The 144179-nt window shown below is 33.6% G+C and overlaps 4 protein-coding genes across 10 annotated transcripts; 2 read left to right on the top strand and 2 right to left on the bottom strand.

The window, feature by feature from the left end:
- The first annotated feature begins 30418 nt into the window (after window positions 1–30418).
- LOC132699891 (adenosine 5'-monophosphoramidase HINT1-like) lies at window positions 30419–30840 on the top strand. Its single transcript, XM_060666860.1, has 2 exons — window positions 30419–30529; window positions 30580–30840. Exons 1-2 carry the CDS (start codon window positions 30419–30421, stop codon window positions 30838–30840), a joined length of 372 nt encoding a protein of 123 aa, XP_060522843.1.
- A 249-nt stretch (window positions 30841–31089) lies between these two features.
- Window positions 31090–31681, bottom strand: LOC132699562 (deoxyuridine 5'-triphosphate nucleotidohydrolase-like). Its single transcript, XM_060666355.1, has 3 exons — window positions 31435–31681; window positions 31233–31378; window positions 31090–31179 (listed from the first exon to the last, which is right to left on the bottom strand). The coding sequence occupies exons 1-3, from the start codon at window positions 31679–31681 to the stop codon at window positions 31090–31092; spliced, it is 483 nt and encodes a 160-aa protein (XP_060522338.1).
- Window positions 31682–34522: 2841 nt separating this feature from the next.
- On the bottom strand, window positions 34523–36277 carry LOC132699561 (uncharacterized). Its single transcript, XM_060666354.1, has 2 exons — window positions 36030–36277; window positions 34523–35966 (listed from the first exon to the last, which is right to left on the bottom strand). Exons 1-2 carry the CDS (start codon window positions 36275–36277, stop codon window positions 34523–34525), a joined length of 1692 nt encoding a protein of 563 aa, XP_060522337.1.
- Window positions 36278–45307: 9030 nt separating this feature from the next.
- Window positions 45308–128932, top strand: LOC132699502 (venom serine protease 34-like). Of its 7 annotated transcripts, XM_060666253.1 has the most exons (7): window positions 45308–45466; window positions 45527–45781; window positions 46224–46538; window positions 48398–48681; window positions 120710–120948; window positions 121131–121254; window positions 128876–128932. In XM_060666253.1, exons 4-7 carry the CDS (start codon window positions 48666–48668, stop codon window positions 128896–128898), a joined length of 402 nt encoding a protein of 133 aa, XP_060522236.1. In that variant the 5' UTR covers window positions 45308–45466; window positions 45527–45781; window positions 46224–46538; window positions 48398–48665; the 3' UTR covers window positions 128899–128932. The 7 variants fall into 7 exon arrangements, 5 of the variants coding, with proteins under 5 accessions (XP_060522236.1, XP_060522235.1, XP_060522238.1 ...); XM_060666252.1 differs by lacking the exon at window positions 46224–46538; XM_060666255.1 differs by lacking the exons at window positions 45308–45466; window positions 45527–45781; window positions 46224–46538 and adding an exon at window positions 47210–47254.
- Window positions 128933–144179: the final 15247 nt, after the last annotated feature.

Below are 144179 nucleotides of genomic sequence, written 5' to 3'. Positions count from 1 at the left end.
ATTATTTGTTGTTCAATTTATTATATTAATCAAACAAGTAACAAATAATTTTTTTTTTGTTTTGTGCCTCTAGTGATAATTTGATATTGTTATTTATTATAATGATAATTTTATAATAGAAAGTACAAGTTTGATTGATTGATTTGCTAAATTAGGAAATAATTAAACCGCTGATAATGACTGAAATGACGAATGATAATAGAAAAGTTGGCCACTTTGTGTAATGAAATAATAGTTTTGTATAAAAACGTAATTAAAGCAATTTTTTTTTTTTTTTGGTTAAATGATAAATAATTTTTTTTTAGGGAATTTATTTGTTATGGTATTGTTTTAATTCTTTTGAAAATTTAATCATAGCGATTTAGTTAAGGCAATTTTTAATTACAAAAATTTAGAATTTAATTGATGGAATAAATTTATCAATTAACGTATCATCAATTAGGCATTCCAACGACCTATCAAATAAAGAAAGTAAATAAAATTTGTTTATAGTTGTGTAAAAAAGCAAAACTGTTCTTTTATCAAATGATCTTATTTTCTGTTTGTTGAATGTATTTAAATGATTTATAAACTATAAAAGCTTATTAATTTTTGATTTTTGGTTGGTAGATAGTGTGTAAAAGCATTGGTTTTTATTAGTGTAGAATTTTATATTATTTTTAACAACTTACAAAACCCTCTTTGTCACGCAGCTCGTTGAGGCCACTTTTCACTTTGTTGTTGAGAAGTCCACTTCATTTATTACAAAAGAGTGTTTTTTTCCCCTTTCTCCATGTTTGTGATATTTTTGGTGTGTCACATGTTTATTAGACAATTACCAAATAGTTGTCTTTGTTGTGAATGCCATTTTTGTTGGGTAGCAAATTGTTTTTATTATAGACAACATTTTAAAGTTGGATGCAGTTATTGTGCCAGATCATTAGGCATACCAGTTATGATTTTAATTGTCAAAAGCCTTCTCTATCGCTGAAATTTCTGTCCTGCTAACAGAAAAATGTATTTTGGAATTTGAATTAATTCAGAATATGATTTTCCTACATACAACTCAATAATAATAAGTAAAATAAATAACATCAAATAACTTATAATATTCATGTTGATGAGTGGTGAAACTCCATTAATTGAGAAGTCTAAACTATCCATGTTTAAAGCAAATGGATGTAAACCATCTACTAATTGTAGTTTCATCCGACATCTAAAAAAAAATATCATATGTTAAAAAAAAATTATTTGTCAATTCATTTATATTACCAATCTTAAGATTTTCTTCTAATAATTTCTTATTATATTCTATCTGATCTGTTACAATTGCTTGTCCTAGACGACCACATTTGATTAGGTTGGTTTGGATTGTCTAATAGTTCATTTGTTATGTTGATGATGTCAGAAATTCTTTAGGATGCATTTGATCAAATTAAAATATTGTAACATATTGTGGATTAAATAAAAAGAAAATAATATACTTATAATTGATTTCCTCAGTAATATCATTAATAATACATTAAAATATTATTTTTAACCTTTCCGTATACTGATTTAGATGCTCGAGTTCTTCTAATAGTTTATTTCTTAGTTTTACTATCCTTGTTTAATACGTCCCGTCATGTCTACTAGCTTCGAAGATTTTTTTGCCTCGGTTGTACCACACTGAACTTCGACCTTCTGGGAATGTTTCTTATGGACCATATTTCTTCATTTTGGAAATGACTATTATATTGTCTTATGCTGGAAATTATTATATTACTAGTCATTGCAATTCTAGCGGTATTAAGTTTGAGTATTACCTGGTTATATTAGCCTAACACTGAATTTTGTATCTCGAAGCGACATTAAGCAATTTGCCCTTGGAGATATTTCACAATTTTTAGGTCAGAATGTTCTTCGTCGGTTTAGCAGTTATTGTGCTTGTGATATTTATTATTCTTCGGTAATATTTTGTACATTATCTTGTTTATATACATATTTTGGAGTAAAATTGTTGCATTCTTGGTTTTGACTTTGTTTACGGCAATTATACGTCAAGTTTACAAGTGTCATGGGATTCGTTACTGGCGCAGTTCCAGGCTGTGGAATATTCTTTAAAGTTTGTAGTGGAGGATAATAATTTGTTGCTAAAATTAATTCTTCTTCAGTTTTTGGATAATTTACCTCAATAGTCAATGGTCTTTATTTCCTGTTAAGTGTAACGCTTTGCTCCACATTCTTGATTATTGAAATTGACTGCGCCCGGATACATTGATTTGCCGGTTGTTCGCCATTATGCCTTGAGTTTACTACCACCTGTGATCGTGAATGCGATGGAGTGGGATGTTCAATGGGACGACTGTATGAGTGTCGGATAAGAATATTTTAATCATCTGTGTTCGTGGTGGTGGATTCTGCATGTGAAAAAAATTTATTTTGACAAAAGATTTTTAGTTTCCGTACCGTTTGAATTGGTTGTGCGGTATAATTCAATTTTTCGGTGTTATTTTAGTGATTTTTATATACGCCAAAGATTGATCGAATAGACTTTTATAACGATATCTTGCTTGTATCTTTGAATGTTTTTGGATTTATTTTCATGCCGGTTGTCTACATAACTTTCAGGGTTGAATACATATCATGCATCCATATGAGATTCTTATTTTTGCTTTGCTGTCATTATGCATATTTGTTAATGCATTTGCACGTAAACTTCGATTAACACTTACAGAGGTTTTTCTCCTTTTTTCCACCAGTCAATCAATCACTGCTGTGCTATTGGATACAGGCAGATGCTTAATTCACAAGCCTCAAGTTATAACAACTTTTTTTATGTGGCTGATATTTAACATATTTTAAAATTAGCACATTTTATAGTTGCTATATAAATTCCTTTCCATTTGTTATTGGTGTCTGCATATAAATAGGAAATTCTGAAAAATTATAATTATAAAATTTGATTGTTATCTTTATCATTAAATTGTATTATTATACGTTACCATTTAATTGTATATACATTAAGCATTAGAGAACGCCTCACTTTGTACTGGCAACTTGACAATATTTCTTCTATAATTATTCTAGGTGTATGGTACATTAGTAAAGAGATATAGTACATAATTATTACATAATTGAAAAAAATTGAAAATGTATGAAATTAATACATTAAAAGCATTCTCCAAATTTTATGTTTTGAAATATTAAATTCGATATTTGAATTAAGTTAAAAAAGAAGTAATTTTTTTTAAGTAGAACCACTAAGAGGCATATGGTTTCTACTAGTGCTCATAAGCAATAGCTAAAAATAATTATTTTTTAAAATTTCATTTTTTTTAGCTTTGAAATATCTTTTATTTATGATTTCATTATTTACATTTTATAAACTAATAATTCAATAACGTCAGTAATTTTCTAAATTTATTTAATATTGGTATTAAATATCTACATTCATCATTTTTATATCAATTTAATCACTAGATTAGACAAATGATAAATTGAACATAATTTTTTTTACTTAATGACGTTAAATGTTTTCAAAAATTATTGCACGTCATATTTTAGCTATTGTTTTGGAGCAACTAGCGGTGACGCTGCCTAATGCTTCGATTAAATCGAGAGCATAATTTATTTTCCAGACTCCTCCACCCCTACATCTGGACCGGTCCTCCCATGGCAATCGGGAATATTGTATGATAGTTGTCATAATTCTTATATAATTAATAATAATGATCAATAAACAAGTACTTCAAAATGTAATGAAATGTACGATTTAAAGTAAATATCATAACAACTATATATTCCCGGGCCACCTGAAGCAAAACCCGTTAGCATATAATGTTGACTTTATTACATCAAATTGATATATAAAAAAATCATGAAAAAAATTGATAAGATTTATTTTTTGTTAAAAATTAAAGTCGCTTATATATGTGACAACGGTGTACTCCCCGCCCACTAGTAGTGACTCTGGATATGGGCATATGCGTTTTAACAAGGTAAAACACTGTTTTGCTTGAATTTGTGCCCTTTGGTGAAAATCTATTGTATTTAGTTCACCATATAAAGTAAAATTTATTATAGTAGATGTAAGTATATATCTACGTATTATTTATATCATAGAAATAACATTTTCTATATTTATAGAATATTTTAATAGGTATATGTTATTTTGCTATCAATATTGATTGCAAATAGTTGAAAATTTTACCTATTATATAAACTGTACTTAAATACGTTTGTAAACATTATTAAAATTAGTTATGGCTTTTATGCAATTAAATCAAGTATTTAAATAAATTTATGCATTTTTGCAAATTCCAATTAATATAAAATCCGGAAATTTGTTTTTTCAGATGATTTTTCATCGCTGCAGTATAACCATTTGTTATTTAACTGCCTCGTAATAGCAATGCATAAACTGAGATTATATTCTCATTGTTCAACTTCAGTTAATTTAAAGTTTGGTTTGAATATAACTTTGTAAATAATTACTATATTTAATGCCGGATTTGATGTTATCGAAACATTTGGAATTTGATTTGTTTCAAGTTGCTAAAATATAATAATTGTAAAATATATAAAAATTTAATATTTTGCAACATAATTATCAATGAGCATTCTAAAGTGGTGTTTATTAAACCAAGTTTAAGTTGCTTGGCAATTTGTTTAAACATTATGCACATATAAAAATAATGCACATTTAATTAAATTTCGCAAGATTTTTATTGCGAAAACTTTTGTTAAATTGAGACAATTTATGAAATTGTCATTTACTTACAATAACTTGAAAATTTGTTATTTTACAAGAATTGAACATTTTTGAAAATGTTTAAATAGTAAACGGTAGCAATAATATACCGTCGAAGAAATATATAAAGATGAAATTTGTCAACCCTAATCTAATATAATGTGTCATATAATACAAATTTTAATGTATTTTTTCCAATATTAAAATATACACATCTTTAAGGGTGTTGTCGAAATGTGCTTGCTCAGCCAAATTTGAATCGTTGCAATATAACCAGTTACCGTTTGGCTGTCTCGTAATGGCAACATAATGGCCAGACGTTATATTTTCTCCGTAATGTAATATTACGGAGGCAACTTTAATTTTTTCAAAGTGATTACCAATTGGTTGCGTTCTTTGAAGCGTTATGATTAAATATTTGTGAACCTCAGTTAATTTGAAGTTAGTCTGTAAGTAATTTCGCGGGCAGTTGGGACATACAATGTCAGAAAATCTTGCTTCACTCATCCTATCAAAATCGATTGATTCGTAGGAACCTTCAGGAAAGTATAAAGTTAAAATTTTATGGTAAGTTGCTTCACCCTGCTCTTCTATTAAACAATTACTACAAAATCTTACATTTGAATGCTGTTGGAAAACGATATAATAAGTAAAGTCAATATCCAGCCAGCTCAAAAGTGCGAGTAAAAACTCATTTGCGTCCTGCTGCTGATTCTGAATAAATAAATTTCCGACCCAGCGACGTAGTTCAACAACATTGTTCATTGTTTTGTTCATAATTTTATAAAGAGATTTATTAATTGCAGTGTCATTTTTTGAAATTGAATTACGAAATTCCTGTAATGCGAGCAAACATTGAACACTGGAATTTGCGTAACATGACACGTGATCACTATTTGTTAATTTAGGATTTACAAAATTGTGTTTCCTTGATTGCGATTCGTCGTTAATTGTAATAACGGATATGTCGCTAGAATCGGACGACATATTTATAAAATTTCTTTCTGGCGAAGACGGACTAATCTGCTGGTTAGTGTCAAGATTATAAATAAAATTATTTTTACCTGAATTGCATACTTGCTCGATACAGGTATGGGGAACATAATCTTTTCGTGTTTGATATCGGTAAAAATGCGTTCCAATATATTTACGGAATCGGAGAGATTAAATTTAGGGGGAATGTATACTGCTAACACATTGACCTCGTCATTAATTTCAAATAATATAGCTTGAAACACAATGGAGTTTATTTCATTTGTATATTCGTTTGTTATTTTAACATTATCCTTTCCAGTCTTTCGGTAGCACAAAATCCCGTAGAGATTTTGTGCTACAAACACCAAACCAAACCAAACCAAACACCAAACACCAAAATGTCGGCGTTTTTGAACACTGGGTTATTTACCGCAATTTTTTTGTTTTTGTTGAAACTTTGGATGTTTTGATAAGCTAACGTAACCTTATCATGATCACCAAAATATTGTTTGGCGTACGTTGTAATTAATGATTTATTCTCTTTTAAATTCCTCAATTCTGTAAACGTTATGTCGGTTGCGAGAAGTTTAGAGGGCGCTTTGAAATCACCAAAAATATACAAACTTGTAACGAAGTCGCCCGACTGCAAGCCACATAAAGCGAGCTCCGGTTCATATTTTTTAGAATATGTACCGCAACATGTTTATAAGTTGCTCCTTGGCTTTTATGAACAGTAATGCCTTCCGCTGGAAGAATGGGGTATTGTGACCTTTCCACATGAATATTACTTCCTTTTTTCACTTTTATCGCTCTAGCAGTCTTAAGAATTGGAGTCCAACTGCTTGGTAACTTTTGAGCTTTAATAACTTTTTCATATTGTTTTCGTACATGTTGGCCGACTTTTGAATCGTAAAATTCCATCCATAACCTAATAGGTGTAGTGGTGTTATCGTAATCAATTTTTCTTAAAATTCCCGTCGCGCCATTAACAATACCGTCTTGAGTATTAATATTCACCGTGATCATATATTTGGCATCGATCTGTAGTGTCAATGTATGTATAAGACCAAAACTTTCGGATTTTTTTAGTCCGAGAGCGTGATTTAGAACATGCACCTTTCACTACATCTTTTGCAATCGATATAGCTCGCTCAGTTGTATAGGTTGCTAGTTTTTTTAAATTGTACGCGTCAACTTCGTCGTTACTTCTAAACAAATGTATTGTCATTTCTGGTAAAGTTTCGTAACCTTTCATTTGTCTGGACTTTATTAATTTAATGTCCTCGTTTGACATATAGCCATTGCGAATGTTTTATCTTCTCTTTGGCGCATAATTTCCGTGAGTTCGAAATATTTAAATTTATCCCATAAATATGTACCACATATTGGGGCAAATATATCGTTTTTAAAATGAGAGAATATCCACTTGTCTCCAACTGGGGGTAATTGTTTTAAATCTCCAAATAGAAGTATCGAGATTCCACCAAATTCAATGTCGCTTTTGAAAACTCGTCCACGATGATCAACTTTAGGTTGATGAGTGTAGTGTGAATACTGTTTAAAGTGTCTGTGTTTAAAGGTATTATGTCAATGACTGACTGATTTACTGGTAAAACAAAGGAAGAGTGTAGTGTCAAACCTCCAATTAAAAACGCGGCTTTGCCAGTCGGTGCAGTAAGTAAAACTTTTATTGTATTTGGATCATTGCCTGGTTGGGAGTTGAAATATCTCAGAAGTGCTTGATGGATGGCTTTTATGAGTGTAGTGTCAAACCTCCAATTAAAAACGCGGCTTTGCCAGTCGGTGCAGTAAGTAAAACTTTTATTGTATTTGGATCATTGCCTGGTTGGGAGTTGAAATATCTCAGAAGTGCTTGATGGATGGCTTTTATGAGACGACTTTTTCCCACACCAGCTCCTCCGCAAACGATATTATACATTTTATTATTATCAATAGTTTCCTTTAAAACATGATTGAGATATTCATATTGCTTCTCATTTAATGTAGCAATTATCTCATTAAACTCGTCTGGAATTTGGTGCGGAGTTGGAAATGTCTGTTCGTCCGTTTTTTCGATGGCTGGATCGTTCATGAATTCAAATGGATCAAAGTTAGGTCTGTCTAAGCCGAAAACCATGTGTTCCGGATCTAAATCTTCTTCCAATGCCGTTGCGATAACGTTATCTAAATATTGATCGGCTTGAATTAGAGCTTCGTCTAAAACGTTGGGATCTAATTTTGTGAATTTTTCAAGATTGTTTCTTATATCTTCATTGTAAGCAACGTAGAGTTGTTTATGATCAACGTTCTCTATTTCAGTTTGCTCGTTGCTCCACGGCACATAAAGCATCAATTGTTCTCTATAGAAATTGATTTCGTCTTGCTGTAGGCCGTACCCGCGCCACATGATAATGTTGGCATGTTTTTTTTTAAACAAAAATCCGCTACCATCCTTTAGCGGTAGTTGGTTAACTTTATTTTTTCGTTCGTCTTTGGAAGCGAAATAATAAAACGCCGCGAACTCGGCTAAGCATAATGTTTCCAACGAATCGGGTCTTTGGACGTAGTGATCGAGCAAGCCGTGTGCAAATATGTCTGTGCTTTCCGGATCCAGCTGTTGTAAAGCTAATTTAGGTCGGAGCATACGTACTCTTTGGTTACTCGGTTTAGTATCAATATATTTTGAATTTGTGCATGTTTCTGATTGATGTAATTTTAATAAGGTGTATGTTGCTTCCTGAGCGGAAATTTCGCTTGCATTAAGGAAAACGTGACCTAGTGCTTTCAATTGCGCTTTTAGATCCAAAGGCGTCTAATATAAACTGTATATCCACATTTGATTTTTGCATGCTTAAAATGTCCTCATTATAGGGGTTTACGAAACAATCTATCAAATTACGTTTTAAAAATATGGTTGTAGTTTTAATATTCTGCCTGATAATGGTTTCGTACTGTTGTTGAGTAAGCGATAATCGATTCAAGTATTCAGAAAAAGATATATCTTCTTTGTGTTCATTTATAAACTTGACGATTTCTTGGTATTTGGTTTTAGCTGATTTTAGTGTATTCGGTTCCGTTTCAACTAATGGTTGTCCATCGGTAAGAACGGAATTTCATATCTACAAAATTTAATTCCTCTAATTTCTTTTTTGCATGATTTTGAGTGATGATGAATTTGATATTTGATTACATCTTGAACACCTGACGCTTTATTTTCCCACAAATTCCGTACAAGCAATAATTGAATTTGGATTCGATTTGTTATATACCGGAGCATCGGTTAACCACAAGAGTCCGTGGACATGTGGACTGCCTCGATGCTGGAATTCTACTCTATAATAATAATGGTCAATGGGATTTTCTTTGAACGGGCCTTCTTCGGATTTCATATAATTTAGTAACAAATGAAAGCGATTGTCGAAATAGCGGGCGCAGGTCACGGGGTCTTCTCTTATCAGGCGTGTTTTTTCTGATATGGGAAGATTTATTGCTTCCGTTTCATTGACATCCTTGCCATCGACCACTTTACATAATATTATAAGCAATTTTGGCCATGCTGTTTCCGCTACGGATATAGTAAAGAACATAGTGGGGACTCCAAATTGCCTTATCTGATTCCCAGTGTGCCGGACTATTGACAATCTTTCTCAAGAATCTAAACCCTAAATCCCTGTTTATAAGTTGATCCAAGCATTCTTGTTGGAGAATTTCTCTTGCTTTGTATTTATTGGGGTTTTTATTAATATTTTGTCCTAAACATATATTAATAGCATCTACTATGTAAATTAATTGCAATTTTTTAGACATATACAATAGCAATATTGTTTTCGCGAATCTTCTGTCATGGAACATAATTTGTAATTTGGCTATGTCTCCATAACTCACTTTTACCGTAAATTCACGTTTGTGACCACCGAATATTGTTGGGAAGGATAGTTCTTCGGCATATTGGTCCAGCATTAAATGAAGTGGTGTTTTGTTTTCGCCGGGCGCAAACGAAATATTGTCAAATCTAGTATTATCCAATAAGGTTTCTTCTCCTCCAGGATTTAAGTTGTCGAACCTATCCCCCCTTTCGAATTCATCGTTCGTTAATTCATCCATAAGATTATTTAACGCGTCTTCGAATTTGTCAGTGAAGTCATAATCTTCAAAAACTTGTTCGGTGGAGACGTTGGAACATGGAATATTATCCTCAATATGAATCCTGTGGATTGAATTGTTAAATTGCTGGTTTGTTGTAATTGAATTTGATGAAGATGTTATGCTCATTATTTCAACTAATTCGGAATTTCCTTGATCAATGGCAATTTGAGATGAGGTGACATCTACTCGATCGTCGTTAGGTTCTTGATTGAGAAGATCTGACTGCCAATTTTCAGAAAATGTAATGCCTTGTTCTTCATATAGTGGTTGATTTATTAAATATTTCAACGCATCCATAACTTTTTTTGGGCGAATTGTTTCGCATAAATAGGCTTTATCGAGACTTATTCTCTTTTTAAGTTTTAATTGAATGGTATGTGTATCGTTTACATTCCTGGGGAGAATTTTTGTAGTAGTGTCCACATTTAGCGGCACGTTTACGACTTGTCCTTTTATACCACATTGCCTATCATAACCCAACTGCTTAATTTGCATGAAGGGTATTCGCGGCGCAACCAATCTTTCTTCTAATACAGTTAAATCTTTTAATACCGGTGGAATATCAAAAATGATTTTGTAATTTTGGGCGCATAGTTTTGGGAGAACCGGTTTTCTTGTTATCGAATAGTAACATGAATTACACATAATGTTTGAATTTGCTTTGTTGAAAATTTTTTTGCAAAGTTCCATTCCATACTTGTTTTCCCAATTTTCACGGTTTATCTTATGACATTGTCGAGGAAACCATAACCGCATGCAGCATGTACATATTTCCGTTGGACCTTCTTTAATTAGTTCTCTAAATTTTTGTTGAGCAGGATTGTGAATATGAAAGATGGGTTGTTGGGATGCTCTTTTATTACGTACTGCAATTCTATTTCTTTCTCTTTCGATATTTCGTAATATCTCATTTTGTCTTTGTTTGGCAACTAAATATTTCTTTTTTTCCCGCTCGGTAGGATCGTTTAGATATTTGGTCCTTTTAGCGATTGTATTTTTTTCTTGTTCGAGATTTTTAAATGTTTCGTTTTGACGTCTTGTAATCACCGCATTTTTTTGTGGTGAAGAATCCTTCTGGTATTTCATTCTTTTTGCGGCTGTGTTTTGTTCTTGTTCGAGACTTCTAAATGAATCGTCTTGCCGTCTCTTTCTTATTGCACTTCTTTGTTTTTCTTTTTGAATAGGATTATTTTGATATGCTGTCCTTTTTGCTATCGTATCCTTTTCTTGTTCAAGGTTTCGATATATTGGATTTTGTCGTTTAGTTTGTACTGTATTTTTATTTTTGTCCGATTCAGAAAAAATTTGGCTTTGTTGCTTTTCTTTAGTACCATTTTTTTTATTTGCTCTGAATATTTAATTTTTGAAGATTTATCATTTTTTTCTTTCCGCAATAATTTTTGTTGTTTTCTTCGTTTTTCAAATGATGCTTTTTTAGTTTTCGGCATTGTTTTCTTTCTTTAAAAAAACAATATATTTCGGGATGTATATAAATATTGTTGAAAAAAATGTTGTGTCCGTATTTAAGTGTTAAATTAAACAAAAATTCTAACTATGGTTCTATATTTTAATAGTTGAAAATCAGTTTTCACAATTTTGTTTGCTCTATTTACATTGTTATAAAATACACTTTTTAAAACTTACTTACATGGCTTAAGTTGTTTTTAAACTTCCGTAAGAATGCGCCAAATATAACGAAGCTTTTGACTGTTGTACTTATTAATCAAAAGTATCGCAAATGTTATTAATTGAGTGAGTAGTTAATTACTTGTTTCAGTGGCTAATATTCTTTTCCATTAAAAAAGTACATAATCTTTATTTTAGTATAGCAATCAAATTTTATTAATTTTATTAATTTTTTATCAATTAAAAAAAGTTAAAGATGAAATTTGTTGATTAATAACGCTAGTACAACAAATTATTCAAGTTTCATTCACACTTAACGATCTTTAAAATTTATACTGAATTGAATTTCAAAATATGCAAATTATGCTTTGGTATTTTAATAATTGTTATCGATTATGTGTGGATATTAATTTAATAAATAATAATGAGGTTAGGTTAATTACAAACCTTACCTTTTGTAGTCAGACTATAAAAAATTCTATAAGGATTTACCAAATGTACGGGAAATTTTGGCTGTAGGTGGCAGCAAAGGATTTTTCAAAATCAATGTATGCCTTTCAATTGTACCTGTTAATCAATATAATAACTATTAGCAGCGGAAAACAGGTTTTGGATAATGATAGATATATAAAGGGTTTGTATTAAAGTTAAGTTTATCTAAATGGATTAGCTGATTCCACACATCAGTACAAATACAATACAAAATACGAATATTTTGAAAATATAGTGAAGGTTCTAGAATCTGCAACTTATAAGAAACCTTTGTATACCTATTTTATACTGAAGTCAAGTTTACCAACATTCCAAAAATAACTCTACATACTATCAATCCGATCAAAGATATTTCACAAATTAGATACAAATTAGTTAATCAGTAATAGACAGACAGCACATAAATGGTAAATATTATGTACAAGAAAAGTGTCTGAAAAAACTGTTGGTTACAATAATAACATGTATATTATTTTTGGAATCCTTCTAAACTGACCTTAAACATGAAAAAATAATATATATAATTTTATTAAAAAAAAAATAGGCATCTTACTCCTAGCTAAAAATTCGATATTATTGTCATCACATTATTTCATTTTTTTTACTTTAATTATCTTACTTCCTATCAATTTAAAACTCTACAGACATTAGTGGCGATGTAATAATTTGGCCGTTTGGTTGTACTATGGTTACCTTTTATAAAAGAACAAATTCATGTAAAGTGGCCGAATGATCCAAATAATTTTGGCCATAAAAGTAAGGAAGAACGAAATATGTTGAATGTTATTTAGTTTTTATTGATTCTGTGGTGGAACATTGCACGCGGCGGTTTAACCTCCGTTCGTTCCCTACAGAATCCTTTGTAATCGTCCAAAAATTTTGAAATCGGTCTCCACTGAGTGGATTTAGTGTTGTCAGTGTTTTGTGAACGTTGTAAAGTGATAATCGTCGCCGATCCCTTCGTTTTTCCCTGTTCACGCCGGTATGGAGGCCGGATGGGCCCGGATGGTCCGCGGCGGAAGCGGGGGGTGTCGGTTTTTTTTGGTATCGGTCAAATTTGATTTTTTTTCTAGTTGAGCAAATATTGGTTATATGTCTTCTTTGTACGTGTTGGTCAATGACCAAAAGCGAAGATCCTCGACGGAAGTCGGCAATGGGCGAATGATCCTAGCAGTCGAGCCCAACATTTTTTGTGAAACGCATACTTGAACTTGAACTTGAATTTAGTTTTTATTAAAAGTTTCAGTAAAACTTAGAAATATCAAATTTATATACAATTGAATAAGCATTATAATATGGTGTTAAAATTGGGAAGTAATACGATCGAATTTTATAAATATCGTTGAAAGTTCGATTAGTTAACCTAAAAGATGAAATTCTACAAATTACAAGACGACTATTGAAGATTTGCAAAAAAGATAAGATAAACTATAAGCTCATATTTAGAAAATGGACAGAGCACTGACACTGTTATAAGAGATTGATGTCTTAGCCTATAGCAAATTAATTGTGACCAATGATAACTTTTGTTTTCTTTGTGTGGAAACGACTAACGCAAATCGAGCAAGGGAAGTTAAAATTTCAAGCACTACCTGGATGTAACAATATTAGCAAATAACCAATTTCTTCAATTACTTTACCAAAAAAGTAAATTTTTTGATAAAAAGTCAAGCTTAACATGAGAGTTAAACAAGAGGGTAAGTCAGCATGGAAATTTATCTTAGCAGTAATTACATTTTTCCAAAATTTGCAGTTATCTTACCATGAGTTATAAATTAGCTAGAGATAAATTGGTTGTTGAAATATTTGACAACAAACTCTTTCAAAGTTTGAATTTGCCACTAGAATCTGAAAGCAAGGATAATGCAAACTAAGCAAGGGAAGTTGAAGATTAAAGTATTGCTTGCGAGTAACAATACTAGCATGTAATCAATTTCGTTATTTACTTTACTAAAAAAAAGTACATTTTGTGGTGGAAAGAGTTAAGCTTAACTTGGAATCTTAACAAGAGGGTAAGTCAGCATAAGAATTTATCGCAGCAATAATATTTTTTCAAAACTTGTAGTTATGACACAGTGAGTTATAAATTAGCTACAGATAAATTGGTTGTCGAAATATGTGAGAACAAACTCTGTCAAAGTTGTGCTAATAGAATCTGAAAGCAAGAATAATGCAAAGAAATCAAAGGAAGTTGACGATTCAAAATTGAAAATTGGGGCATATTTTGTAAACTAGACACCTTTAAAATAGATATCGTCATAATCCTCAGTATGTTGGTAATCATTAAACGAACCAATAAAATATACCCGACATCTAGGGTCCGAGGAACGAATGCAGACTAGGGTCTAGTTAAGAAGGTTAGGTGATGTTTAGAACTTAATAATTTGGTTGTGAAGGAAAAAATATTTCTGCTGACAATAGATGCTGGCCCAGAAAACATTTGATTGTACATCTTTACTTTGTCTTTTGTTATAAATAAAAGGAAAATAGAGTAAGACAGTGTTTGGTTCCGCTTCTTTATTTATTGTTGGATTTAAACTTGTCTCTAAGTAAATAAACAATACAAGACTGTTAATCAGAAAAAGATAAAGGTGGTTGAATATTTAATTTGTTGGCAAGTTTTAAGTAGATTAGCTGACATACTGACAATATCTAAGAATTTTAAACAATAATGTAAGTTTTTTAGATTTTGATTAGTTTGCTAATTGATAGAAAGTAATATATTATCAATAATAAACAATAATCTCGTCTGTGAAGATTGAGATCACAATCCTTCAATGCGATTTACTTTAAAACAGTTTTGCAAAGCCTTTCATAATATTCGTTGATGAATATAAAATGATTTAGGTAACAATTTAATTTGTATTAAAAATTTAATTTGTATTAAAAATGTCCTGTTTCTGCTTATTTCGATTCAATAAATCAATTTTACAATTTATTACACATGCGCAGTGAATTTCAATTTATATTAAATTGAACACTTAATTAATTTTGTCGAATGTACCTCTAAAAATTTCCGTTGAATAATATATAATATATATGGATATGTTTTATATTAATGGGAATTTGGTACTCTTAAACTAATTATGTAATTTTATTTCCATTCGCAAATCTTAAAAACGACAATTGACTCAAGATGGCTTTAGAATGTTCTAGAAATAACATCGATGTGGATATCGTGTTAATAAGTTTACATAATAACGAAAATTATAATTTCCTCAGAAAAAAATATATTGGTAATAACTTACTACAAATGACAAATTCCTTTTTCACACTAAAATCAGTAGATTAAAGAACACGTGAATAGAAATCCACAAAAATATATTAGCAAAAAGTTTCTTGAATGTATCCAAGAAACAATGGCAAATAAAAATTCCCAAGATGCATCACTAATATGTTGAGGATGAGATATGACCATTAACCATAAAATGAAATTATGTTCATAAAACATAAATTAATATGTTTCTTTTTTAATTATGTTTATACCTGTACAATATGAAACTAACGCTGCTGTTAATTTCTTTATGGTATAAGTATCTGATATATTAGAATTTTTGGTTAGAGCAAAAATGAAATTTTATTTTATTTATTATTAAAAGTTATTATGACGTCGGCATTGGCAAAAATTTACTACATTAAATACCTATCATATGTTATATTTTCTTACTCGTCTCTTTAAATATAATTTAGAGATGTGTGCATTTAAAAAATCCTTAAGCCAAGAAATCCATTTAAAATCAAAGCGCTAAAAACTGGCGCCGAAACGAGATTTTTAAAGGTTAAGACCCATTTAACCTCAGTATTCGGTGGTATATGAATACTTCTTAATTAGGAAATTTTCATAAGGTTGCTATAATTCTTCCTTAGTCTGCTAAGTCTGGTTTTTAGATATGGCAAGAAGTACAAGTTCGACAGGAATCTACAAGCGTGTTAAAATAATCCGAAAAGCAAAGGCAAACAAAATTAGTTTACATTTTGTATCAAACCTGTGGAGTACAAATTAGCCGTTGCAGTGTCGCAATTGCCATTTTCTCCTATACATGTGTTAATTAAAAATAAAGCTTTTTTAAAGTTAGAGGTGCAAAAACATCATTATTTGAAGCAAGTGATAGTACCCGAAGGTCATTTGAATGGAGCATAAGTGCAGCAAGTATTGACATAAACTTAAACAACAAACAGAAGTAACAAAATCAAGCACTAAATGTGGCACATTGTGTTGCAGAACAAAATGCAACATTTATGGAACGTTTATAGGAAATGAGTTAACAATATTTGCAAAAACTTTGGTCCAGACTCTTTGTTTTAGCTCACTAATATTATGACAACTTCGTGAGAAAAGAAAATACTTTTTCCCAACCTCTATTTAGAACTCATCAAGTTGAATCCCTCATTGATTATTTGGAAATAGAGACAAAGTAACCGATTAACCCAGTAAAGCAAGCTCTTACATAGTTATAGCACAAAAAATATAATACTTTAAAATTTTAATTTCAATTAAATATTATCGCAGACAAAGATTTTAAGCTGTATGAATAAAAGCACATTTTGTTCAGGCCTTCGAGTGTTTTCTTATCCATGAAACCTACTCGAACTGAAATAATTTAAAATCTAGTATTCAATATATTCTGTAAAATTTTATGCTGTCTCGATCTAAATTTCTCTCCGTTACCAATTTACTCCAAAAGTTGTGAAAATTATTACATACTCTTCCTACACCTAAAGATTTCATAAACTTTTTGTAGCTCACCATTCAGTGTCATATCTCTATATTTTGTCAACCAGTTAAAAAAAAACATCTTAACGAGTATAAGTCATAGCACAAATAAAAGACCCTGGTACCTCCTTATAATTTTGAAACGATTTTGTGTTGTCCCGGACGTACACATCAATGTTGATAATATTCATTTTTATAATAAAATATTATATTTTGTGAAGCAAATAACAATGCGAAAGCCATTCAAGCAAAGGTTAAATAACAACGACATTATTCTGTAATCGAAATTACCCCTCGAACAAAATTTATTGCTTTTAGAACCAAATTATTAGCATCAAAAGGCTAAGTTATTTTCTTTTCCTATGAAATAACGTACTTCTTCTTCTACTGTTTCTATGGGATTATTTCTCGCGAGACAAATTCTAAGAAGGCATTGTTCTTCTCAAATTAGATATAATCAAACATACTTGTTGGGGCCACTCGGCCATAGCCATATGATTGCTGAACCAATCAAAATAAAGCATACAAATAAATACCACAGCCTACTCATGAATTTGAAACATTGTTCCTAAAATATTTACGTTTCTAGTTTTTTAAAATACTTACGTTGCTCCGAGAAAGTAGAAATTTTTAATAAAGATGGAGGTCAATGAAGTCTATCCGCCGATACTATAAAATTCCCCTAGCCCCCTCGCATTTTCAGTTAATATTTTCGATTTCAATCAAAAATTTAGATTTTTAATTTTTTAAAATATTTACGTTTCTGTGAGAAGGTTGAAATTTATATCATGGAGGATGGAGGTCAATGTTGTCTATTCGCAAGTACCACAAAGTCCTCCCACAGCCCCTCCATAATTGGTGAATATTTAATTTTTTAAGATACCTACGGTGCTTGGAAAAAGTTGAAATTTTTACTAAAGTTCGAGGTGAGTGAGATTTATCTGTAGATACCATAAAATTCTCCTCAGTGCCCACAATTTTATTGTACTTAATATTTAATATCAATTTTTTAAAACATCGCGGTCTTCCACAAACAATATAACATATAAATTTTAATTTCTCAAAATTGTAAATACCCGAAAAATAAAACATTTTATCGAAAAAACACTTTTTTTTGCAAATATTTTATCCCCTGGAGGGGCTAAAAAACTTATAATTAAACAACCAACTAATTTTTTTTAATACCTTCCCGACCCCTTATCTTTGTGCCAAATTTCAGTCGGATTGGTTAATGTCGACTTCGATCCAAAATTATCATGATCACTTGGTCGTGATTTTTCCCAAAAATTTAAATTTTTAATTTTTTAAAATACCAACGTTGCCACTAGAAGGTTGAAATTTATACTGGAGATGGAGGTCAATGAGGCCTATCCGCAGATACTATAAAGTCCGCCCCAGCCCCCTCCATTTAATTGTAATTAAGCATTTTTTAAAAATTTGCAGCGTCCCACAAAAACCGTTCCCGACGGCAAACGGTACGACCTGGATTAGAGTTTTTGGTATTGTCGGATGCAGGAAAAACAACAGTATAAGACGCGTAAATTTCAAATTCTCAAAATTACAAATAAACGAGATATTATACTTTCAAAATTAATAATCGATTTTCGGATAAAATTCTGCAATGGGAGGTTTCCGAGGACGAGAAATTTAAATTTGTAATTATTTCTTGAAAATATCGATAACTTATCGACGATTTATGCATTGCATTTGCATTTGCACCCCCTCCATTTAAATACAATTAATTATTTGTTTTAAATTTGCCACCCCATACAAAAACCGATCCCGACGACAAACGGTACAACTTGTGGGAATATTTTTGGTATCCTTTTAGAGAGGAAGGACCAAAGTATTTAACATATAAATCAATAAATAAATAAAAAACGGAAATAAAAAACATTTTATCAAAAAAATCCGTTTTTTTGTTAACATTTTGTCTCCCGGAAGGATTAAGGAACCTATAATTAAACAACTGACTATTTTTTTTGAAAACCTCCCCGACCCCCTATCTTCGTGTGTAATTTCAGCCGGATCGGTTAACATCGACTTCGATCCAAAATTTTCATGTGCTGGTCGTGATTTTTCCCAAAAATTTAGTTTTTTAATTTTTTAAAATACCTACGTTGCTCCGAGAAGGTTGAAATTTTTATGGAACCTGGAGGTCAATGAGGTCTTCCCGCAGATACCATAAAGTCGACCCCAGCCCGGTCTATTTAATTGTAATTAAGCATTTTTTAAAAATTTGCAGCGTCTTACAAAAACCGTTATGGACGGCAAACGGTACAACTTGTGTGAAACTTTTTGGTGTTGTTGGATAGAGAAAGGACGTAGGCATATAACGTATAGATTTCAATTTCTCGCAGTTTAAAGTAACCGAGATATAAATCATAAATTACGAACCATCGATTTTTGAGCTGGTATTTCAGCCCAATATGTGATTTCGAGGTAATGTCCCAAAAGTTTGCAAAATTTTGGCTAAAGGGGTTTCTGAGGATCAGAAATCCGAATCCGAAACAACTTTTTGAAAATGTTGACATTTCATGACGATTTATGATCATATTGTTTAGTTTTTTCCAAATATCTCACGCACCCTGTATAGTAGACGAAAGCTCTAAATCCGAAAATTGTAGCTCTCGATGCAGTTCATAATACGTTTTAAACCAAGTTTTCCTATCTTTTACAGTTTTTCTTTAATAGCTAATATTTTATACACGAAAACGGCAATTTTCACGGTACTCTACATATTTTGCCCATGATCGAGACACCCATTACATAATCGGAAAAATTATGGGCATCCACATTCTGCATCTTCCCGTTCGCGAATTGTTTCGATCCGCGAAACCGTTTTCGAGATATAGTCATTTTTTACTTTTCAAAAAAACGTGGTTTTTGAATTTTTAAAAACACTTCCCAATCACCGATCCCTCTCAGTTTCAATAGGTTCCGTTAGGGGCCCGGTCTCTACCCTCGTGGAAAATTTCAAATCGATAGATTCAAATTTCGGACAGTTATCGTGTTTCATAGCGAAGCCGAAAAATCGAAACAAAAGTGACAAAAAATCGGGGTTGCCGTGGTCGGATCGGGGTCATATTTTGTTTTCAGAATACTGTTTTTTTTAGAATAAAAGGGTCAAAATTTCAGCCCTCTAGCTCAAACGGTTGCCGGGTTATAGCGCTTTTAGCGGATACAGAGAACGGAGAACGGAGAAACAGACAAAAAAAAATTTTTCTTTCTCAACCCTGATTCGATCTGTACCAACGGCGGTCCCCTAGGACCAACCGTTTCCGAGATCTGAAAAAGGTTGACTGGCGCGTATACTTTCGCAAAAAATGAATTTCATTCATTTTGCCAAAGTAACAAGATTGCTTTCGCAATCTCGTCGCTGCGCGAGGCGACTGCTCCGCGCTACGCGCTACGCAGTCAACAAAGCCGCTCCGCGGCTTTGTATTTCGGAGAAGCCGCTTCGCGGCTTCTTGTCTTAGGAGAAGACATGGTTTTTCTGTCGTGCTCCTGCGGACCACTACGGAACTTTCGCAAAATGTAATTTTATTATGTTTGCACCCTGTATAAAGGGTCGTTCATGTCTAGCCGAGTTTAAATATCAGGGCAAACTTCGTTAAATATAAAACTTTTTACGAGTAATTGCGATTTCCATTGATATTATTTCAAACAACCTGCGCTCCCTGATTGATCGATAAATAGAAAAATTGTAGCAAAGATATAAGTCGATGAGGTCTATGCGTAAATACCAGAAAAGTCTCTCCAGAAACCTCCACTTACATATAATTAATTATTTGTTTTAAATTTGCAACCCCATACAAAAACCGTTCCCGACGACAAACGGTATAACTTGTGGGAATCTTTTTGGTATTCTTTTATAGAGGAAGAACCAAAGTATTTAACGTATAAATCTCAAATTCTCAAAATTATAAATAAATAAGATATAAAACATTCAAAATTGATCATTGATTTTTAAGCCGATTTTGCCATGTAAAATGAGATTTTAAGGTTATTTCTCAATCTATATTGATCCGACGAAGTTGAAACGTACGTCTATTCGCACATACTACAATGTCGCCTCCAACCCCTAATTTTCGGTTAATATTTTCAATTTATTACTCTCATATTTATCATGTTTTTCTTCAAAAATTTTAGATTCTTAATTTTTTTAAATATGTACCTTTCTCCGAGAAGATTGAAATTTTTATTGAAGTTGGAGGTCAATGAGGTCTTTTCGCAAATACCATAAAGTCTGCCTCCAGCCCCCCCCCCCTTCCATTAGTTAATATTCTCAATTTATAATTTTCATGGATATCATATTCCTCAAAAATTCCAATTTTCATTTTTTTAAAATACTTAGGTTGATTTGAAAAGATTGAATTTTTTTTTGAAGATGGAGGCTAATGAGGTCTATCCATAGAAATTATAAAGTCCTTCCCAGCTCCCACCATTTGATTATAAAAAATAATTAATACAATCTTTTAAAAAATTGCATTCTCCTACAAAAACCGTTTCCGACAAAAAACTATACCACTTGACTAAGATCTTTTGATACCATTAAATGGAGAAAATACTAAAGTATATAACTTGTAAATTTCAAATTCTTAAAACTATAAATAACGGAAATATAAAATATTTTATTAAAAAAATCCGTTGAAAGGTTGAAGGTTGAAATTTTTGTGGACCCTGGAGGTCAATGAGGTCTTCCCGCAGATACCATAAAGTCAACCCCAGCCCGGTCGACTTAATTGTAATTAAGCATTTTTTAAAAATTTGCAGCATCCCACAAAAACCGTTCCCGACGGCAAACGGTATAACTTGTGTGAAACTTTTTGGTGTTGTTGGATAGAGAAAGGACGTAGGTATGTAACACATAGATTTCAATTTCTCACAGTTTAAAATAACTGAGATATAATACATAAATTACGAACCATCGATTTTTGAGCTGGTATTTCAGCCCAAAATGTGATTTCGAGGTAATGTCCCAAAACCTTGCAAAATTTTGGCTAAAGGGGTTTCTGAGGATCAGAAATCCGAATCGGCAACTACTTTTCAAAAATGTTGACATTTCATGACGATTTATGATTATATTTATTAGGTTTTTCCAAATATCAGTAGATGAATAAAGGGACATCCAGGCCCACATAACCTCACTTTTTGGCTTCCCGCCCACGGGCCACTCGGCCATAGACCTTCTTCTTTCCTCCCATTGGCCACTCACCCATGGGTCACTCGCACATGGGCCATTCGGCCATGGGTCGCTTGGCCATGGGTCTTCTTCTTTTTGTGTTCTGGCCGTTGGTCCATTGGCCGCTCGCCCATAGGTCTCTCGCCCATTGGCCACTCGCTCTAACCTAACCAAACCGTCGTCCGTGGTGCCAACCAAACCGTTGTCAGTGGTGCCAACCGTGGTCCGTGGTGCCAACCAAACCGTTGTCCGTGGTGCGCTCGCCCATGCGCCGTTCGCCCGCGTGCCGTTCGCGGGCCCCGCCCGCGCGGGGGGGCGTAGCCGCCGCTGGTAGAGTCCCCCCCCGCCATCTCGGTGGGGCTGCTGTGAAAACCCGTCCGTCGTTGAACGGTCACTTTAATGCCGAGCTAATTATGTACCGTCGGTTCCGTCCCGTTGCCGCTAGATGTCGCGCGCGCACGCGCTCTCGACATTATTCCTATCAGCGGCTGCGTCACCGCGAGACGCCCCCCGGGCAGGTGACGCTAGGATGGGATGACGCGGTGATTGGGAGTATAGGATCGACGGTAAACAAGTCGAGTGACTTATACATAGTGCCTTAATAATCAGGTACACCCGGTGTGTCCAAGTTTAATTAAAGAAAACTATATATACAATAACAAATATTTATCGAGGAGGGTCTTCTTCTTCTTCTTTTTGCGTCCAGTTAGTCGACCATCCCGGTGTTCCTGTTGATGACGTTCTTGTTCCCGTTCTTTCAAGAAATCTATATAGGAAATACACTCCTCACCGTCTCCCTCTGTCGACCACCCACCCTGCTGTATGCGCCAATATAATGTGTGTGAAAGTTACACACACACATACCAACATTCACATTTCTACTTATTGATACTTATTACTTGATTACTGATATTGCCGCACCGTAGTCTCTTACATGCGGTTGCGAGGCATTGACATTGCTAAATTAATTCCAGATAAGGTGGAATATATTAAAAAATTGTATCTAATAGCACATTCAATCTTTAAACAAATCCCTTTTAGATTGATAAACACTTTTCAAGATAGGCATGGAGTAATAATTTTGTAAATCGGATCGCAGTTAATGGTAGACACGTACACAAGGATATAAGTAAATAGAATTAAAAATGACCTCCAGTGGCGGATTATTTTACCAGTTAGTTTATAAAATTAAAAAGAAAAGCAACACATTAAACATCCTTTTTTGGCAGTATAAAAAATAATAAAAGTAATTCTATTGCAGGTAATAAGCGAACAATATTAAGGGCTTCCGGTCATTTTTATATTAAATATGCTCAAAATATAATGAAAAAATCAAAATATTTCATGCATTTTTTAAATAAAAACTTAACAAGGCTGCCAGACGTGAACTGAGCCCTTAAGCGCACCTCATTCGATTTTTAGAAAAAAAAAAAACGAAATTTCAAAGCAAAACCGATAAAACACATTTATAATCAAGCGGAGACAGTTTCTTCTTCCATAATCGAATAGCAACAGGAATCAGGTTAAAACAAACTATTTATTAACACATTAAACATCCTTTATTAGCAGTGGAAAAATATAATAAAAGTAATTCTATTGCAGGTAATAATCGAACAATATTAAGGGCTTCCGGTCATTTTTATATTAAATATGCCCAAAATATAATGAAAAAATCAAAATATTTCATGCATTTTTTAAATAAAAACTTAACGAGGCTGCCAGACGTGAACTGAGCCTTTAAGCGCACCTCATTCGATTTTTAGGAAAAAAACGAAATTTCAAAGCAAACCGATAAAACACATTTATAAACAAGCGGAGACAGTTTCTTCTTCCATAATCGAATAGTGACCCCACGTTAACGTTTCTACTGACGACTTTGATATGCGACGTTTATCATCGCAAGGACTTAACCCGATCTTCTATTGGGATACTGTGTGCAATTCCAGTTTGCTCGCTCTTATTAAATTCTGCGATATGTTTTTTTCAGCGAAATTTTGCAAACAATCGACGAAATCTTCAAAAGTTATGTTAGTTTTGATGAAGGATATTTTACCTCCTTTGATCCTCTTCGTTACACCGAAGTTTTTAAATTCACGTTCAAATACTTCTCGATCTGTTTCTGCAGCCATCAATTCTTGTTTTGCGGACTCCTCTTCCTCCGGTGTCTTATATAGCTTTGTGGCGTACATTTTAGCTCTAAGTCCGATAAAATGAGACATAATTCGCCCATTATTCTCATCCTTCATCATACCCAGAACCTTTTTATTGACTGTGGGTATACCGTACGGATTATCCTCCGCATAGTCCGATGTATCAAAATACCGGAAACAATCCTCTTTTAAAATCTCGTACGGGTCTATGGATAATATCTCGTATACAAGAGAATCCGTGTCGGTATATAAAACTCGGGAATTGGAAAATCTTTCTTGAATGTAGTTGTAGTGAAAGTCATAAATTGTTGTCTTGGCTATCCCCATAATTGACATCCCAAAGTAGATAGGTTTGTTAAAATATATTTCAGATTTTTTTAATTCAATAAGAACGAGATTTTTACTAATTATAGTTGCACTTTTAAATTCGGGTCGGGCAATCAGACCTTCCGCACCGTAGCGACCTTCCCAGTTTTTCACAAGCTTAACGTTGGAATGGTTCCGTATGTTTTCCATTGTTTTTCCAAACACAGCATTGATCATCAATTTAAACAAGTTCTTTTCAAACTCGTTTTTGGCAGCCTGACGTAGTGCAATATTTAGGTCGATATAGGCTTTTAACCAAGGCGACTGGCTGAACGAGATGGCTCGATTTACCTTTCTTAACTTAACTCCCAGTTGTAGCGCCTGTTTCAGATTACGATAGTGAATGACATACTCCTGCTTGTCGTATAAGGTGGTCAGTAATTTTTGATTTTCGGATCCTGGAAGGCAGCGATGTTCGGGACATGGAGGTAAATCTGCAAATTTGTCGTGCAACTCCTTGGGTATTTCCAAATCGACCTCCAAGATGTAGCCGACGTCCGACTCGTTGGATATATTTAAAATGTCAAGATTTTCGATTTGCTGTTCATCCAACCAATTAAAACCTCCGTACGGTAGGTATTGAGACATTGCCCACCCGTATTGGTTATTGACGTCCGACTGGTTGGATATATTTAAAATGTCAAGATTTTCGATTTGCTGTTCATCCAACCAATTAAAACCTCCGTACGGTAGGTATTGAGACATTGCCCACCCGTATTGGTTATTGACGTCGAAATACATCAAGTATTTATCAACTTTGGAGGGATCGTAGCTGTGCATATATTTGTTGTTGGCTTCCGCGTATCGTTTGGTGCACTGACTAAGGCCTCCTCGCATTCCTTTCTCGATAAACAAAATCATGTCGACGTCGGTGAGTAGATCTAGTTTTTGCTTCAATTTATACAACATGCAGCTCCACGCGTATCCCGGCAGTGGGTACGCATGTGCAGGATCAAGTCCATAGGTATTATGTGATGTTTCTCGAAACCTCTCAAAAAACGTCTGCCAAGAGCAGGATGTCCGTCTTCATATAAAGTTCAGAATAATCCTGCAAATTTCGACATCCAAGCTTCTCCCAGACTTCCTGAGCACGTTTGTAATCTTTTTTGGTCAACGGTTTGTCATCTAATATGTTATAAAATGCCGAAATAGGAGGCAACACAGTTTCTTTCAACGTATTCCATCCATTCATATAATCGTAGGGGAAAACGCCTTTTTGTTTCAATATATTGGCTTGCTCCTCCGACAATTCACTAAATTCGAGCTCCAGTATTGGATATTCCGTTAAATTAGCCGCCAGCTTGTCCAGGCCTCTCGACATAAACCGAAAACTGTCGATGAATCGGAATTTCACCAGGTTGTCATTTAGGTGCCACGTAAAGGAAATATACTTTTCCTTGTTTACAGGTAGCAAGTCGATCGACCCATCACATTTGGCTAGAGCTTCTATTATTATATTTCCGTCATACAACGAAAGATTATGAAATACTACGGGAACGGTGTGGCCACCCCTAAATTGGAGATTACAATTTTCGTGTGCGGGTCCCCTGTATTTCCCAGTCAGGCGACAATGGTCTCGAACTTTTTTGTCGTCTTTTTCAAACGCCTTCTCGCATATGTGGCACAATTTAGACTTGTAAAATTCCATTTTTTGTCCAGCTGTTAGTTCATCCATTGATATATCACACAAGAATACCGTCTCAATGTTCTCAGCTAATTGCTCCATCTCATTGCAGAACCATTCCGCACAATCTATCTCCCGTATACGACCGATAATATGAAAGGGAGTCGTCATATGAACATTTAAAATAATAGCCTAGAGAGTACGGAACATGGCGCTGATACTTCTCGGTGTCGGACGCTGATTTATCACATTCGGGAACCAAAAAACATTCCGTGTCGGCATAAACAATAAAAGGAACCTTCTCTTTGTACTTAAAGTCCTTGAATTGCACAAAATTCTTGCCTTCTTCGGGAACCCTCGGAATTTCCAAATTTTTGTTTCTCTTCTTACAATTATTGGCGTGTTTCTCTAACTTGTCTTCGGAATAAAAATAATGCAGGCAACGCTCACAAAAATATTTTCTACCATTATGTTTCTAAAGTTGATAAAAGGCTGATAAAAGCCGAGACATACTTTTGATCCATACATAATGGTACGTAACGGACGTAAAATCGAAGGGGTCTTTTTCGGTAAAATACTGACTTTGTATCTGTAGTAGGTCAACGTGTTTGACCTTTTTATCTTTGGTCAGATAAGCAGGAACAACTTGAAACCTATTTGATGATTTTTTCAGCTGCCTATAAACATTCACCGAAACATTATTTTGACCTTCGAATCTTGAAATTTGCCGTAATGTCATTGGAAACTGGACACCTTTAAGATTTAAAACAGACTGGAGAGGGGGGTAAGACGAAATCCTTTTAGCGAATTCTGATGGAGCAGGAAACAGAGCAGAAACCACGGCCCAGGCAAAGCACATTTCATCAGAATTTTGCACGTTAATACAAGCGTGTTTTCTTGCTATCCACTCGGGTAACTTCATGTAACTTCCGGCGTGAAGTGGATTAAACTTGTTGATATTGACCATTAAATTTAGGATTTTCTTCAAAGCCCATCCGGAATCTTTTTCTTGGAACTCCTCTAATTGGGTTTTAATTGGCAATACAACATTTCTATCAAACCATCGTTGTAAATTAGTATCTTTATAGATTGCTGCGTTCGAAGTTGTAAAATATTTAATTTCCGTATGGATTTGATCAGCCTTTTGAATTTGAAATTCTCCCCCGAAGACAGCGTTTATCTTAACGGCCTGGTCCGTTTTCAGCAAACAAAGCTCTAATGGCTCCAATAAGCGCTTCGACCACAGACCGCACACGTACTACAACTCTAAAGCTAGAGCACAACTGAAAATCCCAATTTGAGTGTCCTGTAAGGTAAACTTTGGAAGGACGTAGCACTGCACCAATTTATTTTAAAGAATTCGTGTTACTACTCAACAGTTCACAAAAATCTTCTATCAAAGCCCGGACCACACACAATAGTGTGTGGTCCGGTCTGTGGTGGTCCGGTCCGGTGTGTGGTGCAGTGCTACGTCCTTCCAAAGTTTACCTTACAGGACACTCAAATTGGGATTTTCAGTTGTGCTCTAGCTTTAGAGTTGTAGTACGTGTGCGGCACAGTGAAAAAAATGTCTGTGGTCGAAGCGCTTATTGGAGCCATTAGAGCTTTGTTTGCTGAAAACGGACCAGGCCGTTAAGATAAACGCTGTCTTCGGGGGAGAATTTCAAATTCAAAAGGCTGATCAAATCCATACGGAAATTAAATATTTTACAACTTCGAACGCAGCAATCTATAAAGATACTAATTTACAACGATGGTTTGATAGAAATGTTGTATTGCCAATTAAAACCCAATTAGAGGAGTTCCAAGAAAAAGATTCCGGATGGGCTTTGAAGAAAATCCTAAATTTAATGGTCAATATCAACAAGTTTAATCCACTTCACGCCGGAAGTTACATGAAGTTACCCGAGTGGATAGCAAGAAAACACGCTTGTATTAACGTGCAAAATTCTGATGAAATGTGCTTTGCCTGGGCCGTGGTTTCTGCTCTGTTTCCTGCTCCATCAGAATTCGCTAAAAGGATTTCGTCTTACCCCCCTCTCCAGTCTGTTTTAAATCTTAAAGGTGTCCAGTTTCCAATGACATTACGGCAAATTTCAAGATTCGAAGGTCAAAATAATGTTTCGGTGAATGTTTATAGGCAGCTGAAAAAATCATCAAATAGGTTTCAAGTTGTTCCTGCTTATCTGACCAAAGATAAAAAGGTCAAACACGTTGACCTACTACAGATACAAAGTCAGTATTTTACCGAAAAAGACCCCTTCGATTTTACGTCCGTTACGTACCATTATGTATGGATCAAAAGTATGTCTCGGCTTTTATCAGCCTTTTATCAACTTTCGAAACATAATGGTAGAAAATATTTTTGTGAGCGTTGCCTGCATTATTTTTATTCCGAAGACAAGTTAGAGAAACACGCCAATAATTGTAAGAAGAGAAACAAAAATTTGGAAATTCCGAGGGTTCCCGAAGAAGGCAAGAATTTTGTGCAATTCAAGGACTTTAAGTACAAAGAGAAGGTTCCTTTTATTGTTTATGCCGACACGGAATGTTTTTTGGTTCCCGAATGTGATAAATCAGCGTCCGACACCGAGAAGTATCAGCGCCATGTTCCGTACTCTCTAGGCTATTATTTTAAATGTTCATATGACGACTCCCTTTCATATTATCGGTCGTATACGGGAGATAGATTGTGCGGAATGGTTCTGCAATGAGATGGAGCAATTAGCTGAGAACATTGAGACGGTATTCTTGTGTGATATATCAATGGATGAACTAACAGCTGGACAAAAAATGGAATTTTACAAGTCTAAATTGTGCCACATATGCGAGAAGGCGTTTGAAAAAGACGACAAAAAAGTTCGAGACCATTGTCGCCTGACTGGGAAATACAGGGGACCCGCACACGAAAATTGTAATCTCCAATTTAGGGGTGGCCACACCGTTCCCGTAGTATTTCATAATCTTTCGTTGTATGACGGAAATATAATAATAGAAGCTCTAGCCAAATGTGATGGGTTAATACAAGCGTGTTATCTTGCTATCCACTCGGGTAACTTCATGTAATTTCCGGCGTGAAGTGGATTAAACTTGTTGATATTGACCATTAAATTTAGGATTTTCTTCAAAGCCCATCCGGAATCTTTTTCTTGGAACTCCTCTAATTGGGTTTTAATTGGCAATACAACATTTCTATCAAACCATCGTTGTAAATTAGTATCTTTATAGATTGCTGCGTTCGAAGTTGTAAAATATTTAATTTCCGTATGGATTTGATCAGCCTTTTGAATTTGAAATTTTCCCCCGAAGACAGCGTTTATCTTAACGGCCTGGTCCGTTTTCAGCAAACAAAGCTCTAATGGCTCCAATAAGCGCTTCGACCACAGACATTTTTTTCACTGTGCCGCACACGTACTACAACTCTAAAGCTAGAGCACAACTGAAAATCCCAATTTGAGTGTCCTGTAAGGTAAACTTTGGAAGGACGTAGCACTGCACCACACACCGGACCGGACCACCACAGCCCGGACCACACACTATTGTGTGTGGTCCGGGCTTTGATAGAAGATTTTTGTGAACTGTTGAGTAGTAACACGAATTCTTTAAAATAAATTGGTCCAACGATACGTGCATAAAATTTATTTACGTCAAATCGTTTATTTAAAGTATCACAAAATTTAACTTTGGCAAACTAAACAAAAGTAAAAGTTTCGTTGACATTAAACAAACAAATGGTAAATCAATCTTGTTTTTTTTTACATCAGAACCCTTAATACCCAAAATAAGTCAAAACTTAAGATCAAAAGGTCAAATTAAAATTTGTAGAATATAATTGAACCTTCATAATTCCAACAAAATATTGTATTCTAAATTTAGTGACTGGGTCAGAATGGTGATGCTTTATTTAATGTGAAATCGCATATCGGATGATTCTACGCATAGCAAAGTCCTCGATATTTTGAAAATATTTAATATTCTCAGTATTCATACCTGTGGTATTTTTTATTTAATCGTTATGAAAATATGAAACCATAATGAAACTGTAGGTACTTACCACTTGCTATAATAACACCAAGATTTATAGTAGAAAAAACGGAGATTGAAATTACTTGCGACTTGATACACACGTCAAATAACAACGGTGGCAATACGAAGACTTTGATAACGCATCTATGCCTGTCCCTGTCCGCGCTTTTTGCGGCGAAGGCAGGCGACGCGATGATCTCACCCGCCAAGGTTTCGTTTAAACATTTCGTAAAGTGATGATGTCATACAGCCGCTGCCGCACACCGGCGACTCGACCACGCGGCGGACGATGATGTCACCCAGCCGACGAGTTTCAACTCGCAAAAACTCGTCGGCTGGGTGACGCCGCTCCTTTTGCGCCTATGGCCCAGAGGCACATGTGACAAAACGTTAGTTCATAAAGATGTCGGACGAGGTTGCTCTGGCACAAAATGCTCGACCGTGTGAGGGCACAATTTTCGGAAAAATATTGAGAAAAGAAATCCCTTGCAACTTTATATACGAAGACGACCTCGTGGGTATACCCTAAAATGTTCAAACCTCGTCCAACTGACTTGTTTTCAGTATGTGGCTTTCGACGATGTAAATCCTCAACACTATTTGGTTATTCCTCGGAAACCAATACCTCAGTTATCCAAAGCCACCGACGAATACGAACTGCTATTAGGTCATTTGCTAATTGTAGCAAGAAAAATAGCTGCAACGAGGAAGTTGGATCAAGGGTTTCGAATTGTTATTAATGATGGGCCTGTGGGCGCTCAGTCTGTTTATCACGTTCACATACACTTTTTGTTCGGGAGGCAGATGCGTTGGCCTCCGGGTTAATAATTTTGTTGAGCTGTTTTACTCAATAAGTGTGTTATTAAAGTAATTTTTTGCTGCTGTATGTACCTCCTTTACAACTTATATAGCTTAAAGTCTAATTTAAAAAAAAATACTTCGCTATTATTAAATTATATATTTGGTTAAACATAAATTAAATATTTGAACACATAATTAATACTATCAAGTGAAAAACAGTGAAGGAGAATAATAAAATCAAAAACTGTTTTTCTAGTACAAAAACACCCAAATTTAGGAAGCATTTACCAAAAAAAAAAAATCACTATATTTAGTTCCAGTAGATCCAAATCCACCTTCACCTCTGACAGTGTCCCCTAATTCCTAAAATAATGAAAAGCAACTAATGCCAAACTTGGGAAAAATCATTTACTCACCTGTACTTCCTCCAAGTCAGGATAGTAAATTTTTTCGCATATGAGTTGGGCAATTCTATCCCCACTTTTAATATCGAAATCTGAATCGGAGTGGTTAAATAAAACTACCTTTAAAACGCCCCTATAATCCTCATCTACGACGCCGGCTAAAAAATGCTCGTTTTACTCGTCGCGTCTTCAGAAACAAATTCTAAGTATATACCTCCAACGGCAATAAAATTCTTCACAGCTAATCCAGATCTGGGTGCGATTCTTCCATAACAGCCTTCCGGTAATTCGATTTTAAGGCCCGTGTCGACCAGAGCTTTGTCTCGTGCCGGTACCACACAATCCAGAGCACTTTTTAAGTCATATCCTGCCGCCTTTATTGATCCTTTGCTTGGAGGATACGCTTCTGGAATCGCTTTGGTGTATTTGATCACGAGAGACTTATCGTTAGCAGAAGGCATTTCTGTTAACTTTTACAAAATTTATTTAACACCTTCGAAACAACGCGTAAAAATGAGACGTTTCTGACCCAGCTTTTTTTATTGTGGACCAAATGGGTGCCAAATTTACACGAAGGGAGGGGATGGAAAACGCGCCAAACGGACGAAACCGTTACAACGGAATTTCGCATTTTTATATTTCTATTTTACAAAGATTTCTAGATTTTAATTGAAGCAATACTTGATTACATTCTTGATTTTTATTACCCCTCACAGCTATCACGTACCATCAGTACATTAAACTGAAAAAAAAAATTATATTAACACGCCACCGCATCACGAAACTTCAATAGCGGCTCCTTCCAATGCGCACGCTCTTCCGAATCGTTATTGGTCCTTTCAATCTCGTGATAAGGCTGTCCTAGGAATCACGTGACAATATTTCAGAACAAAATAACTACGTCTCGTTGGACAAAAATGGCGATTTCGAATTCCGGCAAAAATTGCATCCATATGCGTGGTGGCAGGCCGATTTGGCCCAGCTCGACCGATATGCGAAACAAAATAAAAACTTTAAATTTATATTGGTTGTTATCGATTGTTTTTTTTTTTCAAAATACGTGTGGTGCGAACCGTTAAAAAGAAAAACGGGTAGTGATGTGACCAAGGCCTTCGCCAAAATTCTAAAAGAGGCACGGGATCGACACCCAAAAAACCTGCAAACGGATCTGGGCAAGGAATTTTATAATGGCAATTTTGAGAAGCTCATGGTCAAGCACGAAATTAATCATTATAGTACGTACAGTAAGAAAAAGGCTGCGATGGTCGAACGGGTAATAAGGAGACTCAAAGAAAAATTGCATTGCGTACCGCTGGACAGACGTGCTGCCCTCTGTCGTTCAACAATACAAGAAACACAGAACGACGGGAATGAAACCTAATGCGGTGAATAAAAGTAACGCCGATTCACTTTTGAAGAGCGCTTTCAGTCACCTGAAAATATTCGGAGCTAGGAAATTGAAAGTGGGTGACGTGGTTAGAATTAGTAAAGCCAAACACGTGTTTAACAAAGGATACACGCCGAATTGGACCACCAAACTATTGTGGTCAAAGTGCAGATCACGAACCCGGTGACGTATCTTCTCGAAGGTATGAACGGTAAACCTATAATGGGAGGATTTTACGAAGAATAATTGCAAAAAACGGCCAATCCTGACGTCTATCTCGTTGAAAAGGTTCTGCGCAGGCGCGATAAACAAGTTTTGGTACGCTGGTTGGGATTGGACAAGTCGCACGATTCGTGGATTGACGACGCGAATGTATTATAAGTCTCAGTGTCGATGTAACAGTCGTGTCGGGCTCGCATCATGGAGCAGCAGCAAATATCGCTCCCCCCCGAAGAGTTGTACGAATTTTTAACGAGCTAGGACATACATTATACGCCGCCGATGCCACCACCACCATCATCACCGCCACCACCACCGTCATCACCGCCGCCGCCGCCGCCACCACCACCACCGGAAGTGCAACAACAACAAGTAAGAAAACCGTCAAAACGGCGTCGTAGTGCGACGACACCCCCAAAGCCTCACAAAAAAAAAGAAAAAGCGAAGAAACGGTTCAGCAGCAGCAGCAGCAGCATACCGGCTCATCCTCCTCCTCCTCCGGTTGGTTCGATACGTTTATCGACGACGAAGAAAGAAGGGTGGTTTTAGAGTCGCAGCTGGTGCGAAACGAGGACCGGATCAAAGAGACTGAAACTAAAATTGCCCTGCTGCAGAGCGAGTTACAAGTGGCGCGGCTTCATTCCGACGAATGCAGAAAAAAACTTAAACATTTTGCAAGTTTAGCGTCCTCTCTGCCCGCATCAATCCCATAGTTTTTTTTTTAATTTTTTAATTTTAAAAATATTATCGATGTTGATGTAAATAAAAAAAATCTTTATTGTTTTTTTTATTTAGACACACATACACTGCTCCAAACAACAACAGCAACTAGAACAAAACCTGTTGAATCGGAAGTGAAAAAAAATACATATACATTTTACATTAGAATAAAAAAAAGACTAACATAAGCCTAATTTTTACAAATATTTTTTATTATTAGGTCGCAATGAATATGTGTGTTTCTATTACTCTTGAGGCATGTTGAGGATTTGTGATGTCATTAATAGTTGAGAGATTATTCAATTCAATTCAATGATGCGTTTCACAGAAAACTGTTGGGCACGACTACCAGGATCATTCGCCCTTTGCCGACTTCCGTCGAGGATTCTCGGATCTTCTCCGGGAAGGAGACAGAATTTTGAAGTTCTAAATGTCGAGGATTTTCGTATCTTCTCTGGTGAAGAAGACTGATTTTTGAAGTTCCAAATGTCGAGGATTGTCAGATCTTCTCCAGCGAAGGAGACTAAACTTTAAAGTTCCAAATGTCGAGGATTTTCGGATCTTCTCCAGCGAAGGAGACTAATCTCAGAAGTTCTAAATGTCTTGAGTTTTCGGATCTTCTCCAGCGAAGGAGTTCTTTTGAAATTCTAACTAATATACATGATGATTAAAACCAACCCATAGACCATGAGCTAGCAAATCCAAAAGCGGTTATAAGCAGATACCACATGCATCAAGGAATCTAACCACAAGTCGTGCAACAAAATCCATACATCCAGGGTGAAAAAGTGCAGAAAAGGCACTAATAGGAGTGGGTAAGCTGGCATCAATGAGGGACTCATACAAAATTTGGGAGTTATTCCGATGCAGAGCACAATCAAACAAAATATGTTCAATATATCCCACCCCTCCACAAGCACACAGGTTAGATATTTTGACGTTTATCTTGTAAAGATGTGCTGGGGAACTACAATGATTACTCTTCATTCTGCACACTGTTGTAATCTCCTTTCTGGAACCATGGAACTGTTGGAGGTGTCTTATAAACTGCACTATAAAGTCTGCCCTTTGAACGGCCCCACTCTCTCCACTTGATGGCCCAGATGTGCCACATCTTTGCTCTAATTATCGGGATAAATTCACTAAAAGGGGGCCTTAAATTCAGCGAGTCTAAAAGTCTAGCTTCTGAGGCTATTCTATCCACCGTTTCATTATGTCTTATCCCCGAATGGCTTGGAATCCAGCATAACGATATTTTCCCCTCAAGTCTGCGCTTCAAAATATCAATCTTTGCTTTAATATCTAGTAGAATGTAGCTGTTGGAAGCTTCAACCGCACTGCATCCGAAGCTCTGCAGGGCACTTTTGGAATCGGAGACAATTACTGCCTGTTTAATATTATAATCTAATATAAGATCTAGGGCGTAACTAATAGCTACCATTTCTGCAGAGCAAATACAAAACGCGCTATTCAACCCATGCCCGACCCTAACATTGAGAGACGGAATAAATACTTCAAAGTCAACTCTATCATCTGGTCCCTTAGAGGCATCGGTAAATATAAATGTCTCTTCCCCGGTCCACATTTTAGAACAAAATTCCCGAAACTCAGTTTCATTTAGACCCACCCCTTTCTCAATTTTGGAATCAACAAAATTAATAGGCGTAAGCTTAGGGGCCAGGTCCTTATTAAAACACGCTAGAACGTCTCCACTATCGATAATATTATGATATGTGGCGGTGTAGTCAAATGCCCCAACTAAGGGTAAATTCGCCTTCCTTCTAAAAAAGTTATGATTTTCTTGATAGGCAATATATAACCGTTGGGTAGCTAAGAAACTAGGATTATTTCTGATTCTAAGGGACTTGACCAAAAACTTAGAAGCCAACATAATCCTCCTCACCTCCAAACTGGTTTCACAAGCCTCTCCCAATAAAATATTAATTGGAGTTGATTTCATCATACCCAATGTCACTCTTAAAGCCTGATATTGAATCCTATCCAGACCAGACAGGGTTTTTTTCCCACAGCACCCCAGTACCATAGAACCATAATCAAGATGGGAACGCACAAAAGCTTTATAAAATATCAGAAGAGTAGACGGATGGGCTCCCCACCATGTCCTGGATAGAAATCTCATAATATTAATTCCACTAGCTGCCTTGTGAATCATTCTGCCAACCTGTGGAACCCACGTAAGCTTAGCATCAAATGTAACTCCCAGGTACCTAATTTCATTTTTCCAGGGAATATTTACACTATTAACTACCAAGTCGGGAAGTCCAACCAAAGCAGATCTAGAGAATAAAATAGCAGACGACTTTTGCGGACTAAGCTGCAAGTTAAACCTATGCATCCAATCAGCCACTGCCACCAAGGCTTTATTCATCAAGCCTATAGCAAAGAGGACATTGACATCGCTACATAGAAGAACAATATCATCCGCATACTGGAAAATAGAAACCCTATGAGGAATTACTAACTTAATTGAATTTACGTATATATTGAATAAAAGAGGCGCTAAGGGAGATCCCTGAGGGACCCCCTTACTGGTTGATCTAGGTCCGACCAAAAGGTGCCCAACAGCATCCTTAACAAATAGGTTCCTGTTGAGGAGAAGTCGATTGATTAACCCTATAGCATCCCTAGGTATACCCTGCTTATCCATCTCTTTTATTAGCATGGGGATGTTAACATTATCATAGGCACCCACAATATCCAATGCAACCATAACAGTAGGAACACTTTTGCTCTGAGCACACAAAATATGACTTGTTATGATGGAAGCATTATCCATAACGGACTTACCGCGCCTAAAGCCGGTTTGAGATTGTGATAACAATCTGTGATGTTCAAGAAACCACTCTACTCGGCACTTTAATATTGACTCCAGCACTTTACCGAATGTAGATGACAAATTAATCGGCCTATAAGAACTAAGAAGATTAGGATCCCTAAACGGCTTTAATATTGGAACAACCAGCTGCGTCTTCCAACTATCAGGTATACAGCACTCATTTCTCAATAATTTGTTGTAAAAATTCACTAAGAACACGGCTCCCTCTATTGGTAGATGCTTTATTAACTCAAAAGAAACTCTATCCAAGCCGGGGCATGTGTTTTTACGACTTCTAACTACAGCGATAAACTCATCAAGAGTAAACAAGGGAGAAACTGCAGTGTTGTTATCCCCCTCTAAACTTGTCTCCTCTACGACAACATCGGCATGACCCACTAAGGAGTCCAACAATTCCGCCGGTACTGAAAAGTTAAGTGGGAGGTGACAATTAGCCCGGTTAATAGCCTTTGAAAATCTTTTCACACATTTCCATACATACCTAGCACTCTTATTGGGAGATAAACTCTGGCAAAATTTTTTAAATCCCGCCCTTTTCTTTTCCCTAAGAAATTTTCTACAGCTGGCCCGAGTTCTTTTTACATTAACATAATTCTCTAGAGTAGGGGAAATTTTATAATTTCTAAAAGCCTCTCTCTTTTTAGCGATCATTAACGAGCACTCGTGATCCCACCAAGGAAGTCCACATTTACGCCCGCTCTTATGAAGGGGTATGGAAGCATCAGCCGCATCCATGACTACCTTGTAGAACTGGTCGTATGACGTAATAAGGGGGTTGCTTAAACCAATACTCATCGATTCAGAGAATTTGTCCCACTCTGCCTTAGAAACATTGTGCTTCAGGAGATACGCTTGAGCAGGATGATGTAAACTGTCCGGTTTACACCAAATATGACACAGTATTGGGAAATGATCGCTAAACCCTCTGTCGAATAACACCCGGAAATCGGCAACATGAGCCAATTCGTGTGAACAAAATACCAAATCGGGGACAGAACGGAAGTCATTCCCTGTAAATCGGGTGGCAGACCCGTCATTAAGAATAAAGAAGTTGTTATCATGTTATCATAGAGCCGTTAGCCAGACCGACATAGCTTTTAATTGTAGAGCCCCACTCTTCATTATGAGAATTTACATCACCAGCAAAAAAAACGGGTTTTGACCTAAGTCTATCAACCAAAGTATCTAAGAACAAACGAGACATAGGAAGGTCAGGAGGATTATACATCTAAACTAGAAAGAGGCTGTCCATCTCCAACACTATAACCTGACATCTATCCGGCCTGGGGATATCTGACACATCTAAAACATTATACCCGATGTTGGAGCGTAAAAAAACAATAATCCCTCCATACCCATCCATACGATCGTCCCTGACAAAGGATAAACCAGACAAGGAAAACTTGATATGTGGGAGTAAAAAAGATTCATTAATCATGACTATATCCGGACCAAAGTCACGAATAAGTCTAATAATACTATCACGATTACTTCTAATACCGCAAGTGTTCCAGTGAATAATTGAGAAATTACTAATTTTAACAGAAAGATTTGACTGTCGATCTGGGAACATTAGTAAATTAAAACCTGCATCCTCCGGGAGGAGGCAGGGAGTCAAAAAGACTCTCAATTTCATGGTAAGCACTTTTACTGGGTATATTGGACAAAACTTTTTTCTTTAAATTTTCAAACCGATACCAAAATTCACCAGAGGAAGAAACCCCTGGAGAAGCAGTGTCCATCTCGGACTCTGACGAGAAGTCATTTAAATATGAGGGAGAAGATTGACTTTTGCCAGTGTGATTCAACTTCTGCCTAGTCAAAGGCGGCACGAGACGGGGGCAACCGTGTTATGAATAGGAGGGAAATTTTCATTAGAGCGATTAAACTCACTTGATTTGGGGCCTCTTGGAAAGAGTTTGGCCGCTTCAAAAAAGGATAGGTTGTACCATGCCATAGCCTCATTGATTTTCTTCTGTCTGTCCATTTCCGGACATGATCTATCAGTGGCCTGATGAGAGCCTTTACAGTGGATGCAAGTTGGCTTTGGAGATATTTCGCAATTACCCAGGCTGCATTTACCTTCATGATTTAAGTGGTCTGTCGGGCATGGTTTCTTCTTATAAAACTGTTCTTTCAGTTCACAATGAAATACTGGATGATCTCCAGCGCAGAAACTACATCTACCCTTGCTTTTGCATTGGTTTTTCCAATGACCAAACCTGCAACAATTCATACATAAGACAACAGGACTAACATATTTTTCGATTGAACACTCATTTTTATAGATACAGATTGATTCTGGAAGAGTTTTACCCTCAAATGTTATTATATAATCATTAGATGGAACTGTCTTGAAACCAAAAGTGCCAGGCAGAACACCTGGGCATTTGACCCTTTTAGTTAGTCTGCGAACATTAACAATCTTAACGCGCTTTAGCGATCTTCCGATGTTAACCTTGGCTTCTGCCTCAGAGTAAAAATCATCCTCATCAATTAAGTCACCAATGTCCCTCACCAACCCTCAGCAAGTGACTAGTCTTTGAGGTATATACTTATTATACCCACCAGCTGTCGAATATGTTTCATTAGATAAAAATTTATTTGCAGACTCAGAGGTGTTAAACTCCAAACCGATTTTATTGGCTCCTTTTCTAGAAATTTTCAATATACCTTGAACTTTCTGCGCTTGAAGTAACTTCCCAAAGTTCATAGGATGAAGAGTCCCCACCTTACTTGTAATCCCCTCCAGAATCACCATAAAAGGTGATTTCATATTTTGTTTTCCGATTTACTGTCCTTCTTATGTTTGCGGAGATTTTGGCAACTTCCCGCAGGATTTCAGCGTCTTGCTCGAACTGATTCTTGATAATCTGGATCTCTGCCGATAACTTTGACAACTCTTCACCTGAGGGCACATCAAAATACTGGAGCCTAGAAATATCTTCAGCAGTTTTTTGGCAATCCGGTGGCAAAATATTACAAATAATTGCGTTCAACGGACGATTTTGAGAATCATTGGATAAACTGTCATTTTTTTGTGCAGCATTAACCGTCGGGGGAACCTCGCCCCCCGAAGAGTCCCCCATGGTTAAGGTTAGAGGGCCAAGAGGAGGAAACTACCAGCCACAGAAACTGATATATAACTGGATGCGTTAAATGGACTCACCAAATAACAGAAAACAATTAAAATTAGGGCCGATGCCTAAAGATTTGCACAACAATACTCAGGTAGTCTTCACTCCTTCGCTGTTGTACCGAAAAAAAAAACTGAGAGATTATTCAATGCATTCTTATAACCTTAGAATACTTTTTTCGGTCAACCAGGTGAAGTGGTGTGCACAATTTTACCTCGGTCCGAGAAAATTTTCATTTTTTTGACGTAATTCTAGTCTTCAACTGAATTTTTCGGTCTGGGTGAGTTTTATATTTAGTCAGCCGTAAATATTTGCTTTGGTTTGGTGTCGCAGTTCGTAATAATTTAGCGCTTTTCATATCATGACATGTGCTTCGGGGAGTAAAGACCCCCCTGATAGAAACGATCGTATCGTAGTTAATAATCCGATAGTGTTAGCAAATGATTTTGATTCCTTTCAAGCTCAACTAAACTTGTCCCAAGCTTCTACTTCTTCTAGCCGTGGTTATTCATCAGCCTTGACGCTTTCGCCTTTAGCTAAGAAAACAGCACATGCTATCGCTCAGCATCAATACTTCTTAGTACCCACTAAGGAGGAAATAGATTTATTGGAGACAGAGTTACAAAAGCTTAAATCTGTCTTCGTGGAAGATCAGGATACCCTAAACGAAATTGCAAGAATTTCAGTCAACATAAGGAGAACACTTAACCGAAAGTATAAGTATGAACTTACAGACCAGGGACCATTTCTTATCATAATGGAGGGAATAACTTCTCAAGTTGGAAACATTCACCCGATGAATATTGGAAAAATTTTGCACAGAGCTGGAGTACAAGGTATAACAAAAATCAATAGAAAAGGGGCTAATAAAATTGGAATTGAATTCAGAACATCAGAGTATGCTAATCAGTTTTTGTCAAATGAAAGTTTCAGTTCTGCTAGAGGCTATAATAGGTACATTCCACAACGTCTTGTCACTTGTAGAGGACTAATCAAGGATGTAGGGGACCAAATTACGGAAGAGGATTTTTACTCAGAAGCGGTAGCTTATACAGGAGAAGGATCCCGGGCCAGGTCGATTAAGATATTAAATGTAAAAAGAGTCTTAAGAAGGAAGAAAATACATGCTATTTCTGGCGAAACAGTAATGAAAACCATCCCCACAAACGATTATATTGTAACATTTGAAGGCAAATCATTACCCGAAACTGTAAATATTTTTAATAGTGAAAGAGAAGTGGAAAAATACGTTAACCCGGTTATAATGTGCGTCAATTGTTGCAGATTTGGACATGTCAAAAATAATTGTAGAGGCAAGCCTCGTTGCGGTTTTTGTACAGAAGATCATCTTATGTTTGTTTGTGAAAAAAGAGAGCAAGCAATGAAAAAAATGAAATGCCCTGCAGATCATCTTAACAATCTGAGTAAAACGTGTAAAATTCCAAATTGTGAAGTAAATCCAAAACCAAGCCGCGTAAATTGCAAGGGACACCACACTGCTACTGACTGGGGATGTCCCGAATACAAACGGCAAAAACAAATTAACGAAACCATGAGCTTCTACAACCTATCTTTTTATGGAGCAGCTAAACTGCATCCACGGCTAATTAATGCAAACCAAGGCTTTACCCGAAAACCAGAAGATTTTCCTAGTTTAAATAATAAAACTCCTCATCCAACAAGTCCTCAGGGCTGTTCCTCATATACATCAGTACTTAAAAGAAAACGGCCTGACACCCAATTTATCAAAGGGTATGATAAAGTAGCCCATGAACTAACTTTGTTACCCTCAAGTGCAAGAAGAAAAGTCTCATCTATACAAGTAGGTGAAAACTCGACATCAGAGTCGGAAATGGAAGTAACTCCTGTAGGAAATAGCTGGGAAGAAGTATGCAACAAGTTTGAAGCTTTCAAAAAAGACGTTATGTCAATAAAGGGTATGGATAAAAATTGTGTCAACAATATCAAACAATATTTTGGTTCATTTGACCTACGGTGGGGGGGCGGCTGCGATGGCAGCGGTTGACCTACAGGGGTTAGAAAAAGAAAAGGTAATCTTATCACTAGTTTTAATCTAACAGTAGTTTTTACGTAACAAAACTAAGTTTAAGTTTTAGTCACAAGCGTTTTATAGTTGAGCTATAATGAATATCGTTCATTGGAACATTTGCGGGGCTGAAAAAAATAAAGATGCTATCATTAGAGTTATAAGGGATTTTAAGCTACAGATCTTATTGCTCAATGAAACCTTGCTCAAACCCAACACTAACTTTAAAATATCAGGGTTCTCTTCTGTAAGAGCTGATAAACCTAATGGTGCAGATGGTATAGCAATTTTCTTGAAAACAAAATAAAATATAATATCATCGACTTAAGTAGAATTAATATACCAGAGAGGTGTAGAGCTTGTCGATTTTTTTATTTGTTGTGTTTACAACCCTCCAGATATTTGTTTGGTCAGAGCAAGCCTCGTTTCAATTTTCGATCTAACCCGCAATAAACCAGTCCTCTTTATGGGAGGCTTTAGTGCCCATAATCCAATATGGGGTTCCCAGGTCAGTTACTCACGGGGAATTAGAAGTGGGAACATTCTTTATGATTTCATTAAGGATCACGATTTGTGGGTACTAAATGATGGATCAGCTACTCGGCTCACACGCCCAGGCGTACACAGCGCTCCAGATATAGCTTTTTGCTCCCAGAGACTGTCTGGACTTACTGACTGCAGGGTTCTCCAGGATAGAGTGAATAGCGATCATTTTCCTATTTTGTGTATCATCGGAAATAACCGTTGCAACTCAGGTTCGACAAGAAACTACACTAGCAAATATAATTTCAACAAGGCAGACTGGGAGAAATTTTCCGATTTAATCTCCACGAAATTTAGAACTTCACCTCCTATAAATTATGAGGATTTTATGAATATAATTTTCCTATCTATTGCAGAATCTGTTCCAATGCATAAACACTCATTAAACTACGGGTTACCTTGGTGGCTTAATGAGTACACCAACGCTATTAAAAGGAAAAGACAAGCATTCAGAGATTATAAAAACAACCCCTCTGAGACCAACTTCCTGGAATCATTAAGAACCCGGGCACAAACAAGACAGCTGCTACGTAAGAAGAAAAAGGAAGGCTTTGTCAACTTTTGTGAGAATCTATCTCCAAATACTAGTGCAAAAGAAGTTTGGAGCAGTATTAGAAGGTTTGCTAAAGGTATCAGGTACCAAAATTATCATTTTCCCTTGAATTTCTCAATCCCACAAGATATGTTTGATCTTTTGACGCAACCTCCCTCTATGTTGCGTAACATCCCCGAATGTCGCTTCTCATCAGAATATACAGAAGACTTCCATAACTCAGAATTTGTCGCGGCTGTTAAAGGTCGGAAGAGCAAGAGTCCCGGTGTGGATAAAGTACCTTTCAGTGTGCTCAGCCATCTCCCTGTTGAAGGAGCAGTCTTTCTTATCAAATTTTTCAACAAAATACTTCGGAGGGAAACCACCATTCCAGAGACGTGGAAAACCCAAATGGTGATCGCAATTCCTAAACCGGGGAGAGACCCCTCAGCGTTATCGTCCTACAGGCCCATCAACCTAGCTTCTTGCATAAGCAAAACTTTTGAAATTATGATCAAAAACCGACTGGAATGGTTCGTAGAGAACCAAGGTTTAATAGACGTTCGCCAAACTGGTTTCAGAAAGGGTAAGGGAACTTTCGACAATCTTGCAGTTATCTCCTCAGAGGTCCTCTGCCGTTTGGCTCGCAATCAACTAGCAGCAATGGTGACTTTGGACATATCCAATGCCTACGATAATATAAATGTTGACTTATTGACCTCGGTGTTGGCCAAAATTGGAATCGCCAGAGATTTGACTTTGCTCATTAAAGATTTTCTCATGAACAGGAAGATACAAGTTAAAGATCCATCTACTAATACATTCGTGTCAGGCAGAACCGCCAGCAAGGGAGTTCCCCAAGGTTCCCCTCTTTCTCCATTACTATTTAATATTTACATCAATTCAATTAAAGAAACAATTCCTGAGAACATAAGACTTTTACAGTTCGCGGACGATACCGCCTTGCTGAGTACTGGGACTGATGCCCAAACAATAGTGAACAATTTGAATAGAACTTTGCAAAATATACATATTTGGTCTTTGAATGTAGGACTTGAGATTAACCCCAATAAATCTGCAGCTATATTTTTTTCCAGGAAGAATTACAAGGTTAATTATCTCCCCAGACTTCACCTCAACACTCGAACCATTGCATGGACAAATTCCATCACATATCTAGGAGTGATTTTTGATCCAAAACTGTCATGAGAGCCACAAATTAGAAATATGATACAGAAAGCTTCAGGTGGGTTGAATATGATGTGATTTATAAGTAGAATCTGGTGGGGGGCACATCCCTCTACCCTTCTAACTTTTTACAAAGCTTATGTTAGACCCCATTTGGATTATGGAGCCTCTTTTTTGGGTGGTAGCTCAAGAAAGTCTATTGCTCAACTTAACAAAATTCAATTTGGGGCATTGGGATATATGAAGTCCACACCTACTAACATACTTCTAGGGGAAGCAAGTGAAATGGATTTAGAACACAGAAGATACATGCTAGCGACTAAATCATTATTGAAAGCTGCCAGTTTAGTGGATAGTGAAACCTTAGCTGCGGTTAGATGGTTATATATCACCTATAATGAAAACTATTACTTTTTTCGCAAAAAGAGTATTCCTGCACTTGTGGATGCTTTTGAAAGAGTTGATTCACTGTTAGATACACTTTACAGGAGCCCAGTTTATCCATGTTTCTCTTGTCCACTGCCGAACCTTTTAAGCTCTGTTCAAATCCTAGACTTAAAACTAAAGAAAGATAATAATAACTCCAAATTATTTGAAATTAAGAAGAGCGAGACTTGGACATTTAATTTTTACAGACGCCTCAAAAGATAGAGAAGGCCGAGTAGGTTTTGGCGTTTACAACTACAATACGAACCTTAAAATGGGACAAGGCCTACCAAGTGAACTATCCATTTGCTCTGCCGAGATTTATGCTATTGGTCAAGCTCTTGATTGGATTGAATTCAAGGACATCAACAAAGCAGTCATCCTTTCAGACTCCAAAAGTGCCCTCGAAGATATCAATAAAACTGGGATGGATGCAAAGTCTAACTACCTAACCTTGCAGGTTAAGAATAATAAAAACGCAAAATAAGGACATCCAATTATGCTGGATACCAAGCCATACCAGTATAAAAGAAAACGATATTGCGGACCAGATCCAGAATTCTTCCCTAAATTAAAGCATAACATCTGGAATGCTTGGAGCGACAGATGGAAACATATAGGATTAGGGAAAGGAGTTAATTTCACCTCACATTATTCTACTCCGCCAACTAAACCCTGGTTTCATAAGCTCGACCTGAATAGAAGAGAAATCACAACTATGTGTAGACTGAGAAGCAACCATTGCTGTTCTCCGGCTCACCTAAATAGAATCAAAGTCAAACTCTCCGGAAACTGTGAATGTGGAGAACTGGGCGATTTAAGTCATGTGCTGTTTGATTGTGCTTTTCATTGGGAAAAATCACAGCAGTTGTATGAGTCACTCATTAGTGCTAATTTTCCTTCGCCTCTGCATATTAATTCCATTTTATTTCACTGCACTCAGTTGGATTTTGCCTGGCCGGATTGCCTTAGCAGCAGTGGCCAAATAAAGCGTAAATAAAAAAAAAACCTTAGAATACATAAAGAATCTATAAGAGATACATCTATGGTAAAACGTCAATTTGCAAACACTAACCATAGAAAATTTTGGAAACGTTAAATTTCAGCAAAGATATCTTCTATTGTATAAAGAATATATCTCGAAGATTGTTTTTTAAATAGAAACTAATATATTCTATAATAAATGAAAGGTATGTAATTTTTAAACTTATTGTTTATATTACTGTTTCTAACCTCTATTTGTTTTTCAGTTATAGAAAGATTCCACAATTTACCCTAAAATGGAATTATATAGAATATGAACAAGATAAATTATAAAGTATATATTGATATTACACAACTTTTAAAAGTTTCATTGTCAAGAATCATTATAATTCGTTTAAAATGATTTTTATCGGATATGGATATTGGTATTGATATTGAAGGGAGGCGCTCGTGGGCGTCCAAGCATTTAGGAAACCAGACCGCTCTAGAGAACGTCCAAAATGCCACCCTTTCTATAGAAGGTTAGCAACTTCTTTAGTCTAGTAATACCATGCGCTGAATCCCGATCGATCAGGGTCGTTCCGAAGACTCCCAATCTTGCTCATGTTAAAGCAAAGCACTCGGTAAGCAGAAAATACGAGGCTTTCTCCCTTTTTATGCAATCGGATATGGGTAAAGATAATTTATAAATTTTGTCGACTGAAAATTACTGTTTCATTGAAAGAATTGTAGTTACTTTTATATTAAGGAAATATCAGGTGAATGATTAAATCATGTTTAAAAATATTTATCATTTTTAGATTGAATTTTTATGTTTAGTAGAGTTTTACAATTTTAAATTTCATTTACTGGAAAATTTCAATTATACATTTTTGCTGATGAAAATATTAATTATTGATTGCCATATTAAGATTATTATTTGACTGAAATTTAATTTACTGTTTCTAACCTCTTTGTTTTCAGTTATAGAAAGATTCCACAATTTACTCTAAAATGGAATTATATAGAATATGAACAAGATAAATTATAAAGTATATATTGATACTACACAACTTTTAAAAGTTTCATTGTCAAGAATCATTATAATTCGTTTAAAATTATTTTTATCGGATATGGATATTGGTATTGATATTGAAGGGGGGCGCGCTCGTGAAAATGTCACCCTTTCTATAGAAGGTTAGCAACTTCTTTAGGCTAGTAATACCATGCACTGAATCCCGATCGATCAGGGTCATTCCGAAGACTCCCAATCTTGCTCATGTTAAAGCAAAGCACTCGGTAAGCAGAAAATACGAGGCTTTCTCCCTTTTTATGCAATCGGATATGAGTAAAGATAATTTATAAAATTATGTCGACTGAAAATTACTGTTTCATTGAAAGAATTATAGTTACTTATATATCAAGGAAATATCAGGTGAATGATTAAATCATGTTTAAAAATATTTATCATTTTTAGATTGAATTTTTATGTTTAGTAGAGTTTTACAATTTTAAATTTCATTTACTGGAAAATTTCGATTATACATTTTTGCTGATGAAAATATTAATTATTGATTGCCATATTAAGATTATTATTTGTCTGAAATTTAATTGTTAGTAATTTATAATAATGAAAGAAAGAAAATTGAACATTGTTTTAATTTATCAATGAATATATAAGGATTACCATTGATTAGTTATTAAAGATACATTTTAAAATGAATTTCATAAAATAATAACTTTGAATATACTTTTGTTTTTCAGGTCTTTTAATTTATTGTTTTTTATTTTCAGTAAATATGAAACTCCAAAATTAATACAAACAAGGAACTATCATCATGAAAAATCGTTACATTTCAACTGAGATGGTTTGAATCAAAGATAAATAAATGTGTCTCATAAGGTTATATTAATTAAAAATTGTTATGTAATGTAATGAAATTTAGTTATTTTTGCTTTAAATCACCATCCAAATTATTAGAAATTATGATAGACCCAACTACAGTCAAATGATGGTAAGAAAACATACATGTCTATAAATTTCAAGATTCTAAAAATATCGTTGATGATCGCATAAAGAACGTATTACTGGAATTTATTTCATAAAGAAACATAAAAGGTATTTAATATAACAATCTTAATTTTTATGTGATAATAATTTCCATAATCCCTAATTTATTATTGTTTTGTCTCCGATGGTTGCAGGATTTAAGAATTTGTGGAAAAATAATTAATGCAATACAAAAACCAGATGTTTTATCATAAAGAATATTTTCATTTTGACTAAAATAGTTTTCATTAAATGTAAATGAAGATACAATATTTTTCTAATATTTGGTCGTATATAATCGTGTAATTTATGAAATTTTTAAAATATTATCGTTGATGACATAAATACACTTTACAGATAACAGGTATTTAATATAGAATCTTTAAATTTTATGTGATTTTATTTCTTATAACCTCTAATTTATTTTTATTTCATTTGTGATGATTATAGAATTTGAGAATTTGCGACAAATAATTGATACAATACATTATTTTATTAAATTGAATACATTATTTGGATAAAGAAATTTTAATTTAACAAGTAAGTCTTTAATATTTATTTTATAAAATATATCAAATTAAAATCAATAATTATTTTACATAGTATCCTATATTTTCAAGCTGAAAAACAAATATATGCAAAGCGTAAATCTACGCCATTTATCAAGCAATTTCGAAATTACAGATTCCTTTTTACTTCTTTAAGAAAATAATGTAAAAGATTACAAATTACTTTCAAATATATTTTCCAATAACAATATCTAAACATCATGATGAAATTAACAAAAATTGTAATGCCTTTGTACATAATTACTTCATTTATCCAATCAACAATAATAATACATAATCTTAATTCTAATATTAATAATGACAATTTTAAATTTATGACGTCATCAACAGTTGTAGGATTATTTGATGCGGTTTTACAATGCCCTTCCGTGTTTCAAACTATGGTAAACGCTAACACAGTTAAACGTAGAAAATGTCAAAATGGGTACATGTCGACGAATTTTTAAATTAAAGGTATTTAATATAACATTTTTAATTTTTATGCCATATTATTTTTCATAACCTCTAATTCATAATCGTTTTGTTTCCTATGGTTACAGGATTCAAAAAATTTGCAGAAAGAGAATTGATACAAGAACTAGATGTTTCACTACCCCCTAAAAAAAAAAGCTGACGTCCCAGGTAACAAATTAGACCATTGAAGGACCGCTTAGAAGAGGGTAGTTTAACAGCAAAAATTATCATCAATGAGTTATCAATAAAACGACTTCTGATAACTTCTAGAGAAATTATCATAAGAAATTTAAATAAAAACCATCATTGCCAATTTGGAAAAAAAATTATCCAAGTAAAATATTATTCGGATAAATGGATATAAACACAGGTAAAGTTTTATCATGTTCAAATTATAAGTCGTAATTGATATTTGGTATAAAATTAACGTTTCATATAATCTTTTAAAATTATTTACACAATTCAAGTTAGTTTTATTGTTTTTGTCAACATTTAAATGAATCATATATATGTGTAAGTATTTCAAATAGACGATTTCCAATTTATTTACTAAAATTGCATGATAAATTTAAAATATTTTATTTACTTTTTTGACGGTAAATTTTTTTCATGTTATAATCCTGCAGATAAAAAACAAACCATCATTAACAATTTCCCTATAAGGAATGCCTTCAATCAGTTATTGAACATGGACCAACTGATAATTTCATATTAGTGTTTTAATGTGTTTCATTTATTTATGTATTTTTTAAATTATTCAAGTTTTTTAAATTTTAATTTCCTAATATTTTTTTTTGAATGTAAAATTTTCCATTTATTTCTCTCAATGAAAATTTAAAAATTATTATATATTTCTAGGTGGACAATAAATCACTACCGACAACTTAGTTATGAAGAATATCATTCATCAATTATGAAAAAAAAAAGGAGACAATTTTATTAAATAAACGATCATTGAAGCTTTGTAAGTATTCGTCGAGTCATCCAAGAAAATACTTCATTTAGACATAAATTTCAATTTAACAAGTAAGTTTTTTATATTCGTTTTATGTAACATAATAAGTTTTTCGAGTTTAACACAAGAAATGTAAAACATAAGTCTACACAATCTGTCAAACAAATTCGGTATTGTTTACAGATTCTTTTTTATTTCTTTTAAGAAAATAAAGTGACGACAAGAAATGAAATAAAAGAAAACTATAAAGAATAAAATATCGTTTATTTAAAAAAAAATAATTCAAGTGAATATCACATGTGATATTAAAAATATTTATTACTACATAAATTACTTCCCTTCCTAAAGTATTATAATTAAGGAAAAAGTAAAAGAAACAATAATAATGCGGATAAGTACAGATTATTTTTAAATATAATTTTTCGATATATTTTTGCATAATGATGTTTAGACATCTTAACGAAATTACCAAAAAACTACAATAATTTTCTAATATTTCATCGCATGTAATTGCCTAATAATATCATACATAATATCACATAATTGCCTAATTCGTGAAATTACCAATATGACATATTTTAATTCTAACGTGAAATTTGTGACGTCATTGACAGTTGCGACGTTATCCAATACGGTTCTGCAGTGCCCATCCGAATTTGAATCTATGGTAGATACAACCACATTCGAACACGAAGAAGAGACGTAGAAGACACCGAGATGATTCTGTGGTGGAGCATTGCACGCGGCGGTTTAACCTCCGTTCGCTCCTTGTTCACTTGACGAAAAGCGAAAATTAAATTTTGAGCGTCCTCAATAGTTCGCGTAAAATTCATTGCGAAAGCCTACCTGTTTCTTGTTGGCCGATGTACCAGGCTACCTGGCCTTGCATTGCTTCCAGTTTTTCTTTTATATCATCACCATTTATAAAACAGGTGAATACGCGTTTTTTGGTTGTCATTTTAGTAGTAATGCCGGGTGTCGTATCTCACAAGATGCACTGTAGGATGGGTACACTTTGGACACACGTCAAGGATTTTTACTATGCTTATCCAATACGGTTGTAGCTTATATTTGTATTTGCGCGCGTAATTACACTTTGAACACACGATTTTTTTGGAGTAGACGAAATAATTTCTCGGCGGTGTGACGTTCATTATTAAACTGAAATGTTATTGTGTGTTCCGGATGTTTTATTAATAGCATTATCAACGGATATTCTTATCTATTTCCTGTCCCCCACGCCTTCGGCACGTACGCCTCCCTGCCGGTGACGTTTGCGTCACTTGGTTGGCACCACTGACAACGGTTTGGTTGGCACCACGGATGACGATTGGCACCACGCACCACGGTTAGGTTGGCACCACGGACCACGGTTTGGTTAGGTTGGCAACGGGACGGAACCGACGGAACATAATTAGCTCGGCATTAAAGTGACCGTTCAACGACGGACGGGTGCAGCCCCCCCGAGATGGCGGGGGGGGGGGTTGCTACGGCCCCCCCCCCCGCGCGGGTGGGGCCACCGAACGGCACCACTGACAACGGTTTGGTTGGCACCACTGACAACGGTTTGGTTGGCACCACGGACAACGGTTTGGTTAGGTTGGAACCACGGACGACTGTTAGGTTAGGGCGAGTGGCCAATGGGCGAGTGACCTTGAACCAATGGGCGAGCGGCCAGAACACAAAAAGAAGACCTATGGGCGAGTAGCCAAAAAGAAGAAGACCCATGGCCGAATGGTCCATAGGCGAGTGGTCAAAAAAGAAGAAGACCCATGGCCGAGTGGCCTGTGGGCGGCGGACCCGTGGCCGGGAAGCCAAAAAGTGAGATTATGTGGGCCTGGATGTCCCTTTATTCATCTACTAATATCTCACGGACCCTGTATAGTAGACGAAAGCTCTAAATCCGAAAATTGTAGCTCTCTATCCAATTCGTAATACGTTTTAAACCAAATCTACCTTTTACAGTTTCTCATTTACAGCTAATATTTTATACACGAAAACGGCAATTTTCACGGTACTTTAAATGTTTTGCCCATAATCGAGACACCCTGTACATAATCGGAAAAATTACGGAAATGGAGATTAAAACCCTGAATTTCCCACGTTCCGTGGTAGATGACGTTTGCACAATGCAGCGCACCGTACGTCGTAATAGTAAGTGACGTCATCGCTTCAATCTTGAGCGAGATTTTCACATGGATTTTTTCAAACATCTCGAGCAGTATGTGTTCTAGATAAAAACCGTAAATACAAAAATTATAGCTCTCGATGCGGCCTATAACACCGTTCAAACCAGTTGGCCATGTTTTTCAAGAATTTTTATTTACGGCTAAGTATGTACTTTGGAAATGGACGGTTTTCAGAGTCTTTAAGATTTTTGCCTATAATGAAAAAGCTATGCATATAATCGAAAAAATGGCTGAAATAAAAGTTATAGTCCCGGATCTTCTGCGTTTTTTGGTTCAAGAATTTTGTCGATCGGGTAAAGCGTTTTCGAGAAATGAATTTTTTTATGCAGCCCAAAATGACGCCAAAAAATTTTTCGAAAATTTTTAAAAAATATTTTACGATGTCCGATTGCGCCTAGCTTCAAGTATTTGGGTGCGGGGGGGGACTTTTACCACCCTGCCAAATTTGAAGTCGATAGCTGCAAATTTGGGGCACCTGTTGCATTTTTCAATAAAACGCGATATATCCCGAACACCCTGTACAATACGCGAAAACCTTAAATACAAGGATTTTAGCCGTCTCTACGGCGTACACTGTCATGTAGAAAAAAAGTCTGACTGAGTAACAGTGTTTAACTTACAGTCAATTATCTTCGCGAGGGTAACTCGAGGATCAGTTTTTTGGAAATACCGGCACACCCTGTATATTTGGGAAAAATTATCAAGAATAAGAATTTATGGGTATCAACATTCTGCATCTTCCCGTTTGCAAATTTTTTCGATCCGCGAGACCGTTTTCGAGATATAGTCATTTTTAATTTTTCAAAAAAAACGTGGTTTTTGAATTTTTAAAAATACTTCCCAATCACCGATCCCTCTCAATTTTAATAGGTTCGGTTAGGGGCTCGGTCTCTACCATCGTGGAAAATTTCAAGTCGATAGATTCAAATTTCGGACAGTTATCGTGTTTCATAGCGAAGCCGAAAAATCGAAACAAAAGTGACAAAAAATCGGGGTTGCCGTGGTTGGATCGGGCTCATATTTCGTTTTCAGAATACTGTTTTTTGAGGATAAAAGGGTCAAAATTTCAGCCCTCTAGCTCAAACGGTTGCCGAGTTATAGCGGTTTTAGCGGATACAGAGAACGGAGAACGGAGAAACAGACAAAAAAAATTATTTTTTTCAACCCTGATTCGATCTGTACCAACGGCGGTCCCCTAGGACCAACCGTTTCCGAGATCTGAAAAAGGTTGACTGGCGCGTATACTTTCGCAAAAAATGAATTTCATTCATTTTGCGAAAGTAACAAGATTGCTTTCGCAATCTCGTCGCTGCGCGAGGCGACTGCTCCGCGCTACGCAGTCAACAAAGCCGCTCCGCGGCTTTGTATTTCACAGAAGCCGCGGCTTCGCGGCTTCTTGTCCTAGGAGAAAGCATTGTTTTTCTGTCGTGCTCCTGCGGACCACTACGGAACTTTCGCAAAATGTAATTTTATTATGTTTGCACCCTGTTCATGTCTAGCTGAGTTCAAATATCATGGCAAACTTCGTTAAATATAAAACTTTTTACGAGTAATTGCGATTTGTTGCACTTCGTTGGATCGAAACGTAGGACACAATATTAAATAATTGCTTTGTTTTCAGCATTCCATAAAACTCATACAAACCACATTCAAAATCCAATTATTACGAAATAATGCTCTGGAGATGGCTTCCTGCTAAAACGAAACGTCGGACGCAATTCTAAATCATTGCATCGTCTTTAGCGCACCTCAAAACCCCCGGAACCACCTTTAAGTGCCAATTATTAAGAATTAGTGCTCTGAGGATGGCTTCCTGCTAAAAGGAAACGTCGGACACAATTTTAAATTATTGCATTGTCTTCAGCGCAACCTCAAAACCCCCGGAATTTTTATTATTGACGATGTTATTCCAACCAAAATCTATAATGAAATGAGCCTCCAACGACATGCATAGACCAATATGATTAAAGCTTAAGAAAATTGCATGTATAACTGCCGAACCAATCAAAATAAAGGATTCAAATAAATCTCCCAGCCTACTACTGAATTAGAAACATTATTCTCAGAATATTTACATTTCTAATTTTTTTTTAATACTTACATTGCTCAGAGAGGGTTGAAATTTTTCTTCAAGATGAAGGTTTATTCGTAAATACTACAAAATCTCCCCCCCCCCATGTCTAATTAATATTTGCGATTTATTGTTTTCATGTTTGTCATAATTTTCCTTAAAAATTTTGATTTTTAATTTTTTAAAACACTTACGTTGCTCCAAGAAGCTTGAAGTTTTTATCGAAGATGGAGGTCACAAACACCATAAAATTCCCTCCAGCCCCCTCCATTTAAATATTATTAATAATTTTTACAAATTTGCAGTTTCACACATAAACCGCTCCCGACGGCAAACGGTATAACTTGTGGGAATCTTTTTGGTATCATTGGATTAAGTAGGGCCAAAGTATTTAACACAAAAATTTTGATTTTTTAAAATTATAATTAAATAAAATATAAAACGTGAAAAAGTGGTCATTGATTTTTAAGCCGATTTTTCCATCTAAAATGAGATTTCAAGGTTATTTCTCAGCTCATATTGATCCGAGAAAGTTAAAATTTTTATGAAAGATACGCATCGATGAGGTCCATCCGCGGATACTATAATGTCGCTCCCCCCTCCCACATTTTTGGTTAATATTTTCAATTTATCATTTTCATATTTATCATGTTTTTCTTCAAAAATTTTAGATTCTTAATTTTTTAAAATATATACCTTTCTCCGAGAAGATTGAAATTTTTATTGAAGTTAGAGGTCAATGAGGTCTATTCGCAAATACCATAAAGTCTGCCTCCAGCCCCCCTATCATTAGTTAATATTCTCAATTTATAATTTTCATGGATATCATGATATTAGTCAAAAATTCCAATTTTCATTTTTTTAAAATACTTAGTTTTCTTTGAAAAGATTGATTTTTTTTTAAGATGGAGGTCAATGAGCTCTATCCATAGAAATTATAAAGTCCTTGCCAGCTCCCACCATTTAATTATAAAAAATAATTAATACAATTAAAAAAAAATGAAGTCTCCTACAAAAACCATTCCCGACAAAAAATTGTACCACCTGACTAAGATCTTTTGGTATCATTAAATGGGGAAAATGCTAAAGTATATAACGTATAAATTTCAAATTCTTAAAACTATAATTAACGGAAATATAAAATATTTTATCAAAAAAAAAACGTTTTTTTGTTAATATTTTGACCCCCCTAAGGCCTAAGGAGCTTATAATTAAACAACTGACTTTTCATTTTAATACCCCCCCGACCCTCTATCTTCGCGCCAAATTTCATCCGTATTGGTTAACATCGACCTCGATCCAAAATTTTCATGTGACTTGGTCGTGATTTTTCCCAAAAATTTAAATTTTTTATTTTTTAAAATACCTACGTTGCCACTAGAAGCTTGAAATTTTTACTGTAGATGGAGGTCAATGAGGCCTATCCGAAGATACTATAAAGTCCCCCCCAGCCCCCACCATTTAATTGTAATTAAGCATTATTTTAAAATTAGCAGCATCCCAGAAAAACTGTTCCCGACGGCAAACGGTACAACTTGTGTGAAACTTTTTGGTGTTGATGGATAGAGGAAGGACGTAGGTATATAACATATAGATTTCAATTTCTCACAGTTTAAACTAACCGAGATATAAATCATAAATTACGAACATCGATTTTTGAGCTGGTATTTCAGCCCAAAATGTGATTTCGAGGTAATGTCCCAAAAGCTTGCAAAATTTTGGCTAAAGGGGTTTCTGAGAATCAGAAATCCGAATCGGCAACTACTTTTTGAAAATGTTGACATTTCATGACGATTTATGATTATATTGATTATGTTTTTCCAAATACCTCGCGCACCCTATATAGTAGACGAAAGCTCTAAATCCGAAAATTGTAGCTCTCGATACAGTTCGTAACACGTTTCAAACCAAATTTTCCTATCTTTTACAGTTTTTCATTTTTAGCTAATATTTTATACACGAAAACGGCAATTTTCACGGTACTTTAGATGTTTTGCCCATAATCGAGACACGCTGTACATATTCAATAGAGCAAATGGTTTTCGAGAAAATAATATTTATCTGAAACAATGCAGCGCACCGTACGTCGTAATAGTAAGTGTCATCGCTTCTATCTTGAGCGAGATTTTCATATGGATTTTTTCAAACATCTCGAGCAGTATGTGTTCTAGATGAAAACCGTAAATACAAAAATTATAGCTCTCGATGCGGCCTATAACACCGTTTAAACCAGTTGGCCATGTTTTTCAAGAATTTTTATTTACGGCTAAGAATGTACTTTGGAAATGGACAGTTTTCAGAGTCTTTAAGATTTTTGCCTATAATGAAAAAGCTATGCATATAATCAAAAAAATGGCTGAAATAAAAGTTATAGTCCCGGATCTTCTGCGTCTTTTGGTTCAAGAATTTTGTCGATCGGGTAAAGCGTTTTCGAGAAATGAATTTTTTTATGCAGCCCAAAATGACGCCAAAAAATTTTTCGAAAATTTTAAAAAAATATTTTACGATGTCCGATTGCGCCTAGCTTCAAGTATTTGGGTGCGGGGGGGACTTTTACCACCCTGCCAAATTTGAAGTCGATAGCTGCAAATTTGGGGCACCTGTTGCATTTTTCAATAAAACGCGATATATCTCGAACACCCTATACAATACGCGAAAACCTTAAATACAAGGATTTTAGCCGTCTCTACGGCCTACACTGTCATGTAGAAAAAAAGTCTGACTGAGTAACAATGTTTAACTTACAGTCAATTATCTTTGCGATGGTAACTCGAGGATCAGTTTTTTGGAAATACCGGCACACCCTGTATATTTGGGAAAAATTATCAAGAATAAGGATTTATGGGTATCCACATTCTGCATCTTCCCGTTTGCGAATTGTTTCGATCCGCGAGACCGTTTTCGAGATATAGTCATTTTTAATTTTTCAAAAAAACGTGGTTTTTGGATTTTTAAAAATACTTCCCAATCACCGATCCCTCTCAATTTCAACAGGTTCCGTTAGGAGCCCGGTCTCTACCCTCGTGGAAAATTTCAAGTCGATAGATTTAAATTTCGGACAGTTATCGTGTTTCATAACGAAGCCGAAAAATCGAAACAAAAGTGACAAAAAATCGGGGTTGCCGTGGTCGGATCGGGCTCATATTTCGTTTTCAGAATACTGTTTTTTCAGGATAAAAGGGTCAAAATTTCAGCCCTCTAGCTCAAACGGTTGCCGAGTTATAGCGGTTTTAGCGGATACAGAGAACGGAGAACGGAGAAACAGACAAAAAAAATTTTTTTTTTTTCAACCCTGATTCGATCTGTACCAACGGCGGTTCCCTAGGACCAACCGTTTCCGAGATCTGAAAAAGGTTGACTTGCGCGTATACTTTCGCAAAAAATGAATTTCATTCATTTTGCGAAAGTAACAAGATTGCTTTCGCAATCTCGTCGCTGCGCGAGGCGACTGCTCCGCACTACGCGCTACGCAGTCCGCGCTCCGCGGCTTTGTTTTTCGGAGAAGCCGCTTCGCGGCTCCTTGTCCTAGGAGAAAGCATTGTTTTTCTGTCGTGCTCCTGCGGACCACTACGGAACTTTCGCAAAATGTAATTTTATTATGTTTGCACCCTGTATAAAGGGTCGTTCATGTCTAGCGGAGTTTAAATATCATGGCAAACCATACCACCATACGGGCGTGGACAGGAAAAAACAGCGGGGCCGACAACGTATAAACACTTTATAACGTTCACTAGACACTTAGAACACTTAATCTATACAATGGAACCAATTTCTAGTATTTTTGGGGAGGATTATAACGGATAAGGTTATACGATGGGGCACAACGGGCCCATCTGGTGGCCTAAGTGCTTGGACGCCAATACCAATACCAATTTAATACTAAGGTTATACGATTAAGGATTAAACCTTACGGTTCCTTTACCAGTCCATATTCGTTTTTTTTTTTTTCATTTTCTTCTTTATAGATAGATTGGAGGTTATGTGAATTATTAGAACTGAAACTTCTGTAAGAGGAATGTGCTGTTGTATTTGTTAAAATCACAGCTATCCTTTAGAAATCTGATACTTAGTAGTCTTTAAGTTACCTTTTAGTTTTCTGTATTGTATTAGGTCAGGTTGAAATTTAAACTTTATTGGCAAGTTGGGTGAAGGTAATTTGAATGTTTTAGAGTCGTTTAATGGAAAAATTTTATATTATTTATATTGTAGAGTCAGTACTTCATTTATGGTACTGTTGGTAATCGTTAAACGAACCAATAAAATATATACTACAACTATGGTCCGAGGAACGAATGTTGACTAGGGTCTAGTTAAAAAGAAGGTTATGTTAGAATAAGAGACGCGTGGTTACTTTGTACTTTTGGTATTCATCTTTTTCATGTTGCGTTTTCTAGTGTCAATATATTGTTGAGTTTCGGACTTGTTTGAATATCCCGAATTGACCATTTCCTACAACAGGTTATGGGCCCAGACATGCTGTGGGTATAAGAATTCGGGAGTCGTGAAAGTTAAAATATACGTTAAAACGTAGTCGAAAGAAAAAGCAATACCAAGTTATTTGGGAAAGGAGTTTGGCATAAAAACGAACGCAACAAATAATAGTTATGGCAGAAGGATTGCAAGTCGTGAAGTTGAATGGAGAAAATTGGATACTTTTGGAAATTTCAAACATTGGTGTGTTTAAAATCCAAGGGACCGTTTGAAGTTGTTAACAAGGCTGCTGTAAAACAGTCTGGCGACGAAACAGATAAGAAAGTTACGGAATGGATTATGAAAGATGCAAAGGCTCAAGAAATAATTGTGTGTAGACTGGAAGAAAAGCCTCTTACTCATGTGGTGGCATGTACTACAGCAGCGGAAATGTGGCAAAAATTGGTGACAATCTATGAAAATAGACCTCAGATAAGTGTAGATTTAATGCAGCAGAAGTTTTTTGGCTTGGAGTATGGCGAAGGTGGCATAGTTGGGTTGATATCGAAAATTGAAGAAATCCAAGGAAATCTGAAACTACAAGGACAAGAAATAAGCGATAGAATGGCAATCACAAAGATACTTATGTCTCTACCTGAAAGTTTAAAGTACTTTTGTTTCAGCGTGAGAATCCATGCCAGAAGACAAACAAACCTTGTTAGAACTGATCTCAAGATTGTTAGTAGAAGAAGAAAAAAACAAAACTAGTAGTTCAGAGACGGCATATAAAAAAGAATTGTCCAGAAAAGACCAAGAAAATATGTCACTGCTGCAGAATAGAGGGACACTTAAAGACTGTTTATTTAACAAAAATAAGAAGAAAAAGGAAGAAGGTGGTAATCCAGAAAGCGATGAAAAAAGTGGAAAAGCAAATGTTACACAAGCGTTAGCAGGAGTATCCTGTTTATCAGCTTTGATTGCAGAATCAAATGGTGGATGTGACTTGTGGCCAGATAGCGGAGCCACTGAACATATGTGTTTTGATAAGGACAATTTTATAGAAATGGGAGAAGACATGTAAAAATTGGGAAAAGTTCTTTGCTGGAAGTACAAGGAATTGGAAAAGTAGAAGTTCAAGCATGGAACCATCATTACTGGATAAAAACGAATTTATATTGATATGCTATGTTATATCAGATAAATTGATAGTTGTACTAACTACTTGTTGATTTCAAAACCTGACAAGATCGATTAAGATAAAAGGCAATGTGTTTCTGATAATGTAATTTTAATTTTAATTAAAAATTTTAAATAATTGTAAGAAAAGTTAATTTTTTTTGGCATTTGCACTATATTTTTAATTTCAGATTTATTGAACTGTTTTTTTTTTACTTTATTTTATTAAGATTATTTCATAGATATAAAATAATTTTCTGAAATGTAATAAATTAATTATTACTTATTTTTTAATTATGCATTAATTTCTAATGATGTAAAAATGTAATATAAATAAAAGAGTCCATGTAATATTTTAACTATTTATTATGTTATTTAATACATTCAACTACAGTTCTTTTAAATAGTAAATTCTTCCCATTCCTCTTCCACCCCTTCCCATTCCTCTTCCACCCCTTCCGGCTCTTCTTCCCCCTCTTGCCCCTCCTCTTCCATTCCGGCCACCACTTCGTTGTCCTCTTTCCCCTCTGTTGTAAAAAATTCCTCCCTCTACTTTTTCGTTTTCTTTTTTTTAATTTTTCAATTTCTGTTTGTTTTTTGATAATTTTCTTTAAATCTTCAATTTTATCTAGACGTTAAATAAAAAACAGTATATATAGTATATAGAATGTCATTATATCTGGACTTATTTCGCATAAAAAATTGTTATCCAGAAGTAGAAAGTTTCTTGCCATATCTCTTATTTATCTCGAAAAGTAATGGGAAGAACTTTATTAGTAGTTATTTAATGTAATTTTTATTGTATATATATTTTAGTAATAATAAACTGTTTTAATTTATGCATTTTTTTTATTTTACTACTAATTAAATCTAAAAAATTAATTATTTGTTTCTTAATTACACTTACCACTCATTTCCCTGTCGTTATTTTTTTCTGCTACATCAATAGGTGGAAGATCTGTAATATTATTTTTATGATTTTTTTATGATTTAGAAATTTTTGAAAAAATATGTGTGTCTATATTAATTGAATTTACATTTAAATGAAAATTTAGAAAAGTGCTATAGTAGGTTATTTAATTTTCAATTAATATGATATTTACTTATTGTTTAATCATTAGGTAATTATTTTTCAATATTTTTTGAATGAATTAAGTTGATGTTTTTTAAAACTATTTTGTTGAATTATTTTTTTGTTGATAAGATATTTTTATTAAAATTGTAATACTTTAGCAAATTTTTTTTTGAGTAATTTATCAAAGTGTTTAAGAAAATTTATAAAAAATGTAAATACGGTATTTTTATAATAAAATAATATATACATACCATTTAAATTATCTTCAATTTGAATGGTCGGGGTTGCCATTGTTTTTGTATTGCGTAAATCTGTAGATAGTGATATTAATATGTTAATATTCAAAATTCTACTGTCTCAATATTTTAATAACAAATTTTATGAATAACATATTACAAAAATTTGTGTATTAGATTTGTTCAGGCAGAATTTATCAATTATTGATTATTAAAAGTAAAAACTAGCTAATATAAAAAACATTTTTAAATACCGAAGTAAATTATGATGGTATAAGTAGTAGTAAATGCTCAATGTTATTAGGTATATTCAATTTCACAAATTTGTAGTAATTTCTAAGGAAATGTTTCATAAACAATTAAAAAATTCTTACCTCTTTGACAAGATTTTTATAAATGTAGACAATTTCGGTTTCGAAGAGTGCTTTGATATCATGACCAACTTTTAGAATTTAAATCAAATAAGCTGCCGCCAGTGAAAGTTTTATTAACCATTTTCTCTTCTCTGTTTAATAAATTTATTCATGGACCATATCCAATTGGGTGGTATTGTTTTAGAAGACATGGCCTTTTAGAAATAAGATTAAGAAGGATTTTATATCAATTTTATTTGTAGCAATTTATTTTGAATTAGATGAGAAAGAAAATGGTTTTGTTTTTGGGGAGGTGCAATAAATTGGAAAACATTAATTTTTTAATGTGTTATTTAAAGTAAATTAAAAAAATTGAAAATAATTTCGAAAAGTTTTATTTCGAATAATTATGAAAAAGACATGTCTAACGTTTGTTATATTTTCAAGTATGTTCAAGTTCAATTATGCGTTTCAAAAAAAAATGTTGGGCTCGACTGCTAGGATCATTCGCCCATTGCCGACTTCCGTCGAGGATCTTCGCTTTTGGTCATGGACCAACACGTACAAAGAAGACATATAACCAATATTTGCTCAACTAGCAAAAAACAATTTTGACCGAAACCAAAAAAACCGACACCCCCACGCTTCCACCGCGGACCATCCGGGCCCATCCGGCCTCCATACCGGCGTGAACGGTTAAAACAACGGGGCCGGCGGAAATTTTACACTTAAAACAAACACCAAACACTGCCGAAACAGAGTCACACAAAGGTTTTTCGAACGAATTCAGCGGATTCTGCTAGGAGCGGACGGAGGTTAGACCGCCGCGTGCAATGCTCCACCACAGAATGTTCAAGTATGTTATTAATAATCTATGAAATTGGACCGATCCGAATTGGAAGAAGAACATTAATTACATCTATGGAACAGTTTTCTGTGAAACGCATCATTGAATTGAATTTTACATCTATGGATTGACAATTTAGGTTGAAGGTTATATGAATCATGTTCGTATTCTTTTGCGTTTTATTTTAAAAGCTTTTAACTGAAACTTCTGGAATTGGAATGTGCTGTTATATTTGTTAAAATCACAGCTAAACTTTAGAAATCGGATAATGAGTAGCCTTTAAGTTACCGTTTAGTTTTCAGTATTGTATTGGCTCAGGGACTTTGGTGGAATTTAAACTTTATTGGCAAGTTGGGCGAAGGTAATTTGCATGTTTTAGTTTCGTTTTATGGAAAAATTTTACAATATTTATATTTTAGAGTCAGTACTTAATTTATAGTACATTCGTCCCTTTTAAGTATAAATTGTGTTTAGCTCTTTGGTAAGATAGTGTTGTAATGGCATTTGTTGTGTGTTAATTTCTTTTTGTTTTTATTTTATTATTTAGGTTATAGTAATATCACTTGTGGAGCTCGTTTGTTGTTAGACTTCGCTTTTCTAACAATTCTTTCGAAAAATTTTATGTGGAAGGCGAGGATAAAAAAAAAGATAAATGTAATGGAAATTCGCGATATCAGGATCAGGCTATTTAGTTTAAGGGATTTGAATGTGATAGGGAAGGTTCATTAGCGAATATTTAATTTGATTTTTTTTTTTGGTGCACGTAAATTAGTAGAAATTCATTGTTGTTAATGTTTCTTTATTTATTATATTCTTTTTGTTGGGGCTCAAATTCAATTTATTGTATGAGATTAGTGGACAATTATATTGCTTGTTGCTTTCAAAACAATACAAGATCAATTAAGATAAAAGCCAATGTCTTGTTATTTAATAAAATAACTTGTTTATTATGAAGATTGTGAATTAATAAAAATTTATTGGTAAATTTGTTTGAAGTGTTTCTGATAATGTACCGTTAATTTTAATTAAAAGTTGTAAAGTATTATTAAAATAAGTCAATTGTTTTTGGTATTTGGAATATCTTTTTAATTTCCGTTTTATTAAATTGCTTGTTTGTTACTTTATTAGTTTGTTAAAATTATTTCATAGATATGAAATAATTTTCTGGAAAGGAATGAATTAGTTTTTTACTTCTACTTAATTTTAGTTGCTATTATGGATATAATTTTAATTTTTATTCTAGCTTCTATGTACACTTATGTACTATTGGTTTAATATGCAATGTTGCAGTGTCAAAAATAACAAGAGTATCATCCCTATCAAAAAATTCGACTATGAGGGCAAATACGTATCACATTCGCTACGAAAGATGGTATACAAACAAAAACGATCTTAAGCGGCAGCCGCAACCGCAAATCTTTTTTTACCTGACCGTTTTTGCAAATTTGACCCTTTCTCTCTGCTTCGCTGGCAGCCGTGATGTCCACGACAGGGCTTCATTATTTTACTAATTAAAAATAAACGATCCATCCGATTATAGTTTTTGAAAAAGTAGCTGATTCGTTGATCTTCAATGCATATGATTTATAAAAAGCATTTTTTTGATAAACCAAATAGTTTTCAATTTACAGCGAGGTAAACGATAACATAAAAATGAGTTTTCAGAACAAGCGTGTATTCGTTAAAGATACAAAAGCATTATGCGGTGTGTTTTTAAAATGAAAAAAAAAAAAAGATTTCTAATAAAAATATTGAAAAGCGGTTTTGTCAGTTTAATGGCTGTATGTTGTAGATAACAACAACATAATATTTTTTTGTCATTTTTATTATAAAATTCACTCCCACCACCCCCTGCACCATACGATTTTTGTACGACCAGTTGGTTTTGTATTCTTAGGGACAGTGTAAAATTGCTACACATTTATGTTTGTAAAATAGGAAAATAATCACTCAGACCAGCCTGTAGAACTCCAGAGTTTTTGATTAAAGTTACATCAAAAACACAAATGTAATCGAGCCATTTTAATGAAGTTTTTGTAGTTCTTGTAATTTTTGTAAGGTATTTAATAATATACAGAGGGTTCAAATGAATTTTTTAGGGGTGGAACTATTATCAAATAATTTTTTAAAAATGTATCTGGATTGTTAGGCCTTTAAAATTTCTTAAACAGCAAATACCCCTTAGCCTATGAATTCATTATAAGAGGCAAAAATATATATAAAAACAATTTCAGTTTGAAATGTTTGTTTGCGTTTTGTTTACGTTGACGCAATCAAATGAATATTAATATTTTTGATCGCATTATTTAAAAGGAAGTTTGAATTAAGATTCTAAAATTTGTAAAATTTTTATCTTGACATCAATTTATAGAAGTTTATGCCTCTTTCAAAAAAAAAGTAATTTTTTTAAGATTAACTTTTTATTTCTACATACTTTCAGGTGTTATTATAGATATAATTTTAGTTTTTATTCTAGCTTCTATGTACACTTATGTATTATTAGTTTAATATGAAGTGTTGCCAATAAAATATAATACAAATAATTACTAATGTCAAATATAATAAAACGGCACCATTCCTATGTAACAAGTAATTAATCAAAAAATTCAACTATGAGAGAAATACGTGTATCATATTCCCTACGAAAGACAAAAACAAAACAAAAACGATCCTAAGCGCCCGCCGGAACCGCTAAGTCGTTTATTGTCTGACCGTTGCTTTTTGTAATCCTTGTAATTTATTTCCGTTTTAATATTTTGGCAAATCTTCGTCATTGCAGACGAAGCAAAGGATAAATAGTTGGACGTTTCCGTCTTAGTGTGATGCACTACTGCTTCAATAACTTGCTCCTTAGAAAACCGTTTCAAAAAATTCCTATGTTCTTCTAGGTATAAATTTCTTCTTGGAGAATTCACTAATTCAATCAACAAACTTGCCTTTAACTGTTTTAAACAAAAATCCCAATGTGCAATTTGCACATTCAATTAATTTTTGTTTGCATATTTGTTTTGACGTTACGAGCTTTCCGCCTTATTGACAAGTTACACATAATTGGAAGTTAAAAACTTTTCCTTTAGTGTTAGCAGCTTTTTTCGTTAAAGGCTTTAATTTCATTGTAGAATCAAGTTCGCAATTAGAACTTGTACTGATTTTAATATCCATTTGGATGAAAATTATAACTAATGCGTTATTATTTATCATTCTCACACAAAAATAAATATATTTTAGTCATATTATAAACTATTTCACTCCCTCAAAGAAAACTATTTTGACACTTAAAACTCAGACATAAAAAATAAATAAAATCATCCGCGCTGCGAAAGCGGGTGTACAAGCGCATTTCGGAACCGCAAAGTCGTTTATTGCCTGACCGTCCTCGTAAATCTGACCCTTCCTCACTGCTTCGCTGGCGGCCGTGATATTCACGACATGGTTTCACATTTTGCTAATGAAAAAAAAACTGTCCATCAGATTGGGGTTTTCAAAAAAATAACGGATTCGTTGACCTTCAATGCATATCTATTAGAGGAAACACTTTTTTGATAAGCCAAATAGTTTTCAAGTTACAGCGAGGTAAACGATAACATAAAAATGAGATTTCAGAGCAAGCTTTTATTCAGTAGAGACTCCCATATAAAAGCATTATGCGGTGTATTTAAAATGAAAAAATTAAGTATTTCTAATAAAAATATTGAAAAGCGGTTTTGTCAATTTAAGAGCAGTATGGTGTATACAACAAAATAATAATAATTTCTTGACAATTTTTAGAAAATTCACCCCCACCACCCCCTGCACCGCACGATTTTTATACGACCAATTGATGATGCATTCTTAGTGTACCAGAAAAGATAAAAAGTGATTATTACGTTTTAGCAAGAAAGTGCAAACGAAAATCCAGTTTAATAGAATTTTGCGAACTTATTAAATCTACTAAGGAAAAAGGCATTTCTACTACTACAAAAATATAAACGAAGTCGGGACATTTTTACATCTTGACTTTTCACAACCCAACTTGCATGTCAAGGGTTCCATTCTTGAGAAACATTTAATTGTTAAATCCGCAAGGCGACATCTTCACTACCGAGATATAGAGCGTTTTTAAATTTTCGGCCCTTTAGAAAATTGCCCATAACATTTTTATTTATGAAAATTTTGGATCCAGATAAAAACATTATTATGGCATTTTAAGGCAAATGCACTAGCGTACTCAGATTTTTTTTACAGTTCTTCGTTTTCTCATTAATGAATTCAACTTCCTTATTTTATATGGCAATCATAGTCCTGAAATATAGGGCATTCTTTTTATGTATTAGTGTATTGTGTCGCTGTCAGTTAAGGGCATAAATTTTATGCTTTATTGAATTTTGTATCACATAATTTTAATGGAGAAACTGAACGCAGAGGCAGTGAATGAACTTTATTTCGATAAATATCCGGGACAGCAACAACTAGACAAGGAGGCAACGCAAAATCAAAGCGACTTAAATGAGGAAGAGAAAATCCGGAAATTGAATATGATTGCACAAGTTGCAAAATCCAAGCATTAATTCTTGAAAAGAGTATTAAATGTTTGGATAGTGTTGGATTGGAAGTAGTGGATAGTGGTGTGTGATGCTAACTCCTCTAGTTTTTTTATGGGGGATATTTACAGATCTTATATTAAAGAATTTTCTAAACCAAATCACAATTAGAGGAAGTCGCTCGCGAAGCGTTTACTCCCATCAATCTTATAGAGTTAGTGAATAGTTGCCATTCAGTAAGAAAACTGACGTTCGGTGTATAAGAAGTATTCAGGATATTTTGTATTAAAATACTTATTGCTTTCTGTTTATTAAAATAACTATAATTTATGAATAATAAATAAACTTCCAATAAAAGTATTAAATGGTTCTTAGTTTTCGTGTTTTTCACTTAAATTATTTTAAATTGTCCTTATCTTATCTTTATGTTAAGTTCCAGAGTTTGTTAAGTAAAGTAAACAAACCAGACTCTTTTAAAAAACTCCACTAAACATTTTGCCCACTCTGTCGAAAATCCTGAAAAAATTCATAAAGCAACAAATTCAGTCACATGTAAGAAAAAATTCTTGTGAGCTTTCAGTCGTCCTGACAAGTAAAATGCTGTGACGCAGTGTTTAAATCAAACTAACCTTTACAGAGCTCAGCAATTGCAGAACTATTGCCTAAAACTAAGATAAGGTATCCCAACATCTTACACGATATTTATAGTCTGCGACCTTATTTTTCATAATTATAAAAAACCATATTCCAAAGTATTTGCAGCAAAGACTGCATTTTAGCATACGTCAAACCGTCGTTTTCGGGCTATAGTATAACACTATTTTGAACTATTCAAAAATAGTTCATAAATTTCCGGCTAAAATACTACAATAAAAAAATGAATTTATTTTAAAAAAAATTATTTAATTAAAAAAAAAAGACCAGTAATATATTTAAACTCTAGTATAGATTAATAACTGAAAATGAACCAATACACATAAACAATGTCTGAAAATAACCTTTATCAGCATTTACCTATTTAATTGATCTCGCGAAATCTACGGTATTTCAGGCTTCTTACTTTTTATTTTATGTTTTCCTTTTAATTCATTTATTTTATTGAAGTTAATGTGCCTAAGCAGCTTTTGTGTCTAAATAAACTTGTCAAGGCGAACAAGCGGAAGAAAATTTTTCAAAATTATGTGTGTTTATTTTCTATAATAAAAGTCCTTTATTATTATTAAAGACAGAAAAATAATTAAACTGCCAATATTCAAATTCATATCTTCATCATATCTTTTTAAACATTTTCTTGTTTTTATCCAAAACCAGAGAAGGCATTAATTTAGTACTCCATTCATTTTTAAGGGAAGTCACAAAATTTCGTTCGTTACCCGCAAATACGCCGCAAATACGGTCGAAATTAATCCTTTTCAGTATATTGTGCGCCTAAAATAACGGCCTTTAACTACGCAAAAAATGCTACGTTGCCATATTACTACCTCGTAGGAAGCCATAAAGTACTAGAACTAAACATACTGTGAAGTCCTAACGTATGGTTTACCGCGGAGATTCAAAGGTAAGTCAATACATGCGACAGACATACCAAGATTACATTGCGAATTGCGATGCGAGCGCCAACGATCTACGCCTGAACTAAAATTGATAATGTACGGATAAATGGTCGACCTTGGGACTTCATTAGAAAATTTTGCAGGAACGTTGCTAAGGCCCTCAAGATCATACTAGCAAAGTTTTACATAGGAAACGTTGTGACTTCCGAAATCGGAAGTCACCACGTTGTAGATGAAGTCACATCGTTAATTGAGTATGTATTTTGGAAGTTGTAGAGTACGTTTCTCAATATATATATATATATATATATATATATATATATATATATATATATATATATATATATATATATATATATGTTTAAAAAATTCGACGAATGCAAAGAGCTGGGCGTCGCGACGCGTCGAAAAATTATTCGATTGCAGAGACTTTGGAAATACGCGCATACAAAAGTACATATTATTTAAAAACTTTTTTGTTATTTACTCAAATTTGTTTACTTTACCCGTTTCTAAGTTATACCGATTTAAAGTAAACATTTCTTGATTAATAAAAAATGTGATTAACGCTTACTTTTACAAGTATGCCATGAATGTTGGTTACTATGGCAACCATTGTTATCGCAGTTGTTTTAAGTACAATTACAAACGTAAGTTGTTATTGCTGTATCAAAAAATTGTCACAGGAAATATCCAAATTTGTTCGGTTTAAAAAAAACTAAGAATTATTATGTGAAAATGGTGCAATTTAGCAATGAGGAAAAAGTAGACATGTTACTGGTGTTTGAAGAATGCAGATGCAATTGTAGAGAAGCAAAAAGAGTTTACGCACGGCGTTATCTGCATAGAAGAGTCCCCGATGCAAAAACCTTTTCAAGTCTATGTAAAAACTTAAGAGAATATGGCAGCTTCATAAAACCTAAAAGACATAGGAACAGGACGGCTACAAATGATGAAAATACTGCTGCTGTAATTCAGCAGGTTGATAATAACCCCAAGATATCCCTATCAGAGATAAAAGAAAATACCGGTGTTACCATAAGTTCTTCGTGGAGAATTCTACATAGAAACTCTTTTCACCCGTACAAAAGTAAACTAGTTCATAGACTAGAACCAGGCGATTATGCTAGAAGAATGTGTTTCTTAGCGATATTGTCCGATTTGTATAGCCAAGATGCAAATTTTCTCTCGAAAATTTTATGGAGCGACGAAAGTCGATTTCAAAATAATGGAATCGTTAATAGACACAACTGTCGTTTTTGGTCCGAAAACCATCCTCCTTGGATTACAGAAAGAGGTAACCAACGAATTTTTAGTATCAATGTTTGGTGTGGCATATTAAATGGATTCCTTATTGGACATTACTTTTACGAAGGAACTTTAAATGCAGATCGCTATTTAAGATTTCTTCAAACTACACTTCAGGAACTATTAGAAGAAGTGCCTCTTGACACTAGAATGAATATGTGGCTACAGCAGGATGGAGCGCCTGCACATAATGCCCAAATAGTAACGAGGTATTTGAACCGAGAATATCCCAATAGATGGTTTGGTACTAATGGACCGGTAAGGTGGCCGGCGAGGTCCCCGGACATTACACCACCAGATTATTTTCTTTGGGGCTACCTAAAAAACCTATCGAAGATATGGCTGATCTCATTAACAAAATTAGTGCAGCGTGTGCCGCTATCACAAGGACTCTCCTACAAGTGACCCAAGCTCATCTGTTAAGAGTTTTTAATAGTTGTGTTCGAGCAGATAGACATAATTTTGAACAAAATTTTTGAAATGTCTTATTATGTAGTTAATTACAATAATAATTTTGGTTATTAACTTGTAGGTATTTTACTGTTTTTTCATTTATCATGTTATCAGAACTAAATCGATAAAAAATAATAAATAAAATCATACTAAAATAGTTGAAATCTATTGTTTGTAATTGCACTTAAAACAACTGCGATAACAATGGTTGCCATAGTAACTAACATTCATGGCATACTTGTAAAAATAAGCGTTAATCATATTTTTTATTAATCAAGAAATGTTTACTTTAAATCGGTATAACTTAGAAACGGGTAAAGTAAATAAGTTGATAATAATAAGTAGATAACAAAAAAGTTTTTAAATAATATGTACTTTTGTATGCGCGTATTTCCAAAGTCTCTGCAATCGAATAATTTTTCGACGCGTCGCGACGCCCAGCTCTTTGCAGGCGTCGAATTTTTTAAACTTTAGAAAATATCTACTTGACCCCACACTTTGACTACTTTTTACATAAATTAAATATTTCTTTTCGTTTTGGAGTTGTTGGCGTGCGGAGTTTTAAGTGAAAAACCCTGTATATATATATATATATATATATATATATATATATATATATATATATATATATATATATATATATATATATATATATATATATATATATATATATATATATATATATATATATATAATCACTCTCTCGGAGTGAATTTTGTAGGATTTTTTATACAAAATATAGTTAACCCAATGCTTTATTTTGTATTTTTTTATTTAAATGGGGCTTTAAGATGCCGTCCAATAGTTCGAATTTTACCTATGGAACTGTACAGACAAAAATTAAAATAGATAAATTAAAATCAGTGGGAAATGATTTTCTCAAAAATGCAACCCCACCCCAGGAACGCCTAAATTCCTTGTTATTTTGCTAGAGTCCAATACCTCTGATTTTATTCAAAAACAATTACCGATTCTAACGGTGTTTGCTTGTGATATGGTAGAAAACGTTCCGCTCCCGCAGTAATTATGTGCATTTCGAAGAGTCTGACCGGTTGACGTTATAGCCAACTTGTCAGCGTGACAATTTGAAGACTGCAACAAAAATAGTACTAATTTAAAGAAACCTGAAATTTTCTATTGATTATTGCCCTACAAAAATATTCTCTTTTGATTTTATTTAAAAAAAAACTGCATTCAGTTGCAGTTGCAGTTGTCATTAGAAGATTTTTTTGTTGTAAACGAAAGATTATTTTTTGATAAATTTGTTGTTACCAACCTTGGGCAATAAGACATCGGTACAGGACAAGACAATTTTGGTACCGATATCACTTTTCACCACCCATCTACACGATGAACCTCGGCTGTAGTTTTGAGGGTATTCTTTGTTATAGATGTAGTACTCCTTCCCGATTATCATTACCTGATACATGTCGCAGTTCGGATCGACTGCTGCGTGCATTGGCACCAGAAGATTCCATAATGCTACCAGGACTGTTGCGCTGGTTGAGAAACTTCCTGAAAAATCAAACGTTATCAGAAAGTGGGCAATATAACAATTGTAAAGATGGATATTCATAATTTAAAATTATTTAAAAGTCTAAAGGTGGCTCAAAAAAGCGAATAAACACAATTGTTTTTAAGTGGAACTCCCCATTTATTATTTTTTTTAATTTCTTTTAATTTCTTTTTTATTAATAACAAAACACGCCTAACCCTAATGGTTTTTCCAATATTTAAATTTTTTTAAAAAAATACTAGTTAGCACACACATGAAATAAACGATATGTTATATATATATATATATATATATATATATATATATATATATATATATATATATATATATATATATATATATATATATATATATATATATATATATATATATATATATATATATATATATATATATATATATATATATATATATGTTAAATTTTATTTGATATTAAGATGTTTCGACGATGATTTAAAATATATTGCCATAGATTGTGAATTAGATTCTACTCAAATTAAATGAATATCTCGATTTTCTTAAATGGAACATAGTACATATATATTATTTTTTCTTAAAAATCTTACAAAAATCTCCAACTTTTATTAAGCATGTCATATACCTACTTTAATGCTTTGCGATTTATATTTACTATTTCTTTCCTTCTATCTAAGACTATCCATATAAAATTAGAGGCCATGACACAATGACATCAAATTTTTACCTGACAACTGAGTAAATCGATTGGTAAAATTTATTGTGGGGTAGTTAATTAAGAAAAAATAAGTATAGACTTTCCTAACGCTGAATTAATTGATATGATTTATATGCCGTTTGACTTGTGACACTGTGAGACTTTACAAGCCGCATAAGCGCAAAGCGATAAACCGGAATGCTACCAATGAGGAAAAATAATTGGATAATTTACTTCAATTTCAAGATAATCTCCAGGTAAGTTTAGTAGCCTTCAAGTAGATGTGATACATCCCAATCGACGGTTAATCGTACCACTAGGAAGTACAAATATTATCTCTTCCATATGGAACGCAACAAGACCTTCTAGACCATGATTCTGAAAAAGAGTAAACTTCTGCATCGTGATAAATGAAACAATAGAGGTCGATCCAAATGTTTTATCTAAAATAATGTTTTCCGATGAAGCTACTTTTTGCAGTAACGGTGCAACTAAAATAACCAAAACTAACCAAAACCACTTGATGTGTAGTGTGGAATAAAAGAGTTTTAAGTTATTGGACCATATGTTTTTCGCGGATCACTTAATTTTACCTAAGGTAAAGTATATCTAAAAGTATTAAAAGTAGGTATATACTATACTTAATGTAATTTAGTCTTTTCAGAAAAAATAATAATATTAATTTCATTGGTAGAAGAATTAATTTACATGCAAGAATTTTAGTTTTATCGAATAATATCTTATGTCCGGTTTCGTGATTGTATTCAACTGCAACTGCTGATGAGTTTATTTGTATTAGCCTTAAGGCTCTTTCATGTTCTTTGAGTCTAGTTGATATTTTTCGTCCGGTCACTCCAGTGTATTCTTTGCCGCACTCCTGGTATCTCAAATGTTGAGAGTTTTTTGGACAAGTGGTAACTCGGGTTTTGACATTATATTTCCTTAGAACTTTTTATATGTGGTCAGTGATATTTTGAATGTAAGGAAGGCCACAGTGGCAAGTGTAGGGTTGCTTTCGGCCTCATTGCTATTGGAAGGTTGCGGTGAAGTGTATTTTGTGATGGAACGCTTAACATCTTTAATGTGGACATTATTATTGAGAAGAGCAGAGGTAAGTTGTTTTAATTCTGAATTCAGTGACTAGGGGGCTGAGAGAGTTTTATGGTTCTGTAAACAAGAGAGTTGATAACCATGCAATCCATTAAGGTATCGGTCTGTGTGCGTAGGTTTTCTGTAAAGACAATGACCCAATGTTAGGTCTGATTTCCTATAGATAAGCATATCTAAGAATGGTAGGTTATTATTAGTTTCTAACTCAATGGTAAAACATAAGTCGGGGTGTATAGAGTTTAAATGTCTAAAAAAATCTACTAGGGGGTCAAATACCAAAAGCATCATCGATGTAACGTTTCCATAATTTTGGCTTTAGATTAAAGGGTGTCGAGAGCTTTCTTCTCAAAGGCTTCCATATATATATTGGCGATCATTGGTGGTAGTGGAGAACCCATAGCTGTTCCCGACGTTTGTTCAAAAATTTGGCCGTTATAAGAAAAATATGTTCCCGACAAGCATTTTTCAATTAAGGTGAGAAGGTTTGGTTTCAGATTCTCGGACTTCAATATATATGAAATGATGACGAGAGTTTCAGGAATTGGGACTTTGGTAAACGTCGAAACTAACCAGAATATCTTGTGGATCTAATATAACAGTTTTTGATTGTTCAATGAAGTGAAAGGAATTAAGTACGAAACTATCAGTTTTCCCTGTAAATGATTTTAATAAGGAAGGTAGATATTGTGCTAGAGAATATGTTGGAGAACCGGTGGTGCTGACAATAGGATTTTAGGGCAATGCGTTCAGGCTTTGCAATATTAGATTTAGGAAGTTTTTTGAAATGGACACTTGAAATGATTTCGTTTTTCGGGATAATACCTGAGGCACTGACGAACTTTTAACCTTTTGAAACAATTGATTTTTATACAGTGACACATTTATTACAGTGTTTGGTAGCTGAGAACAGCTTGATGGTTTTCCTAGTGTTGACGTTAGTTTTTCAATTTTCTGAATGTGATTTTGGGTAGAAGATAAACGAAGATTTAAAGCTTTGTCATGAATCATGTTTGAAAGTGTACCGAACTCGGATGGGGACAAGATGGAAGCAATTTCAAGGTGTAGAGACAGAAGTTTCTTTGAAAAATTAAGGAGTTCTAAAATTTCTAGAACAAAAGGGGTGCTACCAGTATTATTTCACTATTTTACACAAATAGGTACCTTTTCAGGAAAGTTCATATAAACAAAATGTTTCATTATTGAGATGGCAAAGGTTTAAAAAATTTTTTTATTATGTCAAAGATAGTTAAAATCCTCAACTATGAACAAGTTGGAGTAAATCGCATTTGGATCACTAAAGGTAAAAAGGAAATAATAGTCCTTTATTGTATATTTTATTTAGAGAAAAAGGAAAATCTGTGAACCCCTTAACTGGTACTTCAAAACTCTTCCCCTAACTCCCAGGCGTGAATAAGTGCGTTTTTACACATTGTATTTTTATGAATATCTATTTTTTGGACTCTTTGATATATATGAATCTAGTTCTAAAAAATTAATCTTTCGGACTTACCTTTTTTAAAAACATATCGAAAGTTGCAAACCGATCGATAATATATTATTATATTATAATGATTTTTTTTTAATGTTTGAAAGGAATTTTATCTATTCAGAATCACTTCAAATTCACGACTAACATAAAATAAACTTTTCACAATTAATTGATGAAATGAGCCGTTAAGTAACTTCTAAAAGGCAAAAAAAATGAATTAGCTTTCTTATGGTGTGCTTAAGAATAATACATTCTACACAACACTAAACTTTACGATAGTTGTGCGACTTTTAAACGTTATCAAATTACTGCTATCGCATTTCATTTAATTGTTGACAATCATTATTTTTCCAAATTCGATTATAGGAAACAATACCTTTTTACCGCTATCCACATGCTTTAAATCTAAGTTCGTTATTAAACTTATGTTATCGTGCTATCGTCTATAGCTAGTGGCTTATAATATGTAGTTATTGAAGTCAAAACAATCAAATTAAATGTGAAAACAAAAAAAAACTTATTTTGAATTTTTAATGCCTGGTCGTTAATAGTAGTTTCATTAGAACCCCACATGTTTAAATTTATGGCCTCTAACTGCTGACTCTGTATATGTATCAAAAAAAGTGTCAAAGAAAAGTAAGTTGAATAACAACTTATTGTTTTTTTTATGGGATGAATTATAAAAAATTAATCAGTTTTGGTTAGTGCATATTTTATTAAATTTAAGTACTCTTGCACCTTTATATAACGTATACGTTACCGTTTATATTACAATTTTCTTACAATGCAAATTTTATATTAACTCTTTGCAAAATTTTTATTGCATCATTTAACCACAGAAAATGGTCAATTTTGTTTTTAAATTATCCAAAGCACAAAACTTTGGAATTATGAAATTGTATGCACTACTAAAATAAGTAATTATTGAAAATTTTCATGACATTTGGTGACTGCCGCTCGAAAATGAATGCTTTGAACTGCCAATGCTTAATTACATTATTTCCGTCAGAGAAAGTTTTAATTCTAATATCAATGGGACTGATAGTAGATTTGTTATTTTGAATTTTGGCGCTACATATCTCGTATCTTCCTAGAATGTTTATAATCATAAGATTTACTAATACCAATTGTGTGGACTGTCTTTGAGCGCATATTTGATTTTCGTTTTAGTAAAGTTTCAAGACCGACAGATATATTGCACGACTCCTTGGCCACTGGAAGTAAAGAAAAAGGCAGATTTCATAAGTTTGCTCTTATAATTAAATAATAAACAACTTTCTTAGTTACTAGAACTCACATAAATTGATATATTTATAATCACAGCAACATAAAACAAAAATCAAAGTAAAATTATTTTTCAGTTTCATTTTCAATTGCCTCATCTTCAATATTTTCACACTCATTTTTATTTTTAAAATCATACATGTTTTTGTTGAATTTCTTCATGTGCTTTTCTGTAGCTTCAAATGAATAGCAATCAGTTATTTCGGATTTAGTGTGTAATACTCCTTTAATAGTTGTAGTCGATATTCTATTGCGTAATTTGGTTTTCATAATATTTATAGTAAAAAATAACCTTTCCACGGCGGCGCTGCTATGTGGTAGGCACAAAAGCTTTTTTACCAATTCACACAATGTAGGGAATGTTTGAGATTCGTCTCCATTTCTTAATTCTTGTACATGTTTCCAAAAGTCGATAATATCGAGAGTTTTGTTTTGGTCGAAAGAAAAATCGACATTTCTTAACATTCGCCATTCTCTATCTAGTTCCATTATATTATTTGGACAAATCTTTGGGAAGAAATAATGTAAATCTGCAATGGAAGGGAATTTCTTTTTTATTTCAGGATCCAGAATTGCTTTAGGATTTAGCATCTTCAGACTTTTTAATGCTTGACGGTCTTTGTCGTCAAAAGGAAACCTTTCTGTTTTGCAGCCTCGATATAACACTTTAAGTAGAAATTTTTCAGCTGTTCTTCCTCTACTTCTCCTACTTCTCTCTTTCTTCTGATCAAATTTGGCATCATTCCACCAACGTATATATGTTGCATCGGTAAATGTTTCTGCTCACTCGAGAAGTCAAGGTTTAATATTTTAGTTTCTTTTGCGTATAAAATATTTTGTGCTTCATTTTTTTCTTGTTCAGTGAGATTCAAATATACAGCTTCTACAAAGCATTCCAAGATCGTTGTGTATGCGGTCAGTATTTTGTCGTATAGTAAATATAATTTCGGAGTCTCGGATTGCATTTCTTTATTGAGATCGTTAAATATAGGTAATGCAAATTTCAAAAAATCCAGGTACAATTCAGTTGTCGGTTCGAGAGCCTTGGAGAGAATTTATTGCACAGAAAGTAATATATCTACATGAACTGCAGCTTGAAAATACAATTTGAGAGCTGGTAATTGTTCTAGAAGCCTATTTACTACCTCCATAAGCGACAAACTGGTTTTTCTAGGGTGGAGTAATTTGTGTGGTTTAATATTTGTGAATGCTTGAAATATTTTGAAATCTCCAATACGTTTTGGAGAATTTTGTACATGATTATATACGTCTCTACAGAAATCTTTCACGCCTGTTGAGTCGTTTAATGTTACAACTCTAAATTCGTATCTTAATTTCCTGTGATTTTTTGAGTAGAAATCAAACACACACGTGTTGACATGGCGAGATTTTATTCTTGACCATATATGGTCATGGACCCGGGTCGAACACAGAACACAAAATTAGACAGTTCATATCAGCTGTGATGCTGCGGTGACGGTTGTATGAGATGTTGCCGGAACGTGCGATTTGCCCTTTACAAAGCCCCTTGGCAATTTCTCACATGCTTATGATGCGCATAGGTTAAAAGAATGACAAATGCACTTCATAGTAAAAAGGTGAGGTATGTCATTTTTAAACAAAGTGACTAATGAACATAACGTTAGCACCATCAGAAGCAAAGCCTATCATGTTTGATTTGTAAGGAATATTTTTTCAACAAAATATTCTACTATTTTGCCATACAACGCTGTTGCTGTACCATCTACGATTGGTATTAAAGTCAGAAATCTATCTTCAACGCTGAAATCTAATTTTACTATTCTACCGACAAGCCCTAATGTTCTATCGTAGATTTATCTGTGCTTTCGTCAACAAGTAATGCAAAGCAATTGTTCTGTAACATCTCTATTATATTTTCTTCAGCTGTCTGCCCAATTACATGAACAATAATAGCTCTAGCTTTTGTGCGGCTTATAGATAATTGTTCAGCAATTTTCGAATCTGGACATACAGCGCAAATCAATTTATTCAAATGAGATGCTATGTTAAAAGACAGATTATGCTCAGCAATAAAGCACGCCATTTTTACTTCACCCGCTTTAGCTGCAATTTTCGTATCTTGTGAATTGGAAGCTGAGGTAAACATTGATGTCAGTTTTTGTTGTTTTTGTAACTTCAAACTATTCTTCGCGTGTTTGGTTGAATCTTTGTGTCGTAACAGTTCGTGTATACCACATTTTTTGACGCAATTACACGCAGAACAAAAGAAATAAGTCTCACCTTTAGTGCTTTTCTTTAAGCAGCCTTTAACCTATCATCTTTTAACCACGAATTTACGAATTTCTGTTCATATTTCACATTTTTCTTCTTAGGAGGACTTTTTCCAGTCGATGAATCACTACTCATTTTATCAAAAACTTTGTAATTATTTTTTCAAAATAGACGCCGCAATTCAAAGAAACTGTTGTAATGTGTCACTATAAAACAATACTTACGCTACGCAATACAATAGGCGTGTAGCTGTAGTGTAGAAGATACTGCCATCTAGCATCAATGCGTTTGATAAGCTATTATCTTCATTCGGGTTTAAAGGCCGTCGTCGATTGGAATTACTTCCTAACGTTTCGCTAGCACGAGTGGCGAGCTTCTTCAGAGGTCCTTCCATCTCCGATGTTGGACGTAGACTGACGATTTCTCCTGAGCAGGTTGTATTTATGCCGATTAGTGGAGGGCGTGGCTTGTTCCGCTTCGGTTGGTCTCGGGATATCGATCGGTACTGCTCGGGCGTTCCTAAGGATCGGGTTCCAGATTTGGTTGAGTCTAAGGGTCTCCTCCTTTCGGTTGAAATTGTGTGGGTGTTTTTGAATCTCAATGGCTTCCCTGACTAGCCGTTGACCGATGCTAGTAACTTACTGCTCTCAAAGTGTATCCTGTGTTCCCCGCTGCCCAGTGCGTGTTCAGCCACTGCAGACTTCTCTGTATGTCCTAGCCCGCAGCTTGCTTTATGCTCCTTAAGTCTCGTTCCCATTGATCTCTTGGTAGTTCCGATGTAGACCTTTCCGCATGAACACGGAATGCGGTAGACTCCCGCAGCTGAAAGTGAGCCCCTCTTGTCTTTCGCTGACCTGATGGTCTGCTGGATCTTCTTTGTAGGCTTAAAGATTGTTTTGATGTCGTGTCTTTTCAATACTCTGCCAATCCTGTCGGTAACACTCGGAATATACGGCAGATATGCGTGGGAGGTGGAAGGTCGTTGTTCGGTATCCCGTGATCTTGATGATCTTGAGTTCATTGATCTCTCGATCTCCCTCTTACTGTAGCCATTTGCCTCGAACGCAGTTTTTAGGTGTTCAAGTTCCATCTGGAGGTTCTCCGGTTCGCAAATCCTTCGGGCTCGTTCTGTCAGGGTTCTGATAACCCCATACTTTTGACTTGGGTGATGGTTGGATAGAGCATGCAGGTATCTGTCTGTATGGGTTGGTTTTCTGTAAACTGTGTGTCCCAGCTTGTTACCTCGCTTCCTCACTAGTACGTCCAAGAATGCAAGTTGTTGGTCATTTTCAGTCTCCATAGTAAACTGGATGCTGGGATGCTGACTGTTGAGATGCTGCAGAAAGTTGTTGAGCTTGTCCATACCATGTTTCCAAATCACGAAAGTGTCATCCACGTACCGGAACCACGTTGCTGGCTTGTACTCTGAGGTCTCGATCACTTGTGTTCCATAAATAAGTTGGCTATACCCGGGCATAGATGCGTTATCAGAGTCTTCGTATTGCCACCGTTGTTATTTGACGTGTGTATCAAGTCGCAAGTAATTTCAATCTCCGTTTTTTCTACTATAAGTCTTGGTGTTATTATAGCAAGTGGTAAGTACCTACAGTTTCATTATGGTTTCATATTTTCACAACGATTAAATAAAAAATACCACAGGTATGAATACTGAGAATATTAAATATTTTCAAAATATCGAGGACTTTGCTATGCGTAGAATCATCCGATATGCGATTTCACATTAAATAAAGCATCACTATTCTGACCCAGTCACTAAATTTAGAATACAATATTTCGTTGGAATTATGAACGTTCAATTATATTCTACAAATTTTAATTTGACCTTTTGATCTTAAGTTTTGACTTATTTTGGGTATTAAGGGTTCTGATGATGAGCTGACTGTTAAATAGCGGGCGAAGAGAACACCGGAAAACCGGAGTTTTCCAGGTCTCGTAGCGAGGCGGTTCCGCGTCAGGCCAAAGCTCGGGACCGGGTTCGGATCGGCTCGTTAACCGGAACTCGCTTCCTCGCCAAGCCCGACATGCCCCGATCCTTAGAGTCAATCCTTATCCCGAAGTTACGGATCCAATTTGCCGACTTCCCTTACCGACATTATTCTATCGACTAGAGGCTCTTCACCTTGGAGACCTGTTGCGGATATAGGTACGAACTGGCTCGACGTCTCCACGTGGCCATAACTTAGCGGAATGAAATTTACATTAAAACTACAGGTAACTTCACCAACTTCACACAAAATTCACTTTCTTGGATTGATAGTAGGTTTTTCCTTATCATTTTAAACAGATTCCAGTCAAAATCGGCTTCTTCGACTCATATCGTACCTAAAACGGCATCAAAACTGCAAATGTCAGTTTAAACTATCATTTTTTGATACAAACAGTTATATATTCATGTCAATATCTTTCAAATTCTAGTCAAAATCGGCGTCTTTGGGCATTTTAGTAACGAAAACCTTAATAAACTATTAGATTTCGACGTAAGGCAACCTTTCTGAGTCAAATAGTTGCCGATTTCGATAAAATCTTAGTCAGAATCTGCTTTTTCGCCTCTTATTGTACCCAAATCTACCTTAGAAATGCAGATATATACTTAAAACACCTTCTTTTGGGACAAATAATTGGTTTTGGCCCTTGATTTACGGAAGATTATAGCCAAAACATGCATTTTCATAACTTAGCGAACTGAAATCTACATTAAAACTGCAGATAACTACTTCAAAATTCACTTCCTTGAATTGATAATAGGTTTTTCTTTGTCATTTTAAACAGATTCCAGTCAAAATCGGCTTCTTCGACTCATATCGTACCTAAAACCGCATCAAAACTGCAAATATCAGTTTAAACTATCATTTTTTGATACAAACAGTTATATATTCATGTCAATATCATTCAAATTCTAGTCAAAATCGGCGTCTTTGGGCATTTTAGTAACGAAAACCTTAATAAACTATTAGATTTCGACGTAAGGCAACCATTCTGAGTCAAATAGTTGCCGATTTCGATAAAATCTTAGTCAGAATCTGCTTTTTCGCCTCTTATTGTACCCAAATCTACCTTAGAAATGCAGATATATACTTAAAACACCTTCTTTTGGGACAAATAATTGGTTTTCGGAAGATTATAGCCAAAACATGCATTTTCATAACTTAGCGAACTGAAATCAACATTAAAACTGCAGATAACTACTTAAAAATTCACTTCCTTGAATTGATAATAGGTTTTTCTTTGTCATTTTAAACAGATTCCAGTCAAAATCGGCTTCTTCGATTCATATCGTATCTAAAACCGCATCAAAACTGCAAATATCAGTTTAAACTATCATTTTTTGATACAAACAGTTATATATTCATGTCAATATCTTTCAAATTCTAGTCAAAATCGGCGTCTTTGGGCATTTTAGTAACGAAAACCTTAATAAACTATTAGCTTTCGACGTAAGGCAACCTTTCTGAGTCAAATAGTTGCCGATTTCGATAAAATCTTAGTCAGAATCTGCTTTTTCGCCTCTTATTGTACCCAAATCTACCTTAGAAATGCAGATATATACTTAAAACACCTTCTTTTGGGACAAATAATTGGTTTTCGCCCTTGATTTACGGAAGATTATAGCCAAAACATGCATTTTCATAACTTAGCGAACTGAAATCTACATTAAAACTGCAGATAACTACTTAAAAATTCACTTCCTTGAATTGATAATAGGTTTTTCTTTGTCATTTTAAACAGATTCCAGTCAAAATCGGCTTCTTCGACTCATATCGTACCTAAAACTGCATCAAAACTGCAAATATCAGTTTAAACTATCATTTTTTGATACAAACAGTTATATATTCATGTCAATATCTTTCAAATTCTAGTCAAAATCGGCGTCTTTGGGCATTTTAGTAACGAAAACCTTAATAAACTATTAGATTTCGACGTAAGGCAACCATTCTGAGTCAAATAGTTGCCGATTTCGATAAAATCTTAGTCAGAATCTGCTTTTTCGCCTCTTATTCTACCCAAATCTACCTTAGAAATGCAGATATATACTTAAAGCACCTTCTTTTGGGACAAATAATTGGTTTTCGCCCTTGATTTACGGAAGATTATAGCCAAAACATGCAATTTCATAATTTAGCGAACTGAAATCTACATTAAAACTGCAGATAACTACTTAAAAATTCACTTCCTTGAATTGATAATAGGTTTTTCTTTGTCATTTTAAACAGATTCCAGTCAAAATCGGCTTCTTCGATTCATATCGTATCTAAAACCGCATCAAAACTGCAAATATCAGTTTAAACTATCATTTTTTGATACAAACAGTTATATATTCATGTCAATATCTTTCAAATTCTAGTCAAAATCGGCGTCTTTGGGCATTTTAGTAACGAAAACCTTAATAAACTATTAGATTTCGACGTAAGGCAACCTTTCTGAGTCAAATAGTTGCCGATTTCGATAAAATCTTAGTTAGAATCTGCTTTTTCGCCTCTTATTGTACCCAAATCTACCTTAGAAATGCAGATATATACTTAAAACACCTTCTTTTGGGACAAATAATTGGTTTTCGCCCTTGATTTACGGAAGATTATAGCCAAAACATGCATTTTCATAACTTAGCGAACTGAAATCTACATTAAAACTGCAGATAACTACTTAAAAATTCACTTCCTTGAATTGATAATAGGTTTTTCTTTGTCATTTTAAACAGATTCCAGTCAAAATCGGCTTCTTCGATTCATAACGTATCTAAAAAAGCATCAAAACTGCAAATATCAGTTTAAACTATCATTTTTTGATACAAACAGTTATATATTCATGTCAATATCTTTCAAATTCCAGTCAAAATCGGCGTCTTTGGGCATTTTAGTAACGAAAACCTTCATAAATTATTAGATTTCGACGTAAGGCAACGACTCTGAGTCAAACAGTTGCCGATTTCGATAAAATCTTAGTCAGAATCTGCTTTTTCGCCTCTTATTGTACCCAAATCTACCTTAGAAATGCAGATATATACTTAAAACACCTTCTTTTGGGACAAATAATTGGTTTTCGCCCTTGATTTACGGAAGATTATAGCCAAAACATGCATTTTCATAACTTAGCGAACTGAAATCTACATTAAAACTGCAGATAACTACTTAAAAATTCACTTCCTTGAATTGATAATAGGTTTTTCTTTGTCATTTTAAACAGATCCCAGTCAAAATCGGCTTCTTCGATTCATATCGTATCTAAAACCGCATCAAAACTGCAAATATCAGTTTAAACTATCATTTTTTGATACAAACAGTTATATATTCATGCCAATATCTTTCAAATTCTAGTCAAAATCGGCGTCTTTAGGCATTTTAGTAACGAAAACCTTAATAAACTATTAGATTTCGACGTAAGGCAACCATTCTGAGTCAAATAGTTGCCGATTTCGATAAAATCTTAGTCAGAATCTGCTTTTTCGCCTCTTATTGTACCCAAATCTACCTTAGAAATGCAGATATATACTTAAAACACCTTCTTTTGGGACAAATAATTGGTTTTCGCCCTTGATTTACGGAAGATTATAGCCAAAACATGCATTTTCATAACTTAGCGAACTGAAATCTACATTAAAACTGCAGATAACTACTTAAAAATTCACTTCCTTGAATTGATAATAGGTTTTTCTTTGTCATTTTAAACAGATTCCAGTCAAAATCGGCTTCTTCGACTCATATCTTACCTAAAACCGCATCAAAACTGCAAATATCAGTTTAAACTATCATTTTTTGATACAAACAGTTATATATTCATGTCAATATCTTTCAAATTCTAGTCAAAATCGGCGTCTTTGGGCATTTTAGTAACGAAACCTTAATAAACTATTAGATTTCGACGTAAAGCAACCATTCTGAGTCAAATAGTTGCCGATTTAGATAAAATCTTAGTCAGAATCTACTTTTTCGCCTCTTATTGTACCCAAATCTACCTTAGAAATGCAGATATATACTTAAAACACCTTCTTTTGGGACAAATAACTGGTTTTCCCCCTTGATTTACGGAAGATTATAGCCAAAACATGCATTTTCATAACTTAGCGAACTGAAATCTACATTAAAACTGCAGATAACTACTTAAAAATTCACTTCCTTGAATTGATAATAGGTTTTTCTTTGTCATTTTAAACAGATTCCAGTCAAAATCGGCTTCTTCGACTCATATCGTACCTAAAACCGCATCAAAACTGCAAATATCAGTTTAAACTATCATTTTTTGATACAAACAGTTATATATTCATGTCAATATCTTTCAAATTCTAGTCAAAATCGGCGTCTTTGGGCATTTTAGTAACGAAAACCTTAATAAACTATTAGATTTCGACGTAAGGCAACCATTCTGAGTCAAATAGTTGCCGATTTCGATAAAATCTTAGTCAGAATCTGCTTTTTCGCCTCTTATTCTACCCAAATCTACCTTAGAAATGCAGATATATACTTAAAGCACCTTCTTTTGGGACAAATAATTGGTTTTCGCCCTTGATTTACGGAAGATTATAGCCAAAACATGCAATTTCATAATTTAGCGAACTGAAATCTACATTAAAACTGCAGATAACTACATAAAAATTCACTTCCTTGAATTGATAATAGGTTTTTCTTTGTCATTTTAAACAGATTCCAGTCAAAATCGGCTTCTTCGATTCATATCGTATCTAAAACCGCATCAAAACTGCAAATATCAGTTTAAACTATCATTTTTTGATACAAACAGTTATATATTCATGCCAATATCTTTCAAATTCTAGTCAAAATCGGCGTCTTTGGGCATTTTAGTAACGAAAACCTTCATAAACTATTAGATTTCGACGTAAGGCAACGATTCTGAGTCAAATAGTTGCCGATTTCGATAAAATCTTAGTCAGAATCTGCTTTTTCGCCTCTTATTGTACCCAAATCTACCTTAGAAATGCAGATATATACTTAAAACACCTTCTTTTGGGACAAATAATTGGTTTTCGGCCTTGATTTACGGAAGATTATAGCCAAAACATGCATTTTCATAACTTAGCGAACTGAAATCTACATTAAAACTGCAGATAACTACTTAAAAATTCACTTCCTTGAATTGATAATAGGTTTTTCTTTGTCATTTTAAACAGATCCCAGTCAAAATCGGCTTCTTCGATTCATATCGTATCTAAAACCGCATCAAAACTGCAAATATCAGTTTAAACTATCATTTTTTGATACAAACAGTTATATATTCATGCCAATATCTTTCAAATTCTAGTCAAAATCGGCGTCTTGAGGCATTTTAGTAACGAAAACCTTAATAAACTATTAGATTTCGACGTAAGGCAACCATTCTGAGTCAAATAGTTGCCGATTTCGATAAAATCTTAGTCAGAATCTGCTTTTTCGCCTCTTATTGTACCCAAATCTACCTTAGAAATGCAGATATATACTTAAAACACCTTCTTTTGGGACAAATAATTGGTTTTCGCCCTTGATTTACGGAAGATTATAGCCAAAACATGCATTTTCATAACTTAGCGAACTGAAATCTACATTAAAACTGCAGATAACTACTTAAAAATTCACTTCCTTGAATTGATAATAGGTTTTTCTTTGTCATTTTAAACAGATTCCAGTCAAAATCGGCTTCTTCGACTCATATCTTACCTAAAACCGCATCAAAACTGCAAATATCAGTTTAAACTATCATTTTTTGATACAAACAGTTATATATTCATGTCAATATCTTTCAAATTCTAGTCAAAATCGGCGTCTTTAGGCATTTTAGTAACGAAAACCTTATTAAACTATTAGATTTCGACGTAAGGCAACCATTCTGAGTCAAATAGTTGCCGATTTAGATAAAATCTTAGTCAGAATCTGCTTTTTCGCCTCTTATTGTACCCAAATCTACCTTAGAAATGCAGATATATACTTAAAACACCTTCTTTTAGGACAAATAATTGGTTTTCGCCCTTGATTTACGGAAGATTATAGCCAAAACATGCATTTTCATAACTTAGCGAACTGAAATCTACATTAAAACTGCAGATAACTACTTAAAAATTCACTTCCTTGAATTGATAATAGGTTTTTCTTTGTCATTTTAAACAGATTCCAGTCAAAATCGGCTTCTTCGATTCATATCGTATCTAAAACCGCATCAAAACTGCAAATATCAGTTTAAACTATCATTTTTTGATACAAACAGTTATATATTCATGCCAATATCTTTCAAATTCTAGTCAAAATCGGCGTCTTTAGGCATTTTAGTAACGAAAACCTTAATAAACTATTAGATTTCGACGTAAGGCAACCTTTCTGAGTCAAATAGTTGCCGATTTCGATAAAATCTTAGTCAGAATCTGCTTTTTCGCCTCTTATTGTACCCAAATCTACCTTAGAAATGCAGATATATACTTAAAACACCTTCTTTTAGGACAAATAATTGGTTTTCGCCCTTGATTTACGGAAGATTATAGCCAAAACATGCATTTTCATAACTTAGCGAACTGAAATCTACATTAAAACTGCAGATAACTACTTAAAAATTCACTTCCTTGAATTGATAATAGGTTTTTCTTTGCCATTTTAAACAGATTCCAGTCAAAATCGGCTTCTTCGATTCATATCGTATCTAAAACCGCATCAAAACTGGAAATGTCATTTTAAACTATCATTTTTTGATACAAACAGTTATATATTCATGTCAATATCTTTCAAATTCTAGTCAAAATCGGCGTCTTTGGGCATTTTAGTAACGAAAACCTTAATAAACTATTAGATTTCGACGTAAGGCAACCTTTCTGAGTCAAATAGTTGCCGATTTCGATAAAATCTTAGTCAGAATCTGCTTTTTCGCCTCTTATTGTACCTAAATCTACCTTAGAAATGCAGATATATACTTAAAACACCTTCTTTTGGGACAAATAATTGGTTTTCGCCCTTGATTTACGGAAGATTATAGCCAAAACATGCATTTTCATAACTTAGCGAACTGAAATCTACATTAAAACTGCAGATAACTACTTAAAAATTCACTTCCTTGAATTGATAATAGGTTTTTCTTTGTCATTTTAAACAGATTCCAGTCAAAATCGGCTTCTTCGATTCATATCGTATCTAAAACCGCATCAAAACTGCAAATATCAGTTTAAACTATCATTTTTTGATACAAACAGTTATATATTCATGTCAATATCTTTCAAATTCTAGTCAAAATCGGCGTCTTTGGGCATTTTAGTAACGAAAACCTTCATAAACTATTAGATTTCGACGTAAGGCAACGATTCTGAGTCAAATAGTTGCCGATTTAGATAAAATCTTAGTCAGAATCTGCTTTTTCGCCTCTTATTGTACCCAAATCTACCTTAGAAATGCAGATATATACTTAAAACACCTTCTTTTGGGACAAATAATTGGTTTTCGCCCTTGATTTACGGAAGATTATAGCCAAAACATGCATTTTCATAACTTAGCGAACTGAAATCTAAATTAAAACTGCAGATAACTACTTAAAAATTCACTTCCTTGAATTGATAATAGGTTTTTCTTTGTCATTTTAAACAGATCCCAGTCAAAATCGGCTTCTTCGATTCATATCGTATCTAAAACCGCATCAAAACTGCAAATATCAGTTTAAACTATCATTTTTTGATACAAACAGTTATATATTCATGTCAATATCTTTCAAATTCTAGTCAAAATCGGCGTCTTTGGGCATTTTAGTAACGAAAACCTTAATAAACTATTAGATTTCGACGTAAGGCAACCTTTCTGAGTCAAATAGTTGCCGATTTCGATAAAATCTTAGTCAGAATCTGCTTTTTCGCCTCTTATTGTACGTACCCAAATCTACCTTAGAAATGCAGATATATACTTAAAACACCTTCTTTTGGGACAAATAATTGGTTTTCGCCCTTGATTTACGGAATATTATAGCCAAAACATGCATTTTCATAACTTAGCGAACTGAAATCTACATTAAAACTGCAGATAACTACATAAAAATTCACTTCCTTGAATTGATAATAGGTTTTTCTTTGTCATTTTAAACAGATTCCAGTCAAAATCGGCTTCTTCGATTCATATCGTATCTAAAACCGCATCAAAACTGCAAATATCAGTTTAAACTATCATTATTTGATACAAACAGTTATATATTCATGTCAATATCTTTCAAATTCTAGTCAAAATCGGCGTCTTTGGGCATTTTAGTAACGAAAACCTTAATAAACTATTAGATTTCGACGTAAGGCAACCTTTCTGAGTCAAATAGTTACCGATTTAGATAAAATCTTAGTCAGAATCTGCTTTTTCGCCTCTTATTGTACCCAAATCTACCTTAGAAATGCAGATATATACTTAAAACACCTTCTTTTGGGACAAATAATTGGTTTTCGCCCTTGATTTACGGAAGATTATAGCCAAAACATGCATTTTCATAACTTAGCGAACAGAAATCTACATTAAAACTGCAGATAACTACTTAAAAATTCACTTCCTTGAATTGATAATAGGTTTTTCTTTGTCATTTTAAACAGATTCCAGTCAAAATCGGCTTCTTCGACTCATATCGTACCTAAAACCGCATCAAAACTGCAAATATCAGTTTAAACTATCATTTTTTGATACAAACAGTTATATATTCATGTCAATATCTTTCAAATTCTAGTCAAAATCGGCGTCTTTGGGCATTTTAGTAACGAAAACCTTAATAAACTATTAGATTTCGACGTAAAGCAACCATTCTGAGTCAAATAGTTGCCGATTTAGATAAAATCTTAGTCAGAATCTACTTTTTCGCCTCTTATTGTACCCAAATCTACCTTAGAAATGCAGATATATACTTAAAACACCTTCTTTTGGGACAAATAACTGGTTTTCGCCCTTGATTTACGGAAGATTATAGCCAAAACATGCATTTTCATAACTTAGCGAACTGAAATCTACATTAAAACTGCAGATAACTACTTAAAAATTCACTTCCTTGAATTGATAATAGGTTTTTCTTTGTCATTTTAAACAGATTCCAGTCAAAATCGGCTTCTTCGATTCATATCGTATCTAAAACCGCATCAAAACTGCAAATATCAGTTTAAACTATCATTATTTGATACAAACAGTTATATATTCATGTCAATATCTTTCAAATTCTAGTCAAAATCGGCGTCTTTGGGCATTTTAGTAACGAAAACCTTAATAAACTATTAGATTTCGACGTAAGGCAACCAATCTGAGTCAAATAGTTGCCGATTTCGATAAAATCTTAGTCAGAATCTGCTTTTTCGCCTCTTATTGTACCCAAATCTACCTTAGAAATGCAGATATATACTTAAAACACCTTCTTTTGGGACAAATAATTGGTTTTCGCCCTTGATTTACGGAAGATTATAGCCAAAACATGCATTTTCATAACTTAGCGAACTGAAATCTACATTAAAACTGCAGATAACTACTTAAAAATTCACTTCCTTGAATTGATAATAGGTTGTTCTTTATCATTTTAAACAGATTCCAGTCAAAATCGGCTTCTTCGACTCATATCGTACCTAAAACCGCATCAAAACTGCAAATATCAGTTTAAACTATCATTTTTTGATACAAACAGTTATATATTCATGTCAATATCTTTCAAATTCTAGTCAAAATCGGCGTCTTTGGGCATTTTAGTAACGAAAACCTTAATAAACTATTAGATTTCGACGTAAGGCAACCATTCTGAGTCAAATAGTTGCCGATTTCGATAAAATCTTAGTCAGAATCTGCTTTTTCGCCTCTTATTGTACCCAAATCTACCTTAGAAATGTAGATATATACTTAAAACACCTTCTTTTGGGACAAATAATTGGTTTTCGCCCTTGATTTACGGAAGATTATAGCCAAAACATGCATTTTCATAACTTAGCGAACTGAAATCTACATTAAAACTGCAGATAACTACTTAAAAATTCACTTCCTTGAATTGATAATAGGTTTTTCTTTGTCATTTTAAACAGATTCCAGTCAAAATCGGCTTCTTCGATTCATATCGTATCTAAAACCGCATCAAAACTGCAAATATCAGTTTAAACTATCATTTTTTGATACAAACAGTTATATATTCATGTCAATATCTTTCAAATTCTAGTCAAAATCGGCGTCTTTGGGCATTTTAGTAACGAAAACCTTCATAAACTATTAGATTTCGACGTAAGGCAACGATTCTGAGTCAAATAGTTGCCGATTTAGATAAAATCTTAGTCAGAATCTGCTTTTTCGCCTCTTATTGTACCCAAATCTACCTTAGAAATGCAGATATATACTTAAAACACCTTCTTTTGGGACAAATAATTGGTTTTCGCCCTTGATTTACGGAAGATTATAGCCAAAACATGCATTTTCATAACTTAGCGAACTGAAATCTAAATTAAAACTGCAGATAACTACTTAAAAATTCACTTCCTTGAATTGATAATAGGTTTTTCTTTGTCATTTTAAACAGATCCCAGTCAAAATCGGCTTCTTCGATTCATATCGTATCTAAAACCGCATCAAAACTGCAAATATCAGTTTAAACTATCATTTTTTGATACAAACAGTTATATATTCATGTCAATATCTTTCAAATTCTAGTCAAAATCGGCGTCTTTGGGCATTTTAGTAACGAAAACCTTAATAAACTATTAGATTTCGACGTAAGGCAACCTTTCTGAGTCAAATAGTTGCCGATTTCGATAAAATCTTAGTCAGAATCTGCTTTTTCGCCTCTTATTGTACGTACCCAAATCTACCTTAGAAATGCAGATATATACTTAAAACACCTTCTTTTGGGACAAATAATTGGTTTTCGCCCTTGATTTACGGAATATTATAGCCAAAACATGCATTTTCATAACTTAGCGAACTGAAATCTACATTAAAACTGCAGATAACTACATAAAAATTCACTTCCTTGAATTGATAATAGGTTTTTCTTTGTCATTTTAAACAGATTCCAGTCAAAATCGGCTTCTTCGATTCATATCGTATCTAAAACCGCATCAAAACTGCAAATATCAGTTTAAACTATCATTATTTGATACAAACAGTTATATATTCATGTCAATATCTTTCAAATTCTAGTCAAAATCGGCGTCTTTGGGCATTTTAGTAACGAAAACCTTAATAAACTATTAGATTTCGACGTAAGGCAACCTTTCTGAGTCAAATAGTTACCGATTTCGATAAAATCTTAGTCAGAATCTGCTTTTTCGCCTCTTATTGTACCCAAATCTACCTTAGAAATGCAGATATATACTTAAAACACCTTCTTTTGGGACAAATAATTGGTTTTCGCCCTTGATTTACGGAAGATTATAGCCAAAACATGCATTTTCATAACTTAGCGAACAGAAATCTACATTAAAACTGCAGATAACTACTTAAAAATTCACTTCCTTGAATTGATAATAGGTTTTTCTTTGTCATTTTAAACAGATTCCAGTCAAAATCGGCTTCTTCGACTCATATCGTACCTAAAACCGCATCAAAACTGCAAATATCAGTTTAAACTATCATTTTTTGATACAAACAGTTATATATTCATGTCAATATCTTTCAAATTCTAGTCAAAATCGGCGTCTTTGGGCATTTTAGTAACGAAAACCTTAATAAACTATTAGATTTCGACGTAAAGCAACCATTCTGAGTCAAATAGTTGCCGATTTAGATAAAATCTTAGTCAGAATCTACTTTTTCGCCTCTTATTGTACCCAAATCTACCTTAGAAATGCAGATATATACTTAAAACACCTTCTTTTGGGACAAATAACTGGTTTTCGCCCTTGATTTACGGAAGATTATAGCCAAAACATGCATTTTCATAACTTAGCGAACTGAAATCTACATTAAAACTGCAGATAACTACTTAAAAATTCACTTCCTTGAATTGATAATAGGTTTTTCTTTGTCATTTTAAACAGATTCCAGTCAAAATCGGCTTCTTCGATTCATATCGTATCTAAAACCGCATCAAAACTGCAAATATCAGTTTAAACTATCATTATTTGATACAAACAGTTATATATTCATGTCAATATCTTTCAAATTCTAGTCAAAATCGGCGTCTTTGGGCATTTTAGTAACGAAAACCTTAATAAACTATTAGATTTCGACGTAAGGCAACCAATCTGAGTCAAATAGTTGCCGATTTCGATAAAATCTTAGTCAGAATCTGCTTTTTCGCCTCTTATTGTACCCAAATCTACCTTAGAAATGCAGATATATACTTAAAACACCTTCTTTTGGGACAAATAATTGGTTTTCGCCCTTGATTTACGGAAGATTATAGCCAAAACATGCATTTTCATAACTTAGCGAACTGAAATCTACATTAAAACTGCAGATAACTACTTAAAAATTCACTTCCTTGAATTGATAATAGGTTGTTCTTTATCATTTTAAACAGATTCCAGTCAAAATCGGCTTCTTCGACTCATATCGTACCTAAAACCGCATCAAAACTGCAAATATCAGTTTAAACTATCATTTTTTGATACAAACAGTTATATATTCATGTCAATATCTTTCAAATTCTAGTCAAAATCGGCGTCTTTGGGCATTTTAGTAACGAAAACCTTAATAAACTATTAGATTTCGACGTAAGGCAACCATTCTGAGTCAAATAGTTGCCGATTTCGATAAAATCTTAGTCAGAATCTGCTTTTTCGCCTCTTATTGTACCCAAATCTACCTTAGAAATGTAGATATATACTTAAAACACCTTCTTTTGGGACAAATAATTGGTTTTCGCCCTTGATTTACGGAAGATTATAGCCAAAACATGCATTTTCATAACTTAGCGAACAGAAATCTACATTAAAACTGCAGATAACTACTTAAAAATTCACTTCCTTGAATTGATAATAGGTTTTTCTTTGTCATTTTAAACAGATTCCAGTCAAAATCGGCTTCTTCGACTCATATCGTACCTAAAACCGCATCAAAACTGCAAATATCAGTTTAAACTATCATTTTTTGATACAAACAGTTATATATTCATGTCAATATCTTTCAAATTCTAGTCAAATTCGGCGTCTTTGGGCATTTTAGTAACGAAAACCTTAATAAACTATTAGATTTCGACGTAGGGCAACCATTCTGAGTCAAATAGTTGCCGATTTCGATAAAATCTTAGTCAGAATCTGCTTTTTCGCCTCTTATTGTACCCAAATCTACCTTAGAAATGCAGATATATACTTAAAACACCTTCTTTTGGGACAAATAATTGGTTTTCGCCCTTGATTTACGGAAGATTATAGCCAAAACATGCATTTTCATAACTTAGCGAACTGAAATCTACATTAAAACTGCAGATAACTACTTAAAAATTCACTTCCTTGAATTGATAATAGGTTGTTCTTTGTCATTTTAAACAGATTCCAGTCAAAATCGGCTTCTTCGACTCATATCGTACCTAAAACCGCATCAAAACTGCAAATATCAGTTTAAACTATCATTTTTTGATACAAACAGTTATATATTCATGTCAATATCTTTCAAATTCTAGTCAAAATCGGCGTCTTTGGGCATTTTAGTATCGAAAACCTTAATAAACTATTAGATTTCGACGTAAGGCAACCTTTCTGAGTCAAATAGTTGCCGATTTCGATAAAATCCTAGTCAGAATCTGCTTTTTCGCCTCTTATTGTACCCAAATCTACCTTAGAAATGCAGATATATACTTAAAACACCTTCTTTTGGGACAAATAATTGGTTTTCGCCCTTGATTTACGGAAGATTATAGCCAAAACATGCATTTTCATAACTTAGCGAACTGAAATCTACATTAAAACTGCAGATAACTACTTAAAAATTCACTTCCTTGAATTGATAATAGGTTGTTCTTTATCATTTTAAACAGATTCCAGTCAAAATCGGCTTCTTCGACTCATATCGTACCTAAAACCGCATCAAAACTGCAAATATCAGTTTAAACTATCATTTTTTGATACAAACAGTTATATATTCATGTCAATATCTTTCAAATTCTAGTCAAAATCGGCGTCTTTGGGCATTTTAGTAACGAAAACCTTAATAAACTATTAGATTTCGACGTAGGGCAACCATTCTGAGTCAAATAGTTGCCGATTTCGATAAAATCTTAGTCAGAATCTGCTTTTTCGCCTCTTATTGTACCCAAATCTACCTTAGAAATGTAGATATATACTTAAAACACCTTCTTTTGGGACAAATAATTGGTTTTCGCAGTTGATTTACGGAAGATTATAGCCAAAACATGCATTTTCATAACTTAGCGAACAGAAATCTACATTAAAACTGCAGATAACTACTTAAAAATTCACTTCCTTGAATTGATAATAGGTTTTTCTTTGTCATTTTAAACAGATCCCAGTCAAAATCGGCTTCTTCGATTCATATCGTATCTAAAACCGCATCAAAACTGCAAATATCAGTTTAAACTATCATTTTTTGATACAAACAGTTATATATTCATGCCAATATCTTTCAAATTCTAGTCAAAATCGGCGTCTTTAGGCATTTTAGTAACGAAAACCTTAATAAACTATTAGATTTCGACGTAAGGCAACCTTTCTGAGTCAAATAGTTGCCGATTTCGATAAAATCTTAGTCAGAATCTGCTTTTTCGCCTCTTATTGTACCCAAATCTACCTTAGAAATGCAGATATATACTTAAAACACCTTCTTTTGGGACAAATAATTGGTTTTCGCCCTTGATTTACGGAAGATTATAGCCAAAACATGCATTTTCATAACTTAGCGAACTGAAATCTACATTAAAACTGCAGATAACTACATAAAAATTCACTTCCTTGAATTGATAATAGGTTTTTCTTTGTCATTTTAAACAGATTCCAGTCAAAATCGGCTTCTTCGACTCATATCGTACCTAAAACCGCATCAAAACTGCAAATATCAGTTTAAACTATCATTTTTTGATACAAACAGTTATATATTCATGTCAATATCTTTCAAATTCTAGTCAAAATCGGCGTCTTTGGGCATTTTAGTAACGAAAACCTTAATAAACTATTAGATTTCGACGTAAGGCAACCATTCTGAGTCAAATAGTTGCCGATTTCGATAAAATCTTAGAATCTGCTTTTTCGCCTCTTATTGTACCCAAATCTACCTTAGAAATGCAGATATATACTTAAAACACCTTCTTTTGGGACAAATAATTGGTTTTCGCCCTTGATTTACGGAAGATTATAGCCAAAACATGCATTTTCATAACTTAGCGAACTGAAATCTACATTAAAACTGCAGATAACTACTTAAAAATTCACTTCCTTGAATTGATAATAGGTTTTTCTTTGTCATTTTAAACAGATTCCAGTCAAAATCGGCTTCTTCGATTCATATCGTATCTAAAACCGCATCAAAACTGCAAATATCAGTTTAAACTATCATTTTTTGATACAAACAGTTATATATTCATGTCAATATCTCTAAAATTCTAGTCAAAATCGGCGTCTTTGGGCATTTTAGTAACGAAAACCTTAATAAGCTATTAGATTTCGACGTAAGGCAACCTTTCTGAGTCAAATAGTTGCCGATTTCGATAAAATCTTAGTCAGAATCTGCTTTTTCGCCTCTTATTGTACCCAAATCTACCTTAGAAATGCAGATATATACTTAAAACACCTTCTTTTGGGACAAATAATTGGTTTTGGCCCTTGATTTACGGAAGATTATAGCCAAAACATGCATTTTCATAACTTAGCGAACAGAAATCTACATTAAAACTGCAGATAACTACTTAAAAATTCACTTCCTTGAATTGATAATAGGTTTTTCTTTGTCATTTTAAACAGATTCCAGTCAAAATCGGCTTCTTCGATTCATATCGTATCTAAAACCGCATCAAAACTGCAAATATCGGTTTAAACTATCATTTTTTGATACAAACAGTTATATATTCATGTCAATATCTTTCAAATTCTAGTCAAAATCGGCGTCTTTGGGCATTTTAGTAACGAAAACCTTAATAAACTATTAGATTTCGACGTAAGGCAACCTTTCTGAGTCAAATAGTTACCGATTTCGATAAAATCTTAGTCAGAATCTGCTTTTTCGCCTCTTATTGTACCCAAATCTACGTTAGAAATGCAGATATATACTTAAAACACCTTCTTTTGGGACAAATAATTGGTTTTCGCCCTTGATTTACGGAAGATTATAGCCAAAACATGCATTTTCATAACTTAGCGAACAGAAATCTACATTAAAACTGCAGATAACTACTTAAAAATTCACTTCCTTGAATTGATAATAGGTTTTTCTTTGTCATTTTAAACAGATTCCAGTCAAAATCGGCTTCTTCGACTCATATCGTACCTAAAACCGCATCAAAACTGCAAATATCAGTTTAAACTATCATTTTTTGATACAAACAGTTATATATTCATGTCAATATCTTTCAAATTCTAGTCAAAATCGGCGTCTTTGGGCATTTTAGTAACGAAAACCTTAATAAACTATTAGATTTCGACGTAAAGCAACCATTCTGAGTCAAATAGTTGCCGATTTAGATAAAATCTTAGTCAGAATCTACTTTTTCGCCTCTTATTGTACCCAAATCTACCTTAGAAATGCAGATATATACTTAAAACACCTTCTTTTGGGACAAATAACTGGTTTTCGCCCTTGATTTACGGAAGATTATAGCCAAAACATGCATTTTCATAACTTAGCGAACTGAAATCTACATTAAAACTGCAGATAACTACTTAAAAATTCACTTCCTTGAATTGATAATAGGTTTTTCTTTGTCATTTTAAACAGATTCCAGTCAAAATCGGCTTCTTCGACTCATATCGTACCTAAAACCGCATCAAAACTGCAAATATCAGTTTAAACTATCATTTTTTGATACAAACAGTTATATATTCATGTCAATATCTTTCAAATTCTAGTCAAAATCGGCGTCTTTGGGCATTTTAGTAACGAAAACCTTAATAAACTATTAGATTTCGACGTAAGGCAACCATTCTGAGTCAAATAGTTGCCGATTTCGATAAAATCTTAGAATCTGCTTTTTCGCCTCTTATTGTACCCAAATCTACCTTAGAAATGCAGATATATACTTAAAACACCTTCTTTTGGGACAAATAATTGGTTTTCGCCCTTGATTTACGGAAGATTATAGCCAAAACATGCATTTTCATAACTTAGCGAACTGAAATCTACATTAAAACTGCAGATAACTACTTAAAAATTCACTTCCTTGAATTGATAATAGGTTTTTCTTTGTCATTTTTAACAGATTCCAGTCAAAATCGGCTTCTTCGATTCATATCGTATCTAAAACCGCATCAAAACTGCAAATATCAGTTTAAACTATCATTTTTTGATACAAACAGTTATATATTCATGTCAATATCTCTAAAATTCTAGTCAAAATCGGCGTCTTTGGGCATTTTAGTAACGAAAACCTTAATAAGCTATTAGATTTCGACGTAAGGCAACCTTTCTGAGTCAAATAGTTGCCGATTTCGATAAAATCTTAGTCAGAATCTGCTTTTTCGCCTCTTATTGTACCCAAATCTACCTTAGAAATGCAGATATATAATTAAAACACCTTCTTTTGGGACAAATAATTGGTTTTGGCCCTTGATTTACGGAAGATTATAGCCAAAACATGCATTTTCATAACTTAGCGAACAGAAATCTACATTAAAACTGCAGATAACTACTTAAAAATTCACTTCCTTGAATTGATAATAGGTTTTTCTTTGTCATTTTAAACAGATTCCAGTCAAAATCGGCTTCTTCGATTCATATCGTATCTAAAACCGCATCAAAACTGCAAATATCGGTTTAAACTATCATTTTTTGATACAAACAGTTATATATTCATGTCAATATCTTTCAAATTCTAGTCAAAATCGGCGTCTTTGGGCATTTTAGTAACGAAAACCTTAATAAACTATTAGATTTCGACGTAAGGCAACCTTTCTGAGTCAAATAGTTACCGATTTCGATAAAATCTTAGTCAGAATCTGCTTTTTCGCCTCTTATTGTACCCAAATCTACCTTAGAAATGCAGATATATACTTAAAACACCTTCTTTTGGGACAAATAATTGGTTTTCGCCCTTGATTTACGGAAGATTATAGCCAAAACATGCATTTTCATAACTTAGCGAACAGAAATCTACATTAAAACTGCAGATAACAACTTAAAAATTCACTTCCTTGAATTGATAATAGGTTTTTCTTTGTCATTTTAAACAGATTCCAGTCAAAATCGGCTTCTTCGACTCATATCGTACCTAAAACCGCATCAAAACTGCAAATATCAGTTTAAACTATCATTTTTTGATACAAACAGTTATATATTCATGTCAATATCTTTCAAATTCTAGTCAAAATCGGCGTCTTTGGGCATTTTAGTAACGAAAACCTTAATAAACTATTAGATTTCGACGTAAGGCAACCATTCTGAGTCAAATAGTTGCCGATTTCGATAAAATCTTAGAATCTGCTTTTTCGCCTCTTATTGTACCCAAATCTACCTTAGAAATGCAGATATATACTTAAAACACCTTCTTTTGGGACAAATAATTGGTTTTCGCCCTTGATTTACGGAAGATTATAGCCAAAACATGCATTTTCATAACTTAGCGAACTGAAATCTACATTAAAACTGCAGATAACTACTTAAAAATTCACTTCCTTGAATTGATAATAGGTTTTTCTTTGTCATTTTTAACAGATTCCAGTCAAAATCGGCTTCTTCGATTCATATCGTATCTAAAACCGCATCAAAACTGCAAATATCAGTTTAAACTATCATTTTTTGATACAAACAGTTATATATTCATGTCAATATCTCTAAAATTCTAGTCAAAATCGGCGTCTTTGGGCATTTTAGTAACGAAAACCTTAATAAGCTATTAGATTTCGACGTAAGGCAACCTTTCTGAGTCAAATAGTTGCCGATTTCGATAAAATCTTAGTCAGAATCTGCTTTTTCGCCTCTTATTGTACCCAAATCTACCTTAGAAATGCAGATATATACTTAAAACACCTTCTTTTGGGACAAATAATTGGTTTTCGCCCTTGATTTACGGAAGATTATAGCCAAAACATGCATTTTCATAACTTAGCGAACTGAAATCTACATTAAAACTGCAGATAACTACTTAAAAATTCACTTCCTTGAATTGATAATAGGTTTTTCTTTGTCATTTTAAACAGATTCCAGTCAAAATCGGCTTCTTCGATTCATATCGTACCTAAAACCGTATCAAAACTGCAAATATCAGTTTAAACTATCATTTTTTGATACAAACAGTTATATATTCATGTCAATATCTTTCAAATTCTAGTCAAAATCGGCGTCTTTGGGCATTTTAGTAACGAAAACCTTAATAAACTATTAGATTTCGACGTAAGGCAACCATTCTGAGTCAAATAGTTGCCGATTTCGATAAAATCTTAGAATCTGCTTTTTCGCCTCTTATTGTACCCAAATCTACCTTAGAAATGCAGATATATACTTAAAACACCTTCTTTTGGGACAAATAATTGGTTTTCGCCCTTGATTTACGGAAGATTATAGCCAAAACATGCATTTTCATAACATAGCGAACTGAAATCTACATTAAAACTGCAGATAACTACTTAAAAATTCACTTCCTTGAATTGATAATAGGTTTTTCTTTGTCATTTAAAACAGATTCCAGTCAAAATCGGCTTCTTCGATTCATATCGTATCTAAAACCGCATCAAAACTGCAAATATCGGTTTAAACTATCATTTTTTGATACAAACAGTTATATATTCATGTCAATATCTTTCAAATTCTAGTCAAAATCGGCGTCTTTGGGCATTTTAGTAACGAAAACCCTAATAAACTATTAGATTTCGACGTAAGGCAACCATTCTGAGTCAAATAGTTGCCGATTTCGATAAAATCTTAGTCAGAATCTGCTTTTTCGCCTCTTATTGTACCCAAATCTACCTTAGAAATGCAGATATATACTTAAAGCACCTTCTTTTGGGGCAAATAATTGGTTTTCGCCCTTGATTTACGGAAGATTATAGCCAAAACATGCATTTTCATAATTTAGCGAACTGAAATCTACATTAAAACTGCAGATAACTACTTAAAAATTCACTTCCTTGAATTGATAATAGGTTTTTCTTTGTCATTTTAAACAGATTCCAGTCAAATATCAGTTTAAACTATCATTTTTTGATACAAACAGTTATATATTCATGTCAATATCTCTAAAATTCTAGTCAAAATCGGCGTCTTTGGGCATTTTAGTAACGAAAACCTTAATAAACTATTAGATTTCGACGTAAGGCAACCTTTCTGAGTCAAATAGTTGCCGATTTCGATAAAATCTTAGTCAGAATCTGCTTTTTCGCCTCTTATTGTACCCAAATCTACTTTAGAAATGCAGATATATACTTAAAGCACCTTCTTTTGGGGCAAATAATTGGTTTTCGCCCTTGATTTACGGAAGATTATAGCCAAAACATGCATTTTCATAATTTAGCGAACTGAAATCTACATTAAAACTGCAGATAACTACTTAAAAATTCACTTCCTTGAATTGATAATAGGTTTTTCTTTGTCATTTTAAACAGATTCCAGTCAAATATCAGTTTAAACTATCATTTTTTGATACAAACAGTTATATATTCATGTCAATATCTTTCAAATTCTAGTCAAAATCGGCGTCTTTGGGCATTTTAGTAACGAAAACCTTAATAAACTATTAGATTTCGACGTAAGGCAACCATTCTGAGTCAAATAGTTGCCGATTTCGATAAAATCTTAGAATCTGCTTTTTCGCCTCTTATTGTACCCAAATCTACCTTAGAAATGCAGATATATACTTAAAACACCTTCTTTTGGGACAAATAATTGGTTTTCGCCCTTGATTTACGGAAGATAATAGCCAAAACATGCATTTTCATAACTTAGCGAACTGAAATCTACATTAAAACTGCAGATAACTACTTAAAAATTCACTTCCTTGAATTGATAATAGGTTTTTCTTTGTCATTTTAAACAGATTCCAGTCAAAATCGGCTTCTTCGATTCATATCGTATCTAAAACCGCATCAAAACTGCAAATATCGGTTTAAACTATCATTTTTTGATACAAACAGTTATATATTCATGTCAATATCTTTCAAATTCTAGTCAAAATCGGCGTCTTTGGGCATTTTAGTAACGAAACCTTAATAAACTATTAGATTTCGAAGTAAGGCAACCATTCTGAGTCAAATAGTTGCCGATTTCGATAAAATCTTAGTCAGAATCTGCTTTTTCGCCTCTTATTGTACCCAAATCTACCTTAGAAATGCAGATATATACTTAAAACACCTTCTTTTGGGACAAATAATTGGTTTTCGCCCTTGATTTACGGAAGATTATAGCCAAAACATGCATTTTCATAACTTAGCGAACTGAAATCTACATTAAAACTGCAGATAACTACTTAAAAATTCACTTCCTTGAATTGATAATAGGTTTTTCTTTGTCATTTTAAACAGATTCCAGTCAAAATCGGCTTATTCGACTCATATCGTACCTAAAACCGCATCAAAACTGCAAATATCAGTTTAAACTATCATTTTTTGATACAAACAGTTATATATTCATGTCAATATCTTTCAAATTCTAGACAAAATCGGCGTCTTTGGGCATTTTAGTAACGAAAACCTTAATAAACTATTAGATTTCGACGTAAGGCAACCATTCTGAGTCAAATAGTTGCCGATTTCGATAAAATCTTATTCAGAATCTGCTTTTTCGCCTCTTATTGTACCCAAATCTACTTTAGAAATGCAGATATATACTTAAAGCACCTCCTTTTGGGGCAAATAATTGGTTTTCGCCCTTGATTTACGGAAGATTATAGCCAAAACATGCATTTTCATAATTTAGCGAACTGAAATCTACATTAAAACTGCAGATAACTACTTAAAAATTCACTTCCTTGAATTGATAATAGGTTTTTCTTTGTCATTTTAAACAGATTCCAGTCAAAATCGGCTTCTTCGATTCATATCGTATCTAAAACCGCATCAAAACTGCAAATATCAGTTTAAACTATCATTTTTTGATACAAACAGTTATATATTCATGTCAATATCTTTCAAATTCTAGTCAAAATCGGCGTCTTTGGGCATTTTAGTAACGAAACCTTAATAAACTATTAGATTTCGAAGTAAGGCAACCATTCTGAGTCAAATAGTTGCCGATTTCGATAAAATCTTAGTCAGAATCTGCTTTTTCGCCTCTTATTGTACCCAAATCTACCTTAGAAATGCAGATATATACTTAAAACACCTTCTTTTGGGACAAATAATTGGTTTTCGCCCTTGATTTACGGAAGATTATAGCCAAAACATGCATTTTCATAACTTAGCGAACTGAAATCTACATTAAAACTGCAGATAACTACTTAAAAATTCACTTCCTTGAATTGATAATAGGTTTTTCTTTGTCATTTTAAACAGATTCCAGTCAAAGTCGGCTTATTCGACTCATATCGTACCTAAAACCGCATCAAAACTGCAAATATCAGTTTAAACTATCATTTTTTGATACAAACAGTTATATATTCATGTCAATATCTTTCAAATTCTAGACAAAATCGGCGTCTTTGGGCATTTTAGTAACGAAAACCTTAATAAACTATTAGATTTCGACGTAAGGCAACCATTCTGAGTCAAATAGTTGCCGATTTCGATAAAATCTTATTCAGAATCTGCTTTTTCGCCTCTTATTGTACCCAAATCTACTTTAGAAATGCAGATATATACTTAAAGCACCTCCTTTTGGGGCAAATAATTGGTTTTCGCCCTTGATTTACGGAAGATTATAGCCAAAACATGCATTTTCATAATTTAGCGAACTGAAATCTACATTAAAACTGCAGATAACTACTTAAAAATTCACTTCCTTGAATTGATAATAGGTTTTTCTTTGTCATTTTAAACAGATTCCAGTCAAAATCGGCTTCTTCGATTCATATCGTATCTAAAACCGCATCAAAACTGCAAATATCAGTTTAAACTATCATTTTTTGATACAAACAGTTATATATTCATGTCAATATCTTTCAAATTCTAGTCAAAATCGGCGTCTTTGGGCATTTTAGTAACGAAAACCTTAATAAACTATTAGATTTCGACGTAAGGCAACCTTTCTGAGTCAAATAGTTTGCCGATTTCGATAAAATCTTAGTCAGAATCTGCTTTTTCGCCTCTTATTGTACCCAAATCTACCTTAGAAATGCAGATATATACTTAAAACACCTTCTTTTAGGACAAATAATTGGTTTTCGCCCTTGATTTACGGAAGATTATAGCCAAAACATGCATTTTCATAACTTAGCGAACTGAAATCTACATTAAAACTGCAGATAACTACTTAAAAATTCACTTCCTTGAATTGATCATAGGTTTTTCTTTGTCATTTTAAACAGATTCCAGTCAAAATCGGCTTCTTCGACTCATTTCGTACCTAAAACCGCATCAAAACTGCAAATATCAGTTTAAACTATCATTTTTTGATACAAACAGTTATATATTCATGTCAATATCTTTCAAATTCTAGTCAAAATCGGCGTCTTTGGGCATTTTAGTAACGAAAACCTTAATAAACTATTAGATTTCGACGTAAGGCAACCATTCTGAGTCAAATAGTTGCCGATTTCGATAAAATCTTAGTCAGAATCTGCTTTTTCGCCTCTTATTGTACCCAAATCTACCTTAGAAATGTAGATATATACTTAAAACACCTTCTTTTGGGACAAATAAGTTCGCTAAGTTATGAAAATGCATGTTTTGGCTATAATCTTCCGTAAATCAAGGGCGAAAACCAATTATTTGTCCCAAAAGAAGGTGTTTTAAGTATATATCTGCATTTCTAAGGTAGATTTGGGTACAATAAGAGGCAAAAAAGCAGATTCTGACTAAGATTTTATCGAAATCGGCAACTATTTGACTCAGAAAGGTTGCCTTACGTCGAAATCTAATAGTTTATTAAGGTTTTCGTTACTAAAATGCCCAAAGATGCCGATTTTGACTAGAATTTGAAAGATATTGACATGAATATATAACTGTTTGTATCAAAAAATGATAGTTTAAACTGATATTTGCAGTTTTGATGCGGTTTTAGATACGATATGAATCGAAGAAGCCGATTTTGACTGGAATCTGTTTAAAATGACAAAGAAATACCTATTATCAATTCAAGGAAGTGAATTTTTAAGTAGTTATCTGCAGTTTTAATGTAGATTTCAGTTCGCTAAGTTATGAAAATGCATGTTTTGGCTATAATCTTCCGTAAATCAAGGGCGAAAACCAATTATTTGTCCCAAAAGAAGGTGTTTTAAGTATATATCTGCATTTCTAAGGTAGATTTGGGTACAATAAGAGGGGAAAAAGCAGATTCTGACTAAGATTTTATCGAAATCGGCAACTATTTGACTCAGAATGGTTGCCTTACGTCGAAATCTAATAGTTTATTAAGGTTTTCGTTACTAAAATGCCCAAAAGACGCCGATTTTGACTAGAATTTGAAAGATATTGACATGAATATATAACTGTTTGTATCAAAAAATGATAGTTTAAACTGATATTTGCAGTTTTGATGCGGTTTTAGGTACGATATGAGTCGAAGAAGCCGATTTTGACTGGAATCTGTTTAAAATGACAAAGAAAAACCTATTATCAATTCAAGGAAGTGAATTTTTAAGTAGTTATCTGCAGTTTTAATGTAGATTTCAGTTCGCTAAGTTATGAAAATGCATGTTTTGGCTATAATCTTCCGTAAATCAAGGGCGAAAACCAATTATTTGTCCCAAAAGAAGGTGTTTTAAGTATATATCTGCATTTCTAAGGTAGATTTGGGTACAATAAGAGGCGAAAAAGCAGATTCTGACTAAGATTTTATCGAAATCGGCTACTATTTAACTCAGAAAGGTTGCCTTACGTCGAAATCTAATAGTTTGTTAAGGTTTTCGTTACTAAAATGCCCAAAGACGCCGATTTTGACTAGAATTTGAGAGATATTGACATGAATATATAACTGTTTGTATCAAAAAATGATAGTTTAAACTGATATTTGCAGTTTTGATGCGGTTTTAGATACGATATGAATCGAAGAAGCCGATTTTGACTGGAATCTGTTTAAAATGACAAAGAAAAACCTATTATCAATTCAAGGAAGTGAATTTTTAAGTAGTTATCTGCAGTTTTAATGTAGATTTCAGTTCGCTAAGTTATGAAAATGCATGTTTTGGCTATAATCTTCCGTAAATCAAGGGCGAAAACCAATTATTTGTCCCAAAAGAAGGTGTTTTAAGTATATATCTGCATTTCTAAGGTAGATTTGGGTACAATAAGAGGCGAAAAAGCAGATTCTGACTAGGATTTTATCGAAATCGGCAACTATTTGACTCAGAAAGGTTGCCTTACATCGAAATCTAATAGTTTATTAAGGTTTTCGTTACTAAAATGCCCAAAGACGCCGACTTTGACTAGAATTTGAAAGATATTGACATGAATATATAACTGTTTGTATCAAAAAATGATAGTTTAAACTGATATTTGTAGTTTTGATGCGGTTTTAGATACGATATGAATCGAAGAAGCGGATTTTGACTGGAATCTGTTTAAAATGACAAAGAAAAACCTATTATCAATTCAAAGAAGTAAATTTTTAAGTAGTTATCTGCAGTTTTAATGTAGATTTCAGTTCGCTAAATTATGAAAATGCATGTTTTGGCTATAATCTTCCGTAAATCAAGGGCGAAAACCAATTATTTGTCCCAAAAGAAGGTGTTTTAAGTATATATCTGCATTTCTAAGGTAGATTTGGGTACAATAAGAGGCGAAAAAGCAGGTTCGGACTAAGATTTTATCGAAATCGGCAACTATTTGACTCAGAATGGTTGCCTTACGTCGAAATCTAATAGTTTATTAAGGTTTTCGTTACTAAAATGCCCAAAGACGCCGATTTTGACTAGAATTTGAAAGATATTGACATGAATATATAACTGTTTGTATCAAAAAATGATAGTTTAAACTGATATTTGCAGTTTTGATGCGGTTTTAGGTACGATATGAGTCGAAGAAGCCGATTTTGACTGGAATCTGTTTAAAATGACAAAGAAAAACCTATTATCAATTCAAGGAAGTGAATTTTTAAGTAGTTATCTGCAGTTTTAATGTAGATTTCAGTTCGCTAAGTTATGAAAATGCATGTTTTGGCTATAATCTTCCGTAAATCAAGGGCGAAAACCAATTATTTGTCCCAAAAGAAGGTGTTTTAAGTATATATCTGCATTTCTAAGGTAGATTTGGGTACAATAAGAGGCGAAAAAGCAGATTCTGACTAGGATTTTATCGAAATCGGCAACTATTTGACTCAGAAAGGTTGCCTTACATCGAAATCTAATAGTTTATTAAGGTTTTCGTTACTAAAATGCCCAAAGACGCCGATTTTGACTAGAATTTGAAAGATATTGACATGAATATATAACTGTTTGTATCAAAAAATGATAGTTTAAACTGATATTTGCAGTTTTGATGCGGTTTTAGATACGATATGAATCGAAGAAGCCGATTTTGACTGGAATCTGTTTAAAATTACAAAGAAAAACCTATTATAAATTCAAGGAAGTGAATTTTTAAGTAGTTATCTGCAGTTTTAATGTAGATTTCAGTTCGCTAAGTTATGAAAATGCATGTTTTGGCTATAATCTTCCGTAAATCAAGGGCGAAAACCAATTATTTGTCCCAAAAGAAGGTGTTCTAAGTATATATCTGCATTTCTAAGGTAGATTTGGGTACAATAAGAGGCAAAAAAGCAGATTCTGACTAAGATTTTATCGAAATCGGCAACTATTTGACTCAGAAAGGTTGCCTTACGTCGAAATCTAATAGTTTATTAAGGTTTTCGTTACTAAAATGCCCAAAGACGCCGATTTTGACTAGAATTTGAAAGATATTGACATGAATATATAACTGTATCAAAAAATGATAGTTTAAACTGATATTTGCAGTTTTGATGCGGTTTCAGGTACCATATGAGTCGAAGAAGCCGATTTTGACTGGAATCTGTTTAAAATGACAAAGAAAAACCTGTTATCAATTCAAGGAAGTGAATTTTTAAGTAGTTATCTGCAGTTTTAATGTAGATTTCAGTTCGCTAAGTTATGAAAATGCATGTTTTGGCTATAATCTTCAGTAAATCAAGGGCGAAAACCAATTATTTGTCCCAAAAGAAGGTGTTTTAGGTATATATCTGCATTTCTAAGGTAGATTTGGGTACAATAAGAGGCGAAAAAGCAGATTCTGACTAAGATTTTATCGAAATCGGCAACTATTTGACTCAGAATGGTTGCCTTACGTCGAAATCTAATAGTTTATTAAGGTTTTCGTTACTAAAATGCCCAAAGACGCCGATTTTGACTAGAATTTGAAGGATATTGACATGAATATATAACTGTTTGTATCAAAAAATGTTAGTTTAAACTGATATTTGCAGTTTTGATGCGGTTTTAGGTACGATATGAGTCGAAGAAGCCGATTTTGACTAGAATCTGTTTAAAATGACAATGAAAAACCTATTATCAATTCAAGGAAGTGAATTTTTAAGTAGTTATCTGCAGTTTTAATGTAGATTTCAGTTCGCTAAGTTATGAAAATGCATGTTTTGGCTATAATCTTCCGTAAATCAAGGGCGAAAACCAATTATTTGTCCCAAAAGAAGGTGTTTTAAGTATATATCTGCATTTCTAAGGTAGATTTGGGTACAATAAGAGGCGAAAAAGCAGATTCTGACTAAGATTTTATCGAAATCGGCAACTATTTGACTCAGAATGGTTGCCTTACGTCGAAATCTAATAGTTTATTAAGGTTTTCGTTACTAAAATGCCCAAAGACGCCGATTTTGACTAGAATTTGAAGGATATTGACATGAATATATAACTGTTTGTATCAAAAAATGTTAGTTTAAACTGATATTTGCAGTTTTGATGCGGTTTTAGGTACGATATGAGTCGAAGAAGCCGATTTTGACTAGAATCTGTTTAAAATGACAAAGAAAAACCTATTATCAATTCAAGGAAGTGAATTTTTAAGTAGTTATCTGGAGTTTTAATGTAGATTTCAGTTCGCTAAGTTATGAAAATGCATGTTTTGGCTATAATCTTCCGTAAATCAAGGGCGAAAACCAATTATTTGTCCCAAAAGAAAGTGGTTTAAGTATATATCTGCATTTCTAAGGTAGATTTTGGTACAATAGGAGGCGAAAAAGCAGATTCTGACTAAGATTTTATCGAAATCGGCAACTATTTGACTCAGAAAGGTTGCCTTACGTCGAAATTTAATAGTTTATTTAGGTTTTCGTTACTAAAATGCCCAAAGACGCCGATTTTGACTAGAATTTGAGAGATATTGACATGAATATATAACTGTTTGTATCAAAAAATGATAGTTTAAACTGATATTTGCAGTTTTGATGCGGTTTTAGATACGATATGAATCAAAGAAGAAGATTTTGACTGGAATCTGTTTAAAATGACAAAGAAAAACCTATTATCAATTCAAGGAAGTGAATTTTTAAGTAGTTATCTGCAGTTTTAATGTAGATTTCAGTTCGCTAAGTTATGAAAATGCATGTTTTGGCTATAATCTTCAGTAAATCAAGGGCGAAAACCAATTATTTGTCCCAAAAGAAGGTGTTCTAAGTATATATCTGCATTTCTAAGGTAGATTTGGGTACAATAAGAGGCGAAAAAGCAGATTCTGACTAAGATTTTATCGAAATCGGCAACTATTTGACTCAGAAAGGTTGCCTTACGTCGAAATCTAATAGTTTATTAAGGTTTTCGTTACTAAAATGCCTAAAGACGCCGATTTTGACTAGAATTTGAAAGATATTGACATGAATATATAACTGTTTGTATCAAAAAATGATAGTTTAAACTGATATTTGTAGTTTTGATGCGGTTTTAGATACGATTTGAATCGAAGAAGCGGATTTTGACTGGAATCTGTTTAAAATGACAAAGAAAAACCTATTATCAATTCAAAGAAGTAAATTTTTAAGTAGTTATCTGCAGTTTTAATGTAGATTTCAGTTCGCTAAATTATGAAAATGCATGTTTTGGCTATAATCTTCCGTAAATCAAGGGCGAAAACCAATTATTTGTCCCAAAAGAAGGTGTTTTAAGTATATATCTGCATTTCTAAGGTAGATTTGGGTACAATAAGAGGCGAAAAAGCAGGTTCTGACTAAGATTTTATCGAAATCGGCAACTATTTGACTCAGAATGGTTGCCTTACGTCGAAATCTATTAGTTTATTAAGGTTTTCGTTACTAAAATGCCCAAAGACGCCGATTTTGACTAGAATTTGAAAGATATTGACATGAATATATAACTGTTTGTATCAAAAAATGATAGTTTAAACTGATATTTGCAGTTTTGATGCGGTTTTAGGTACGATATGAGTCGAAGAAGCCGATTTTGACTGGAATCTGTTTAAAATGACAAAGAAAAAGCTATTATCAATTCAAGGAAGTGAATTTTTAAGTAGTTATCTGCAGTTTTAATGTAGATTTCAGTTCGCTAAGTTATGAAAATGCATGTTTTGGCTATAATCTTCCGTAAATCAAGGGCGAAAACCAATTATTTGTCCCAAAAGAAGGTGTTTTAAGTATATATCTGCATTTCTAAGGTAGATTTGGGTACAATAAGAGGCGAAAAAGCAGATTCTGACTAAGATTTTATCGAAATCGGCAACTATTTGACTCAGAAAGGTTGCCTTACGTCGAAATCTAATAGTTTATTAAGGTTTTCGTTACTAAAATGCCCAAAGACGCCGATTTTGACTAGAATTTGAAAGATATTGACATGAATATATAACTGTTTGTATCAAAAAATGATAGTTTAAACTGATATTTGCAGTTTTGATGCGGTTTTAGGTACGATATGAGTCGAAGAAGCCGATTTTGTCTGGAATCTGTTTAAAATGACAAAGAAAAACCTATTATCAATTCAAGGAAGTGAATTTTTAAGTAGTTATCTGCAGTTTTAATGTAGATTTCAGTTCGCTAAGTTATGAAAATGCATGTTTTGGCTATAATCTTCCGTAAATCAAGGGCGAAAACCAATTATTTGTCCCAAAAGAAGGTGTTTTAAGTATATATCTGCATTTCTAAGGTAGATTTGGGTACAATAAGAGGCGAAAAAGCAGATTCTGACTAAGATTTTATAGAAATCGGCGACTATTTGACTCAGAATGGTTGCCTTACGTCGAAATCTAATAGTTTATTAAGGTTTTCGTTACTAAAATGCCCAAAGACGCCGATTTTGACTAGAATTCGAAAGTTATTGACATGAATTTATAACTGTTTGTATCAAAAAATGATAGTTTAAACTGATATTTGCAGTTTTGATGCGGTTTTAGGTACGATATGAGTCGAAGAAGCCGATTTTGACTGGAATCTGTTTAAAATGACAAAGAAAAACCTATTATCAATTCAAGGAAGTGAATCTTTAATTAGTTATCTGCAGTTTTAATGTAGATTTCAGTTCGCTAAGTTATGAAAATGCATGTTTTGGCTATAATCTTCCGTAAATCAAGGGCGAAAACCAATTATTTGTCCCAAAAGAAGGTGTTTTAAGTATATATCTGCATTTCTAAGGTAGATTTGGGTACAATAAGAGGCGAAAAAGCAGATTCTGACTAAGATTTTATCGAAATCGGCCACTATTTGACTCAGAATGGTTGCCTTACGTCGAAATCTAATAGTTTATTAAGGTTTTCGTTATTAAAATGCCCAAAGACGCCGATTTTGACTAGAATATGAAAGATATTGACATGAATATATAACTGTTTGTATCAAAAAATGATAGTTTAAACTGATATTTGCAGTTTTGATGCGGTTTTAGATACGATATGAATCGAAGAAGCCGATTTTGACTGGAATCTGTTTAAAATGACAAAGAAAAACCTATTATCAATTCAAGGAAGTGAATTTTTATGTAGTTATCTGCAGTTTTAATGTAGATTTCAGTTCGCTAAGTTATGAAAATGCATGTTTTGGCTATAATCTTCCGTAAATCAAGGACGAAAACCAATTATTTGTCCCAAAAGAAGGTGTTTTAAGTATATATCTGCATTTCTAAGGAAGATTTGGGTACAATAATAGGCGAAAAAGCAGATTCTGACTAAGATTTTATCGAAATCGGCAACTATTTGACTCAGAAAGGTTGCCTTATGTCGAAATCTAATAGTTTATTAAGGTTTTCGTTACTAAAATGCCCAAAGACGCGATTTTGACTAGAATTTGAAAGATATTGACATGAATATATAACTGTTTGTATCAAAAAATGATATTTTAAACTGATATTTGCAGTTTTGATGCGGTTTTAGATACGATATGAATCGAAGAAGCCGATTTTGACTGGAATCTGTTTAAAATGACAAAGAAAAACCTATTATCAATTCAAGGAAGTGAATTTTTAAGTAGTTATCTGCAGTTTTAATGTAGCTTTCAGTTCGCTAAGTTATGAAAATGCATGTTTTGGCTATAATCTTCAGTAAATCAAGTGCGAAAACCAATTATTTGTCCCAAAAGAAGGTGTTTTAAGTATATATCTGCATTTCTAAGGTAGATTTGGGTACAATAAGAGGCGAAAAAGCAGATTCTGACTAAGATTTTATCGAAATCGGCAACTATTTGACTCAGAAAGGTTGCCTTACGTCGAAATCTAATAGTTTATTAAGGTTTTCGTTACTAAAATGCCCAAAGACGCCGATTTTGACTAGAATTTGAAAGATATTGACATGAATATATAACTGTTTGTATCAAAAAATGATAGTTTAAACTGATATTTGCAGTTTTGATGCGGTTTTAGATACGATATGAATCGAAGAAGCCGATTTTGACTGGAATCTGTTTAAAATGACAAAGAAAAACCTATTATCAATTCAAGGAAGTGAATTTTTATGTAGATATCTGCAGTTTTAATGTAGATTTCAGTTCGCTAAGTTATGAAAATGCATGTTTTGGCTATAATCTTCCGTAAATCAAGGGCGAAAACCAATTATTTGTCCCAAAAGAAGGTGTTTTAAGTATATATCTGCATTTCTAAGGTAGATTTGGGTACAATAAGAGGCGAAAAAGCAGATTCTGACTAAGATTTTATCGAAATCGGCAACTATTTGACTCAGAAAGGTTGCCTTACGTCGAAATCTAATAGTTTATTAAGGTTTTCGTTGCTAAAATGCCTAAAGACGCCGATTTTGACTAGAATTTGAAAGATATTGACATGAATATATAACTGTTTGTATCAAAAAATGATAGTTTAAACTGATATTTGCAGTTTTGATGCGGTTTTAGGTACGATATGAGTCGAAGAAGCCGATTTTGACTGGAATCTGTTTAAAATGACAAAGAAAAACCTATTATCAATTCAAGGAAGTGAATTTTTAAGTAGTTATCTGCAGTTTTAATGTAGATTTCAGTTCGCTAAGTTATGAAAATGCATGTTTTGGCTATAATCTTCCGTAAATCAAGAGCGAAAACCAATTATTTGTCCCAAAAGAAGGTGTTTTAAGTATATATCTGCATTTCTAAGGAAGATTTGGGTACAATAAGAGGCGAAAAAGCAGATTCTGACTAAGATTTTATCGAAATCGGCAACTATTTGACTCAGAATGGTTGCCTTATGTCGAAATCTAATAGTTTATTAATTTTCGAGCGGCAGTCACCAAATGTCATGAAAATTTTCAATAATTACTTATTTTAGTAGTGCATACAATTTCATAATTCCAAAGTTTTGTACTTAGGATAATTTAAAAATAAAAATTTTGCAAAGAGTTAATATAAAATTTGCATTGTAAGAAAATTGTAATATAAACGGTAACGTATACGTTATATAAAGGTGCAAGAGTACTTAAATTTAATAAAATATGCACTAACCAAAACTGATTAATTTTTTATAATTCATCCCATAAAAAAAAACAATAAGTTGTTATTCAACTTACTTTTCTTTGACACTTTTTTTGATACATATACAGAGTCAGCAGTTAGAGGCTATAAACTTAAACATGTGGGGTTCTAATGAATCTACTATTAACGACCAGGCATTAAAAATTCAAAATAAGTTTTTTTTTTGTTTTTACATTTAATTTGATTGTTTTGACTTCAATAACTACATATTATAAGCCACTAGCTATAGTCGATAGCACGATAACTTAAGTTTAATAACGAACTTAGATTTAAAGCATGTGGATAGCGGTAAAAAGGTATTGTTTCCTATAATCGAATTTGGAAAAATAATGATTGTCAACAATTAAATGAAATGCGATAGCAGTAATTTGATAACGTTTAAAAGTCGCACAACTATCGTAAAGTTTAGTGTTGTGTAGAATGTATTATTCTTAAGCACACCATAAGAAAGCTAATTCATTTTTTTTGCCTTTTAGAAGTTACTTAACGGCTCATTTCATCAATTAATTGTGAAAAGTTTATTTTATGTTTGTCGTGAATTTGAAGTGATTCTGAATAGATAAAATTCCTTTCAAACATTAAAAAAAATCATTATAATATAATAATATATTATCGATCGGTTTGCAACTTTCGATATGTTTTTAAAAAAGGTAAGTCCGAAAGATTAATTTTTTAAAACTAGATTCATATATATCAAAGAGTCCAAAAAATAGATATTCATAAAAATACAATGTGTAAAAACGCACTTATTCACGCCTGGGAGTTAGGGGAAGAGTTTTGAAGTACCAGTGAAGGGGTTCACAGATTTTCCTTTTTCTCTAAATAAAATATACAATAAAGGACTATTATTTCCTTTTTACCTTTAGTGATCCAAATGCGATTTACTCCAACTTGTTCATAGTTGAGGATTTTAACTATCTTTTAACTATTAGATCCACAAGATATTCTGGTTAGTTTCGACGTTTACCAAAGTCCCAATTCCTGAAACTCTCGTCATCATTTCATATATATTGAAGTCCGAGAATCTGAAACCAAACCTTCTCACCTTAATTGAAAAATGCTTGTCGGGAACATATTTTTCTTATAACGGTCAAATTTTTGAACAAACGTCGGGGACAGCTATGGGTTCTCCACTATCACCAATGATCGCCAATATATATATGGAAGCCTTTGAGAAGAAAGCTCTCGACACCCTTTAATCTAAAGCCAAAATTATGGAAACGTTACATCGATGATGCTTTTGGTATTTGACCCCCTAGTAGATTTTTTTAGACATTTATCTATAGGAAATCAGACCTAACATTGGGTCATTGTCTTTACAGAAAACCTACGCACACAGACCGATACCTTAATGGATTGCATGGTTATCAACTCTCTTGTTTACAGAACCATAAAACTCTCTCAGCCCCCTAGTCACTGAATTCAGAATTAAAACAACTTACCTCTGCTCTTCTCAATAATAATGTCCACATTAAAGATGTTAAGCGTTCCATCACAAAATACACTTCACCGCAACCTTCCAATGGCAATGAGGCCGAAAGCAGCCCTACACTTGCCACTGTGGTCCTTCCTTACATTCAAAATATCACTGACCACATATAAAAAGTTCTAAGGAACTATAATGTCAAAACCCGAGTTACCACTTGTCCAAAAAACTCTCAACATTTGAGATACCAGGAGTGCGGCAAAGAATACACTGGAGTGACCGGACATGAATATATAACTGTTTGTATCAAAAAATGATAGTTTAAACTGATATTTGCAGTTTTGATGCGGTTTTAGGTACGATATGAGTCGAAGAAGCCGATTTTGTCTGGAATCTGTTTAAAATGACAAAGAAAAACCTATTATCAATTCAAGGAAGTGAATTTTTAAGTAGTTATCTGCAGTTTTAATGTAGATTTCAGTTCGCTAAGTTATGAAAATGCATGTTTTGGCTATAATCTTCCGTAAATCAAGGGCGAAAACCAATTATTTGTCCCAAAAGAAGGTGTTTTAAGTATATATCTGCATTTCTAAGGTAGATTTGGGTACAATAAGAGGCGAAAAAGCAGATTCTGACTAAGATTTTATAGAAATCGGCGACTATTTGACTCAGAATGGTTGCCTTACGTCGAAATCTAATAGTTTATTAAGGTTTTCGTTACTAAAATGCCCAAAGACGCCGATTTTGACTAGAATTCGAAAGTTATTGACATGAATTTATAACTGTTTGTATCAAAAAATGATAGTTTAAACTGATATTTGCAGTTTTGATGCGGTTTTAGGTACGATATGAGTCGAAGAAGCCGATTTTGACTGGAATCTGTTTAAAATGACAAAGAAAAACCTATTATCAATTCAAGGAAGTGAATCTTTAATTAGTTATCTGCAGTTTTAATGTAGATTTCAGTTCGCTAAGTTATGAAAATGCATGTTTTGGCTATAATCTTCCGTAAATCAAGGGCGAAAACCAATTATTTGTCCCAAAAGAAGGTGTTTTAAGTATATATCTGCATTTCTAAGGTAGATTTGGGTACAATAAGAGGCGAAAAAGCAGATTCTGACTAAGATTTTATCGAAATCGGCCACTATTTGACTCAGAATGGTTGCCTTACGTCGAAATCTAATAGTTTATTAAGGTTTTCGTTATTAAAATGCCCAAAGACGCCGATTTTGACTAGAATATGAAAGATATTGACATGAATATATAACTGTTTGTATCAAAAAATGATAGTTTAAACTGATATTTGCAGTTTTGATGCGGTTTTAGATACGATATGAATCGAAGAAGCCGATTTTGACTGGAATCTGTTTAAAATGACAAAGAAAAACCTATTATCAATTCAAGGAAGTGAATTTTTATGTAGTTATCTGCAGTTTTAATGTAGATTTCAGTTCGCTAAGTTATGAAAATGCATGTTTTGGCTATAATCTTCCGTAAATCAAGGACGAAAACCAATTATTTGTCCCAAAAGAAGGTGTTTTAAGTATATATCTGCATTTCTAAGGAAGATTTGGGTACAATAAGAGGCGAAAAAGCAGATTCTGACTAAGATTTTATCGAAATCGGCAACTATTTGACTCAGAAAGGTTGCCTTATGTCGAAATCTAATAGTTTATTAAGGTTTTCGTTACTAAAATGCCCAAAGACGCCGATTTTGACTAGAATTTGAAAGATATTGACATGAATATATAACTGTTTGTATCAAAAAATGATATTTTAAACTGATATTTGCAGTTTTGATGCGGTTTTAGATACGATATGAATCGAAGAAGCCGATTTTGACTGGAATCTGTTTAAAATGACAAAGAAAAACCTATTATCAATTCAAGGAAGTGAATTTTTAAGTAGTTATCTGCAGTTTTAATGTAGCTTTCAGTTCGCTAAGTTATGAAAATGCATGTTTTGGCTATAATCTTCAGTAAATCAAGTGCGAAAACCAATTATTTGTCCCAAAAGAAGGTGTTTTAAGTATATATCTGCATTTCTAAGGTAGATTTGGGTACAATAAGAGGCGAAAAAGCAGATTCTGACTAAGATTTTATCGAAATCGGCAACTATTTGACTCAGAAAGGTTGCCTTACGTCGAAATCTAATAGTTTATTAAGGTTTTCGTTACTAAAATGCCCAAAGACGCCGATTTTGACTAGAATTTGAAAGATATTGACATGAATATATAACTGTTTGTATCAAAAAATGATAGTTTAAACTGATATTTGCAGTTTTGATGCGGTTTTAGATACGATATGAATCGAAGAAGCCGATTTTGACTGGAATCTGTTTAAAATGACAAAGAAAAACCTATTATCAATTCAAGGAAGTGAATTTTTATGTAGATATCTGCAGTTTTAATGTAGATTTCAGTTCGCTAAGTTATGAAAATGCATGTTTTGGCTATAATCTTCCGTAAATCAAGGGCGAAAACCAATTATTTGTCCCAAAAGAAGGTGTTTTAAGTATATATCTGCATTTCTAAGGTAGATTTGGGTACAATAAGAGGCGAAAAAGCAGATTCTGACTAAGATTTTATCGAAATCGGCAACTATTTGACTCAGAAAGGTTGCCTTACGTCGAAATCTAATAGTTTATTAAGGTTTTCGTTGCTAAAATGCCTAAAGACGCCGATTTTGACTAGAATTTGAAAGATATTGACATGAATATATAACTGTTTGTATCAAAAAATGATAGTTTAAACTGATATTTGCAGTTTTGATGCGGTTTTAGGTACGATATGAGTCGAAGAAGCCGATTTTGACTGGAATCTGTTTAAAAAGACAAAGAAAAACCTATTATCAATTCAAGGAAGTGAATTTTTAAGTAGTTATCTGCAGTTTTAATGTAGATTTCAGTTCGCTAAGTTATGAAAATGCATGTTTTGGCTATAATCTTCCGTAAATCAAGAGCGAAAACCAATTATTTGTCCCAAAAGAAGGTGTTTTAAGTATATATCTGCATTTCTAAGGAAGATTTGGGTACAATAAGAGGCGAAAAAGCAGATTCTGACTAAGATTTTATCGAAATCGGCAACTATTTGACTCAGAATGGTTGCCTTATGTCGAAATCTAATAGTTTATTAATTTTCGAGCGGCAGTCACCAAATGTCATGAAAATTTTCAATAATTACTTATTTTAGTAGTGCATACAATTTCATAATTCCAAAGTTTTGTACTTAGGATAATTTAAAAATAAAAATTTTGCAAAGAGTTAATATAAAATTTGCATTGTAAGAAAATTGTAATATAAACGGTAACGTATACGTTATATAAAGGTGCAAGAGTACTTAAATTTAATAAAATATGCACTAACCAAAACTGATTAATTTTTTATAATTCATCCCATAAAAAAAAACAATAAGTTGTTATTCAACTTACTTTTCTTTGACACTTTTTTTGATACATATACAGAGTCAGCAGTTAGAGGCTATAAACTTAAACATGTGGGGTTCTAATGAATCTACTATTAACGACCAGGCATTAAAAATTCAAAATAAGTTTTTTTTTTGTTTTTACATTTAATTTGATTGTTTTGACTTCAATAACTACATATTATAAGCCACTAGCTATAGTCGATAGCACGATAACTTAAGTTTAATAACGAACTTAGATTTAAAGCATGTGGATAGCGGTAAAAAGGTATTGTTTCCTATAATCGAATTTGGAAAAATAATGATTGTCAACAATTAAATGAAATGCGATAGCAGTAATTTGATAACGTTTAAAAGTCGCACAACTATCGTAAAGTTTAGTGTTGTGTAGAATGTATTATTCTTAAGCACACCATAAGAAAGCTAATTCATTTTTTTTGCCTTTTAGAAGTTACTTAACGGCTCATTTCATCAATTAATTGTGAAAAGTTTATTTTATGTTTGTCGTGAATTTGAAGTGATTCTGAATAGATAAAATTCCTTTCAAACATTAAAAAAAATCATTATAATATAATAATATATTATCGATCGGTTTGCAACTTTCGATATGTTTTTAAAAAAGGTAAGTCCGAAAGATTAATTTTTTAAAACTAGATTCATATATATCAAAGAGTCCAAAAAATAGATATTCATAAAAATACAATGTGTAAAAACGCACTTATTCACGCCTGGGAGTTAGGGGAAGAGTTTTGAAGTACCAGTGAAGGGGTTCACAGATTTTCCTTTTTCTCTAAATAAAATATACAATAAAGGACTATTATTTCCTTTTTACCTTTAGTGATCCAAATGCGATTTACTCCAACTTGTTCATAGTTGAGGATTTTAACTATCTTTTAACTATTAGATCCACAAGATATTCTGGTTAGTTTCGACGTTTACCAAAGTCCCAATTCCTGAAACTCTCGTCATCATTTCATATATATTGAAGTCCGAGAATCTGAAACCAAACCTTCTCACCTTAATTGAAAAATGCTTGTCGGGAACATATTTTTCTTATAACGGTCAAATTTTTGAACAAACGTCGGGGACAGCTATGGGTTCTCCACTATCACCAATGATCGCCAATATATATATGGAAGCCTTTGAGAAGAAAGCTCTCGACACCCTTTAATCTAAAGCCAAAATTATGGAAACGTTACATCGATGATGCTTTTGGTATTTGACCCCCTAGTAGATTTTTTTAGACATTTATCTATAGGAAATCAGACCTAACATTGGGTCATTGTCTTTACAGAAAACCTACGCACACAGACCGATACCTTAATGGATTGCATGGTTATCAACTCTCTTGTTTACAGAACCATAAAACTCTCTCAGCCCCCTAGTCACTGAATTCAGAATTAAAACAACTTACCTCTGCTCTTCTCAATAATAATGTCCACATTAAAGATGTTAAGCGTTCCATCACAAAATACACTTCACCGCAACCTTCCAATGGCAATGAGGCCGAAAGCAGCCCTACACTTGCCACTGTGGTCCTTCCTTACATTCAAAATATCACTGACCACATATAAAAAGTTCTAAGGAACTATAATGTCAAAACCCGAGTTACCACTTGTCCAAAAAACTCTCAACATTTGAGATACCAGGAGTGCGGCAAAGAATACACTGGAGTGACCGGACGAAAAATATCAACTAGACTCAAAGAACATGAAAGAGCCTTAAGGCTAATACAAATAAACTCATCAGCAGTTGCAGTTGAACACAATCACGAAACCGGACATAAGATATTATTCGATAAAACTAAAATTCTTGCATGTAAATTAATTCTTCTACCAATGAAATTAATATTATTATTTTTTCTGAAAAGACTAAATTACATTAAGTATAGTATATACCTACTTTTAATACTTTTAGATATATTTTAACTTAGGTAAAATTAAGTGATCCGCGAAAAACATATGGTCCAATAACTTAAAACTCTTTTATTCCACACTACACATCAAGTGGTTTTGGTTAGTTTTGGTTATTTTAGTTGCACCGTTACTGCAAAAAGTAGCTTCATCGGAAAACATTATTTTAGATAAAACATTTGGATCGACCTCTATTGTTTCATTTATCACGATGCAGAAGTTTACTCTTTTTCAGAATCATGGTCTAGAAGGTCTTGTTGCGTTCCATATGGAAGAGATAATATTTGTACTTCCTAGTGGTACGATTAACCGTCGATTGGGATGTATCACATCTACTTGAAGGCTACTAAACTTACCTGGAGATTATCTTGAAATTGAAGTAAATTATCCAATTATTTTTCCTCATTGGTAGCATTCCGGTTTATCGCTTTGCGCTTATGCGGCTAGGAAAGTCTATACTTATTTTTTCTTAATTAACTACACCACAATAAATTTTACCAATTGATTTACTCAGTTGTCAGGTAAAAATTTGATGTCATTGTGTCATGGCCTCTAATTTTATATGGATAGTCTTAGATAGAAGGAAAGAAATAGTAAATATAAATCGCAAAGCATTAAAGTAGGTATATGACATGCTTAATAAAAGTTGGAGATTTTTGTAAGATTTTTAAGAAAAAATAATATATATGTTCTATGTTCCATTTAAGAAAATCGAGATATTCATTTAATTTGAGTAGCATCTAATTCACAATCTATGGCAATATATTTTAAATCATCGTCGAAACATCTTAATATCAAATAAAATTTAACATATATATATATATATATATATATATATATATATATATATATATATATATATATATATATATATATATATATATATATAACATATCGTTTATTTCATGTGTGTGCTAACTAGTATTTTTTTAAAAAAATTTAAATATTGGAAAAACTATTAGGGTTAGGCGTGTTTTGTTATTAATAAAAAAGAAATTAAAAGAAATTTAAAAAAATAATAAATGGGGAGTTCCACTTAAAAACAATTGTGTTTATTCGCTTTTTTGAGCCACCTTTAGACTTTAAAATAATTTTAAATTATGAATATCCATCTTTACAATTGTTATATTGCCCACTTTCTGATAACGTTTGATTTTTCAGGAAGTTTCTCAACCAGCGCAACAGTCCTGGTAGCATTATGGAATCTTCTGGTGCCAATGCACGCAGCAGTCGATCCGAACTGCGACATGTATCAGGTAATGATAATCGGGAAGGAGTACTACATCCATAACAAAGAATACCCTCAAAACTACAGCCGAGGTTCATCGTGTAGATGGGTGGTGAAAAGTGATATCGGTACCAAAATTGTCTTGTCCTGTACCGATGTCTTATTGCCCAAGGTTGGTAACAACAAATTTATCAAAAAATAATCTTTCGTTTACAACAAAAAAATCTTCTAATGACAACTGCAACTGCAACTGAATGCAGTTTTTTTAAATAAAATCAAAAGAGAATATTTTTGTAGGGCAATAATCAATAGAAAATTTCAGGTTTCTTTAAATTAGTACTATTTTTGTTGCAGTCTTCAAATTGTCACGCTGACAAGTTGGCTATAACGTCAACCGGTCAGACTCTTCGAAATGCACATAATTACTGCGGGAGCGGAACGTTTTCTACCATATCACAAGCAAACACCGTTAGAATCGGTAATTGTTTTTGAATAAAATCAGAGGTATTGGACTCTAGCAAAATAAAGCAAGGAATTTAGGCGTTCCTGGGGTGGGGTTGCATTTTTTAGAAAATCATTTCTCACTGATTTTAATTTATCTATTTTAATTTTTGTCTGTACAGTTCCATAGGTAAAATTCGAACTATTGGACGGCATCTTAAAGCCCCATTTAAATAAAAAAATACAAAATAAAGCATTGGGTTAACTATATTTTGTATAAAAAATCCTACAAAATTCACTCCGAGAGAGTGATTATATATATATATATATATATATATATATATATATATATATATATATATATATATATATATATATATATATACATATATATATATATATATATATATATATATATATATATATATATATATATATATATATATATATATATATATATATATATATATATATATATATATATATATATATATATATATATATATATATATATATATATATATATATATATATATATATATATATATTTTAGGACTAGGATTATACGAGAGGCCATCGAAATAGAAAAGTCCGGACACCTCAATACGAGAGACGACGCTCTGCATTTATCCAACACGTGGAGAACGATAATCAAACAGCAGAGCGATGCGCAGCAGCCAACGGGGACATCGCAACTACGATCGGCCGAAATTAACAACGCGACAATTCAGGGGGCGGAGCCACCTCCCCCCACGCACAAGCAGCACCGTTACCATCTCCGGCGCAGAGTATAAATACCGCACGCACCGCCGATAACCTCCCAGTGTTCGAAGTGTTTTCGGAGCGCGAGCATTGAAGATGCCAAGTGAGATTTTGGCGAAACGTCTGCAGGATTCCAGTCGGATGCAAGATTTGCAGGATTCCAGTCGGAGTTCAACGAGCGAACGGATGATATCCCGGAATATATATATATATATATATATATATATATATATATATATATATATATATATATATATATATATATATATATATATTTTTTTTTTTTCACTTAAAACTCCGCACGCCAACAACTCCAAAACGAAAAGAAATATTTAATTTATGTAAAAAGTAGTCAAAGTGTGGGGTCAAGTAGATATTTCCTAAAGTTTAAAAAATTCGACGAATGCAAAGAGCTGGGCGTCGCGACGCGTCGAAAAATTATTCGATTGCAGAGACTTTGGAAATACGCGCATACAAAAGTACATATTATTTAAAAACTTTTTTGTTATCTACTTATTATTATCAACTTATTTACTTTACCCGCTTCTAAGTTATACCGATTTAAAGTAAACATTTCTTGATTAATAAAAAATATGATTAACGCTTATTTTTACAAGTATGCCATGAATGTTAGTTACTATGGCAACCATTGTTATCGCAGTTGTTTTAAGTGCAATTACGAACAATAGATTTCAACTATTTTAGTATGATTTTATTTATTATTTTTTATCGATTTAGTTCTGATAACATGATAAATGAAAAAACGGTAAAATACCTACAAGTTAATAACCAAAATTATTATTGTAATTAACTACATAATAAGACATTTCAAAAATTTTGTTCAAAATTATGTCTATCTGCTCGAACACAACTATTAAAAACTCTTAACAGATGAGCTTGGGTCACTTGTAGGAGAGTCCTTGTGATAGCGGCACACGCTGCACTAATTTTGTTAATGAGATCAGCCATATCTTCGATAGGTTTTTTAGGTAGCCCCAAAGAAAATAATCTGGTGGTGTAATGTCCGGGGACCTCGCCGGCCACCTTACCGGTCCATTAGTACCAAACCATCTATTGGGATATTCTCGGTTCAAATACCTCGTTACTATTTGGGCATTATGTGCAGGCGCTCCATCCTGCTGTAGCCACATATTCATTCTAGTGTCAAGAGGCACTTCTTCTAATAGTTCCGGAAGTGTAGTTTGAAGAAATCTTAAATAGCGATCTGCATTTAAAGTTCCTTCGTAAAAGTAATGTCCAATAAGGAATCCATTTAATATGCCACACCAAACATTGATACTAAAAATTCGTTAGTTACCTCTTTCTGTAATCCAAGGAGGATGGTTTTCGGACCAAAAACGACAGTTGTGTCTATTAACGATTCCATTATTTTGAAATCGACTTTCGTCGCTCCATAAAATTTTCGAGAGAAAATTTGCTCTTGGCTATACAAATCGGACAATATCGCTAAGAAACACATTCTTCTAGCATAATCGCCTGGTTCTAGTTTATGAGCTAGTTTACTTTTGTACGGGTGAAAAGAGTTTCTATGTAGAATTCTCCACGAAGAACTTATGGTAACACCGGTATTTTCTTTTATCTCTGATAGGGATATCTTGGGGTTATTATCAACATGCTGAATTACAGCAGCAGTATTTTCATCATTCGTAGCCGTCCTGTTCCTATGTCTTTTAGGTTTTATGAAGCTGCCATATTCTCTTAAGTTTTTACATAAACTTGAAAAGGTTTTTGCATTGGGGACTCTTCTATGCGGATAACGCCGTGCGTAAACTCTTTTTGCTTCTCTACAATTGCATCTGCATTTTTCAAACACCAGTAACATGTCTACTTTTTCCTCATTGCTAAATTGCACCATTCTCACATAATAATTCTTAGTTTTTTTTAAACCGAACAAATTTGGATATTTCCTGTGACAATTTTTTGATACAGCAATAACAACTTACGTTTGTAATTGTACTTAAAACAACTGCGATAACAGTGGTTGCCATAGTAACCAACATTTATGGCATACTTGTAAAAATAAGCGTTAATCACATTTTTTATTAATCAAGAAATGTTTACTTTAAATCGGTATAACTTAGAAACGGGTAAAGTAAACAAATTTGAGTAAATAACAAAAAAGTTTTTAAATAATATGTACTTTTGTATGCGCGTATTTCCAAAGTCTCTGCAATCGAATAATTTTTCGACGCGTCGCGAAGCCCAGCTCTTTGCATTCGTCGAATTTTTTAGACATATATATATATATATATATATATATATATATATATATATATATATATATATATATATATATATATATATATATATATATTAGGTTGTTCGGAAAGTCATTTCGTTTTTTTTGGGGAACATTAAAGATAGTTTTCGTATAATGAATAAATATTTTATTAAATTATATATTGGCCATTCTGGTCCAATACCTTTTGCCATATTTCTGGCAGTAACATAATTCCCCTCTCATAAAAGTTTTGGTCCTTGCTGGCAAAAACTGGTTCAGGTGGTTTTTGACATCTTCATTTGAGGTAAAGGTTTTGCCATCCAAAAAATTTTGCAGGGACCGGAACAAATAGTAGTCGGAAGGCGCCAGATCTGGAGAATATGGTGGATGTTGCAGTACGTCCCATTCAAGCTGTAAAAGTTTTTGGCGAGTGACCAAACTTGTGTGAGGTCTCGCATTATCCTGGTGGAACACTACACCCTTCCTGTTGATTGATTCGGGCCTCTTCTCTTTAAGTGCATCATTCAATTTGTCCAGTTGATGACAATAGACTTCTGAATTAATCGTTGTATTGTCCGGCAAAAGCTCAAAAAAAAAACGATTCCTTTGACATCCCACCAAACGGAGAGCACCACCTTTTTTTGGTGAATGTTGGCTTTTGACACGGTTTGAGCCGGTTCATCTTTTCTGCTCCATGACCTCTTGCGTTTAACATTGTTGTATACAACCCATTTTTCGTCCCCAGTAATAATCCGCTTCAAAAATGGATCATTTTCTTGACGTTTGAGGAGGGAATCACACACGTCAACGCGACGACACAAATTTCGCTCCGTAAGGATATGGGACACCCACACATCGAGCTTCGAGGTTAAGCCCATGCCTTTCAAATGGCCATAAACAGTCGAATTCGACAAATTTAATCTCTCACCGATCTCTCGTGTGGTTATTCGCCGATTTGCATCAACTAATGCCTTTATCGCATCTTTGTCAGCTTCGACCGGGCTTCCAGACCGTGGTGCGTCTTCGACATCAAAATTGCCGGATCGAAATTTTGCAAACCAGTTCTGGCACTGGCGTACTGTTAACACGCCTTCTCCATACACATCCGTCAATTTTTTTCTCGCTTGGACAGCATTTTTACCTTTTCTGAAGTAAAAAAGTAAAATATGACGAAAATGCTGCTTATTGCTCTCCATATTTAAAAGGGCACCAACCAAAAACTACTGCGTAGAATTAATAGAACTTTTTCACACACAAGCCTTGCAATATCAGCTCTCAAGACATATAATGACATATAAAGTTGGTTTCGAAAAAACGTAATTAAGTCCTCTGACGGGAAAAAACGAAATGACTTTCCGAACAACCTTATATATATATATATATATATATATATATATATATATATATATGATGACACTATACTCCGGGATATCATCCGTTCGCTCGTTGAACTCCGACTGGAATCCTGCATCCGACTGGAATCCTGCAAATCCTGCATCCGACTGGAATCCTGCAGACGTTTCGCCAAAATCTCACTTGGCATCTTCAATGCTCGCGCTCCGAAAACACTTCGAATACACTGGAACTCGGAGCGCGAGCACATTTTTCCATCCGTGAATCAATACGTGAGAGATATATATATATATATATATATATATATATATATATATATATATATATATATATATATATATATATATATATATATATATATATATATATTGAGAAACGTACTCTACAACTTCCAAAATACATACTCAATTAACGATGTGACTTCATCTACAACGTGGTGACTTCCGATTTCGGAAGTCACAACGTTTCCTATGTAAAACTTTGCTAGTATGATCTTGAGGGCCTTAGCAACGTTCCTGCAAAATTTTCTAATGAAGTCCCAAGGTCGACCATTTATCCGTACATTATCAATTTTAGTTCAGGCGTAGATCGTTGGCGCTCGCATCGCAATTCGCAATGTAATCTTGGTATGTCTATAGCATGTATTGACTTCCCTTTGAATCTCCGCGGTAAACCATACGTTAGGACTTCACAGTATGTTTAGTTCTAGTACTTTATGGCTTCCAACGAGGTAGTAATATGGCAACGTAGCATTTTTTGCGTAGTTAAAGGCCGTTATTTTAGGCGCACAATATACTGAAAAGGATTAATTTCGACCGTATTTGCGGCGTATTTGCGGGTAACGAACGAAATTTTGTGACTTCCCTTAAAAATGAATGGAATACTAAATTAATGCCTTCTCTGGTTTTGGATAAAAACAAGAAAATGTTTAAAAAGATATGATGAAGATATGAATTTGAATATTGGCAGTTTAATTATTTTTCTGTCTTTAATAATAATAAAGGACTTTTATTATAGAAAATAAACACACATAATTTTGAAAAATTTTCTTCCGCTTGTTCGCCTTGACAAGTTTATTTAGACACAAAAGCTGCTTAGGCACATTAACTTCAATAAAATAAATGAATTAAAAGGAAAACATAAAATAAAAAGTAAGAAGCCTGAAATACCGTAGATTTCGCGAGATCAATTAAATAGGTAAATGCTGATAAAGGTTATTTTCAGACATTGTTTATGTGTATTGGTTCATTTTCAGTTATTAATCTATACTAGAGTTTAAATATATTACTGGTCTTTTTTTTTAATTAAATAATTTTTTTAAAAATAAATTCATTTTTTGATTGTAGTATTTTAGCCGGAAATTTATGAACTATTTTTGAATAGTTCAAAATAGTGTTATACTATAGCCCGAAAACGACGGTTTGACGTATATACATCTATGCTAAAATGCAGTCTTTGCTGCAAATACTTTGGAATATGGTTTTTAATAATTATGAAAAATAAGGTCGCAGACTATAAATATCGTGTAAGATGTTGGGATACCTTATCTTAGTCTTAGGCAATAGTTCTGCCATCGCTGAGCTCTGTAAAGGTTAGTTTGATTTAAACACTGCGTCACAGCATTTTACTTGTCAGGACGACTGAAAGCTCACAAGAATTTTTTCTTACATGTGACTGAATTTGTTGCTTTTTGAATTTTTTCAGGATTTTGGACAGAGTGGGCAAAATGTTTAGTGGAGTTTTTTAAAAGAGTCTGGTTTGTTTACTTTACTTAATAAACTCTGGAACTTAACATAAAGATAAGATAAGGACAATTTAAAATAATTTAAGTGAAAAACACGAAAACTAAGAACCATTTAATACTTTTATTGGAATTTTATTTATTATTCATAAATTATAGTTATTTTAATAAACAGAAAGCAATAAGAATTCGAATACAAAATATCCTGAATACTTCTTATACACCGAACGTCAGTTTTCTTACTGAATGGCAACTATTCACTAACTCTATAAGATTGATGGGAGTAAACGCTTCGCGAGCGACTTCCTCTAATTGTGATTTGGTTTAAAAAATTCTTTAATATAAGATCTGTAAATATCCCCCATAAAAAAAACTAGAGGAGTTAGCATCACACACCACAATCCACTACTTCCAATCCAACACTATCCAAACACTTCATTTAATACTATTTTCAAGAATTAATGCTTGGATTTTGCAACTTGTGCAATCATATTCAATTTCCGGATTTTCTCTTCCTCATTTAAGTCGCTTTGATTTTGCGTTGCCTCCTTGTCTAGTTGTTGCTGTCCCGGATATTTATCGAAATAAAGTTCATTAACTGCCTCTGCGTTCAGTTTCTCCATTAAAATTATGTGATACAAAATTCAATAAAGCATAAAATTTATGCCCTTAACTGACAGCGACACAATACACTAATACATAAAAAGAATGCCCTATATTTCAGGACTATGATTGCCATATAAAATAAGGAAGTTGAATTCGTTAATGAGAAAACGAAGAACTGTAAAAAAAATCTGAGTACGCTAGTGCATTTGCCTTAAAATGCCATAATAATGTTTTTATCTGGATCCAAAATTTTCATAAATAAAAATGTTATGGGCAATTTTCTAAAGGGCCGAAAATTTAAAAACGCTCTATATCTCGGTAGTGAAGATGTCGCCTTGCGGATTTAACAATTAAATGTTTCTCAAGAATGGAACCCTTGACATGCAAGTTGGGTTGTGAAAAGTCAAGATGTAAAAATGTCCCGACTTCGTTTATATTTTTGTAGTAGTAGTAATGCCTTTTTCCTTAGTAGATTTAATAAGTTCGCAAAATTCTATTAATCTGGATTTTCGTTTGCACTTTCTTGCTAAAACGTAATAATCACTTTTTATCTTTTCTTGTACACTAAGAATGCATCATCAATTGGTCGTATAAAAATCGTGTGGTGCAGGGGGTGGTGGGGGTGAATTTTCTAAAAATTGTCAAGAAATTATTATTATTTTGTTGTATACACCATACTGCTCTTAAATTGACATAACCGCTTTTCAATATTTTTATTAGAAATACTTTATTTTTTCATTTTAAATACACCGCATAATGCTTTTATATGGGAGTCTCTACTGAATAAAAGCTTGCTCTGAAATCTCATTTTTATGTTATCGTTTACCTCGCTGTAACTTGAAAACTATTTGGCTTTTCAAAAAAGTGTTTCCTCTAATAGATATGCATTGAAGGTTAACGAATCCGTTATTTTTTTGAAAACCCCAATCTGATGGACAGTTTTTTTTTCATTAGCAAAATGTGAAACCATGTCGTGAATATCACGGCCGCCAGCGAAGCAGTGAGGAAGGGTCAGATTTGCGAGGACGGTCAGGCAATAAACGACTTTGCCGTTCCGAAGTGCGCTTGTACACCCGCTTTCGCAGCGTGGATGATTTTATTTATTTTTTATGTCTGAGTTTTAAGTGTCAAAATAGTTTTCTTTGAGGGAGTGAAATAGTTTATAATATGACTAAAATATATTTATTGTTGTGTGAGAATGATAAATAATAACGCATTAGTTATAATTTTCATCCAAATGGATATTAAAATCAGTACAAGTTCTAATTGAGAACTTGATTCTACAATGAAATTAAAGCCTTTAACGAAAAAAGCTGCTAACACTAAAGAAAAAGTTTTTAACTTCCAATTATGTGTAACTTGTCAATAAGGCGGAAAGCTCGTAACGTCAAAACAAATATCCAAACAAAAATTAATTGAATGTGCAAATTGCACATTGGGATTTTTGTTTAAAACAGTTAAAGGCAAGTTTGTTGATTGAATTAGTGAATTCTCCAAGAAGAAATTTATACCTAGAAGAACATAGAAATTTTTTGAAACGGTTTTCTAAGGAGCAAGTTATTGAAGCAGTAGTGCATCACACTAAGACGGAAACGTCCAACTATTTATCCTTTGCTTCGTCAGCAATGACGAAGATTTGCCAAAATATTAAAACGGAAATAAATTACAAGGATTACAAAAAGCAACGGTCAGACAATAAACGACTTAGCGGTTCCGGCGGGCGCTTAGGATCGTTTTTGTTTTGTTTTTGTCTTTCGTAGGGAATATGTTACACGTATTTCTCTCATAGTTGAATTTTTTGATTAATTACTTGTTACATAGGAATGGTGCCGTTTTATTATATTTGACATTAGTAATTATTTGTATTATATTTTATTGGCAACACTTCATATTAAACTAATAATACATAAGTGTACATAGAAGCTAGAATAAAAACTAAAATTATATCTATAATAACACCTGAAAGTATGTAGAAATAAAAAGTTAATCTTAAAAAAATTACTTTTTTTTTGAAAGATAAAAATTTTACAAATTTTAGAATCTTAATTCAAACTTCCTTTTAAATAATGCGATCAAAAATATTAATATTCATTTGATTGCGTCAACGTAAACAAAACGCAAACAAACATTTCAAACTGAAATTGTTTTTATATATATTTTTGCCTCTTATAATGAATTCATAGGCTAAGGGGTATTTGCTGTTTAAGAAATTTTAAAGGCCTAACAATCCAGATACATTTTTAAAAAATTATTTTATAATAGTTCCACCCCTAAAAAATTCATTTGAACCCTCTGTATATTATTAAATACCTTACAAAAATTACAAGAACTACAAAAACTTCATTAAAATGGCTCGATTACATTTGTGTTTTTGATGTAACTTTAATCAAAAACTCTGGAGTTCTACAGGCTGGTCTGAGTGATTATTTTCCTATTTTAAAAACATAAATGTGTAGCAATTTTACACTGTTCCTAAGAATACAAAACCAACTGGTCGTACAAAAATCGTATGGTGCAGGGGGTGGTGGGAGTGAATTTTATAATAAAAATGACAAAAAAATATTATGTTGTTGTTATCTACAACATACAGCCATTAAACTGACAAAACCGGTTTTCAATATTTTTATTAGAAATCTTTTTTTTTTTTCATTTTAAAAACACACCGCATAATGCTTTTATATCTTTAACGAATACACGCTTGTTCTGAAAACTCATTTTTATGTTATCGTTTACCTCGCTGTAAATTGAAAACTATTTGGTTTATCAAAAAATGCTTTTTATAAATCATATGCATTGAAGATCAACGAATCAGCTACTTTTTCAAAAACTATAATCGGATGGATCGTTTATTTTTAATTAGTAAAATAATGAAGCGCTGTCGTGGACATCACGGCTGCCAGCGAAGCAGAGAGAAAGGGTCAAATTTGCAAAAACGGTCAGGTAAAAAAAGACTTGAGGTTGCGGCTGCCGCTTAAGATCGTTTTTGTTTGTATACCATCTTTCGTAGCGAATGTGATACGTATTTGCCCTCATAGTCGAATTTTTTGATAGGGATGATACTCTTGTTATTTTTGACACTGCAACATTGCATATTAAACCAATAGTACATAAGTGTACATAGAAGCTAGAATAAAAATTAAAATTATATCCATAATAACAACTAAAATTAAGTAGAAGTAAAAAACTAATCTAAAAAAAAAAACCTTCGTGTTGGTCAGGGATCATTTTTGTCTCGCTTATCTAAATATCTAAATTAAAAAATCTTATTTCACAGAAAATTGAATATCTGCATACCATTTTTTATATTGACAGGTGTTTAGAACTGATGTATACTCTTGTAATATTGCTTCGGTTATCAGTACATGTGAAATTTTTCATTGAATTTTACATTATATGGCAAAAGTTTAAAGTTTCCAGGTATAGTTTCATTTATTGAAATTTGTGTGTAAGATACTGTGTGACAACAAGCGTGGCTGGTTTCAACCAGTTTTTTTGACTTAGTCTCCTAATAGGTTAAGAGTCCCAAACCAATAAGTTTAGGGGTATATTCTTTTTTAATTTAAACTCATCATCTTGACAAATATTAAGTATTTCCATTTCTTTCCTGACATTACATGTTTCGCTGGAGCCAAGAAGACTTGTTAAAAAATATAAATTATTTGGAATATGCGTTTTGTAATCCTTAATTTTCAAATTTTTAAATTTAAATTATGCCATTTATTTCCGTTTTAATATTTTGGCAAATTTTCGTCATTGCTGACGAAGATTTGCCAAATATTAAAACGGAGTTTTTGAAAAAGTAACAGATTCCAAATAGTTACACCAAGGTAAACGATAAAATAAAAATGAGCTTTCAAGGCAAGCGTTTATTCTTGTGCGTAACTAATACCTCGACCAATAAAAAAAGTGTTTTAAATATACTCATCCTTTTTATTTAGTTTTAGGTAATATAAATTTAAATAAACCAAAATAATACTCAAAAAATATTAAAAAAGGTTTGTGACTATTTGATTTCTAAAATTCATTGCAAACTCAGTCAGAATTATTACTGTTCTGTTGTATTCTTATAAAATCTTAGCAAAAGTTGACATCTTTTTAAAAAATATGTAGCTCCTCCAAAACTAAATCCGCGGCACGTCACAAAGCGACCGCCAGCAAATTAAATTTAAACGCACTCGGAGCCATTCGTGACGTGCAAACGTGCAACGGATTTAGTTTTGGGTGAACCACGTTTGCAGTATCGAGCGAATTCTATATACAGCTGAATCTCTTTACTCATTGTGACTTCCTTAATATAAAATATAACAGTAAAACATATCTTGTCACTTCTTGTATATATGAGAAACTTGGCATCATCGCGGAGTCGTATATGGCAGAAGTCAGAATGAGTGTCTGATGTGCAATAATTTTGAAAAGAAAAATATTTACCCCTCTTATGCGAAACGATATATTTAAGCCCCCCTCATCATATATACATCGAAAGTTTTATAATATACTTCCCGTAAACAGTGGATGTCAGGCCTCCCGCTTCACGTAGCGGAAGTCCCAACTTAACAAGTATCAATATATATATATATATATATATATATATATATATATATATATATATATATATATATATATATATATATATATATATATATTCTCACGTATTGATTCACGGATGGAAAAATGTGATGGATGACACTATATTCCGGGATATCATCCGTTCGCTCGTTGAACTCCGACTGGAATCCTGCATCCGACTGGAATCCTGCAGACGTTTCGCCAAAATCTCACTTGGCATCTTCAATGCTCGCGCTCCGAAAACACTTCGAAACACTGGGAGGTTATCGGCGGTGCGTACGGTATTTATACTCTGCGCCGGAGATGGTAACGGTGCTGCATGTGCGTGGGGGGAGGTGGCTCCGCCCCCTGAATTGTCGCGTTGTTAATTTCGCCCGATCGTAGTTGCGATGTCCCCGTTGGCTGCTGCGCATCGCTCTGCTGTTTGATTATCGTTCTCCACGTGTTGGATAAATGCAGAGCGTCGTCTCTCGTATTGAGGTGTCCGGACCTTTCTATTTCGATGGCCTCTCGTATAATCCTAGTCCTAAAATCAGGAATATTAACTATTTGTTTGCAAGTGCCGAAATCAATTTTATGGCCTGTCTGATGTTGGTGCTGAAACAAAGCAGATGTTGTCTGTTTGTTTCTTATGGCTAAACGATGTTCCTCGAGCCTGGCTGAAATCCTTCTGTTGGTCTGTCCCACATACGTCAGGCTGCACGATCCGCATGCTACACTGTATACTCCTTGGTTTTCCAGAGTATTTTTTTGTTTTGGGTTTCTTAGTATTGCCCCGATGGTATGGTCAGGTTTGTATGCCGTTGATATGTCGTGTTTCCGTAATATTCGGCCGATTTTGTCAGTAACCCCCTTGATGTATGGCAGGACAGCGATCGATCTTCGTTGGGTCTCGTCCTGCACTCTCTGCTGTGGCTGTTGTTGTTTACTGATCGCCTTGCTGATGGTGCGCCTTTGGTATCCGTTTTGTCGAAGACAGGTACTAATTTTCTTCAGTTCTTTATCTCTGTTCCTCTAGTTTGTGAGCCTGAAGGACCGAGCAATTAATGTATTTGCCACTGCCTGTATCTGTGATGGGTGGTGATGAGATTTAGCGTTCAGATATCTATTAGTGTGTTCTATAGACAGTGTGTTCCAAGTGTCCGTCTTCGGTCCTTGTGATGTGCACATCTAAAAAAGGCAGACTGTTATCCTCTTCAAGTTCTATTGTAAATTGAATCCTTGGGTGAATGGAATTCAGATGATCTAGGAATTTCCAGGAAGATCCATAAGGACGGGGTTCCCCTGCGTCCAATCGTAAGCGCCTTTAACTCACCATTATGCAAGCTGGAAAAACATCTGACCAGTGCACTTCAGCCTATAGTGGAAAAGGCAGATTCCTATGTTAAAAACTCAGAACATTTCACTCAGATTTTAGGTTCTCTCAGGATGGACAAGGACGACATTATGGCAAGTTTCGATGTCAAATCCCTCTACCCGAGTATTCCAGTAGAAGAGGCACTCTTGCTTATAGAAGAAAACGAAGATCTTCCGCCATACATAATGGATCTGTCAAGACATTGCCTGAAAAACGCTTATTTTATGTACAACGGGAAAATTTACCGACAAATAGATGGAGCAGCAATGGGATCATCTCTCTCACCTGTGATTGCCAACCTCTTCATGATTTACTTCGAAAAGAAAGCAATAGAGAAGGCAAATCTGAAGCCAAAACTATGGACAAGATACGTTGATGACGTATTTGTTGTATGGCATTTTGGCAAGGAGGAGCTTTTGAAATTCCTAGATCATCTGAATTCCATTCACCCAAGGATTCAATTCACAATAGAACTTGAAGAGGATAACAGTCTGCCTTTTTTAGATGTGCACATCACAAGGACCGAAGACGGACACTTGGAACACACTGTCTATAGAAAACCAACACACACTAATAGATATCTGAACGCTAAATCTCATCACCACCCATCACAGATACAGGCAGTGGCAAATACATTAATTGCTCGGTCCTTCAGGATCACAAACGAGAGGAACAGAGATAAAGAACTGAAGAAAATTAGTACCTGTCTTCGACAAAACGGATACAAAAGGCGCACCATCAGCAAGGCAATCAGTAAACAACAACAGCCGCAGCAGAGAGTGCAGGACGAGACCCAAGGAAGATCGATCGCTGTCCTGCCTTACATCAAGGGGGTTACTGACAAAATCGGCCGAATATTACGGAAACACGACATATCAACGGCATACAAACCTGACCATACCATCGGGGCAAGGAGTATACAGTGTAGCATGCGGATCGTGCAGCCTGACGTATGTGGGACAGACCAACAGAAGAATTTCAGCCAGGCTCGAGGAACATCGTTTAGCCATAAGAAACAAACAAACAACATCTGCTTTGTTTCAGCACCAACATCAGACAGGCCATAAAACTGATTTCGGCACTTGCAAACAAATAGCTAATATTCCTGATTTTAGGACTAGGATTATACGAGAGGCCATCGAAATAGAAAAGTCCGGACACCTCAATACGAGAGACGACGCTCTGCATTTATCCAACACGTGGAGAACGATAATCAAACAGCAGAGCGATGCGCAGCAGCCAACGGGGACATCGCAACTACGATCGGACGAAATTAACAACGCGACAATTCAGGGGGCGGAGCCACCTCCCCTCACGCACAAGCAGCACCGTTACCATCTCCGGCGCAGAGTATAAATACCGCACGCACCGCCGATAACCTCCCAGTGTTTCGAAGTGTTTTCGGAGCGCGAGCATTAAAGATGCCAAGTGAGATTTTGGCGAAACGTCTGCAGGATTCCAATCGGAGTTCAACGAGCGAACGGACGATATCCCGGAATATAGTGTCATCACATTTTTCCATCCGTGAATCAATACGTGAATATATATATATATATATATATATATATATATATATATATATATATATATATATATATATATATATATGATGACACTATACTCCGGGATATCATCCGTTCGCTCGTTGAACTCCGACTGGAATCCTGCAAATCCTGCATCCGACTGGAATCCTGCAGACGTTTCGCCAAAATCTCACTTGGCATCTTCAATGCTCGCGCTCCGAAAACACTTCGATATATATATATATATATATATATATATATATATATATATATATATATATATATATATATATATATATATATATATATATATATATATATATACCACCCTACTTTAATGAACCATTTGTCAGCGAGGGCCGTGTCAAGATGTTCAATATTTAGAGAGGATAATTTCAAAAAAATACCAGAAAATTTCGCCAGGATTCATCAAGATTGTATTACATGAATTGGCCAATAGAATGAATTCATACCTTCATTGGGATGAGTGAAAACTAAGATTCGAGTTATTTCTAGAATTAATATTACGTTAGCAACACAACTTATTTTTTCTATCTATTTTTTAATTATAATATAAAAACTCTATTTTTCATTATTCGAAGAATGAGTTAAGATATATTATTGTAACGAACATCTTGTAAATTTAAATATATTTTTTAAAAAGGCAAGGGTCTCTAACCCTCCCTAACCAATTGGCGCCCTCTAGGCAGCATTTCCAAAAATTAATTGATAATCTTGAAACATTAGCTATCGGTTAATGTAAGCTCATGTCAGAAAAATTGTTTTCCTTTAAATTTAGAAACTATTCAACCTGGTAGCAATTCCTATAAGCATGACAAATTCTAAATCTGGGTATATTATATATTATATTATTGATACACATGAAACGAGGAGTGAAGCAAAACAAATAAAACGTTAACTCCATAACCTATTTGCTCTGAAAACATTTTTATCAGGTTTAAAAGAACCTTTGGAAACAACAATTAGACGTAAGTAACTTGGTACCCTGTCAAAAATAGGCATAACCGAAATAATTTTAGGCAACAGCAACAGCCGTTTGCCACCGGTCCAATCAATAGTAAGCCACGTTATAGACAAATTCTTATGCTTTTGGTAAACCGCAAATCGTTTTCAGACCCAGCCACATAAAAGTCTTCCTCCACCCATGTTGGTTTCTACACAAAACAGTGGCATACCATAATTTAACAAACAAAATAATCTTTAAAACAATCATGTGCCAAGTACATCTCAAAAGCTGCAAAATATGGAAGCCGATGAGTTGTGCAACTCTGAAATCAATCGATACAATCAATTAAATCAATATCATATTACCGAGACTATAAATCACATTGTAGCAACTATTATCAGCAAGATAACACAGAATACGTTGTACCGCTGGAACCGCCGACTCGTCCGTCCGCTGAAAACTTTCAACCTGAAGTTAAATGAAAGCCTAAATCTTACCGAGGTCCCACAAATAAACCAGAAAACTTAATTCCCACGCATGTATCTTTAAATATGACTATTTTAAATGAACTCCACAATTTTTTCCGAGCATAATTTTAAAATCTTGATAAATTTCGAAGAAACGATTTAGCACATAAAAATGCTATCCAGTTGTATTTGTTACCATCCATTAATTGTTCGTGAGGAATAGGTGACGAAAATATAGGGAAACAATTCCTTAAATATTGCTTACATTTCGGTTGATCAACAGACTAATTTCTAGGGCTAATTCATATTTTTCCTTGGGACAGTTATCCTGGTAGATTAGTGTTTATATTTCAATCATTCATGTTCACTTGACCAGAGTTTTATAGTGAAATACGGTCCAGTACTTCCGTGCTTACGTTTCAAATTCTAAGCAATTTTTTTTTCTTGCCTCATCGACAAACACCTGATTTGCTCTGACGTCTACGGCAGTGCTGCCAGGTTAAGAAAAGTCTTAATTTAAGTCGCATTATTTAGTTGTTATTACTAATCTTGTAAATACTCACTTCGTAATAAATAGTCTCCTTAAAAATATTCCTTTTATCAATAAAGAATTAATTTAATCCGATAGCAGCATAAATATTTGCATATTTTCTTTAAATGAATAATTCGTTCGAAAAACAAATTCATACCGCTAATATCATTGGGCGTATGACTTTATGCACGAAGTTCCGTGATTTCTCTCCTTTTCTCCATCTCTCTCGAATATCTGAGGAAGTACTCTCTATGGCAAGGAATTCTTATTCAGTAATACTCCAACTATACCAATTTTAACAATGTTTCATTACAGGGTGTTTGAAATATTGAAATATCAAAATTTATTGACGTCGGCATACTGTTTCCTTTGTAAAAGTTTGCCATGGAGAAGCGAACATTCGACTGTCAAGTTCATTCGCTAATTTATATTTTAATTTTGATTACATTATACCTTTCGAATACTAAGATTTATTAACTTTGTTGTTTTCAGATGATACTTTAAAATGAATGTCTCTTGAAAAGTCTTTTTTAACAATATTTTTGGACTTTGTGTAATTAAAATTTCTATTTGTTATTTACAAGTTTTACCTATTTTTTTAAAACATTAAAACCTTTGGTTATTGGTCTAGTTACTTCTAGGTAGTCCTGAATACGAATCTGTAGTCATTTTCAATTTGAAAAAATCTCTAAAAGAACTTCTCGATTTTTCGCATCGGTTAGCCATGACTTTAGTCGATGCTATATGATGATGCTATCTCTTGTAAAGGCTTTAGCAGTTCTCTCAAATACACGTATTTTGGCTGTTACGGGGATTTGGAATATAAGTCAATGTTTTCAAATCTATTTGCATTCCAGGATGTTCGACCAAATATGACGTTGGTTTTACCCGAATTTAAGTGCCCTGTTGCAATTACCTCTAAAGTGATGGGGGTGCTTTTGAAATTCGCAGCTCGAACTCTTTGCATCGTCGTTTTTTACGGGCAAAGAAAAGGCTTGCTTTTTTACTCACATTTCGACTGAGCCATTAACAGGAACCTGCAAAAGTATTTATAGCATAATACCTAAATATTTAGAAACACTATTTCCTAACACTCTGATTATTGTACATCGAAACGGGTCGAAAGGTTCAGGATTGGTAAATAAACTTATAAACAAACTTACTATCGAACTGCATAGTAATAGTGGTCGCCTATTCAGCGAATTGGGTACCCATTTACAAAAAAGAATAAATAAAGGTGATTCTGGTATAAATACCATAGAAGCTGCTTGTAAAGAGCACGATATAGCATATTCTCAGTCTAACGATTTAACGAGGAGACACGAACCACACAAGATCTTAAAGGATAAGACTTGGCAAAGGAATAAAGCAAAAGCACTCTTCGTTTGGAGAAAATTCAGCATTTCAGAGGCGTTTTTATGCGTGATAATCTGCAGCAAAAAAATCAAATTAAAGAATGCGGAATTTTTTTTAACTGAACGGGGAATTGATTGGGTGAGCTATATAAAATACGAACCAGCAACGATTTAGACGCGGTGGAAAATTCCAAAATTTATGACAAATAATGCCGAAGAACTTGCTCTAACGAAAATCATGGAGTCTAATAAAGAGATAACAATGGATCTTGGGAAATTATTGAAACCACAACTCGTACGTGGTCCGTAGAAACAAAAAATAAACTACAGACGCAAATCATTATCCACGATAATAGGAAAGGTCAAGTAGAAAAGTAGAAAAAAATTTGATGACGTCAATTTAACTAATATAAAAGTATTTTTAAATTCGGAACCATTTTAAAAGAAAAAACAAGTATTCGACTCTAGTTGATAAGGTTGCTAATTTTTGGCACTCTTATTACGGAACATCGAACGAGGCAATTTTCACACGTAGCAAAGAAAAATGTCCCATTACACACATCGATGGTTCTCATCAAAATGGTTTTGTAGTAATGCGAATTGAATTTGAAACTAGCGCTAATATCCAAAAGGATACATCGGTTTACTGTCTCATTTTACATGACGAAGTATTTAGTTAGAATCCGCTAACTGAAATAGTAAAGCAAATTCAACGGTTTTTAAAAAGCTTCGCAAATTATATGTTCAAAAAATTTGCCACAAAATATTCGGCGAAACAGTACATTTTTGGCGGTTGTCATCACGCGGATAGTGGCGTTAGATATTCAAGGTTTTAATCTAAAGGACGCTGTAGGTTTCGTCGCTAAAGAGATTGCAATTTATGACGGAAAACTACTTACTTACTTACAAGCCGCAGAGAGCGAAGCGTATATTGCGTACCTTGGCTCAAGCGTTTTCACCACGGATTAAAATACCTTATAGATTATAAACCTTATCGACGAATTGATTACGCGGTTGGTTCACACTGCGCACCCAAAATGCCAAGCAAAAACAGATTTTTGACTTCGAAGATCGAACAACTACAGGTATCCCGACCTTTGATTGTTAATATGTGTGCACCTTCCATATGAACGGTAGATTACACCTGTGTGCCTTACGAAAATCTGTATTATTATTTCATTGATTATGTGCTCAAATTCCTATATGAAAAAACAATAAAAAGGTATGCTTTCAAAATTTGCAATTTTATGTCGACCGGCATATGTAAAACAGACTAACGCAAAGCGAGCAAATAAGCAACGTTGATGAACTTCGGGCGTGATATCATACGACTCGCTGGTTATGTGGCATAGGTTATTTAATAAGCAGGAAAACAATTTAAACCTGCCTCCACAAAATAAATGTCCGCTTTGATTTAGTGTTATAAAAATAAGAACATTAAATTAAATCGTCTCAGTTAAGTGCTCAAAATGTTTTATTAACAGCGTACGTTTTTTTTAAAAATGACGTTTGGTCGGAAGAATGGAGTTGGCTGTATCCCATTATCTCGGCGAATGGCAAAGATTGCTTTCAATAGTAGCAGCTACCGCAGCGATAATTCCAAAAAGTATTAATTCTACTGTGTCTAGTGACGGGTACACCTTCGCAAGAAGGGATCGATCTGTATAAATTTTTGGCGTATAGTCCAAAACTCCTAAATCAACCGTGACTCATAAAGTGTACTCAACTCAGCAAAAAAAAGGAAATGTCTACTGGCGTTATTAGGATCAAGGAAAACATGCTGTTTGAAATTTACAACACTGGTGCTCGTTTCACCGGCAGGGACAAATACATGGATTTTCAAGTAGAAGAATTTTCGGATTTTCTAAATTTCCTGAACAAAAGAGAAGGTATTGAAAAAATTATGTCAATCAGGCATCGTCTTTTTGACTCTATGAATTTATACTGAGACGTAAATATATAATCAATAAATCAATAAATTTTATTTGTAACCCGTATATACCGGCCTATTATTTGTTTCTAGCTGACAGCAAAACGATTAGATGTTTACGCCGCTTCCTTAATTCTTTAGCTCTTATCTTTCTTGAGAAATTTAACCAAACCTTCCAACAAGTGTGTCAAAATGACAAATAACTAGAATAGGAAATTAATCAAATAGGTCTAAATGTTTAAAAATCAGCTTATAGAGAGATTTCAATGTTTAATAAAGATGTATTGGTATAGGTCATTAACAAATATGAAGTTCTAATAATTTTACAAGATTTCGAAAATTCGAGTTTCTCAAAATTAAAAATTATTGACCCTATTATAAATAAAATTAAAGACTTATTTAACGCACTTTCTATTTTGCAAACTAAAGTAGGAAAAGAACGTATATATAGCTGCAACTTTAGAAAACACTTCTATTTTTGAAAAAGTAATTAAGGTTGATTGTTTTATTTTGAATAATAAAATGAATTACCCTGCCAAACACCTGTTCAATTTCTACGCAACAATCTTCTTTGGATTGAAATATAGCTGTTTAAATTTAAATGCCATTACTGATTGGTTCACATTCTTCCGAATAGCTTTTCCAGCAGCAAAATTAAATTGCACTTCTTCCCGCCGTTCTAGAAACGTTTTATGAATTTATTGTAGGCCGATGAAATTTCGAATTTCACATGGCAAAACGTACGTTTTTTAGGCTACAATCCTTGGAGGACAAGAAACGGGCGTCAACGAGTACCCTTCGATGGCGGGGCTGGTAAATCTGAACCCTTTCATCATAATTTGCGGGGCTAGCATAATCTCTGAATTTTTCGTGTTGACCGCCGGTCATTGGGTCAACAATAGAGATCGCAGCACGTTTTCGGTTTTAGTGGGCGGGCACAACATCACTTCAGGTAATGCAATATCGTCAGTTTCACGTAAAATCTCGCGCGTATTGCGATCAAAATACAAAGTATTGATTTGTCTATAGGGATCGTTATTTCGATATCCGCTTAGTGGGTTTCATTCGACAAACATTAAGTAAACGTCGTTGCTACTCCCTCTCCTCTACTCCCGAATTCTACTTTTCTCTTTCTACTCTTTCTACTCCCGAATCCAAATTATACCGGGTGTGCGGGAAAGTCTCTGAGATTTAGATAAGGCACGAAAAAATTTTTTTTTCTATAGGCGCATCCTACGGAGCTATGACTCTCAAATGGACACCACCGAATTTTTTTATTAAAAAAAATAAAACCACAAATTCAATTTTTAAAAATTGTGTTTTCCTCGTGGTTTATAGTTCTTCCCGCCATATTTATTTTTTTATAATGATGGCCTTATGCATTTTTGATTTACCCTGTATCATAAGTCTAGCTAACTGCATTAAATTTAATGTTAATAACGAGGATCGTAGATACTTACACTAAAGTGGATTTCATCTGTTTCGGGATAGTAACTAGTCAAATCTGTTTTAAGTGGTCAATTTTATTATCCATATCCAGAATTTTAAATCAATAAAATGTTAAAATTTTTTGAACAAAACTAAATTCAAGTTTACAATTACAATTGCAATATTTAACGTTGTATTTAAAATATGAAAAGCTCAATTTCTTAAGAACTATTAATTGCCTCGTTTATTTAAAGCTATACCAAGTGCCCAAAAAGTATGAAAACGGTGGAATACCTGAAGAATTATAAAACTGTTTCATGAACACGGTGGTAGAGGGAGAGCAACTTTGACATCTCATTTTTCTTTTGTTTTTCGGTTAATGGCACTGTATTAGCAAAAAAGACGATTTATCGTATTTGTCAAAAATCAGACTTTATTGTTAGCTTCAACATGTTTTTCCACTCCCTAATCCAAAATGTCTAATTATGCACTTATTCATTTATAAATTAAATGAAATGTCAAAGGGGGTATATACCATTTTTGATATATTAACATTTTGTGTAAGAATTGTAGTACCTGTCGTTCTGCATGTCTTGAGAAAAGAAATATGTGCCTATTGTAATAATTTAGTAACCTACTTTTTGTCTTATTGTTACGAACACCGGCAATTATAACCATTGTAAATTTAAACAGTTTTTCGCGATCTAGAGAAATGCAAACTCTCGAATTGACCCGCGACAGTGTTTAATGAAGCTGACATTTTAAAGTGACACTTTGGTAACGAATGATGAATGCATAATTGGGATTTTAGAGAATTTCTTGACAAACATGATAGATAAATGGCCTGGAGGTTACAGCACGAGCTACCGAGAATTCAGAATCAAATTTCGGGCAAAACCTGATATTTTTATGGCACAGAATCCGAATCTGTACTGATTTTATGATTTTAAATTGAATGACAACGTAGTTAGGAGCGGCTTAAATGGCAGCATTAAGTTGTTATTAAACCTTTTCTTTCCTTCTCAAATATCTTGCGACCGTATTTATGTTTAATCTGTATATTTAAATCTTGAATTATCTTATTGTTTTTGATGTTGCCTTTATTTTTATTGTTATGCGAAACAAATATTAAAAAGTGCGAGATAAAATTAGGATAGGAACCACCCCTTATTCGAAGATTTATAATGTTAACACCTACGAAATCTTCCCCAACTTCAGTCTAATTAATACGGTGATAGATGACATCGCGATCATTAAAACTCAAAACCAAATATTGTTTAGTTTTTATATCGGTCCCATATGCTTACCATTTCGGTACAAAACCTCCGATTTCGTTGGTCAACTTGTTACGGCATTGGGTAAGTTTCTACAATCAAAAACGCTGTAGTTTAGATCTAAAAAATTTGGAAGTGACTTTAACAGTATTGTTTTTGGAATTATTAAAAATGTTGTTTCTCTCCAAGTCATTTTCCGAAAAATATTTTAGTATCATTTCTTCTTAAAATACATATTTTTTAATTGCCAAATAGAAGATATGGACTATAACTTGCATAGTAAACAATGCCTAGATGAACATGATCAATTTAAAATATTTTATAAATGGATTGATAACCAGAATACGTGAAAAATCTAATATTGGTATGGTCACTTTTCACGTAGAACTTGACATGTTCGACCAACGTTTTTGGGGATATTAAGAGGCGGTTGAGGTTAATTCATATCGTATCTAAAACCGCATCAAAACTGCAAATATCAGTTTAAACTATCATTTTTTGATACAAACAGTTATATATTCATGTCAATATCTTTCAAATTCTAGTCAAAATCGGCGTCTTTGGGCATTTTAGTAACGAAAACCTTAATAAACTATTAGATTTCGACGTAAGGCAACCTTTCTGAGTCAAATAGTTGCCGATTTCGATAAAATCTTAGTCAGAATCTGCTTTTTCGCCTCTTATTGTACCCAAATCTACCTTAGAAATGCAGATATATACTTAAAACACCTTCTTTTGGGACAAATAATTGGTTTTCGCCCTTGATTTACGGAAGATTATAGCCAAAACATGCATTTTCATAACTTAGCGAACTGAAATCTACATTAAAACTGCAGATAACTACTTAAAAATTCACTTC

The sequence above is a fragment of the Cylas formicarius genome, unplaced genomic scaffold (assembly GCF_029955315.1).
Source record: "Cylas formicarius isolate icCylForm1 unplaced genomic scaffold, icCylForm1.1 PGA_scaffold_3__17_contigs__length_32017465, whole genome shotgun sequence".
Taxonomy (NCBI): Eukaryota; Metazoa; Arthropoda; class Insecta; order Coleoptera; family Brentidae; genus Cylas; species Cylas formicarius.
This window is presented reverse-complemented; position numbering and strand designations above follow the sequence as displayed.

Bases quoted from the DNA above. Each gene is read 5' to 3' on its own strand.
- LOC132699561 (XM_060666354.1), bottom strand. From the start codon at position 36,277: ATGGTTGCATTGGATATTGTGGGTGCCTATGATAATGTTAACATCCCC. The intron at 35,967-36,029 runs GTTAGTAATTCC...TCTTCTATGTAG, and splicing joins ATATACGTAAATTCAATTAA to CGATGTCAATGTCCTCTTTG.
- LOC132699502 (XM_060666252.1), top strand. The intron at 120,949-121,130 runs GTTGGTAACAAC...TTTTTGTTGCAG, and splicing joins CCGATGTCTTATTGCCCAAG to TCTTCAAATTGTCACGCTGA. The intron at 121,255-128,875 runs GTAATTGTTTTT...TTTTTTCATTAG, and splicing joins AGCAAACACCGTTAGAATCG to CAAAATGTGAAACCATGTCG.
- LOC132699562 (XM_060666355.1), bottom strand. From the start codon at position 31,681: ATGCCTTCTGCTAACGATAAGTCTCTCGTGATCAAATACACCAAAGCG. The intron at 31,379-31,434 runs GTATATACTTAG...AGCATTTTTTAG, and splicing joins GAATTTTATTGCCGTTGGAG to CCGGCGTCGTAGATGAGGAT. The intron at 31,180-31,232 runs GTGAGTAAATGA...TCATTATTTTAG, and splicing joins CTGACTTGGAGGAAGTACAG to GAATTAGGGGACACTGTCAG.
- LOC132699891 (XM_060666860.1), top strand. From the start codon at position 30,419: ATGTCGGACGAGGTTGCTCTGGCACAAAATGCTCGACCGTGTGAGGGC. The intron at 30,530-30,579 runs GTGGGTATACCC...ACTTGTTTTCAG, and splicing joins TTATATACGAAGACGACCTC to TATGTGGCTTTCGACGATGT.